The 144,179-nt window shown below is 38.8% G+C and overlaps 1 protein-coding gene across 1 annotated transcript; it reads right to left on the bottom strand.

Moving 5' to 3' along the window:
* Positions 1-23,284: 23,284 nt before the first annotated feature.
* Positions 23,285-143,753, bottom strand: IL1RAP (interleukin 1 receptor accessory protein). The gene is made up of 11 exons (XM_080830329.1): positions 143,595-143,753; positions 97,217-97,281; positions 61,863-62,148; positions 58,731-58,917; positions 46,719-46,884; positions 44,358-44,429; positions 42,217-42,343; positions 39,684-39,832; positions 30,590-30,733; positions 29,120-29,263; positions 23,285-26,599 (listed from the first exon to the last, which is right to left on the bottom strand). Exons 2-11 carry the CDS (start codon positions 97,278-97,280, stop codon positions 26,232-26,234), a joined length of 1,707 nt encoding a protein of 568 aa, XP_080686455.1. The 5' UTR covers position 97,281; positions 143,595-143,753; the 3' UTR covers positions 23,285-26,231.
* Positions 143,754-144,179: the final 426 nt, after the last annotated feature.

Genomic DNA, 144,179 nt, shown 5'->3' with positions numbered 1-144,179 from the left:
CAGTTTGTTCTGTCAGTCCTCAGGTGGATTTCCTTGATACTCAGAATGATTTGATGGTTATCTAGTTGTGTTGAAGAGATGCGAAAGGCCTAGGGCCTTCCTACTAAGCTACCATCTTAGCTCCAGGCAAAATATTTAAATTAAAAGCAATAAAGACTCTCCTGAGCTACTTTAAGTAAAGTGAGTTTATTTCAATGTGTCAGTAAATGATGAAAGTGCTCAAAGGGACCTTGAATATTTGTTGCTGTTTCTTGGAAATCCCAGGTATGGAATTATCTGTTGACATCCAGCAAAAGCAGAGTTCATGACCTTCACTTCAGTAATCTATTAATATGATTTATGACTTCTGATGAAAAATGGAGACATTTTAAAAAATTAAAGCACTGACATGGTATTTAAAAATACCCACATACTCACCACTCAGAATCGACGATCGATAACATTACAATATTTGCTTCAAGTCTCTTTATTTCTAAAAGAAACAAAAAGCTACAGGTAAATTGAACCCCTTTCAACAAAACTCATTTGCATTTCTCTTCCTACTCTATAGAAGTATCTGTTAATGTGAATTTAGAGTGCATGATCTTCTGATATACATAAATATACTCCTTTGTATTTCCTTTAGTATTTCCTTTGGTTTGAAGTTTTTTGAAGATATTATAGCTTTATCAATTACTAGTATATTTAACTTACTTTTACCATCTTAATTTGTGTGATCTCTTTACCATGCATTTTTTTTGCTATCTCCCTTTCTTGCCTTCTGTTGGACTGATAGCATTGTCTTTTCTCAGAACTACCAATATTTTTCCCTCTGTATCAATCTACCACTTTTAAAGTTATAATTTATACTATTTTAGTGGCTTCTATTATATTTTAATATGACCAAAATATTTTTTAGTGTTTCTAAAACATTAAACTTAACACTTATTTCTCCTAAATAAGAAAAAAATATATCTACCTTAAGAAGTATCTTAATTACTCCTTTCCACTCTCCCATGTTGTTTAGCATTTTAATTCCATCTTTTTTTTACATATGCAAAAAAAATTTCATTTAAAAATTATTATTTACTCTTTTTGTTTATTAATATATTTATTTAATTCTTTGCTCTTATTTGCTTCTTGCATGGTACTTTTTTTTTTTTTAATTTTATTCATTTATTTGAGAGAGAGACACACACACAAGCCAGGGGGAAAGGCAGAGGGAAAGGGAGAAGCAGACTCCCCACTGAGCTGGGAGCCTGATGTAGGGCTTGATCCCAGGATGTGGAGATCATGACCTGAGCTGAAGGCAAATGCTTAACCATCTGAGCCACCCAGGCACCCCTACATGATATTTCCTCTGGATTTACTTTCTTGCTTGCTTGAGTATATTTTCTATTTATAAATTCCATGGGGAGCACTTTCACTTGGCATTTATTTCTTTTTGAAAATGTGTTTATTTCGTCCACAGGTTTGAATTATAGTTTAGCTGGTATATAATTTTAGGGTGACAGTTTTATTTTTTCCTCAGAGTTTTGATAATATTATTCCAAAAGTCAGCTAACCTCGATTTTTGCTGATAAGAAGTTCACTAGTGGTCAAAACTATTTATTTTTATATCATAATTTTCTGTCCTTTTTTTTTTCTTTTTTATCGGGTTTTTTTAATCACTTTGAGCACTGTCAACACATAAATACACTAATTTTATTTTATTTTATTTTATTTTATTTTTAAGATGTTATTTATTTGACTGAGAGGTAGAGAGCATAAGTAGGCAGAGTGGCAGGCAGAGGGAGAGGGAGAATCAGCTCTCTGCTGAGCAGGGAGCCCAATATGGGGCTTGATCCCAGGACCCTGGGCTCCTGACCTGAGCCAAAGGCAGACACCTAACCAACTGAGCCATCCAGGTGCCCCTACACTAATTTTAAAGTATATTTCTTATATTTAATTTTTCCTGTGATCCTATACATATACATTATGTAAGTCTGTGGTCTGCCTTTCTACTTTTCATATCTGTAAGTAAGAACATCTTCAGTGGTCACCTTCCTAGGGAGTCTTAGGCAAGTTTGTAGTGGTGGAAGTTCCTCTAGGGAGCAATTTTATAATTGCCTTGGCCTAAGCCTTCTGGGTAGACTAGTTCCAATTTTTATGTGTTTTTTTCACTTGAGGTTCTTCCAAATATTTCAGGTAGTATTAATTTGGGCTGCATAGGAGTATGGGGCTAAGATCTCAAACTCTTGCTGGTGATTCCATTCATGCCTATGACTTCAGAAGCCATTGCTCAATGAGCAGAGATTTCAGAGATTTTCAGGACTCTATGTATACACAGAGTAGCACTTATTTGGCTTCTGGCTTAGACTAAGAGCCCAGCTACATTTCTGACTCTATTGATTAATTTTTGCATGCAGTATTAAATATTCAAGTCACTACATATATTCTTATTTTCCCAGAAACAAGATGGCTTCAGCTCTTGATTATTGCTATGGCTCTGGGATTATTTTTCATTTGTGGCATCTAGATATTTCTCTTTTTTTCTTTATAGCCTGTCTAATTGTTTTTAATTTATTTAAAATATATTATCTCACATTGCTATGTTTTCAGAGTAAGATCAAGAGCTCATGCCCTATTTAGCCCACCCTTTAACTCGAAGTCTGGCTCTTCTACTCCCTCGGTTGTCTCTTTTTGAGTGTCTTCCTATTCGAAAGACATGGTCTCTGAAAGCAGATATTTTATGCTAGACCATATGTTAGCAGCCAGTGTGTGGATTTGTTGCTCTTGAGCCAGTCTAAGTGTGCTCACTCCAAGAACAACCTAAGTCACCTTCTTTTAGTAGGGATTTTAGGTTGGGACTTGAAAAGATGTTAGCTAGTCTTTGGTAGGCACTGTTATTAACATATTTCATATACCCTGTAATGTAAGGTGCAAGTTTGTGAAATGAATAATAGATTGGATATCTCTTAACAAATAAGAGTATTACATAATGGATATGCAAAATTATTTGTTAAAAGAGTGAATCCATCAATGAATGGATGAATGGCCTGTGTTTTCATTTAAGTTCTGCATCCATTTGACCTGAGCAAACCCTTCTCTGTCTCTCAATTTCTGCTACTTTAAAATAGTGAGGATAAAATTGGCTCTGCCTACTTCACAGGTTGTTACAAGATCGGAATCAGAAGGAAGTAGTGTATGTGAAAATATTTTTAAACTAAAACATTATAGAACTATGACTTATTGTTATTGCTATCATTATAATAGAAAGTTAAATTTTGATTCACAAGACCATTTATGTAGTTCTATTATTTTCTGTAATCTGTAATGACAAAATAATAAAGCTTATTAATCATCAAGCCATTCTTGGTCATATTTCATATTTCATTATAATATGTCAATTGTATAATATGTCAATAATATGCCAACATTTTTAAACAATCATTTAAGAATCATGTTGCTTTGAAGTGTTATGAAGCAGCCTGATTTATTGACAAAGCTTAGTCTTTGGAGTCAGGTATATCTGGTTTCCAAATAGTCGTTCTGCTATTTCATAGCTGCTTGATCCTGAGTAAATTAATTTTTCTGAATCTTGGCTATCTAATTTTTGAAATGGGAATAATTATACCAGCTCCTTGTTGTTCTTAGAATGATTGAATGTCAAGATGTGAGTGAAGGAATGTAAATCCTTCATCTCCGTCTCTTTCCAGTCAGTCCCCTGCTGCCTTCCAACACAATCTTTTATAGCAAATTTCAGGGTCAGCAAGATAGAAAAGGACTATATGGTTGGAAGAAATATTTTAGTTTTTTAAGGAAAACACTCTCTATAAATGCAGCTATTGATAAAGTATGAAGCTGTTGCTTTTTTTTTTTTTTTGGTACAGTTTAATCAATGTAAGCCATCAGAAATATGCTTCAGGAGACAGTCGCTGTCTACAGTTAATTGAACTTAATGGCCAATAACTACCGCCTGTTTTATACAATTAATGTAATTCCCTGAATAGTTTTCAATGCAGATATTTGGCTAGGATTTTTCAGATGAAAGTGTATGTAACAAAACAATGTAGTGTATTAAGGATGTGACTGTAATTCTGATATACTCCAGAGGAGTATTTTATGTTTTCTCTTATAATTCTTCAAAAGATAATGTGTTTCACATGAATAACTAACATGGTATGTCTTTGATCTACTTTTCAAAATTGGCAAGTAATTATGCAGTCTGTTTGGAAAAGTTCTCTCTGCCTTTTTGGTGTGTAACCTTTCTCTGTTCTGTTCTGGATTGCTGAATTAACAATAACTGATTAATTAATTGATTTATAGCTCTGAATAAAAATTTGAAATTCACGAATAAAATATATTGAAATTCTTCCTAAGGGTAAGCAGTTTAATAAAATGTAATAGGAAGCAGACTTCCTTTGAGACAGTTTGATTTTAAACTCTTCTTTGTTTCTCTCAAGGGCAGGTTTTATCTTCAGAGTATGTGACTTGTATTGAATATAGGCACAGTCATAATTGAGTGAACCTTTAATTGTAGACTTTGGGTGGCTTTCAAAAGGAAGAAGAATTTCCTCTTAATTATCTTTGGCTAATTATTTCTGCATTAATGGCCCAACTGCTGTTATTCATCATACTTGAAGTATAAATAGAAGTTTAAAGCTGAGGGGAGAGTCCTAGACAAGGGCTTTTCTCTCCACGTCAAAGACACTGTCATGTTAGGGGTCCCTGAAAGCCCAGAAATTCTCAGGAGCTTGGGTTTTGATTAATGGACACAGGACTTCTGATGTTCCATCATATTAAATTATTGTATTAGTCACGGTTCTTTTATTTATAAATGAAATCAACTGTCTTAAAGAAAAAAAAAAATTTCATCATATGGTTGTTAAGTCCAGAGAGAAAGTGTTGTAGATATTGCTGGATCCAGGAACTCAAAATAGGTCTTCAGGAAGTTATTCTCTCTTCATTGACTGGCTCCTCTTTTTCACTTTGTTGGTGTTATCCAGCAGATGACAGCTTAGCAGCTTCTATTCTCCCAGTAACCTCATCAAAAGATCATTTTCCTTTTTGAAAGTTCCGGTAGTAGTCCCAGTTCAATTTCTTTGAATTGATTTGGACCACATGCCTTTTATCAACTAGTTATAGGAGTTGGGAAAAAATACTCCTGATTGAGTAGGTTTAAGTTATATGCCTTCTTCCACATCTAATCTCAACCAGAAATTAAGAATTGAGAGAAAGAAGGGCTGAATGCCCTAAAAAAAATCAGAATGTTATTATTCCAAAAAGGGAATATGGATACTGGATTGCAAAGGGAAAAAAAAAGTCTTAGTCATGTATTTGTTAGTAATATTTGTGTTGTGTCTCAAATAATGAATAAAAATTCATAAAGTGAGTAAGTTGTGGAAGATAGAGTAGTGGGTATTTAGGTCAAAGAGGATAGCAAATACATAGGGATGGTTCAAGAGGGTAATAGTTTAGAGAAATGGGATTAAGTTGTTGTTGTGGTTAAATGTCATAGCAATCACATTCATATAGTATCACATCTGGTAGGGAAAGGACACTTGAAACACTAGACATTCCAAGGACAAAGCACTGAAAAGTTATACTGAGAAAATTTTGGGTGGAATAGAAAAGGGAATGATCAGCAGGAACTGAGGGTGGCTAGATCATTACTTCAAAATGGCTTCTAAAGCAGCTTCCAAGTGTAAGATCTTGGAAAGAGTATAGAAAAACTAAGGAAACAGCAATAATCATGCTTTCAAGGAACTGTAATTGGGTGCTATAAAATATATAAACAAGTCGCTATATATAGGAGAGTCAATTTTTTTAATCTCTCACACTGTCATTAATTTGGGTTAAAAGAGAACACCAGGACTGTCTGTGCTCCTGGAGAAATCAGTGAATCTCTCTAAGTCCAGCACTCCCAGCCTCATGACTTTTTCTCCCTAGAGAATATTGGAATCAATCCTATCATGCTTTGTCCAAGTTTGCATCAACTATGACCATAATACACTTAAGATGCTCTCGTCATCTCTAAACATTTAAAGTCTCCTCCTCATAGATCTCTTTGTGACCCCACCCTCCCAACTTGGTCTAATCTCTCATCTATCTGTCTGCTTGGATCCATCTGATTACTTGCATTGTAGATGACCTATGAACCCAAAGGTTCAGAGAATACCTTCATATCCTCCATTGTAATTCACATGTGTTTCTGTTTTTCCCCATTTCTGACCTCTTCCCCTTCCCCTCTTCAAGCATTATACCACTTTCACCAAGCTACCTGGAAGTCATGGTCAGTCATCAGCAGAATATCTGATATCCTCTGTTTCTTCTTTCTAAATTACCCATTCTTCTTATTCTAGTAGAAGCTGGTTTACCTTGAGAATACTATTTGTTCTTTAACCTGCTCAAGTAGTGGTTGTGTTCTTCCCACACCTCTTATATAACCAGTCTAGCCATGAAATAAGTGTTCTCCTTTCCCTTTGCTTTGCTTCTAGATCATTTTCTCTCTCTCCTTTATAAAATTCTCCAGCTTTAAATTCCAGTATACCACCCAGATTGTCTCTTGAATGTAGTCATGTATCAAATTGTGATCCCTTCCTTTGTGACACTGTCACTCTCTCAATAGTACTGTCTTAATTCTTGATGATAAAAATATTCCCATAAATTCTAGTCCCACTATTTTAGCCTCTCAATTATTTTTTTTAAGATTTTATTCATTTATTTGACAGACAGAGATCACAAGTAAGCAGAGAGAGAGGCAGGCAGAGAGAGAGAGGGAGGCAGGCTCCCCACTGAGCAGAGAGCCCAATGCAAGTCTCGATCCCCCTTCTACCTGAGTAGAAGGCAGAAACTTTAACCCACTGAGCCACCCAGGCACCCCTTAGCCTCTCAATTTTTTGACATTCTCTTCTCCAGTTGTCCTGTCTTCCACCTACCTCACTGTACACTACATGTACAGTTCTACATTCTTCCTGGCTTTTTTTTTTTTTTTTTTTTTGGGTCTCCTCATTGCTTCCTTCTCATCATTTGACCTTCCATTAATGAGATGCCTCAGGGATACTACTTGGAGCTTTTCTTTCCTCAAGACATCTACTTTTTTCCTAATGGCTTCTGATGATTTCAAAAGGAATACATCCTGACCAGTCCTTCCTCTTGAATGATGGCTTCCTAGCACTAGGATGTCTCCTAAACATGATCACTTTGAAGTCTAAAACTTACTGAACTTAAAAAAAAAAAAAAAAAAATCTCTAATATACCCTCTTGGTAAACACTGTTTTTCCTCCTTTACAACAGCTTAGGTCCAGACAATGAATTTATCTTTATCTTTATACTTTATGCTTATACTTTATACTTTCAAATCTTTTATCTAATATGCCAGAAGTTCCTATAAGCTTAACTTTTTAAAAGAAATATTTATTTATTTATTCTAGAGAAAGAGAGTGCATGTGTGCAAGTGGGGGTAGGGGCAGAGAGAGAGAATCTCAAGTAGACTCCTGTGAGCGCATATCCCAACTCCAGGCTCCACCTCCTGACCCATAAGATCATGACCTGAGCCAAAGTCAAGAGTCAGAGGCTCAACCAACTGAGCTACTCAGGCGACCCTGTAAGCTTAACTTCTTTAAAAAGCATAGTTTACAACCATTTCTCACCACTCCCTTGGGTCATGCTAATACAAATCTCCATAATGTCTCATTTTGTGTAGTAGCCTCTCATCTGTGATCATGTTCTCCTAGAGTTTATTCTTCACAAAGGAATCAATATCTTAATAAGCTAAAGTTATATCATGTTCCCGTCTGCTCAGAACCCTCCAAGAGATCCCAGATCTGAATATCTTCTGTGTGATCCCTAGATCCTTTCTGTCTTTCCCTACCTTGTTTTATGGCTAAAGAGACAGAATCTTTTAGATTGTGTGTACAAGATTCCTTGATATTTAGGCTCTGGTTGAATTGAGCAACGAAAGGCACTGGCCAGAGATTGGTGGGCAGGAGGAGTGTGAGGTGTAGGTTTTCCTCCACTTCTATATGGTCAACAAATGTTGAATATTTCCCTCTATTAAAAGCCACAGGGGCTGCCTGGTAGCTCACTCCGTACAGACACCCTTGGTTCCTCACTTCCCCTCCCCTTGCCACTTTAGGTCAATGGTAGTTGTGCTGCCTGCCCACTGCTACTGATACTGGGTACTGTAAGAGTCCATATTAGGCTTCTTAAATCTTATTCACACATTTGTAAGTAGAGTTTATTAAACTATCATTAAATCTCCTACTTTATGTATGCCATCTGTTCCTGCTGGAACTATGGATGATACATTTGCCATTTATACTCAGAGTAAACTGAAAAGTTCTTAAAATGGTCTACAAGCATATACATTATTATCACCTCACTACAGTGATTTCATTTTCTACTCTCTCACATACTTCTTATATTCCAACCACAGGACTTCTCTTTTCTTTTCTTTCCTTTTTTTTTTTTTTTTAACATCTTATGCCTTTTACACTTGCTATTAAGTTTGTTCACTCCTTCACAGTGCTTGGACCTTCACTCAAAAACCATCTTCTCCTTGGGGGTTTCTATGAATACTATTTAAAATTGAAAATCCCCTCTTAACACTTCCTATCCCATATCTCTGCTGAATCTGAATCTGTGAAATTTATCACCGTATAACATGCTCTGGATTTACTTATTTTTTTTCTGTCTCTTGCCACTAGAATGTAAGCTTGAGAAGAGGAAGCAATTTCGTCTGTTTTATTCATTGATATGTTTTGAGTTTTACAGTGGCTCTGGGCACAGACTACACATTTAATTATTATTGTTGTATAAGTGAATAAACAAACAAAAAACCCAAAAGGATGTTATGGGACATATAATAAGAAAGAAAATATTTTCTGCCGGTGGTATCAGAAAAATGGAATTGGATTGCACCTTGAGAGTGACATGTGAGATGAAAAGAAGAGATTCCCCAGACAGTAACCACCTGAACAAGGTCACACTGATGGAAAAAGTATTCAAGAAACAGTAAGTCTTTTCGTTGGGTTGTGTGCTGAGTGACTAGGGAATCAGAAAAAGTAAGTTGCTGAAGATAGGCTGAGGCCAGAGAATAGAGTGCCTCCAATGCAGGGTAAAACAAACCAAAACAAATTTTATCTTGTAGGAAATTAGATGCCGAATTATATTCTTTGAGATTTGAAATATCACAGTCAGAGTTGTATACTAGAAAGATTGATTTGGTGATAGTGTATCCACGTTTGGAGAGGGAAGACTGAGGACATTCAAATAAACTAAAAAGCCACTAGGAGAGGTAATGAGTCCTAAACCACAGAAGTAGTGAGGAGAGGAGGACTGTCACATAGACTGTGGAGAGTACATTGACCCACAAAGGAAAATAATGTATTACACAGGGCGCTTGGAAGAACGGATGCCGTAATTACCAACTGACCCTGAATCAACACAGCACTTTATTTCATTGTTCTAATATCATGTAGATTTTAAAACAATAAAGATGTTTAATGTTTTTCTGCTTGAATTCCTTAGCCAGAAATACTCTGTGGTACACTGTAGGTAGAGCATGTTTATCACAGCTCAGTGTTCTGTCATTTTGAGTCTATTTAACAGCAATATCACAAACAGAACATCTGCCGATGAGCATGGTACTGACTCCAGCCTCAGCTGTTACTGCAGATAGAGTGTGGCAGGGCTGGGCGTCCTTAATGGGAGGGGGGCACCCCAGCCAGGCATGGCACAGCTGGGGCTCTTTCCACCTCTACTAGTTCATGGATCATCTGTCCTCAAGCAATGCCAAGGGCCAGATTTAGTGATGCTGGATGTGGTGTTGGGAGCCCCAGGATTCCAATATTGGAATTCATTTTATAGAGTGATGAACAAAAGCCTAAAATGGTGCCTTGTATATAACACTGCAGCTATAATGGAGGGGAAATAGAAGAAAGAAAGAGGAGAACTCTATTACTTTGTTTCCAATGATAGTGGTCATGATACTTAATTTGTTTAAGGAAACATGAATGGAAAAACTGTTATGTGCTTGTCATCATGCTAAGTGGTCAAATTAGAGATTCACTATATAGTATTAGCCCATGGGAGCTCACAGTACAGCAGGTGAGAGAGATAGAGAAATTCATAATTCAAAAACAGAAGTGTTATGAGCAACACAAGTATAAAGGAAGGAACATTCAACTCTGCCTGGGACAGTTTCATTGGTTTGAAAACATTGAAAGAGCACTTACAGGGCAGGGGAGAAGAGTGAGCATTCCATGCAGAAGAAATATTAGCAGAGGCACATGGAGCATTAAAGTACAGAGCATATTCAGGAAACAGTGTTTGGAGTATATGTAGTTTAAATTCATAGAATTCTTGGGGAGAAGAGGAGAGAAGAATTTTGAAAAGCTTTTTGGAAGTAGATTCAGTTTGGCAAGCAATTGACTCAGGATAAGTGGAGAGGAGAGATCTCTGAGATTTGGTTTCACTTTGTGCAACTTAACTAGCATTTTATGCACTTGCAGAGAATCGAATTTCTTAGACATCTGACTTCAGATTCCTTGGAAGGAACCCTGGTTATACCTTGAAATACACAGGAAAGTACCGCTTTGTTACTGTTACATAGAATATCAGAGATGGAAAGACACATAGTGATCCTTGAACTGTATTGATGGGGAGAACACTGCACAGTTTAGTGCTTTTCTCAATGTCTCATAGCAAAAGCAAGAAGAAGAATAAGAAGAATAAGAAAAAAGTGAAGGAGGAGGAGGAGGCGGGGGAGGAAAAGGAGGTGGAAGAGGAGGAGGAGAAGGAGAAGAAGGAGAAGGAGGAGGAGGAGGAGGGGGAAGGGGAGGAGGAGGGGGAGGAGGAAGAGGAGGAGGAGGGGAGAATAATTATAGCTTGGATTAGAACTCAGATCTCATTCCTCTTGCTGTTTCTCCACGGTGTAATTTCAAAATTAGGTCCCTTCATGTTTTTTGGCATCATGAAATATATGGATATTTATCACAGTAAGAAGTTTGCTTGAGGTAACTTGGGTAAAAAATAAGGGCATAAAGCTGTTAGGAAGACAAAAGGTAATATTTCTTCAGTCTCATTTACAAAGTAGTGACCTTGAGACTTATGGTTAAAATTGGTTTAGAGAAATCGGAGGGACCAGAGTTGAACCATCAGTAGGCTCCTGGTAAACTTGATCTATCTTCTCATAGCCATGAGCCCCAGACAGTGATGGACAGTAGATAAGGGAGGAGAACAGAAGTTAGCTGTTTAGCTTTGCAAGGGAGAAAGTCATTACAGAAACTAGGTCTAAACAGACAGAAGCATTCTTTATGACTCTTTGAGAAGAGCACTTGCACCTTTTAAATATCCTTTCAAATCTCACTAGACCTTGGATGTTGATGTGTGTGTGATAACGGGAGGAGGAGAGGAGGTTATCTAAACATTACTCAGTGAATCAAAGAAGGATAGAATGATAACATCCTATAGACTTGCTAGTCCAATTCCATCCATTTTGGGGTCTCAGAAGTCTGAGATACAGAAGAGAAATGCTTTGATTACATATATATAACCATTTCTGTTCAGAGTTAAGATGAGAAGCTGGGTTACTTCAGAGAAAGAAATTACCTCCTCATTTTTCCTCTCTCAGTGGCTGCTTTTTGGAATAAACAGTCACTTTCAATATCTTTAGAGGTTAAAATAAAAGTTGTTTCTTTTTTTTTTTTAAGATTTTATTTATTTATTTATTTTACAGAGAGAGAGATCACAAGTAGGCAAAGAGGCAGGCAGAGAGTGGGGGGGTGGGCAGGCTCCCTGTTGAGCAGAGAGCCCGATGTGGGACTCCATCCCAGCACGCTGAGATCATAACCAGAGCCAAAGGCAGAGACTTAACCCACTGAGCCACCCAGGTGCCCAAAATTTGTTTCAATACTCAAAGCCCAGAGAAAGAACATGACTAACCAACTTTGTTCATCTCATCCTCCTGCAACTCTCAGAGCCTGCTGGCTGTGGATGAGAACCCCAAATGAGGGAAAGGGGAGGAAGGGAGGGAAGGTGGATGGGAGGAGGAATTTGAGAGAGAGAGAGAGACAGAGACAGAGACAAAGAAGGGAGAAAGAAAGGGTAAAATAAGTGCAGCAGACAGGGAGAAAACAGAGACAGAGGTAACCAGGACTCCAGATGACTGACTTCTTCCCCATTCTTCATCTTCCACCAGTAAAAAGAAATGTCCTAGCTAGAACAAGACAGTTCTCATTTGAGATGTGGCACCTCTACAGCTAGTTAGCTTACTATGTTAGGGGCAAAGTTAGGAAGCCTGAGGACCAGTCATTTTCCTTTTCTGGACTTGAATTTATTCAGTTGAAAAACAAATGGTTGTCTATGTTATAGTTCTGGCTCTAAAAGATGTCCCCCAACTTTTTTATACTCCTTCAAAAGCTAGGACTTAGCTAGAATATTGCAGAATATTGCAGAAGTAATAATATGTCACTTTGGAGACTGGGTCTTGAAGGCACTGTGGTTTCCTACTTGCTCTCTCTCTTTGGAATCTCTTGCTCTGGGACGAGCCAGCTATGTGCCACTAGGATTCTCAACCAGCCTATAAAGGTGCTTAGGCACTTAGGCTTCTGACCAAAACTTGTGTGCCTGCATTTGGATATGGATCTTCTGGTTCCAGTGGTGTTCAGAGGGACGTTGCCCTGGTTAACAGTTTGATAGCAACCTCACGAGTAAGTGAGTAAGAAACTCTGAGTGAGAAACGCCCAGTTAAGCCTCTCCCAAATTCCTGACCCAGACCCTTCGAAAATGTGAGATAATCAATATGTGTTATTTTAAGTTGGTATTAGGAAGTTGGTTATATGGTAGTACAAAACAAATGCATTTTTTTAAAAATTTAACTTTTTCAGAGTCTGTGATTTTTTTTTGTAGTCTTCAACATTTAGAGTCATATGAAATTGTAATGTTTATTTAATTTTTATGTGATGAAGGATTACAGTTAGACTACGTGCTCTGAACCATTCCCTAGTATTCAGCCAGTTTAGGAACTTTCTCTTGAACTTCTTTCTTTTCCAGAGGTTTCATTTATAATGTCATAATAATAATAATATCACTACCAAGCATATAATTTACAGATGTTAGAGGTTCACATTTATTATTTTACCCTTACAACAGTCTAATGAGGTAGATATTATGTTATACCCATATAATATGTGGGCAAATTAAAAATTTGAGAGCAAAAGTGTCTGAAAGTCACACAGTAAAGAGAACTGACACTCCAGTTCAGGTGTCCTGATCCCATTATATCAAAAGCCCTTATTTATAGAAGTGGCCATTTAAGTTTTATTCCCCAAAACCTGGCACTTACTCCACATTTTAGCTTTGGGAATTGTTCTGGGTGTCTCTTTTATGTTATAGTACTAAGGTTTGTAAAGGAGTGAGTGGGTTTACTTATTCACACTTTTTTTTTCTTTTGGTTCTTCTAAGAAGTCATTTAATGGTCTTTGCTAATAGCCAAGTTGTTATGCCTTGAACATTTTGTCCTATTGTAGATGACCAAGGACATCGATATAATAAATACTAGCATTCTAGCCTTCTTTGGCTCTCCGGTTGATTAACTACATTGATTATTTCTATAATTTTGTTTTCTGCATTTTGTTTTTCTCCTACTTTATGCAATTTCAAGGCAAGATATGAAAATAAAGGACTCAAATTCCAGAATTTGGCAGTAAGTTTTAAGGTTTGCTCTTTAAGAAAAACAAAATATTGTCTGAAAGATCAGGATTTGCTTTTAACTCTTTTTTCTCCAAATTTATAATACTTCATCATTGATTTTTCAGGGGAATATTTACAAATATTGTAAAGGCACTTAAGTCTGTTATTCTTTACTAGAGTGTACATCTAAGTAATTTGGGGAGCTTAGTGGTCTGAAGTAGGCCCCAAATACATGCATTTTTTTTAAAGAACCACTTGCCTCCGGTATTTTGAAGCGTGGTATTGAATTATAAGCTCACTGCAAGCATGTAGCATAGTTTCTGACAATAGAAAAGTAATAAGTTATTATGTATGGCTTTGTGTCTTAAATGAAAAACAAATACATAACAGCTTTGATCTTATTTTGTTTTTTTTTCCCACTAAAGCAATAGAGTATTAAAATTCCTATCACCTAAAGTAGGATAAAAATAGTTCATGATCTGAGTTCAGATTTGGAATCTTTCTGCTTTCTTTCTATGAACCCATTTCAAGGCACCATTTTTTCCATGTAAATATTTATTAGTGTTTTGTATTATCCAAGAGAAAAACTTCATAAATTACTCTCTAGAGAATTTTGAGTGTCAATAATCTCCTCACCAAACTAAGCAATCCAACTTTTTCTTTGCTCAGCATCATAACTTGTTAGTATGGGACAAGGCGCCTTCAGCCCTGATCTTCACCAGTCCAAAGAGAGGTTTCGTCATGACCAAATGATACTGCACAACATTAGACAAGTCATAAAAATGCAAATCTTTAATAGAGAGAATTCAAATTGTAGAGAGAGCAGATGCATAGATAGCAGCCGACTTCATAATACGCACAGCAGCATTTGTCTCTTCCTTCATCTGGGCTCTAGCATGTTCAGTTCAAATTCCCCATTTAGCTCTTCAGATAAATATATCAAGGGAGGCTTTCTAATAACCGTGTTACATGCTCTGCTGTGTTCTAAATGTCTTCAATCCTTCTGAGGTTCCCTGGATATTCAAAAATGAAATGGCTCATTGAGAGATGGTTTGAGCACCACATTCTTAGAGAAATACCTAAAGCCACTGAATGGAAATTAACCAAATAGAGAAACTTCCTAATTTTTAAGAACGTTTTCTTTAGCCAGGAGACGTAATTATTATGTATGACTTCAACATTTTTCCTTTAGGAAAATTAGGGACAAGCCTTGTTCATTTCTGTACATTTTTTAAATAAGTACCTGACTTAACACCTTGGCAGGTGGTGTGGGGTGTTGGCAGGAATCATTCCGTTTCTTCATTATCAAAGTATGTAACATGACTCCAGTTGTAGTTCTCTTGCCTCTTCAGGCAATCTCAGTATCTCATTCTTAGGCAAAGACAATGCTATGTGTTCACCAAGTTCCATTTCATTTTTCTCTTCCCAGGAACACAGGAAGAATGCATTTTCCAGCCTTCCCTGTGACTAGATCTATGCCACAGCTAATTTTGACCAATGGATTGTAAGTGAGAGTGGTGTGATATTTAGGCTGAAGTAGAATAGCAGGGAGCCACACATTTCAGATGGCAAAACTACAAAAATGTAAGCCCCTATCTGGACATACAGCATAAACAAGAAATAGGTCTTGTTATGTAAACCTACTAAAGTATTGGGGTTACTTAGCATAGCTTATCTGAATCTGATTAATACATGTGATGACTACAGCAATCATACCAGATTTCAAATGTCAGTGTTTGATGCTTCATATATTAGAAATACACTGTACCAACCACACCTCTATTTAATTGTCTCCTGTGCCAAGGCAACTCAAGGGCTAAGCATGCCTTAGTATTTTCATCTATTGCCTGCAAACACCTTGTTAAAAGGATGATTTGTAGTCCTTCTTGGCTGGAGAAAATCAGAGCCTACAAGGGTAAAAAAGGAGTTAAAGAGAAATAAAATTAATGGTTCTTAAACTTTTTGTGCATCAGAATCACCCAGAAAGTTTGTTCCAAGTGCAAATCTGCCCCACTCTAGAGACCTTTTATTTATTCTTGGATGGGTCAAGAAATATGCATTTTAACATGAATTTAAAGTGGTTCCAATATGGATGCATCAAAGAACACATTTTGAGAAGCCCTGGACCAGACTCTAATAAAGCTTTTCTCCTCTTAAACCTGAATAATAATATAAAAAATATGGGAAGGGTTTAAAAGAATTCTTGTAAGTAGTAGTTGACCCATGGAATACCTTATCTGAATTAGCAAGGGCACAATATCAAAAAACAGACTCCCAGACAATGTTCAGTACCCAATAAACCAGCTCCCCTAGGGGAGGAACTTGTCCCAGGATCTCTGCTGTAAGATGCCCCCCAAATTTTTAGACACAAAAGTTTTTAAACCATTGCTGTTGGGATTGATTGTCCTTCTGTGTTCTTATATCTTTATAACTAGGCCAATTTATTATTGATGGCAATTTCACACTTATTAGTTTTACCGACCATTTCAACTTTTCAAAGTGGAAGTGAACACATTATTCAAGGTTTTACTGGTTATAAGAGATGGTGTCTAGAACTCACAGTGTAAATCATCACTGCTGAAAAATTAAATTTGTTTTTCAAGGTAAATTGTGGGTACATTTTTATTTTCCATTAAGACAAATACAAATAATTTATTTTGAGAGAAAAATTATAACCTGATCATAAAGTCTGGAAGACACAAAAAAATGGTTCTACTTTTAAAATCCTTAAATAAATGTTATAATATTAAAAATGAATTATATAAAATTATAATATGACAAGGCCAGATGACACATCAGACACTTGATATGACATTTAATTAGCTGCTTGTGGGTTTACATGAATTGACTTGTTGATTTGGATGTATAATGGTCCAAATTAAATAGTTACAATTAGAAATACTTCCACATGAATTTTATAGGAATAGTTCCAGCATTGGTACTGGATCAGGTGTCAGAAGCCTAGATCAGAGGCCCAACCATATTGCTAACTGGCTGAGTGTCATTAGGAAAGTCACTTAATCTGGATAATACGTTCCTGCTATGTACTGCTTTTGTGCATTTTGTGAGAGTTAAAAAAAAAAAAAGAAGAAAGATAAGGAATGAAAAGTGATACATATGAAATCAATTTGTGAGTCATAAATCATGATACAAATGTAAGTTTATGCAACCATGCGCATGATTTCACTATGGGAATAGTACTGGCCAACACGTACGAAGCACTTATAATATTCCAGGCACTGTGCTATGCACTTACATGCATTATATCATTTATTGCCCACAAAACCCAGTGAGGTTAATAATATTATCTCCGTTTAACTTGTAGGAGATTGAGGCCCAGAGAGCCCATGGTCAAACAGATAATTAGGAGAGAAGCAATACTCACATTCATCTCTACTTGACTTAAAACTCCTGCTCCTAAATAGGCAATATTCTTATGTAAATGATATCCATTTAACCTGTAATCATATCATATTAGTTATGAATATGCATGACCCCTGAGGAAATTTTCTTATCATTTGCCTCATTGAAATATATGGCAATGAATATTACACTCAAGTATGGAATGTTGGGTCAGAGACTAATAACATAACCTCCTAGCCTTTCTTCATACGGTAGAAGTATGGTCCATTATCTTTCTGACCCCTGGGTAGCTAATGCCAAAAGCTATGACTTTATACTGCTTACATTGGCCTTATATTGTTAATGGAAATTGATACTGACCAAAACTAACTTAGCTTTTGAGAACACAGTTCTCTAGCTACTCATTCATAAGAACCCATGTTTAATTTCCATGCTGTTGCCACTTATCCTTTATTTTTTTCACACACAAAAAAATAATTCATAAATGGCACAAGTAATTCTCAATTTTTCCAAAGATATTTTGTAGTTGGGACACTGAGCTCATAAGGAATAAGACTGATTATGGGTAAAAAATTCTCTCCCTTTTTAGGATTTGGAGCAACATACATCACTCCATTTTAATGGATATGGAGACTAACTGCTGTCTCTCTTTCAAGTGAAGATCCTTGAACACATATCAAGGATGGATTAATCTCTTCAAAAATAAATGCAATATAGAATATGGATTGTGCTCAATTGTTTTCTACAAGATATTCAGGTAGGGTGTCCTATCATTTCCTAATTACAAGTTCCATGATGAGTCACATTTACTCTGGGGTGTCCTTATCCCCACCTCTTTTTCTTTCAAGAGGAAAAGGGTATAATAGTTTGTTTCAACAGAGAAGGGATTTTCTGCTTTTCTTTCCAAGTGGAGTAGTGGAATGGAATGTCTGGCTTCTTTCTCCACCCATCCTTCACTATTAGTGACTGAAAAATGTTGACATCCATTGGGCCACAGCTTACTAGGAGCCAGCACTAACGTATTGAAGGTGACTGCTCATGTCTGGTATGGTACTTTGCTCTTTTCATCCTGCTCCTATTCAGGGGAAGCAGATCGTGCTTCTGATTTTCTTATAGCAACCTCACCACTCAGGGAACCCGCACTCTTCCATCAGAGAAGATGGAGGGCACACTATTTTCCAGATTTTTTCTCCTCTGGTGAAGTGGTAGGTCAGATCAGCCTTATTTTTGAAGATTCAGATGTTTTTGATTTGGGAAGGGAATAGAAGCCTCCCATTATGTCCTTAGGTCCTGTCTGTGTTCTCTAGTCTCAGTATTGCCAAGGACGCTTGAATTCCCACTCAGATATATCCTCTTTGGGTAAATACTTTAGTTCCGAAATTACAAACTGGTGACCCTCAGGTTGACTACATGTTCATGTGATTTGGTTGGGGTTTTTTTCTTTGTTTTAAGATTAAGACATCCCATAATTGAGAGACTACTTACAAACCTTAATTTTTCGATTCTTTTGAAAAACTGGATAATCTGCCAACAATGGGGCTGAGTGAAAACTATCATGATGGAACTGAGTAGAGGCTGCTCCCTTTTTAAGGAATATTCTTCAATTACCCACAGGTCCAATCATCTCTATTATCTCCCTCACTGGCAGATCAAATGCCATGTGCCTTTTATGACTGTGTTAAGATGTTTCAAGTAAAGAAATACATACCTATACCTATCTCTACACATATGGGTCTTAGATGGACAGCATGTGTATCATGCTTATTTCCAGCCCCCTTTTCTCTTTTTTCTTACTTTCTGATTCTTGTAGGCACTTGGACTTACTATCCCTTCTCAGCACCTTGAATGTGAAGAAGGGTTACATACACCAAATGCTACACTGAATCCCTAATAATACTGAATTTTTTAGCTCTCAGTTCTGAAAATAGGAGATTTTTTTTGTGTAAACTTCCATTTCATTTGAAACATTTTCTCTCTCTTTCTGTCCTTTCCTCAATTTCCCCTCCACACACATTAGAAAGAAACTAAAGAGACACCTTGAACTTTCCTAGTACCTAAACCAAGTCTTGATTTCCTGAAATGGAATACTCTTCTGAATGAATTCAAGAGCCATAAAAAGAAGAGGGGAGAGAGAGGTAAAAATTTGTTAGTACAAATAAAATCACATAAAAATATAACTTTATTGATGCTAACAACTTTAGGCAGTTTATAGAACACTAGTTTACAGTGAGACAGAACACCATGTATCTGTGTGTGTGTGTTTGGTTCTTCCAAGAAAAATGCACTGTAGGTTTTTAGTAGAACTTATTCCTACAGCTTCCACCACAATCAACTCATTTCCACAATGCTCTCTTGAGATACACATACCCTGTGAGTGTCATAGCCCAAGTACACCTGACTGACTCAAAATATGACATTGATCAACAAACTCAAAGGAAACATATTTAAATTCTTTGCTCAGTTTGAAACCATTGGGCAAGGCAGAGGATCAGACTTTAGGCAACTTTCACATACTGACCTTCTAGGGCCCAAGAAGAGTGTGCTCTTCTGAGGCCATTAGAGGCAATAATTCTGGATTCGGGTCCTCAGGTCTTTTGTCTCCTAGAAATAAATAGTTTTTAAAAATCAATAAAGGGGACACAGTCTGGTAGTCCATTAGATGATAAAAATGTCAATTACTCCCATAGGTTCATAACACAAAGAGGGCTGGTATAGATAGATAGCAGCCACCACCCACCACATGGTAATTATAAGATATAGAAGTCATTGTTATTGGATAAGTCCGTAAAATGGTGAAGAGCAAGGGCTGAGATCTGGGAAGCAGGGGGTTCCAATCTGGTGCCATTTTGTATCCATTGAGTTTCTGATTCTTGGGGAACAGGCTTACAGAGGTGTGTCTCCCACTGGGGCTGGGTATGTATCTCTGCCCGGCTCTTGCTCCTAAGGTGACTCTCTCCTTCACAGTAGGTGACACAGCAGCGACAGGCTGCAGAGGACTTTCCTCTGTGCTTGGACATCATGTCTGGGGCTGGAGAGGTGCCTGATGCTCTCCCTGAGCCCTGGAGTTCTGGGGGCTCTTTCAAACGACTTCTCCTCCTTTGAACATGGTCCAGACTGATGTCAGACTGGGAAGAACAGCTTTCATTCCAGCCAGAGCTGGCACTCAGACTTCTCAGGGGAAGTGCCAACCGCAAGGCCTTCCAGAATTTAGAGCCAGAATGTTTGGACTTTTCTCCCTTCCAGCTCACAAAAGACACAGATTCCTTCAGCTGCAGGATGCTTGGGTGTGGGTGCTCAAGGGGACGGTACTCAACCACAATAAGCTTGGTGGAAATAGAGTTCTGGCACATGACACCCAGTTTAAACTCCAGCATGCTGATGCTTTTTTCTGTCACATAGTCTGGGCTCAGGACAACAATCATCCTTCGGCTTCTCTGAATGAAGTCAAAGACTGCTTCCACTGTATCTATAGGAAAATGGAAAGATAGGACAATGCCTAGTGAAACTTTACATAAGCTGTAGTTCATCATTGTCCATCCTACAAAGAAGCAATAAGTAAACACTTAAGAATATAGGATCTCAGTGTTAAGTAATCTACCCAGTTAATGAATCTCACTTAAACACCACTCTTATCAATGATTGCCAAGACTCTGCTACCTTCATGGATGAGGAAAGTACCACCTCTAAAATCAGTTAATTTCACCTGTTTGTAAATTATTTTTTTGAGATATTCTCCCCTGCCAATTTTACCTGGTGGTCTTAGATCTGATATTTTCACATGTTTAAAATATTTCACAACTATTTTTACCTCACTGTATTTTCTTCTCATTTTTAGATTAGGATCAACTTTAGAATTTTTATCTTATTCCCCATAAGACATGGTATCAAGTCTCTTCCCCCACTTTTATCATTTTCCTCTGAGTAACATTCAATTTATATAGTATTTCCTGAGAGTAATACCTTGAACTAGCCTCAACACAATGCTCCAGACATAGTCTGATCAGCAAAGAGCAATAGGGAATTACCATCTCTTAAGAACCACAGTTATATCTTTTGATTCTTAAAATTTTTGGACATAACATCAGACAGTTCATAGTATTGATCTTCTTATCAACTAAAATCTCTCTCCTTTTTTTCATGTATAAGTGTGAAAAATTGAATTAAAAATCAATTAAAGGGGTAACAACAGACAATGGGCAGGTATCAATTAGTTAAAGACTTCTGACAAAGCACTAACTTTTAATAGGTACTGAGGGGGGATTTGGCCAGAGATTCCTATGGAAAGTCCCTGAGATAAATGTAGTTCTTAGCTCATCATGAGATTTAAGGGATTAAACAATGTGATTTTCTGAAGGAAAGGATTTCCAAATGTGTAAATCAGCCATTGACAATGCTGAAAACAGGTGCAGACAGACCATGAGGTTGAGTACCTACTCTTTTGGGGCCAGTGATGAAACAGTGATGGAGAGACCTTCTAGCCTGTGAAGACAAGCTGAAAGTTTGCAGTGAATTTTGATTGTTATGAATTTGAGAGAGTAAAAGAGCTGTGCTCTTTGCCAGATGAGTTCTTTCCAATTAGTAAATTTAACATGAATTTGAAGGGTAATTGGAAGAGACATGTGCTCAATTTTGAAGACCCTTTAACTAGTTTTGTCAAGAGAGTGAAGTAGTTGTAGAGAATTTTTACTTTGATCTTAAAAGATAAATCTAAAGTTTTATTTATCTTCAAAGCCTGTGTGTGTGTGTGCATGCACACGCACGAGTGTGTGTTGGAAACTTCTTTGTCCCAATCCTACTGAGAACTTTTGTACCTGCCTTTCATAAACCTGAGAATGTACAAGTAGAATATCTACTGCTCCTCCTGTCTCATGAGAAATACGGTATAACCTTGAGGCAACATGGATGGATTTCACCAAAAGGAACTTTGTGCACTCAAATTGTATGTGTGTTCATGTGTGTGTATTGTGCATTTTACTTCAAAATAGTCACATTGTATATTCTGTATATTCTGTCCAATGGGGATATCACTGTTGAAAATAAAATGCTGTCCTAGATCCTTTAAAGAAAGACCCTGTGTGTGTTTTTCTAATTATTGGCACCCCATCCTGAAAATGTAAAATTTGCATTTGAAATACGGCAATGCTAAAGAAACAGATATGAGTAGTGGAATTCAATAACATTGAGGAATGTGATGGAGAAGATGCTTATCAGTTGGGGAAATGGGCTATACCTAGGGATCTTCACACATTATTTTGAAGGAAGCTGCCTCCTTTATGGCATATTTTAATACTTTTCATATTGTAAAACTGCCATTGAGAATGTGAATTGTTGTTTCAATACTGAAGATTATTCGGAGAGGGTGTCATAAACTGGGTCATTTATTCTGTTGGGTTCAAAAAAGTAAGGTGTGGCTATAGACTGATGAGACCAGATGTCTTGTGTGGCACTAAATTAATTTTGAAGTCATGTTTTCTGATCTAGAATTCATCAATACTCTAGAATACTCCTGCCTTTAAGTCATAATCTCCCTGGAATTCGCCTAGAGGAAAACTAGGACTATAGTTTTGTTCTCTGGTAGGTTATTGATGTATGCAAGGGCAGCAAATCATCCATCCATTAAATGCATACAATAAGAGTAAACTTACAGGATGGTTAAAAATTAAAAATACCTATATGTAAATGTCTACATATTGTAGACATTTGAATTAATCACTTTGGTTAAATCTAGTGAACACGATATTAAACTAATGTAGGGCTAATGTTAATTGAATTTGAATCACTTCTTCATGGTAACTTTAAAGAATCACCTTAATATGTGGATTTATAAGTGAATAGTAAATTTTAAAAATTCTATTTACTTTAAAATAGATGTGAATAAAAAATACTACTGCAACATTTAATGTCCTAGCCCATTGCTCTCTTTTAGCTGCTCTGTTATTCATCCTCTGTCTCCATACACACACAAACACACACACACACACACACACATGCACAGGCACACATGCACGTGCGCGCGCGCATGCACATACACACACACACCTGGCACATTAGAACAATTCATTTTATTTAAATAACTCTTTTATTCATATGTAAAAAAATGTTCTTGATATAAAATTCCCATTTTTCTCAGATTTCTGTCAGAAAGAGAAATTTAACTAATGTAGCTTCTAACATTTCTTTTTATGTTTATCATTAATTCTTCTTATTCTCATTTCTTATGCCCAAACATGAAAATAAAGACATAAAACACATGCACAAAATAAAATTCAAATCTGAAAATAAATGGTTTATTTTTAAAATAAACAAATTTACAAATCAAATGGAAAATGGAAAATACAAAAGTTTATGAATAAAATAAAAAAGATAATAAGATAATCTTAAAATATTAAAACCTATGGAAATAAATGGATAATTAGCATGTGGAGTGATGCTTTTGTTTCCCAATACAATGGAATGCTTGTTTATTAGAATCCTAGGGAATCACCTAAGTTACAACATAAAAGATAATTAAATAAATTTTATACGATTGTGTAATTAGACACTTTATATGTCATGGTTCTTTGTTAACTTGGGTGCAGAAGATCTTTATATCATATACCTAGAACCATTAAGGTTTTTTTAAGCATTAGAGATAGTTTTTTTAATATTATGGAGCAATTTTTCCTTGCTCTCAAAATTATATTTCCTCATCTCCCTCAAAAATTTTGTAACAGGTATCTTCTGGGACTTAAAACAAACAAAAAAACCTTGAAACAAAATTCTCTTAAGAATGAGAACAAACAAAAAAACCTCGAAACAAAATTCTCTAAGAACAAGACAAAATATATCATTGAGATGTGAGACGTTTAGATTTTAGCATTTGGAAAAGTTCAGTATCAAAGACCAGTAGATAAACAGGAAAAGGAATATCAAGAAGTTTCTAGGGGTACCCAAAAGCATTTGGGATATATCGAATCCAAAAGTGCAAAAGAATGCAGCAATGGCAAGAGAATGCCCCCCTTGTGATGGGACAGTTCCCCATTACCTAAAGCTCATGCAATTGATATTCAAAGCTTATCTGGAGTCAGCCCTCCTCTGGTCTTGAGGATGAAGAGTTAACAGGAGGAGTAATTGTGGTTTGTAGCAAAGAAAAGCATTAGTAAGACCAAAAAAAAAAAAAAAAAAAAAGATCCAAGAATGACTCCATACCATAGTTTTACAGTCAGGAATTCATGAAGTTTTCCTTTTCTTCAATTTAAAATAATATCTTCACAATAAAGAAATGATTTATTATGGGCTTTAACACTGATGAAGGACACTTAAATGCAGGAGATAGTTTTAGAATTGGTTATCAACATTCATATTGCTGGGATAAGGGTTCCCTTAAATTATGAATTATGGTATTTCACAGGATACTCAGCCTTATTTATAAGTATTTTATTTTCCTTTTCTCTATTACTTAACAGTCCAAATAGAGATTTATCTCCCTAGTAGTTGAACACTGAGATTACCATAGTTTAGTTTCTAAGAGTGTATGCTTGCAACATAGTAGATGATCAATTAATGCCAGGGGACTGGTACTGCTCAGCAGTGACCACAGAAGCTCTGTGTCCAACAGATTCCACTGCACCCAGACCAAATGTAGCAGCAGTAAGTTATTCCTACTAATTTAGGGAAGGTGAGAACTAACAACGATTACTCTGTGAGCTGTGATTTTACAAATAATGTACAGGAAACACAAAAGAATTACAGTAAAGACATAACTTAAAAACTGGTAAGAGTCCCAGTGGTTTGTAATATTGTGCCAATAGCTATTTAAAGTCACATGCATGTGTACATAAGGGTGTGTGCACATATATATACCCACACACAAATGCATATATACATACATACACACATATACAATCCACATGTGTATATATCTACATACAATGTAGATCTATACATACATGATTCATGGGTGTGTGCATACACATACATGTGTGTGTGTGTGTTTGTGTGTGTGTGTGTACACCACAGGTATTCACCACTCTGTAAACTCTGGACTTAGTTTTCACTTTTCCAAGTCTTAAGATTTTACTTAAAGTAAAACAAGTTTCATGGAAGAGACTTTCCAGACTGACACGTTTGGACTGAGTGTATTAACTGTACCAGTGAATAAAATATGGAAAACACTGGGTGGTCCAGTTAATTCTCTTAGAGTATTAATGCCAAAAGCAACTTGCAAGGTCACTGAGTCTAACTTCCACATTTTACAGTGGAGAGACAGAACACGTGAGGAGAAATCATTTTTCTAATATTCACATTAGCAAGGCTGAGATGAAAAGACAAATTGCTGAACACCCTGTTCTGTGCTTTTCTCACAAGCCAGAAAATGCCCTAAAAGCATTTTGCTGTTATTTCACTCTCTCTTAGCACCATTAGAAGCTTCCTGTCAGACTGAACCAAGTGTAGAGCCATCTGCAAACTCTAAATGGTTGATACGAGGTACAGTAGATAGGGAAGATGAAGTGACAAGTACAGGTCGACCTACAGATATCCAGGAGTTTACTGAAATAAAGAAAAATATGGTATGTTTTTCAAGTTGACAAATGTGACATCGATGACCGAGATGGAGGGCACGAGGGATTTGGTAGGAGAAAATGCAGGCAAGCCCTTTCAAACCGTCATAAGGAACACTTTCAGTTACACCGCTTCGTACCGTCCTATGTGGGTGTCAGTCTGGCTGCAACGGGGCAGTGCCCACCAGAATGAGCAGAAGAGCTCACTGTCATCAGCTCAAATGAATTTGGGCACCGATCATCTTTTTAATGACTTGGAAACTCATAGTGACCTTGTCAACAGATAAGTTATCTTTAAGAGGTCATGAAATCCACAGCAAAAGACTGCCCCACAATGTTAAGATTATAAACAATGAGAGAGAAAGAGGGGAGAGAGTTGTGGGACCAGGGGCAGAGGATGCAGAAAGAGGAAATTTGCATCAACCAAGTCTTTGCCTGCGAAGAACATAGTGACGTCATTCCCTGGTGACGGACTGGTGGCGCGGCCATTCTAAACCATAGCATTGCCTGAGGAAGCAGAATGACCAGTCATACAGTCACCCTGAATGTGTCCCTATGGGGAGGCTTTGACAGAATCTGTTCTGTCTGTGAAACATCAAGTTGAGAGTAAAGAAAGGGTACTCTTCCTTCCCGGAGTGCCCTTGGTTCCTTTTACCCATTTCATTGTCCCTTTCATACATTTTTCAAGGATGAATAGGAGAGACCCTGCTCGCCACTCCTAGACCACCTGGAACTTTTCTTCACTGGCATGGCCACCTGCAGCTGCTTCCAGAACCTGCCCTGTGGGTACTTGGATTTCTCCCCTTTCCATTTAATGACCGTGAGCACCGTCTTAGCCCTCTTCAGCTCTTTCACCTTCGTCTCCTTCACCGCCTTGTACTGTACTAAAATGACGTTGATGTTGCCCCGAGAGGCCATGTTTTCTAGGCCAGCCTTGAGCTCCAGAAGAGCTTGGGTTCCCTGGAGCACGTAGTTGGGGCTTAGGACAACCAGGAGGCGTCTGCTTTTCTGAATGAAGCTCAAGGTCTCATCCGTGACAACTGAGAAAGAAAACACCGTGGGGATTAGTGTTGGCCAAGAACTCCCCGAAAGCCTGGGGCTTGAGTGTAGTGTAGGGAAGTGTAGGAAACTTAGGGTAACAGCCTGGGAGTTGGGATGAAACTTTTACCAAGAACATGTGCAACGACTTAATCCTTGGACCCACTCACTCTGTCAAATAAATGCCACACTCCTCCAAGATACTGAAAACTATATGCACATATTTCACCCCCCAAAATATTCCAAACAGGCATGAAGCCAAGTATACTTCTATAACCCTGGTCTTCAAAAGCATTATAAGAAATAGATGGGTTGTACAGCTATCAATTTCCTCAAACCACGTGGCACGCTGCAGCCCAGCTAAATCAGCTCTTGAGCCCCCCCACCCCAAAATACCCATGTATTTACTCTCTCATGCCAGTGGCTATTCAGAAAGTTAATCATTATAGAGGCAAAATCATGGAAATTCATTTCTCACTAACAGAAGAAAGCAAGAGTAGGAACATTCATTTTCTGAAAATCCCTCTCTGTTGCCAGACTCCTACCTGACTCAGACGGGTATCGCTATGTCCTTAGAATAGGAACTTAAAAAAATCTAGCCAACTGAATGGCATTTTGGCTGGCATCACATTCTCAGCTCAGCTTTCTATTCTGCTCTCTGTTCTAGAGCCTAAATTAGTCCCTACATCTTTCTCCTTAAACTCCTCTCATTACTATGAAGACCATGTTTCGGTAGGCTGCTAGCTGATGTGACTGCCTTCACTAACAGGCAAATGCTTTCCTCAGGTCAGAAAAGAAGAAGAAGAAACAGAGAAAATGGAAATTCGGTGTAATTTTATTCTGTTGTCATGGGCTCTGGTTAGTTCCCATCACCAAATTCTTGGAAATAACCCTTCTCCTCAAGGCTGCTTACCCAGGACGGTATAATCCTTTACCTGGGATTCCAATAGAAGCCAATTCCAGGGAATGCACAAGTGCTGTGGAAAGCTATTTCATGGCTTACAGTACTCCTCAAAGCAGTCATTCTGCTCCTTCATGTTCACAGGTACAGAGGCAAAGGGGAAAGACTTGCAATTAAAATTCCATGTGCAGCCTGGAGGAGAATCCAGGAATCAGTAATTACCTGCTCCATGCAGTACTGCTGGAGGCAGACCATGTGTGAGCATGGAAAGAGACCCAGAGGCAAAGAGGATGAGGAGCAGCAGGGAGAAGGCAGATCACAAGGATCAACCACCAGAAGCAAGATGCAAGAGTAATTACGTAGAACTTGAATTCTTCAAAGAATTATCAACCCCTTTTGGAGGGTCATTGTTGTTCTACTGTTTGTCTTTATATAAATTTCACACTGCGCTAAGTATTTGTTGAATGGCAGAATGAATGAGTAAATGGATGAATAAGTGACTTAGGATTTTAAGTCTTAAAATGAATGGAATTTGTCCCTTAACTTGTATAATCGTGTCACCATTTCCGGGCAAAATAATACTGAGAGAGACAGCCACTGTAGAACACTAACATGATGGACTTCTAGGTAATGGCTGAGGAGATAAAATAAGTGGTCCAGCTAATTCGAAATGAGAATAAACATTTAAGTCTATTTTATATCCCCATTATCCATATAACATTCTTTAAAACATCTGAAATGATGAACACAAAAAGGATTGGAGGGGAGGAAAATTAGTTTGTTTTGCTGAGGATTAAATACATGACATGCATTTCAACAGTAAAGTTTAACAGTGAGTTTAGGAATGCTATTATGTATTTATTAAAACAGAGTGAAATGTACCATCACTTTGTATGTTACCGGGTGGACTTAAAAATTTGAGATGCACTTTTATTGCTGAAAACATCCAGCAATTCAAGTTTCTAGAATATACTGGCCTTTTTAAAATTTTAAACTACATCTCAAATGTATGAGCTGGTAGAAAGGAAGAAACAGACCCAAGAAAAGGGATTTAAATAGCATTGGCTTGCTAGAAAATAAAAGTGAGGAAAAGGAAATTAGCAAATGCCACAGGGAAATAATCTAATTATTATCAGTGAGCACTATCAAGAAAGATGCCATGCATTCTCTTCACAAACTCATTCTTAGTAAAAGCAAGTAAACCTCAGTCTTTGTATAAGTGTTGTTTAAACTCAATGTTTGTGCCCCCCCCCAAAAAAAAACCAAGGGAAATTAATGCAGGTTAGCTTAAACTTTCTAAAAATCTAAATGTGTGTAAGCAGAACATTTTAAACTGAGGCATTTTATAGAGTCCTAATCCACCGTGCACCCACACTTTTCTGACTTGGAGTTCTTAAAGCTTACAAGGGGAACTATTCTAGAACCATAAATGGCACCTCAATGATCTATAACTCACAAGGTAATTTTATTCCTAAAGAAGTCTTCATTACTCAAACAACTGAACATTCAGTATCCAATGATGCCGACACAGAACCCCACCATGACTCTCACACATGATCCCAAACTAAGGATTCCCTTTGCATGAAGGGTGGCATCACCTGTACTCATGAGAAATACCTACTTCCCCCAGGTAGACTGTCACGGTCAAAGATGCACAGCTTGTATCCAAATTCATTCTCCAAGACACCACGGAGGGTCAGTAATACAAACTCTTCTTCCTCAGCATTCCTTGCATAAGATACATAAATATCATATTCCTTCCCATCTAGCAAAAGGAAGAGAGATCCAATACATATTAGAAAAGTTTCCTAATTGTACTGCATTTTTTCTTAAGTCGAACTTGTGCATATTAGACATTTTCAACTTTCTTACACGTATGAATTATCTGACAGATTTCAGTGTGATTTCCCACTTGTGACAGGTCTCCAGGCAAAATGACTATTTTAAGGTGTAATTGCAAATTTTATCTGATATGTCTTCTACTCTCATATCACTAAGTTTTGTTTTTATAGTGGAGAATAAATGAGGTTTGGCTCATTCAACTATGAATTAACATAATCAGGACACAAATAGTCAATCATAAGTGTTGGCAATTAATACCATACAGAGAATTTATGGTTCCCGCCCTAGTTTGTCACTACTAATACATTAGAATTATAAGTGGAGAAAAACTTTTAGAAAGGCTCTAAATTATTTATACCTGAAAATAACTGCAATTAAAAATATACTCAGATTCCATAAACCCATCTTTCCCAAAGGTGCTTAATTATAAACATCACTCTCAGTAAAAATATAGGTTCTTTGTCTCTTCCACAAACCTACGGGCTGGAAATCTTTATGTGAGGAGTCTAAGAATCAGTATGTTTAATTGTTCCTTTCTTGTCACCAGGCAAATTTACACGAGTACCATGCTTCCAAAACTTCAATGTGCCCTTGAATCACTTGGGAATCATGTCAAAATGTAGATTCCTGACTCAGAACACAGGCATTAGGCTTAAGATTCTCCTTTTAACAAGCTCCCATGTGATGCCGACATTGCTAGTGCCTGGACTACTCTTAAGTACAAAGAGTGTGGGCCTGCACTGTCCAGTTACAGCAGACACAGCTACACGTAGCGCTCGGACGTTTGCAATGCAGCTGGTCTGAATGGAGATGTGCTTTCAGTTTAAAATACAACACAGGCTAAATTGTGAGATTTTGAATACCAAAAAATAAGACTAAAATATCACCGTTAGCTTTTAAATATGCATGCTCTACTAAGATCATAATATGTCAAATACATTGGGTTAAATAAAATATATGATTAAAGTAAATTTCACTTTGTTTTTACTTTTCCTACTATGACCACTAGAAAATTTTAAATTATATATGTGGCTTGCAGTATGTTGCTATTTGGATAGGCTAATCTAGACTAAACAAATATTGAACCAAGAAAGCAAAATAATATACATTAGAAGAATTTTTAATAGTAAGGGCTGAAACCAAAGATAGTTTGATTAAATCTCCCAGTTATTCTAGCTTTTATCAAGGCAACATGTTTTCTGAAAATGACAGTAGAAGAAGCTATTTAGATCAAGGTTTTGTTACTCACCTAAAATGGTTTCATCTGTTCCAAAATGAGCCCGGTAAAATAAGACCATCTCCAGCCAATAAACGTGGTAAACAACAATGAGAATCACTACCAGCAGGACTGTGGCTCCAAAACCACATGCTAATTCCACTGTGTATCTTGGAGCTATCAATGGAGCAAACAAAAAAACAATTGATTTCTATGTGGTGATCACAGTGATCTATCATCCTGCAAATAGCGGGGTAAGCCAGGCAGCTGAGCCATGAACCTGACTTCTATGTGTGAAAAGCAGAGATAACATGATAGGCTTTAAGCATTGTGTTTTAATGCCAGACCGTGTCATATTTATCTTTTTGTTTTCAGCACCTGATGTTGGTGTTTTAAACTACTTGATGACTTGAATAGACTTTGATGTTATATAAATACATATTAATGGTATATAAATGGTATTATAAATGGTATATATACATACATATAAATGGTATATAAATGGTATTTTCCAATATCAGCATTGGAAAAAATTTAGAAGGTCATTTCATTCAACTCATGATCTTACACATGAATTTCCATAAAATATTTTTGAAAAGTGTAATTTCATCTCCCATTTGTCCATCTTTTGGGATGGAATCCTTACTACTATTACCCAGACCAGACCATGATTCAGATGGAAATTTAATTCTTGGAGCATTTGGATTGAGTGAAAATCTTAATGTGCTTCCATTAGTCTTAATTCCATCCTCTCGTCAATGCCATACGGAAAAAAAATTTAATTACCTTTTCTATAAATTTGGGGAAAAGCCTCAAAAATCTTATTTTCATTGGGTAGAAACAGAGGGTATCCACCAAATGCTGACTATGCTTAGGTCTGAAAGTATCTCTCAGGCTTACACTTCTAGGACACACTTTCTGAAAATTAACTTGCAATATCCAGGTAAGGACAGATTCCCATGTTATCTGCTTACTTTTATATGACAGATATTTTTAGAAATTTCTTTGGAAGTATCAGAAATAGAATGAGGTACTTCCTGACTTCCAAAAACTAGAAATGTTTTAACTCAGTCCTATAAACAAGGTCTGTCATGACCAAACCACCAACCACCCTACTGCCTCATTTATCAGTACCTTTCCCTCAAAAACGTGAGGAAGATTTTGCTTCGTGTCTTTGTTCATGCTGCGAATTCTGGTGAAAATAGTTCTTTTTCTTTCTTTAGTTTTCAAGTCCACGCTCATATGTCACTATTTTGTGTAAGCTTTCCTAGAATAAAACCCTCTTGCAACCTGACATCTGCCTGACAGGAATTCCTACTCTTCTCATTGTCTATAATTCTATTATATAGTCTTTGTATTATATTGTAATTTGTCTACAAGCCTGCTGCTCCATTGTCTCCCACTCCTCACTAAACTGTACATTTATAGTCTTCTAGGGAAGCCTATGTCTCCTTCATCTATCCTACTGCTAGAATACGTAGGATCTCAATGAATGTTTCCAGATATAACACCATCTACTTCAGAAACATTGAAATCTTGTACTACTATGTATCAACAACTTCATTTGGTTGCTTTATTAGCTTGTGATGATGAAGTCTAAGTGTTTGAAGAAGGAACAAAATATTTGGATCTGAACCAGGAGTGGCTTAAATTATGTAATAGTTGTCAAAAATTACTTATTGACAATTACTTATTAACATCTATTATTTGCCAGAAGCTGTTGGGGATACAAGAGTAGATCAGACCAAAGGGGTTTCTGCCCGGTTAGGGTTAATATTCTAATGCAAGGAAATAAATAATAGGACAACGAATGCTAGGTAGTGATTAATGCTATAAAGGAAATAAAGCAAGGTAATGTGATGGGGAGTACTGAGAGGCTGGGCTGGGCAGAAGAGGTATATGGGTTCAGGTAATGACAAAGGCTTTTTGATCACCTGAGTGAGCATTGTGTTAAAAGCTTGCCAAGGTGAGGCAGAGAGGAATTTAGTTCAAAGCTGGGATTGTTATCCAGGCTCTCTGACTCCAAAGTCCAGAGATCTTTGCAGAGCTCTGCCATGAAGTTTAATTATTGATCAAATACTAGTGGGAAAAAATCCCTTTTAAAACAGGTATGTATCCTAAGGGGAAAATGGTAAGCAGTCTGGAGCTGAGCCTGAAGTTCTTAGAGTTTCAAGTTCATTATCCTCAACTCAGATGCTAATCCTATCTCAGAGGTAGCCTGGAACTCCGCAATGCAGAATTATTACCAGGTATTCTCATGCCCATTCCATAAATAATGGTGTTTAAAATAAGAAAACCCCACCACCGAATGTCAAAAGCTATGTCAGTGCAATTGTTGAGAATTTAGTAAGATCAGTTTGGGTAGCTGGCATGAAAACTGCTGTGTCTTTGGTATTTCTGAGCACATGTTATGTTAATAGTACCCTGGGGTAATTCCCACTGTCATCTTCATTATTTGCTCAGTTATTTTGGCTCCTTCTGGCTGGACATTTTGTAATAGGGAGGGGGAAAAAAGAGGTTGGTGGATGCACTTACCTGAAATGGATATAAGAAAAAATAACAATAGATATCTTGCCTAATGATAAAGAGATCAATTACTCTCATAACTTTCCCTCTGCAACATTCACTTTACTACTGCCTATTTTATTTTTAGTGAGGATTTTTACTTTGGTTTTGGGTCATTTCATGACACGTGTCATATTTACAGATTGTATTTTTGGGGGCCCATCTTAATGATATCCAGAAGTTCCTAATACTATTTAACTAATTGAACTCTTGAGATAAATAATCCACAAGCCTGAATTTCTAAATGGCTTGAATCACATGCAGAAAATGTTCAAAAAAAGCTTTCATATAAAGCTTTGCTGGCTTGCAGGGAAAGGATGACCCTCAGCCCACATTTTCTGTCTGCCCCAGCCGGAACCTCTGTTGCTTTGGCGTACAGATTTTACTCCGATGCGATCCCAAACCAAAGGGTTTCGAATCAGGAAGAGGTGATGCAATTTGACCAAATTGCACTCCTAAACTGCTTCACTGCTCGATCTCACATATAATTGACTTAGGATAGGGCCAATTTTTGCCACTTGCTCTGCTGTTATTCCCTGAATCAGAATTTCCTCCACTCCTTTTGCAGTTCAACTGTAATAACAGGTGCCAAGGTCCACATTTCCAGCTAACCATCCTGAGTTAAACCAGTCCAGGACTTTAGCTCCAGTCTTTTTCCTTGGGAACCTAACTTATTTTCTTTCTCTTCGTTAGTTGGGACCTTGCTATCCACTGGGGCTCTGAGCTTGACACCAGCTGCTTGGACTTCCAAGTATCTCCTGCCACAGAACCTGTGTCTATTCTTCACTAAATTGCTGAGACTTTTAATTTGGGGAACCACGTAATGACCATTCCTCTGAATTACAAACAATTAGAATGCTTTATTTAGATGATGGTAAACCAGAGATCTATCCCTGAATTAACCAGCAGACCTGCTTTGTTTGACTATCATAGTATTTTAAAATATGTGCATTTTACCCTTCAGCTTCTGGCCTTAGAGAAGGAATGGATACTGGAGTGGCTTTCTCTCCGTAGTATTTACAATGGCCCTTTTCCTATGGTGGACCGCTGGTAGTTGTTCTGTGTGTGATCCGTGTGAGAAAGGACACCAAAAAGTTGAGCCCCACCATCACCCTGGTTTTTTGCCTGAAGTCACTTTCAGACTATGGCAGAGAACAAGGAAAACCACAGGTACAGTCATCACGGTCAGGTAAGGACTCCGAAATCACAGTTCCGAACTACGGAGTTGGGCTGAGTTTACAGGGCTGGGTAAAGAGGAAGAACATTGTGGAGAAAAAGTGCTCTATAAATCTCCAAGGGTGATCTCAAATCTTTGGAAAAATATAAAGCTCTGCATAGGTCGGATGACACTTGATAAGATCAGGCAAAGAACAGGTGCCAGTCAAAGAAAAACTACCAGGGAAGGAACAGCTGCCAGGAAACCGGGAGCTGAACAACTCAAGGTGCACATGCAGGGCTGGGGGACACTTGAGTTAAGACCAGAGTAAAGACACTTTGGGTAGCTCTCATGTGTTAGTAGAGAGCCCAGATAGTCTAGATATGTCCAATCTAGCCTTGGAGAAAAGGCTATTTTTCAGATGTCCTCTGCAATGGAAAGCAGAACACTTCAAAAAACCAAGCTGTTAAGCAAGCAAAATAACTACCTGTGAGAACAAAACAATACCCACTTTCAAAAATCAGACACTCAATAATGCAACATACATAATGTCCAGCATATGTTTAAAAAAAAAAAAAAAGACAAGAAAAAGCAAGAACAAAACAAAACAAAAAAACCCACCCATAATGAGAAGAAAAATCAGCCAACAAAAACAGAATCAGAGGGGCACCTGGACAGCTCTATCAGCTAAGTGTCTGAGTCTTGGCTTTGACTCAGATCGTGACCTCAGGGTCCTAAGATAGAGCCCCCCCTTGGGTTCTGCTCTCAGTAGTGAGTCTGCCTAAGATTCTCTCTCTCTCTTCTGCCCCTCCCCACCCTGCTTGCATGCTCTCTTTCTCTCAAATAAATAAATCAATCTTAAAAAAAAAAAATCAAAATTCACAAAGATGATGGAATTAGCAGATAAGCACTTTAAAATGAGCATTATAAATATTCCTGTTGAATTAAAAAAGAAGACGATGGACACCATTAAGAGCAAATAGGAAATATCAATAGGGATGTTTTTATGGACAAATGGAAATCCAAAAACTGAAAAATACAATTCTGAAATTAAAATTGCTGCAGACTAAACATCAAAAAAGAAAATTATTAGTGGAAAACTAGAAACTACCTAAACTGAAACACAGGAACAAAGAAAGAATGAAATGAAAATGAGCACCTCAGTGGCCTGTAGAACATCCCTGAGTGATCAATACTAAATTTAATGGGACTGCTAGAAGAAAAGGAAAGAAAGAATGAATGAATGAATGAGCAAAACATATCTGAAGAAGTAACTGCTAAAGTTTTTTTCAAACTAAATGAAAAATATAATAAACCCATGGAACCAAGAAGTTTAAAGAACCCTAAGTAAGATACAGTCAAATGAAACCACGCCAAAAATTTGATAAATTTCAACAGATACTCATACACACACACACACACACACACACACGAGAATTATATATAATTATCTACGCAAACCAAAAATAGATTAATCTCTCATATAGATAAAAGTCAGCTTTGAAAAACCTATAATTAATGTCACATTTAATATATAAAAACTGAATGCATATCTTCTAAGATAGGGAACAATGCAAGTGAAGCTGCTCTGATTTCTACTGATCATGGAACTGGGAGGTCCAAGAGAGTAAAAGAGGCAGAAAAAAGAAATCAAAGGCATAATGTTTGAAAAGGAAGGAGGAAAAGTATGCTTATATATGGGTGACACAATCAAGTGTATAGAAAATGCTAAGGAACCTAACAAAACAAGCAGAAACCCTATTTAAGCAGTGAATTTAGAAAAGTCAAAAGACCAAGATCAAAACAAAAAAATCAACTAATTCATTTCTAGTTATGATCAATGAGCAATTGAAAAGTGGAATTTAAAAAATACCATTACAATAGCAACAAAAACAAAATACTCAGGGATAAATTTAACATGTGTAAGCCTGTATAAATAAAACTAGAAAAAAAAAGGAGCTGAGAAAAATCAATGAAAATTAAGTAAATTGAGAGATATATCATGTTCATGGATTGGAAAATTCAATATCATTAAGATTTCAATTCTCCCCAAATTGGTTTATAAATTTAATACGATCCAATCTAAGCCCAGCAGACTCATGTAGAAATTGACAAGCCAATACTAAAATCCATATGAAAGGATAATACGGTCTTCAGAATATTTAGATTAATCTTTGAAGAGAAAAAAGGAGGAAGACAATAGTTTCTGCCTTCATGACTTACTTTAAAGCTATTAGTCAAGATAAAGTAGTATTGGACTAATGACAAACAGATTGATAGAACAGAATAGGGAATGGAGAAATAGACCCACACTCACAGAGTTAATTTTTTAGGCTAAGCTGTCAAAATAATTCAATAAAAAAGGGAGAGATTTTTCAATATGAGGTTAGAACAACTGATTTCTATATGGAAAACAAAAATAAAGCAAAAAACTAAACCTTAATCCATACTTCACAGTGTAAACAAAAATGTTGAGATGAATCATAGGCCTAAGTATTTAAAAAAAATCAAGATTTTAAAAACCATTTTTAAAAATCAAAGATTGCTAATACAGGATTTAGAAAGTATAAACCATAATAGAAGAATTGATAAAATGGACTTCATCAATGTTTTAAAATTCTGCTCATCGAAATAAAATAAAATAAAATAATAATAAAATAAAAAAATAAAATTCTGTACAATGGTGAAAATGTTCACAAAGTCATATATCTGACATACATATATTAACAAGCAACCCAAGAACAAAATGGGCTGAAGATTTTAATAGATACTCCATAAAGGAAGAACTATTAATTGTCAGAATGTCCATAAAACAGTACTTAACATCATTAGTATCTGAAAATGCAAATTAAAAAAATATAGCGTGATGCTAGTACTCATTTACTACAATGTCTAAAATTGAAAAGTCTGACAACTCCAAAAGTTGGTAAGGATGTAGAACACCTGGAATTTATATACATTGCTAGAGGAAGTAGAAAATGGTACAACCTCTTTGGAAATAGGTTTGGCAGTTTTTCATGAAGTTCAACACACCTTGCCTTAGTCCCTACCTCTCTATTATAAAATTACCACATGTTTAACACATTTACATTAGCTGCCTCTCCTTTCACACTTTGCTTTAACTGACTAGATGAAATTGCGCTGTCCAAAGACCTAGCCCAGTGAATTTTTCTTATTCTGAGCCCTTTTTGTCAATTTTTTGATGAAGATGTAGAATGCTTTGTCAACGAATCCAGAGAAGGACTCATACATAGAACATATGAATGTGAACCCAGATTATTACCTCTGAATCCCAGCATTACCTGGCCCAGAATAGGAGCCAAGTAACAAACCCACAACACTTCTGGTACCACAGGATGTACACAGCCCAGGCTGGATTCTATGTAACACTGACGTAATTTCAGGAGAGATCAGCCAATCTAGTGGAGGCACCTGTCATTTCACATTCCTGACGCCATTCATACTCAACCACTCAGAGCATGGGCCTGTGTGAAAGGGAGCTACTCACATAGCTCCGGAAGGCAGACTTCTGCATCACTCCAAGAACAAACACTCCAAGAACAAATCAAATTAATTGATTGTTTAATTGTATCTATCTGACAATAAGTAATTAATTTATGTCATCCTCTATAATTGTTTCCCAGAACACATGTTTCAAAAAACGACTCCCACGAAATGCCCCATACTTCAGGAATCAAATATATTTGGGAAAAAAAAAACAAAACACCCTGCCTCCTATGCTCCAATTCCCCTCAGATATTCACACCAACTGTTAATAGTGTGAAAGACTCCAAGGGGTCCTTGACTAAAATAACTTGATTGGTTTTGTTTATCCTAACTTTAATGATACTTTATTTACTGTAAAAGCCTTTGTCAAATAACACCTGTGAAAATTTTGTGGAAATAATAAGTAGACTTAATATTTGTTGAGCACTTAATATACACGTATATAGGACAGTAATTGTGCTGAATACCTTAAAACAATCTCATGAGACAGTGGTATCATTTGCTTACTTTAAATATAAAGAACTTGAAGCTCAGAGAGGTTAAGTGATTTTTTTCAAGATCACAGAGCTAGGATGCACAGAAACAAGGATTCCCACACAGGCCTCTGAGTCTAGAGTACAAATAATGAACTACAGTACTATAAAGAGTCCTAGTGGTGTTCTTAGGAACTAATTTGGGAAACTTCCTTATATTATTTGGTTGAGTCTCACTGTTTGACACTGGCTTCTGAGGGGCAGAAGTGATGAACTCTCTAGAACCAATCCACTAAGACTTCTTAAGTGGCATACAGACTTCAGTACTTTGCTTTTTACTTTCTAAATTGTGATGAAATGTTAAAGTGAAGCCTGTTTTCGCATCAGCTTTAAAAAAAGAAGGGGAGGGGGTTAAATCCCACTGCAAAATGTAATAGCTATGATTTTTTTTTTTCTGGTATAAATATTACAGGCTCTCTCTGACACAAGGATCCACAATGATTCTGAATGACATGACTACATGTGTGATAAATCATCATTATCTTTCTCTAGGTCATTGAAACACATTCTTGAAGGGAGTAATTGTCTGGGGTTCTGTGTTAGGTGAGAGACCCAAAGATAATTTTAGACACAGTCTGTTTCAGTAGCAATAGCTCACACAAGAGAGCTTTATCACTTTTATTTATTTTATAAAAAAAATTAGTATTATCAACATAGAAATCCTTTTACATTACTTTAAGTCATAGTTTAAATAATTTTCATATTAGCAATTGTGGCTAGTGGTATGTTATAAATCTGTTTGAATACTGATACATAGTATTTAAAATAATCATTTTAAAATTATATTTTTGAGAAGAATTATTTCATATTTTCCTTAACTACTTGAATATAATTAGATGGTTGCTATTTATAATGTTTCATTATTATAGATAATACTTCTAAGAATAGCGATGGGTACATAATTCTCTTTCTGTTATTTGTTCAGGAAAAATTCCAAAAGTATTAAGTCATATGGTATGGTCATTTTTATGACCCTTGAACTCTGCCATCAACGACTTCTAAAAGGGTCTTTACAATCCACCAATTATATGGGATTCTACCAGCTTTATTATATCTTTGGTAGCTTTAAATATTTTCTTTATTTTTCATTTTTCACGACTGTATGGATATAAAATTATGCCTTATTTTCATAATCGTATGGCTTTTTTGGCCACATTTGTGCACTAAGTTACTAAAAGTATAAGAAACAATATTTTGAGAGTCTTCACATAGATGGAAACTATCCCTCAAGATTTTTTCAATTCACCTTTGATTCATTACTACATGCCAGATGTGCTAGGTGCTGGAGCACTGTCTTCTCATTTTCCTTATCACCACACTGTTACACTTGGAGTTCACAGACTCATTTGCTGAGGGCATCCATTACCTTTCTGTTTCACCTTGGCTGCTTTGTCAACCTCCCCTTTGGCATTTCTAGCATGACAGACATAGTTGCGCTTGAGATCCTCAGCGGTAACTTTTTTGATGTTCAAAATTTGAGTCCTCGTTTCATCTTCAGTTGGGGTCAAACTTATACTAGAAATAGGGGAAAGAAAATCAAAGCATGAGTGATATCACAGGGCCATGTTCTGGGAATGAATCAGATAAGGAGACAACCACAGGGCCCCCAAGTGAGGGCAGCCAGAACATCCATGAGCTTGTTGCCTGAGATGCTTCTGAGGCCATATCCATCTGGGTTTTCATCCAAGCTTTGCCACTTACTGGCTATATACTTTGGGTACAGTAACTAATCTTTCTAAGTCTTGAGTTCCTCCTTTGAAAGAGAGGTAAGTAGCAATGCCTACACAGTACATCACATGGATTGACTCACTCAAGCACTCTGAAGACTGAGTACATCAACGTGTAAGTATTAGAACAATGCTTAATATATATTCATATAGGCTATTACTACCATCCTCAGCAATAGTTCATTCATTTCAGGGATTCCAAAGCTTGGATTTTGAACATAGACAGAATACGAATAAAGAATAGAAAAGAGAAAAGAGAGTAGAAAATAAAAAGGGTGAAACTCCATGGGTTAAATCCTAACATATAAAAAGAAGAGACTTCTCGAAGCAAGTGCGCTTTATGAAAATACATCCAAATCTCAGCATGTCAGAGATCAAGTGCTTTGGGTCCAAGACCAAGATTTAAAATCCCTTGGAACTACTTGCTCCAAAGAGAAAACAAAATCTCTCTCCTATAGCTGACATCCAGGTACTCCTTCCAGTGAGGCAGACCGTCAGTCATGAGAACTTGGTCAAGGGTTGTGATGGGGTTAGCCTTAACTGAACCGCACTGCTCCACTTCGCGCCCTGAGCTGTGTTGCAGCAGCAGTGAGGACGGAGAGCATGACTTTCATTATCATTCATTTGGTATTATTATGAGGATAGGAACCACAATATTCAGAAATCCTGAAGGGATCAATAACTCTCCCTTTGTGCCTCCAGCCACATCTTTAATCTATTCCTTCTGCAAAAACTGCTCTAGTTTCAGGGGGCTCCTTCTGTACCTTTAAATATGTGCTGCTTCTCTACATTCCAGCCATCACACATGAGGTTCCTTTTACCAGGAACATTCTTTCTATTTCTTTACCTAGTTTATTTTCTACTCATCCTTCAAATCTTTATTTAGGAACTGTACCATCTGAGAAGCACTGCCTAATCCTCTAAAACTGACGGGAATCTTCAACTAAAGCTTCCGATAACATCCAATATTCTCCAGTAACTGCATTTATCACAAAATATTGAAATTTCTGCTCTATCACTCTTACTCTGATAAAATCTACTCCGTTAGGGACGAAGTATCTTGCATAGCGCTTATTGTAAAGCAGACTTCTTATAACTTCTGCACAAAGTCTGAGTTTACTACGAGGAATGACCTAGCTTTTGAATCCCAGAAGTTCAAGTAGCTAACGATACATTCATATATCATGTTAAGGCTCCCGTCTTAGAACTACTTTGTCATATAGTCGGTCGGCTGCTGATTTTTATTTACTATTGCCATGAACCAATTGTCTTGCAGTTGTGTACTTCATTTACAAAAGGATCTTTTATCTTCAAAGACCCATATTTTCCTCCTTGTCGACCTAACGCCCTTCAAAAAAAGTTACATTTATTTAGAAATAAAATGACCCAGCTTGTTATTTTAAGAGTGGGCTGTATCACCACCTCATCCACTTTAAAAAAATAATAATAAAATAAAGAATGTGAGTGTGTTTAGTCAAATTTTAAAAAAGTAACTATCAATTATAAATGTGACATGCTATGTGAGTTAAGAATAAGGAGGAAGATAGCAAGACAAGATAAATAACACAATTTATCTGAGGCATGAATACAGAGGTTTAGACTCCAGACTGGAGAAAGAAAAGAAGAGGGCCACACCGACTAGCTTTCATGTATTCAGAGCCTTGTATTGTGGCCTCTTATTCATGTGGGCTATGCATCCCATCTACTTTCTTTCTTTCTTTCTTTTTTTTTTAAGATTTTATTTATTTACTTGACAGAGAGAGACACAGTGAGAGAGGAAACGAGAGAGGGAACGCAAGCAGGGGGAGTGTGAGAGGGAGAAGCAGACTCCCCACTGAGCAGGGAGCCCAATGCAGGGCTCAATCCCAGGACCCTGGGATCATGACCTGAGCCCGAGGCAAACACTTAACGACTGAGCCACCTAGGCATCCTATATCCCATCTACTTTCAAGTGGGAATCATGAATGTGTGACCATCAGAAGATATCTGGGTCTTGAATTGCAAGTCCAGGGATCCTACTCTGGGATGTGGCCACTAAAGACTTGAGAATCTTGCAGATTTTTGGTAATGATGCACCAAAGTCAGAGTTTTTACTTTCAATGATCAGTATACACCAGAAGGCATTCAACTGAGAGACAAGCATTGATCACCCCTTGTCTGAGCCAACGGTACCTTTCATTAACAGTTACATCAATATTGGTGTCGTCTGGCTTTTTTCCGTCAATGGTCCACCAAACCTCATTGCGAGCATCCTTCAGGAAAGTAAAATAGACTGTACAGGGGATGAGTAGCTCCTCTCCTAAAAAAACAAGTTAACCCATCAGTGTGTAACCTTCACAAGGCTACACTGGTTTCACTCTGTGACTAATCAGAAGCTATAAAAGTGTACTTAAAACTCTACTTCTGAGTAAGTTTCAAGTGGCCTACCATAGTACCGTACCATACCTCATTGCAAAATAAACAAACCAAGAAAAGAAATACAGCAGTTTTATGCAAACTTCCAGAATGGCAATCTTTTTTATACAATCCATATACGCTGTACCACAGTATTTGTTCAAAGAGGCTCTGACAATATTCTTTTTAGCCCGAAACTTCCATGGACTACCCCCAACCTTTGTTATTTCCCTCACGAACAGTGACTAAGGAGAGATTCTCCAGACCTTTGGTGCTTGGCCCAGAAAAGATGGGCCAGTGCCAACACTTAGGGGCAGGCCACATCTTGAAACGCTCAGGTTGTCAGGATGTGGTCAATAAGTTTAAAGACAATGTACATATATGCGTGTGTGTATATACATATATAACAAAAATTTATATCTTTATAAATACTAGTATTTATAAATAGCAAATCTATGTTGTCTTCCTGAGATGGAACATGAGGTCAGGAGGATCTCCAGGCAGAAAATGATAATAATAAGAAGAGCGGCAGCACCCTCACTAAGAACTTTATATACTCACGGTGCTAAGTGTTTATAATTACTAGCGGTCTTATACAATTCTAACAAAATATTATGGGGTATTTTTTTAATTCATGTTTTATAGATGTGAAACTGATGCTTCAAGATGTCAGCCGCTCTTCCTAGATGAAACTGTTAATAAGTGACAGACCAGAGTTTGACTGAGACTGACTTCCATTCCAGTTTACCCAGGACAGCTCTGTTCTACACTTGCTTTCTTAGTTAGTTCTTGATATCAACTGCTTTCACTCTCAAAAAGTGTGCAGGTTGAGATGACAAATTATATTGTCATCCAAATTGGAAAGCAAGTTTGTCTCACTGAGTGGTCCTACCCCACCCCCTCTTCTAATGCATGATTCTTATGTTTTCCCTTTCAGTTTCTATGTTAATATGCAAGAAGATAACATGAACATAGTCTGTAACCATATGACAGGTAGACTAGATCATTAGTAAGGGTTTACCCAGATAGCAGGAAGAATGTTCACTTCACTATACAAAACCACTGTGAATTCTAGGAAATTTGGTCCATTTGGAGTTGGCAGACCCCTTTGGTTCTTTTTTTTTTTTTTTTTTTTACAGGCAGCTCGCTATTTGAAACCTTATCTTAGTTTTAGGAGGGCATCATTGTGCTCTACCTGCATTTGATCACAACCTCTGTTATCTTTAGTACATTTTTAAAAATATGTTCTTTTACACCTTTCATTGGGTTTTGAGAGAGTTTATTGTAAAGGATACAATGTAGAAAATTGTAAAATTTTCTATGGTTTTCATTTTAACTGTGGGAGGTTTTGAGCCAGAAGAATAACACACGATGGCTTATTCGGTCAGTTGCAAATGATTTTTGTCCAGAATGGAAAATTATGAAAACTAAAAAAACCTCCTTTTTTAAAGGAGACCCAGATAGCCATAGGGAACACCCCATAGCATTCTAATCAGGGTATACTAGTTCTACCAGCTGTTAACCCGTTAAACTCACAGTCTCACCTCCAAGCTCTAACTCTTGCCCCTCTGCAGTGAAGCAGAAGCTTAAAGGATATCTTGTGCTTACATCACAGCCTTGGAAAACCAAGCTGTGTGCAAGCTAACATGTACATCAGACAGAAATCACTAATCAGGAGAGAGGAGCCAGGGGAAGAAGGGAGTAGCTGTGGAGAGAGAAGCTGAGAATCCTAAAGATGCCTGAGAGATCTCCGATGGAGGAGCTAATCTCCAGAGCTTCCGTGGTTTCTGACAACATTTCAGTTTCGATTCATGTGTTTCCTTACAAAGCCCTCTATTTGCATGCATTAACTTAAATGACATTTTCTTCCTTGTCATTAAGAGAATCTAACTGAAATTAAGAGGCACAACTATAATTACCTGGTTCTTTCTCATAGACCACAAGATCATTGGGTGAATAGATCTGAGGAGGCAATGCATCTTTTGGAGAGCCTGTTTTAGAGAGGAAGAAACAAAAGAGAGATGATGTTAAATCATGTAGCCCTCATCTCTCATAACCCATTTCCAAGAGCAGTTCTTTTGTAAAGTTTGCCCAACTTCCTGGCACAGTTTGTCAATTCTTCCTGCAAAGGCCCACAGCTCAATGGAGAGTCATTTACAACACTTCGTTCATTTCAGACAAGCAAAGAGACAAACAGAACATGAAAAGTAGCCTCCATGTTTCAGGATGGAGATTCAACCAGTGTTTTTGCTTCCCAAAGTGTGCATGAAATACCCTTTTCAGATTTTAAAATAAATTGTTTTCATGTCTTCCTCAATTGTTTCTTTTCTAAATATTTCTCCAGAACATGCCCCAGGTACCTAGGATGGGACCTGGTTAAAGAAGTAAATATTACATGAATGAATAAGTAAATGGAAAATTCAAAACCACAAATGTGAGGCCAGCCCATCAGTCTATCCAATGCCTCTGGCAGCTGACTGCTCGTTCATAGGACTGCTGCTCTTTATAACATTCTGTATTTCTAAATTGAAAGAAAAATACCCTGAAGGGGTTTTATAGTGTAGTGTTTAAGAGCAGAAGCTTCAAATATTTAACAACCAGAGCTCTTATCCTTACTTGGCCATATACTAGCCATACAACTCTGGTTTTTTGCTTAATCTTTGAGAAGCTAATTTTCCTCACCTCTTAAATGAGGATAATTAAACTCACCTCACAGGTTCATTAGAAAGATTAAGTTAAGTCATGCATATTAAATTAAGTAATCCATGTTAAAGCATCCTACTGGTATATAGTAAGTACTCAGTACTTCACAGCTTTAAAAACAAACTTGTGTTGCTTGAAAGTTGGATTAGAACCCTACCACACATCAGTGTCTATCAACTTCTCTATCTATAAATCAAGGTGAGCAAGCATGCCTGTTCTCAACTTCCCCAAAACAGATGTGTTTAAGTATCTGTATCAGAAACAATTGCCAAGACGAATTTAAGGTTAGATTATTCATTTGGCTTATAAAGCCCATTTGTGTTAAGTTCTAAACTTAGTCTGATTTTTCTTCTGAATTAATTCCCAGCTCAGCATTATTTCAAAGGTAGGCAGAGGAAGAGGAGAGGTGATTACAAAATTTTTCAATTCGAATTTTATTTGCCCTATTATGTTAGAGCCCTTAAGAAATATGCTGAACCTGGTGTCAGGGTAATAGAGAAAGCTCTGCACCAGAATCAGAAACCTGAGATCTGGAAATCACTTCTTACACTAACTCACAGAGCATCTCTAAAGAGGTTACTTTGTGTTATTGGGTCTCGACGCTTCCATCTTTGAAAAGATGGGGTGTGAAAAATTCTCACTCTGATACGCTCTCATTTTTAGTATCATGGGCACAGTGGTATTTAGGGCTCTCCTCTAAATGCTGACACTGGTTCTCTCGATTTCTGGGTTTGATAGGAGTCTTTTGACTCTGTCTGGACATTGTCTTTCTACTTCTGAATTTCTCATCCCCTGTTCTCTCAACCAGTGCAAAGCAATGATTAAATACCACCAGCAAACAGTTTTGGCTACCCCAATTCCACTCCACAGAAAGAGTTGATTGAATTCAAATACAACACTTTTTTTTTTTTTAAACAATAATTTTAACTACTTAATTCACTGAGTCTCTGCTGTTTGCCTGGAACTGGACTCGCATAATATGTTTATTATTTCTAATGTTCTCAGCTATACTGATTGTTAGGTACTCTTAGTCCCAGAGTACAAATAAGGAGACTCAGACCCTGATCAAAGTCATATTGCTAATAAATGGCAAGGGTAGGGGCACCTGGGTGACTTAGTGTGTTAAGCCTCTGCCTTCGGCTCAGGTCATGATCCCAGGGTCCTGGGATGGAGGCCCCATCGGGCTCTCTGCTCAGCAGGGAGCCTGCTTCCCCCTCTCTCTCTGCCTGCTGCTCTGCCTACCTGTGATCTCTCTCTCTATCAAATAAATAAATAAAATCTTAAAAAAATAAAATAAAATAAATGGCAAGAGTACAAGCTGAATACAGATTCCTCTGGCACTCTTGTCATTCCCCAAACTGCCTTCATTCATTCACATCCTCATTCATTCAGTAGACCAACAGCTATCAAATCCTGACTCTGTATGTGGAATTGCTGTGGCTCTAGGGATAGTGCAGTGAACAAAAAGAGATAAACCTCCTCCCTCATAGAATGGACACACTTGTTTGTAATAAACTATCAAGAGCCAAAACAGAGTTATTGCATTTTTGTTGTGCACACTTAAAAATCATGCTTACCTACCACCTTTACAGTCAGAGTCCTAGTGAGATGGAAGGTACGCCCATTTTCTGGATATGTAACAACACATGTGTAATCTCCATTGTTCGAAACCAAGGCGATGAGAAAACTCAAGTTCAGGCCTTCAGGTACCACATTATTAAAGTTCTGTATTTTCTGACAGCCCTAAGAAGAAGTAAAAGAAAAGATGTTCAGCATTTAAATACATGCACAGAAAACATACAAATGCATATACACACACACAGCTGATTTTGCACAAAACATACAGATATCTATGCCGGCTGTATCTTTTACAAACTATTTTGATTACGTTTTTGATGATGTTTCTGCAAAGAATAAATGTGAAGTTTCATTATACGTTCTACAAAAGGAAAAATAGGACTTCTAACGGAAATACGGATTCTAAAGTACAAGCTTCCTGTCTCAGGATCCTGCATTTGAATTTTGGAAATCCGTGTTAATAGTTAAACAAGGTTAAAAAAAAAAACAAACAACTGTTAAACGAGGTTAAAGTTTTGGAAAACAACTAAGGCATCTTAAGGAAGTTCATGTGCTGCTATTTAAGAAATGCTTATTTTTCATTTTTCCACATTTGTTTCGTGATTATATTCATTTGGGGAGCCAGCCACTCTGACAATTGAGGGCTCATGTTCGGTGTCTGATTTCAGTGTTTGTTGTTGTTTTTTTGTTTTGTTTTATTTTGTTTTTTCTCTCTTTACTTTTTTTTAAGGTTTTATTTATTTATTTGAGAGAGAGAGAGAGTACAAACAGGGGGAGGGGCAGAGGGAGAAGCAGACTCCCCGCTGAACAGGGAGCCAGCCAGCCAAAGGGCTCAATTCCAGGACCCTGGGATCTTGACCTGAGCCAAAGGCAGCCACTTAACCTACTGAGCCACCCAGGCACCCGTGGTTTCAGCATCCTTGATGGCTCTGTTGAATCTCTCTATTGGTCACTGACAAACATTTTTGGCATTTCCTTCTACTTATCCCATTTACTTTTTACAATTAAATATTACAGACTTCAGAATCTAAAACAAAAAGATATTTTGTAAGTCTTATCAAGAGTGATTTACTTCTACTCCAAATTATGCTTTTATATACTTTTAATGATTTGTAAAATTTTGAGATTGAAATACCTCACTCAACATAACTGGGATCCTGTTCTGGCTCTCTGAGCCTCACTAATTGGCTTATATTGTTTTATTTGTTGTTGTTGGTTTTTTTTCTCTCAAAGAAAAAAATACATCAACTCTCAAAAAATTACATGTGGAACATTCGCTTTTAGAAAAACTTTTTTCTTTAAAAAAAGTCATTAATTAATCTGTGACAAAAATGAACTGGGTTATGCCCAAGGTCCTTTAGATCTCGAAAATTCAGGAAGGTTATTATTGACTTGTACTTTAGATTTACGGTATCTACATATGTTAACCCTGATTCTTGAATATGTAAGGTTTTCTTACTTCAATTCCTGGAGCATGTGTTTTGAAATATGACAGTTACACTGAGTGGCATATTTTGCAATCCTTTGTCATAGGAACTATGTCTTTTAAGAATATCGCTACACTTTTGATTCATGGAGATGATCATCGAGAGGAAGCTGTTATATGCTCAGTTATTTTCTGAATGCAATTTATCCTGTTTTGATAAGCAGTGTTTCTAGACACTTCTCCCATCAGCAAAATATTTCAATCCTCTTAGGTTATCACAAAGTATAAGGCCACAGAGACCTGTACTCTTATAATGAGTTTATGTCAGATTTGGTTTAAATTGAGTTTAGACTATCTATAGAACTCTATTTGATTTTGTGGCACCTTTCATTTAAACAGTTCAAAGCTATTTTCTTCTCTCATTTGTTAGCTTAGCTGTTCTTAAATCCCCATGAAGTAGACAGATCAGACTAAATATGCTCTAGTTTTGCAGGTAAAAAAAAATAATGAGACAGACAGATATAGAGGTATTCTAGATAACACAGAGCAAAGCTAAAACTCAGTTTTCCAGACAGATGAACAAAGGTTTTACACTAGCTTCTTAACTAAGAATGAACACCTCTCCTTGGACTGGAAAAATTGCATGGGCACATGTATTTACATGCACTCCATTATCCCATCTGACCTTTATTCCAAACTTAGCAAGTCTGGAATGCTTTTATGTCCATTTTATAGATGAGGGTATAAAGGCCTAGAAAGGTTAAGGGATTGCCAGTGTCATAGAGCTAGGTAGTGTCAGAGCTAAAATTTAAATCTAGATCTACCTTCAGGCCCTTGTTTTAAGTCCACCTGACACTGTCTCCCTACCCTATCCTGTGGCCCTACACAAATGCCACATCCGGGCCAGCCTGAGTGTTAACAGTGTGCTATGGCTCTATCACTTAGATGAGGTGGATTCCCACAATGCATGATAAACTGGAAAAGCATATTGTTCTGGATAAGAAGTTAACAATTACTACTGCCCTTGTCAACAACACTTCTTAAGAATGTACTAAAAGAAACTTATTTCTTTGACTTATCAAGTATCATTTATGTGAAAACTATTTAAACACATTTGATTTAGGATTTATAGTACGTGCTACAAATATGAAGAAACACCTCTAACTCAAAGCCTTTTCATTCATTCACTCATTAGTTCATTCACCCTTGGGTATGAATCATAAGCCATGTACCAGGCCACTGTCTGAGGTTCTGAGAATATAGCATTGAGTAAAACAAAGGGTCAACTCTTATGGACTTATCATGAACAGAGAAATAGAATCAGAGAAACAGAGCAAGCAAGGAAAATGGTACAAAATAGCTGTGTGTTGATCTCTTGCTAGCTCTCTTCTTTTTCTTCCTCTTAACCAAACCCATGAGCATGAACTTGAAATTCGAGCTGGATATGCTTAAGGGTATTCAATGGGCCTGTGAGTCAATGGTGTAAGTATGCTTTCTTGTGAGATTTTCTCTTCTTTCCACAAAGGATAAAAATGTAGGCCAGGGACAGGTTTTTCTTGGAGCTGCTTTGTCTAGAAAAAAAAATATTTCAAACTAAGGAATATTCCCAAAAAATTGATGGAAAAGTTTCAGGTCTGATCTACTATTCAGAAAAAGCTGACCATTCAAAAAATTTAAATTAACTAGTTTTAACCTAAAGAAGTATCAAGAAAAGAAATACAAAAAAGCCATTTCAAAGTTTTAGACCTATAGCATGTTAGAAAAGGATATGAAATAAATATTTTACATTCTAAGCGTGCACGTGCATGGTAGGGGTAGCTTTGGGACATTGGTGAACTATAAATAATCATTAACTTTAGCCTATCATGTGTGATGAACTCTGATTCTTATAAGCAGTTGCATCTCTAGACCCTTCGGCACACATACCTGAGACACACAGTATGTTTTTAAGCACAATAATTTTTATTCCTAAAAATAAATACTGCAGATTTCAAAATCATTTCTTTGGAATCAAGGGGGGAAAAAAAGGTTTGAACAAAAACCTAGATATCCAAAGAATAAAAAAAACAAAACAAAACAAAACAAACAAACAAACAAACAAAAACCAAAAAAATCATGTTTCCAAATACAAGAAATGATTACTGGTAAGTTGATTTCTACTGTGAAGCAAACACTTGTCTGACTAGAAAACAAGTCATCCACTTAGTTGACCAATCAGTTCCTCATTTTGAATTCAAAAGAGAGAAGTTTGACAGGAGATAAACGTTTCTAATACGTAGTGGTAACCATGGCAACCTACCGCAATATATAGGTAAAGAACAGCACGAGAAATGACTCCGAGATCTTTGAGAGGAAATAAATCATGTGCTGAAACACGGGGTGTGAGTGGGGGGAAGTCGTGACTAAAAAAGGACAGATATTTCCATTCAATAAACCTACAACTTTTAAAGAACTGTAGGAGGGCACAAGAATGGAAATGGTAGAGTTCCTGACCGAGAGGCATGCAGTCTAGTGCAGAATTGCAACAAATACGATGAGAAGGATATTGGGGTGGGGAAGTGAGGGAAAAGATTAAACACAAAACATTTAGAAAAACTTCCTGGAGGAGGAAGATGTGAGTCTGATTGTTAAAGGGCAAGGAGAATATCACCAGCTATGTGGGAGGAGGGGAGACATAGGGAAGTGACACCCTAGACATGGGGAAAAGGTGAAAAAAATCCTCTGCATGGGATGTCTGGGTGGTTCGGCTGCTTAAGAGTCTGCTGCCTTCAGCTCAGTTCCTGAACCCAGGGTCTTGGGATCCAGTCTTCATCAGGCTCCTTGTTCAGTGGAGAGCTCTTTCTCCCTCTGCATGCAGCTCCCCTGGCTTGTCCTCTATCTCTCTCCCTCACAAATAAATAAATAAATTTTAAAATATTCCTGTACTCTTATAGCATTTTGCCCTCTGTGTTAGGCCTTAACCAACTTTATGATCTCTTTCCATGCTTATTTCTTCCTCTAGAAAACTTACTCCCAGGGGTATGTGGGGGGTGGATGAGTACTGTTACCTGCATGGGCAGCAACTTGCCCAATACTTAGCACATGGGAAATGCTCAGTACATTTGTGTTGTAGGTTAGAAATATGAGAGAAGGAAAGACACAAGACATAGTGTTGAAAGTTCAAGCGGTATGCACATGATAACAAGAAGATGAATACAAGGATTGTAATACATGGGATGGGGCAGTTGTAGGATGGGTAGGGAAACCAGGTGAGGATATAAAGAATTTGAGATATAACATTAGAATAGTTACGAATATCTATTGACATTTTTGCACCCAAGATTAAGTTGCTATGAAATGCATCATACTTGTTCACAAAGTCTTCTCAGAGTTCTATCCACCAGTCACTTCCAGTGAACTTCAGAATTACATCATCCATCATCCAATGTTTACACAACAAACACTTAACAAAATCTCTCCCATGTGACAGGTACTGTGTTAGGAGCTGGGCATACCGCAGACAGTAAAAACAGAACCTTATTCTCATGGAATTTTCCAATCCAGTCCAATTCATTCAATTATAGGAACAGTTCCTAAATACAAAGTATATTGGCCCTGTTTTGTGCTGTGTGCTTGTTATTCAAGGGTTAGAAAGAGAGAGGTCACTACCCAGTACAGAGAAATGCAATCATTATAGTAACAAAGATGAAGTATAACGTAAGTGCTTTCCACAATACAGAGTGGGTGATTCACTCAGCCTAAGTCAGCTTCAAGACTTCTCAGACACTTGAATGGGGTTCAAGTTTAAAGGATGGACCTTAACTCCTCAGAAGTCCAGAAACTATACATAAAATGCTGTGTGTACATATGCATACAAATAATTCAACGTGTATGGCTTGGAAAGAAAATCTGATACATACTTCCTTTATACCAACGGTTAAAAATCACTACATTGGGACTACAGAGAAAGGAAAGAGATAACCAAACTAAGATGTCAATCAGATTGAAACAAGCACCTTAAAATAAAGTCGATTACATAGACCTTGGACTAACCTAACAATACATGCCATGCCAACAAGAAGGCCAAGCTTGGCATTGTTTCAGACATGTATTCCTGATGGCACTGTGTCCGAAAAAGCAAAGATTTTCAATTTTCTGAGAGATTTTTTTTAAAAAATATTTTATTTATTTATTTGACAGAGATCACAAGTAGGCAGAGAGGCAGGCAGAGAGGTGGCGGGGGCGGGGAAGCAGGCTCTCCACTGAGCAGAGAGCCCGACGCGTGGCCCGATCCCAGGACCCCGAGATCACGACCGGAGCCGAAGGCAGAGGCCCAACCCACTGAGCCACCCAGGCTCCCCCTTCTGAGAAATTTATAAACAATATCTGGCCAATTCCGATTCACGTCACTGAAAGTTAGAGGTGGAGGTACTATTCCAATTTTAATGATCACACTGAGTACACGGAAAACCAGTCTTTTGCAAATTGAGATCTGGAATGATATCTATCCTGCTAAATGGCAGCTGAGAGCTTTTCAGCAGCTGCTATCAAGGTAATATCCAACACATCCTCTAAAGTGGTTCCTCTGATCCTCAGTAAGAAGGGGAAAATTGCCTTTGTTTTTACAAGTGCCTCTGGAGAAAACTATTGAAATATCCAGTTATAAAAATGAGAACAAGAAATGATCCAGTGGTATGAAAGTCAGGATGGCTCACCATATTCTAAAGCTTTTGTCTCTGAGTAAATCCAATAATAATAATAACAACAACAACGGGATCACACTTACCTGTGTCTTTACGCCTATGGATTCAGAAGTCCCTATGTGAATAAACATGTAGCCTCCAATTTATATATGTGTTGTGTTCCAAAAGTTCTTTTATAAGCTGGCTATTTGAAATTCAGTAAATCCCTTCCAAACCACGGTTCGGTTTCCAGGCTAGTAACAAAACCTGGCTCATTTGACAAACATTTACAGAACATCAATTTAACTCAGAGGATTGTCGAATTAGGGACTATGAATTCTGGCCCAGACTGAAGAACTCTCGGCCATGTAGAAAACAGCAGTTCAGAAGACATGCAGAGAAGAAAAATTCAAGCCCGTCCCATTTCCCCTGCAATTCTGAAGGAGAAACTTCTGGTTTTCTGTTCCCACCAATCCCAGTTTTCTGAGCCCCTTCTGACTTCCCTGGGTGATCGAGCCACTGGTTTCCTTATGGCCCCCAGTCTCCCTTGTGACCTAGCCTGTGTGCAAAGCTGGCTCTGTCCTTCAAAGCGCCTCACACTCCAGAAATAAAGATTGAAGCACCCTCCCTGTGTCATTTCTGAAGAGTATTAGCTTTGGAACCCAACGGAAGTGGGTTCCTAGATTCTCCCATTATTGGCTGGACTGTTTCCAGTAAATTATACAAAGTAATTTAAAGCTGTGGGACCAGGAAAAATCTCTCAACCACTCTGTACTTGAGTCTTCTTAACGATAAAATGGAAAAAATGATAGACCCTACTTCATGTTGAGAGAATTAAAATAATCAAAATATTTGGAGGAATTCCTGTGCTCAGTAAAAGTTAGCTATTACGGTTTACCTCTCTGAGCCTCTGGTTCCTAATGACATCGACCCTGAAGGATGTGGTGAGTATTACATATAACATATAAAGTACCCAGTACAAGGTATTTTACTAGGAAAATGCAAGAAATGTTAGTTTCCTTTTCTTTTTCTCAATTCATCAGTTTTCACCCTCTGCCAACAGAAAAACAAATTTGCTGGAACTGATTAATGTGTCTTTAACTCTCGCAGTTATTACTAAAAGAAACTATTTCTCCAATGTCAAGGTAGGGAATTCAGCTGATAACAATGGAAAGAGAACTACTATAGGAGAGCCAAGACATCCACACAGATGCAGGAGGTGACTGCAGAGGGTAGGAAATAGAAAGCAATGTCAGCCCTGCTATACAGTGATGGGAGAATCCCCCTGCCAAGAACCCTGATTTTGTTCCCAAGACTGCAGAACTCTCAGGATTAAAGGTATCAGTCGATTACTCAAAGATGGAGAAACAAAAAGTAGCACATCAATAGCAACCTTTCCAGAATCAGAGAATAGGAAGGATGTCTGTTACTGGTTGCCCTCTTAGTCACCTGAACATTGTTGGGAATGTGCCATTGCATTGTTTTCACTGCTATGACTTTTTTTCTTGATTTTTCTATGTTTCTTGTCTTCATTCACCCTATGAACATTCTCTCCAGATTTTGACTTTAGCCCTTATCCTTCATGATATTATTTTGTATTTTGTCTTCTTCTTAAGGGATTCAACTATCACAGAGATGCATCCAATTCTCTATCTCCAGTTTTGATTTTTCTTCTACACTCCAGACCCATATACATGTAACCACGAACTATAGGTCACTGCTCCCTAGAGATCTCACAGATATCTCATTGCCCCCAAACCTACTCCTTCTCTGCTGTTTCATACCTTAGTTAATAGCACCAACATTCATCCAACCAGAAAAACAAAAAAATCTAGAAATCTTTGAGGACATAGAGATGGGAAAGTCATAACTTCATCCTTAAGAAATAGTCAATCTCATAGGATACATACCTGTACATTTCTCCCTCTTCTTAGAAACAACAATTAATTCTCTTTGGTACTCATATGGAAGTTAGAATTCCACTTTTTTATAAGAGTAAGAATTCTTATTTATAAACTTGTCTGTTTTAAAGTGTAGGATCTTTTTGGAACTATGCAGGGTAGGACATATATCTTATTCATCACTGTGTTCCCCCAAACCCCTGACATATTGCATTGAATACAATTGATCTTCAACAGCTGTTGAATGTATATATGGATGGCAGTAAAACAATAAAGGAAGTGAAAAGTGACATGGAGATCGGCATAAATAAGTAGCTTTGGGATTATATTAGGGAAAAAAATATTTCTAGCTGGAAAGAAGAGAGAACATTCCATGAAGGTGGTAGAATTTGAACTGTTCTAAAGAAAGAGTAGGGGGCCTTCCACGTAGGTATGCATCAAGAAAAAGGGAAAAAAATAGAATATATAAGGAAATAAAATTAATTTTTTTCAGACCATTGAGTATTCAAAGTATAGGAAAAGTGAACAGGGTTAGAGATGAGAGAACTCAATTGCAGGTAAAGAGAAGAACACTTTTTTAATTGGAAAATGCATTATACTTATTAATATAAAATTGTTAATATTATTCTTTTAATCATTTTTTATGCTGTCTGCTATGGAACACTATGATCATAGAATATACAATGATCAACTGTACCTGTACCTAGCCTCAAAAGTATAAATTCAGGCTATGTCTTATCTCATCTACAGCCACTCACTGCACCCCAAGATTATTGTGAAGCAAATCACAGACATTATATAATTTCACTTATAAAGATTTTTATGTATATCTCCAAATGACAAGACCTTGTCTTCGGCAAGCATAACTATAGTATTATTGTAACAATTTAAAAAGTGACAACTCATTGTATTATCAATATTCTGTGTTCAGAGTTCCCTGGTTTTCTCATAACTTGCTCTATAGCTTGTCTGAAGAAAACACAATCTAATTAAGGTCCATACATTGCAACTAGTTGTTATGTATCTTAAGTCAGTCTTTCTATCTCTCTTTCATTTTCTGTCTCCTTCCTTCCCTCCCTGTCTCTTAATCATTTTACTTTAGCATAAAATGCATACAAAAATCACTCAAATGTATGTACGCGTTCATGTATTATTACAAAGCAAATACTTTGTAAGCACCACGCAGGTCCAGAATAGAATGTTACTAGTCACCCCTGAAGCCTTCCACGTGCCCCATGTCAACCACAGCTCTTTTCCTCCCTCGCCAAAGTAGCCACTATCTACACTTTCATGGTAAAATCAATTTCTTATTTTTCATTTATACTTTTATCACCTACATGACCATCCTTAGACACTATAGTTTCATCCAGTGTTAAATGTGTCTTATGTGTCTCAAACCTACACATTGCCACATCATGCCTTTCTTTTCCTTATAATTTATCTGTTGAATAATCCAGGACATTTGGCCTATAGAATTTTCCAGTCTGGATTTTGCTAACTGCAAACTCATGGTATAGATCAATACATTCCTCTGTTCTCTCTATATCCTGCAAAATGGCAGTAGGATCCAAAGGGTTTTTTTGGGTTTGGTTTGGTTTTTTTGTTTTGTTTTGTTTTTTTCAGACTCAGGTTTAATCCATTTGGCACAATTACAAGTGATATTTTATTCTTTTATGAGAAGGAATATGTCTAGCTGTTCCCTTTCTTATGATAGTATCAGTCACTGATGCTTCATGCTCAGATTTATTAGTTCATTAGGGGCTGCAAATGATTATATACTTTTATAAAAACACATTTCTCTGCACTATTTCATTAGTCAGTGCACATTTCTTACAGGAACAGCAGAATAAATAGCTGATTTTTCCCTTTACTCGTTTTCAAGATAACAAATTGATTTCCTATCATCCACTAAATGTGACCAATTATTTTAAAATATCATTATGAACTTATGGATTTAAATTTAATTCATAAGATTCAACCCATTGTGATTAATAACCTTACTGAAGTTCAAATTGTTCCATTATTGGCCAATGGAAAACTCTTAAAGTTGGCTCCTAAGTCATTTCATTAATGACTTAAACCATTAGATGCTAACATTTTAAACTATGATTATGAATTGCCTATTTCTTCTTTTAAATCTGTCAACTTTTGCTTCATGCAGTCAGACACACTGCTGCGAGGCACATATACTTGTACTATTTTTACGACTTCCTGATGAATTGACCCTTTTATTATTCTGAAAAGTCCTCTTTATCTCTGGCAATACTCATTGTCTACAGCCTACTTTATGTGTTACTGGTATATCCATTCTAACCTTCCTATTTTTATTCATCATTTATCTTTAATTTTAAATCCCTTCTCCTTTCCACTTTCTGTTCATCTTAAGGCATTATCTATCATGTTCATTTGCTGTTATGTCCCTCTTAGTTTTAGCTTCCTTTCTGAATGACTTATTTCCATCTTCCTAACTTTCTAACTTTGGATGTTTCTAATTCTTATCGATCTATGTTATTCTTTCACATCTCATTTCTTAATATCTTTTAGCTCATTTTTTAACTAGTAAGTCACATTATATTCCTCTGGCATGCTTTCTCTTTTTTTTGGTAGAAATGTTATTCTGCTTCATATTCTCCTTTTTCTTCTCAAGTCTGAATGGGATTTTACTTTGGTTCTTTTATTTTAAGGTTTTATTTTTATCTGTTTAGAGAAAGAGAGCACATGCGAGCAGGGAGAGGGGGAGAGGGAGAAAGAGAATCCGAAGCAGACTCTGTATTGAGTGTGGAGCCCGACATGGGGCTCGATCTCAGAACCCTGAGATCATGACCTGAGCCCCCCAGGCACCCCTATCCTCGCTCTTTTTGTTATTCATTTTTATGTTAAATGTGTTTTTTCTGAGTTTTTTTTTTTAATTTTATTTATTTATTTGAGAGAGAGAGATGACAAGTAGGCAGAGAGGCAGGCAGAGAGAGAGGGGGAAGCAGGCTCCCTGCCGAACAGAGAGCCCGATGCGGGGCTCGATCTCAGGACCCTGAGATCACGACCCGGGCCGAAGGCAGAGGCTTAACCCACTGAGCCACCCAGGTGCCCCTTTTCTGAGCTTTTGAATTTGGCAGGATTTTCTAACTTCACAGAGCTCCTCTTCCAAACTATGATCTTGAGATTTGTTGAGTCTGCTGCTTCAGAACTTCTTACTATGGGCCTCCTGGACTCATTCTCTGTTAGAGAGTAAAACTCTTCCTAACTTCAACTCCTGTTCTCAAACTGGTCCACCATACTTTACAGTGAGGATCGCTGGTTCCTTGTTCTCCAGTCTAGCAGAGACCACATGACTTCCATCTGCCCCCCTTCCCTAGACACTGATTCTATAAGTGGTTTGTTTCACTTATGTCATCGAAAGTGATTCTTGTGGCTAACTCATCCCTGAGTTTGTTCTAAATGTTGTCCAGTAGTTTTTAGCTTTGGCATATGTGGGTATGTGAGGAGATTAAAAAAAAAAAAATAAGTCTGCTGCCACAGGTGCCATCTTCCAACATCTTCATTTTTGACTAAATACTTGCCAAGTCTCTCAGATGTGGAAGACATCACAGATGGACTGTGCCCACAAATGAGGATAAACATGAGAACACACACAGATAGTAGAATACAGTGCTGACTAATCAAGGAGTTGACATTCACCAGATGAGCGAGCAGCTTCTGACCTCACTTAGCAGTGAAAAGAGCATGCAGGCATTTCTCAAATGGTATCTCACAGGAAGTTAATAGAAATATGGTAGTTCTAGTTGTCCAGTGAATGTAATTTAGGAAATGGTGAGTTGAGACAAAGCATTCTTTACCACTTCCTCAAAATGGCACACAGATAAATAAAAATGGCACAAAGTAAAGACGTGGTAAAAGATTTGCATAAAGTTATTAAGGAAGAAATAAAAAATCTGAAGAGAAAAATCTCAGTTTCAACATTAACTCAAGAATCAAGGACAGACATTGCCATTTTAGAGAGCGTAAGATGCTCCTGAGTTTGCTTACCATGTACCAAGTGATGGTTGGTTTGACAGTGGAAGGAAAGAACCCATCTACATTTGGACACGTGATCTTCTGAACACCATACTCTATATACAGCTTATGCAGTGGGAGTTTCATGGAGGAATTGAAGCAGCTGTCTTTCTGAACCACTTCCAGGGGAAATGCAACTTTGCTGCAGTATGTGGTGTTCCTGAAAAGAGAAATAGCCAATAAATGGGCAATCGCCTTTGCATTGGATTTGATGCAGCAATCACATGAAAATTAGCTAAGTGAAATAATGCTGCACATTGAGATTTCATTTACATGTGAGTTCACATAGAAATTAAGTGCGTTATGGAGGTATTTCCTCTACCAATTTGATGTCACAAAATAAAAACAGACACAATTAGCTACTGTTGATATACTAAAATATTTACATTTTAGGATGACTGGGCAATTGCATTTACATTTGAATGTCCACACAGGTCATTTAGTCTGCCTAGGGTCTCTTCTCCTCCCTTACACAGGGGGTAATTTTCAGCCTCATAAGATATATTCTCCAACTTAAAAAAAATAATGGACAGTGGTAGGACTGATTTTTCTGGTTTCCAAAGTAAAATCTAGATGTTATCCTCAGAGGAATATTGAAACAAGAGTACAAGTGGTACAATCCTGGAGGATGAATCTTAATTTATGGCCCTAAGACATCAGGCCTTTGATTTTACATGGGTCAGTTTAAGGACATTCTCCACTTAGGAATCACCTCAGGACTGTGGGAAGCTTCTGGTGTCTCCACCAGACAAGTTCACTTCTAGATTTTCTTTAGGGACAGAGAAGGTAAGCAGACAGGTAAACTGAAGAGATGGCCATCTGGAAATTGATAAATCACATTAGAGGAATACTCAGGCCTTAACAGCTACGCTGCTCCCATAATGTAAAAGTTAGAAAAGTTTGAGGAAGAGCTCCAGATAAGTAGGAAACAGAAATAGAGTTAATGAAATACTAAAATGCAGAAAAGAGAACAAGGTCATCCAGAAAGCTACTGATGACGCTTTCCCGGCTATTTCTGATGTCCACCTGTAACAGATTAACAATCGCCAAAGATGGAAAGGAGATTTTAGGCTGCTTTTCTCATTGGATGGATAGAGATGCCAAAGCTCTCAGACACAGACTGACGTGCCTAAGGTCACCAGCTGAGTAGCATAAAGGCTGGGATGCCAGCCCGGTTTCTGTGTCTTTTCATCCCATGCTCTTTCCACTATAATCTGTCTTAACCTCTCCTACAAAGCTGTCTTGGACATAAATAGTGGACAGTGCTCTTTGGAAGCCTAAAAACTAGTCCAGAGTTCATTCCAATAAAACTAAAGAATCAGGTGAAAACCTCAAAAGGGCCTTCAGAGGTTCCAAGGGACTCCCAAGGCCATAATGATGAACATGCGTTCTGTGACAGAGAAGTCCTTTTTCACTTAGTCGTAACACAGCTTAAATATATCAAAACGTAGTCACATTTCTCCATCAGAGAATGGTCAATATCCATGAGAGACAAAGGGCATTCAGAAGACAGTGTGGGACTATCATTCTATGCTGTTGTATCGTTATATCATTCAGCCCTATTGTTATGGGCTGAATTGTGTCCCCCAAATTCATACGTTGAATACTTAACCTCCAGTAATTCAGAATGTGACCATATTTGGAGACAAGTCTTGAAAGAGGTGATTAAGGTAGAATGAGTATGGTGGGCCCATATGATTGATATGCTTATAAGAAGAGGAGAATAGGACAGAGATGATGCAGGGAGTAGATCATGTGAAGAGATGAAAAGAAGATGGCGGTCCACAAACCAAAGAGAGAGAAATGAGACCAACCCTGCCAACACCTTGATCTTGGAATTCTAGCCTCCAGGACTGCAAGAACACAAATTTCTGGTATTTAAGCCACTTTTCTGTGGTATTTTGTTTTAGTAGCCCTAGCAAACTAATAGGTGCATAATGCACCTATTAAACAGGTAAACTAGTAGGTAAACAGGTATTATTAGACAGGTAAACTAGTAGGAAACCGTGTAAAAACAAAACAAACACAAAACAAAAACAAAAACAAACCATAATCCACAAACCAGATGGGAATTTAAAAAACAAAGTGAGTCTTGGAAGCTAAAAGGGAGACCTTGGGAAAAGAGTAGCCAAAGATCTAAGCCTTAAAAATGATTATTCTTTAGAGGGGCCTCAGTTGTTTTTTTTTTTTTTTTTTTCTTTTAAAGATTTTATTTATTTATTTGACAGAGAGAGAGAAAGCATAAGTACACAGAGAGGCAGGCAGAGGTTGGGGGAAGCAGGCTCTCTGCTGAGCAGAGAGTCCGACGCAGGGCTCGATCCCAGGACTCCGAGATCATGACCTGAGCTGAAGGCAGAGGGCTAACCCACTGAGCCACCCAGGGGCCCCGGGGTTCAGTTTTTTTAAAGCTTTTTTTTTTTTTTTCTTAGAACAAAAACAATATTAATCTGTGGTAACAGAAGAATAGATATATTATGGTTTAAAATGCAAAATCTATATGAATTTTCAAGATTCAACAAAGTGGATTTGAAAGAAATTTTGCAGTATTGGTGGGGTTCTTTGGATTATATTCTTAGATTCCCAGTGATATGGTGTTTATTTGCTTTGTAAGGCAATTTTGGTGAAAAAGTTTGAAAGGCATTATTCTAAATACATTTGATATTTCCCAAGTATTCTTCTTCCATAAGGCATCCTAAGGTTTTCTTCTGTGTCAGGGACATCGAAAGATGCCAAGAACAACAGAAATGAATGGGTTCTGCTCTCCACTGTGCTCATTGTCTAGGGAAATAGATGCTTTCAGGTGAGGCAGAAATGCAGGCAGGTTCTAATATCAGGAAAAAGGAAGAAAAATAAACAAGGCTCCATCATTAGATAATCCTGATATATGTCAGGGTTTGAAAAGGAACCAGTTACGGAGAAAGATCTCAGGAGTGCAACCGTTTTCTCTGCACACCTCTTGGGCAACCTCTGCTAATTCACTGGGGTGAGGTGTAACTCTTTCTAGATGTTTCCTTCCCTGCCATAGCTTCATAGCAGATGCATCCTCCAGATAAAAGCCCAGGAACTAAACGGAAAAGAGAAAGTCCCCACCAAGAACCAGGCTACCTTAACATGCAGGTGTAGTTGCCAGTGTCGTTGAGGAGGGTGGGTCGGAACCAGAGCACGTCTTTCTCCTTACTGATGCGGTTGTCAGGGAGGCGGAAGTTAATTGGCTCCTCCAGGTCCCGGTCCTGCCTCGTCCAATACCAGATCAGAGTCAGGCCAGCTGAGTGGGCTGTGCTGTAGTTGTATTTCAAGAAGTGTTCAAAGAGTGGGCACTTGAGGCGAGCTGGCTCATCTTCAAACACTTGGATCTGCCTCATGGTATCTAGTCCCCAGTCATCACAGCGTTCTGGAATGATCAAAAAAAGAAAGAAAGGGCTAGTGAGTCACCTCATGTTAAAGGCTTTCTCAGGACACCCAATCTTTTCCAGGAACCCCCTTGTCTGGTGATGTTCAGTAGCCTCTCTGTAATAATTGCGTGGAATGGGCACTGTGGGATGAAGAAATGATTTCTGTATCTTCCCTTAGCATCTTTTCATTACCTCTTGGATAATGACTTGATCTGATAACTTGAGCTTGTCGTGCCCTATAAGGTATGGGGGAGAATCTCACCTGAAAAAGAAATCATGTGCTCTTTCACCCTCTGGAGACAGAGGAGGTTCTGAGGAGAAAATTGTAACTGAAAAGATAACCCTCCAAGACTCTCGGTTCTTCCCAGGTCTCCTGATTTGGGGGTTAGATCTGCCCAGGCAAAGATATCTACATCATAGTCTCAGGAGCAAAACTATATATGTAATAAATAAAATGAAATTTGTCACTAAAGTTTATGGTTGCGTATTAAGACAACATTTTTGTGGCAGCAGATAATTGAGAGAACAATTAAATTTGTGGTACTTTAATTTTGATAAAAGCAAAGAATTTGAAGCTTTATGACTTGCAGAAGGATTTGTAAGCAATAAATCCCTATGTAAGTAATAGATCTCTGAGAAATTTAACAAACTGGCTTTTCTGAGACTCAACAAATGACTATTATTTATAATTCCTATGCCTTTAATAAGAAACACCTTTTACAATCCAATATACAAAGAAAGAATTGGAAAGATCAAAATGTTGTTCACACCAATACAAACGTGATAGTAATTTTTAAAATAAAACATCTATCTTACCAGATTCTTCAAATACATTTTCATTAAAGCTATGAAGTTGCAGAATCAGCTCATTTGGTTTACAGGATATTACAACCACAGTTTTTCAGATACATATGTCAGATGGAATATATACAACCATTTTCACTCTTTTCTGAAACTCCACTAAAACCAAAATAATTTTTTCAAGACTTAACCCCAAGTAAGAGCAAAGAGCTTTTCTCCTGCTGTTACTAGCAGGAGAAAAGCTAGTAACAACATCAAAACTGACAAACTGTAACCAGTTCGGCCCATTTAAATACTTTGCTTTGTCTTGTTTTTTGTCTATTTATACACCATGGCTTTCATTCTGTCTCCTAGAGCTGAGAAATGATATATTTTTATCAAATTAAAGAAATGCTCAACTGTTTAAAAAAATTAAAATTAATGGATAAATCCTCAACCTGCAAGGGAAAGCTAGGGAGCACACCAAAGTGCAATTCAGAATACTGGGAACACCCAGAAGGAACTGCCAGTCCCACGATAAGGAATCACTATTGCCATTTGCCCATGATCTCTGGGTTCTTCTTCTAGGCATATTGTTAAGAATCTACTTTCCTGCCCCTTTGCCCATGTGACTGAGTTTGGCCAATATGATGCAGTGTCACTTGTGTTCCTATCTTAAATGCTCGAGCATATTTTACCATGCTCCTTTTCTTCTGCTCTGACAAATATAAAAGTGCAGAGACTAAGCCTCCTCCTTTAGTTTGGGTCCCTTGGTGTAAATGACATACAGCAAAAGAAGGGGAAAAAAAAGAAAAAAAAAAAAAAACAGAAGAGATCTGTCAATTAAATAAGTTGATGAAAATAGACAACCCACAAAAATATTTTCTAAAATTATGGAAAAAGAGAGGATTCTAAAAACTGTTAAAGAGTAAGAAAAGAGACCAAAAAATGATCATATACAAAAGACAGGAATCAGAATGGCTATGGAAATTTCAAAAAAAACAAGACTAGAAGCTGGAAGATAACGAAGCAATATAGGTGATGGGAAATTATATCCAATCGTGAATCTAAACCCAAGGAAACAATCAACTGTGAAGGTGATGTTTTCAGACACAACAAGACTCAGTAATTTTCCTTCCCATATGCTCTTTATCAGGAGGCTTCTGAGGGACATGTTACCAAAATGAGAGGGGGAAAAAAAAAGAGAGAAAATTATGGGATTGAGGAAGAGGGGATCTAATTCAAGAGAGAGGGGAAGGGATTCCCCAGAATAACAATGAAGGAGATCCCAGGCTAAGAGCTATGCAGCAGGGTTTGGGGTGAACCAGTGTAAGTAAAAGGTAATAGAAATGTCCAATTGAAAAAAGAATAATTGTGACTAATAAATTATCTGATGAAATTAGCACTGTGGAAAATTATGCTAAAAGGCAATTATAAAGTATGAAAACAGTTACCCCAAAGGTCTAAATTAAAGTAAGCTTATGAAGGCAAGGCACTTAATAACTTCCAAAAATAAGGAAGTAAACATAATCATAGTTCATTAATATGTGAAGGCATATTAATTAAATGATTATTGATCTAACCAAATATTGTAGTATTATTAGCTGGAGAGGACTGGGTAAGGAAGGGAGAGGGGATGGCCATTAAGAGAGAAAAACATCAAGGAGATGTTCATTAACTATGGACTATAATTAAAAAGTGAACAAAATAGTGTCCAGGGTTGACTAAATGAAAACTAGTAATATACACAAGTTGATTAGCAAAATATAGATAGGAAATGCTAGAAGAAATAAATAAAATACTTAAAAGTGGTGGCTTCTGAAGAAGAGAGCTAACAGATGTGAGGAAAGTTGAGGCAGAAAGAGTATTTTTTTTATAAGCCTTTTAATATACTGGCCTTCCAAAAAAAAATCTCCATGAATGATTTCCTTTGAAGATCATTAAAATAATAATTAGGAAAAGAAAAAGGAAGGTAGGAAGGGCATATCCATCATGCAAAAAATTGGCAAAGCCATTCTCAGTGTTTAACCATTCTCATTGTATTTCCTTTCTCTTGGGGAAAAAACCCTTGATTTCATTTTTTAATTCCAAAATTTGTATCAATATGCTTTGGCACGACAGTCATTTCACTTTTGAATTATAAGGTGATAGTTTAAAAAAAAAAAAAGAAGCATAGGCAGTTGGGCAGCTGATGGTGTCTGGAACTTCACCATATTATTTGTTATCTGAATAACAAAGATGCTACCTCCCTCTGCATTGCATAAAAATATTCTTTATGCTGTTCCTAAAGGCACCTCTCTCAAGAGCTCTGCACTATTTGTCCAAATCTGGATGATGGTAGAGGCAGGCGATTAAATGAAAATTATCCTCTTTCCTGCTATCCTACTCTCTAATATATCTCTATTCAGATCGCCCCTACTGGGGCCAGTAGACAGCAGTCTCGGGCGATGACTCTCTTAACAGGAACACTGGTAAACTGGAGGGAAAGGGGAAGCCATTCTGAGGGTTAATGGTGCTTTGATTAAAGGAGACTTCCTGACACCAATATTACAAATTGTCACTTTGTTTGGTCCCTGGAGGTCTTTACCATCCTGGGAATGATTAATAGTAAGATAGATGATAAGTGACAGGTCAATTTTTCTTGTGTAAAAGTAGGAGAATGCACGCCGCGGAAAGGAAGATGAACAGAGAGCTGGTGTGACATCTCAACCACAAGTTAGTGTGACACCTCACCAACTTAGGAAGTACGAAATGGAACTGGTGACCACAAGGGCAGAAGTGGCAGAGACTGTCCAAGTATTCATGAACCCTGGTTTCCCTTTGCCCATATGGATTCTACACAGATATCCTCAGCAACTGAATTGGGGCCATTTGTTTTGGTTCTGGCCAATGAATGAGGCCAGGAATGGTTTAACTTCAAACTCCCAGCATAATCTGACGCTTTCGCCTGCCCTCACATGGAGACCCCAAGGGCCAGAAAAGTTTGAATACGGTAGCCTCACAGGATGGAAGGAGACTAGATCTCTGCCACTGCTTAGAGCAGAGCTCCACAGAGATGCCATTGCTCTCTCAAGGGGCTGTAGTTGAACAAAAAAAATCAACTTCTGTGGTGTTGATTTAAATCACTGATACTGGGGCGCCTGGTTGGCTCAATGGGTTGGGCCTCTGCCTTCGGCTCAGGACATGATCTCAGGGTCCTGGGATTGAGCCCCACATCAGGCTCTCTGCTTAGTGGGGAGCCTGCTTCCCCCTCTCTCTCTGCCTGCCTCTCCACCTCCTTGTGATCTCTCTTTCTGTCAAAGAAATAAATAAAATCTTTTTTAAAATAAATAAATAAATAAATCACTGAGACTTGGGGGGCATGTTGTTATAGTGATTAGCTTTTCCTATCTTGACTATTAAAAGATGGCAGAATTTTCCTTCTATAACATAATTCAGTAAGTCAAGCACAGACACATTTTAAAACGGTGTTTGTTAAAGGACCTTACATACTAAAATTCAAATATAGATCAATCACCAAGATTTGGGGCTGATTCCTGAGACTTAATATCTTTTCAATCAATTTAAATGCGATTCATCTGAAAGTGGAAAAGAGATCATTACACCTGGTAGGTATCTCCCTTACAGAATGTTCCATGGGCCAAATAAACATCTATAAAGTGAATCAGCCTCCATTCCATTAGGGACTGAAAACACACATACCGGTATTCCTAAACATTAGCCAAAAAAGGTATTGAGTTTTTCCTATGGGGTATTTGCCCAGTTGAAATTTGTTATGTGAGTTTTTAAGTTTCCCTCACCGGCCACCTGAGGGTATTTTGTCAAAGCGTTTTAAATTATTCAATGACAAAATAAAAATAAAATCTATGGCAACAGGCTGCAGTGTCATGTAATACCAAATTAATTATATGATTCACTGCAGGCACCAGCCGAAGAAAAGACTGGGGGAAAAGGCTGTTATGTAAATAGATTTGTCTCTAATAACAGCGAACGGAATTTAGCAAGTTATTGGCACAGAGAATTACCTTTTTGTTTAGAATGTCCCTTCTTACCCAGTTGACTCCACAGTAGAAGTCCTCTCTAAATTGGCCTTCAACATGGGGAGCCACAAAGTCATCGTTTCCCTCAGCCAGAGGATTTCTTAAGGCTGAGGCTTGGTGGCACACAGGACTAATGGAATGTGCAAGCCTCCCAAAGCCAAGTCACTGGAAAATCCAACCCACGCTCCTGACAGCAATTAGCATTTATATAGCAGGGTATACATTTTAACTAATTAATCTCACAACACCCTCTTGGGCTTTCATGCCCATTCCCACATTACATGCCAGGAAACGGAGACAGAGAGATTAATTGACTTACTTTTGCCTGAGTGGTAGCACAAATAAAAGCTGCCTGAACATAGATCTCGGATGCTTGTCCCAAATCTGTGCTCACACATTCAAAGCAAGATATTTCCCACAGGAAAGCTATTCATATATTTGTATTTATTAAATATTCATTCAGAACCTGCTGTGAGCAAGGAACTGTGCTGGGTGCTGGGGTAGAGAGACATGTAGACTTAAAAATTCAGGGAGCTCAGGTATAGAAAAGACAGAGGAAAAGATTTAAATATTGAAAGACCTGGGGTGGAATTACATTCCATGAGTAATTATTTGCCATGGGCCCCATATTTGACATATCACCTTGGACGAAATGCTTCCCCTCTCAGACTCAGTTTCCGTATGTGTCCCATGTCCACCTTAAAGTGCTAAATTAGGATTAAGGGGCGCAGTAGAATGAAAGGAGCTTAGTACCTATTAGGCTAAGTTCGCCTAATAAATCTGAGTATGTCCCTGCCTGTCAGGAAGCTGACAACCTGGGAAAAAAGAAAGACTAAATGAAAATACCTGGTGGAATGAACCAACTATTGTAACAGGCTTCTAGGCAGGGCAACAGCTATTATATGATTATATTCTATTATGTTAGGTGGGGGATGGCAAGGGTAGTCCTGAGATTGGATTGTGATTAGAAACAGTCCCTTTTTTGACATCCTCAACTGGAACTCCGTGGGCTTTAAAAACTGTCCCGTCGGTACATTCTAGGAATCTCACGTAGGCCTGAGGGCACAGACTAAGTATCATGGAAAGGCGGGTTTTACAATACTTTCTTACAGTTTTGCTTAATTTTGTGTTTCTAGAGGTGTGCGTGGCTTCTCGGGAAATCTGAGCCTGGGACTGTGATCCAGGGAGAATCCAAGGTGTGAGCAATGTTGCATGAATGGCAGGATGACAAAGAGTAAAGCAACAGGTTAAGAGTAGGTGAGTTTCTGAGGCAAGCTACAGGGTGCCAGACACGGAAACACCAGCAGGAGCCCTGACAGAAGAGGCGTGTGGCACAGAGCCCAGAGAGCAGCACGATGGAGGATAACAGACAGGATTCAGAGGCAGGCTTTGACACCTTCTGGCTTTATTAATTCATTTAAAAACTACATACTGAGCATCCTGTCCTGCGGCAAATGCTAAAGTCGAGGCTCAGAATACACTGGGGAACAAAACAAGGTCGCATGGAGCTCACATAACACAGGGAGACTGACGACAAACAGTTGACACACTAAGTAAGAAATGCATAGCATATCCTGGAAGGTAAGTCAATGGAACAAAGAAACACATAAGACCTGGTAAAACAGATCAGGCATGACGGAAGGGGAAGAGGAAAGAAGGAGGAGCATGCAATTTTAAAGAGGGTAGTCAGGGTAAGTCCCTCAGCCATTATGAACCTCAGCTTCCCAAACCAGAAATGCAAGTTCATACTTGAATTTATTTGAATGTACTCTACTCTGCAGAGTAGTTATGAAAACTGAATGAGCCCAAGACATAAAGTACTATACATAGCAACTGTAAAGTCTATGCACATATTACCTACGATTAACCTGTGGACTGCCATTTTCTACGGAAAACACTTTCCTCACTCCAGTCTACTGAAGAGACTGCTAGACATGCCCATTTACCATGTCCACACACACACCCTTTTTCAAAAGTATGGGAATTTTTATCTGGGCACAGAGCCATTCAGGATAAAGGCTACATTTCCCAAGCTTTCCTCTCACTGGGAAGTATTCAGGTGACATAGTTCTGACCAATGGAATATGTTTGAAATTTCATGATTCTAAAACCATTCTTGAGAGGTGCTCACGTCTTTCTATGTTTCCTATGCTCCTGTTCCCGTCCCATTTCTCCCATCCTACTGCTTGGAATATGGATGTTATATCACGGACCATGAGAAGGAAGGCCACACTCAGAAAATGGTGGAATGGGAAAGTTAAGGGAGTTACATAAGGTGCTGCCTCACCAACCCTGAGCTTTCTAGCTCTAGACTTTACATGAGAAATAAACTTCTGTATATCCTTGCTACTCCGAGCATGCCCACAACCCACCAGTGTCATCGGCAGCTTGTGAGCTTGTCAGAACTGCAGATCTTCTGCCCTGCCCAGACTAACTGAATCAGAATCTACAGTTGAATAAGATCCTCAGATGATTCCTAAGCCCATTAACATTAGCTACGTATTAGCTTAAACCACTGTTATTTTCTGTCTCCTTCTTCACAGCTAGCCATCATACTAAAGGATAGCAATGTCTTATTTCATCTGTTCAAGTCAGCAAGTTGTTGAACTATTTGTGAGGTTATCCCCACCCCGTAAGTCTACCTCTTTGATGGATTACATATAAAAACATATATTCGCTTTTTGTCCCTCCATGGAAAAAAATATTTTAAAACACCAGGATAGTTTTCCAGCAATGTTATGTAGTGAACAATCAGTTTAAAAAAAAAAAAAATCCACAAACTACATTTCCTAGAGTAGGATGTAAGTAGAAAAAATACCATTAAAACAGATTTCTTTCTTTCTTTTTTTTTTTTTTTTTTTTTTTTATTCAGGGGAGAGCTACTCAAGCAAAGGTCTAGAAAGTGTTTCTGAAGTTCTGTGGTTATCAACTAAGCTATCAAAAGAAGAGAGAGGAGTTGGGGTGGGGGAGGAAGAAACCGAGTGGCTGTGAGCATCCATCAGACATCCTCATGTCGCTTGTGCTGTTCAACAACACTGCGCTAATAACTCGGCAGATGGTTTTCCTGGACCAGATAATTAGACATACCTTACTCCCACCAAAAAAGGGAGTTTTCTTGATTGAGTAATTTGAAGAAAATGAGAAATAGCCCTGAGCAGATGATAAGATTTGCCAGATAAGGAAAGAATGCCAAATTCAGAAAACTGGTTGACGGGGCAGGGGGTGGGGGATCCACAAGCTACAGCTTTAATTTTGCAGGTGTCATTAGAGTTTGTTCCTAGAACAAGTTTTATTCCCGACTGTGTGACACTCCTCCCTGCAGCAAGGGACATTCATCCTGATGCTGACCTGAAGACTGCTATTTTATATCAATTGAAAGGGGTGAGTCTGGGTGGCTCAGTCAGTTAAGCGTCTGCCTTTGGCTCGGGTCACGATCCCAGGGTTCTGGGACTGAGTCCAGCATCAGGCTCTCTGCTCACCAGGGTGGTCTGCTCCGTCTCCTTCTCCCTCTGCCCCTCCCCGCTGCACATGCATGCTCTCACCCCAATACATAAATAAAATCTATTTAAAAAAAAGGTGGGGGTGAGTCTGGTCAGTTAAAAAAAAAATTGAGGAGAAAATAATTACCAGGCAAACATGAAAACAAAGAAAATAGTGAAAAGAGGTTAAAAAAAAAAAAGGAAAATGAACCTTCACAGACGAAAACAACCAAATCTATGAAGTTTAAATTCAGAACATATACCATTGTAGGTGCTACTTAAAGGTACAAAATCAAATTATCTAAAGGATGTCTGAGAGTTGGGGTATTTCAGAACCGAATTATTATTGCAGGACCAGTACACGCAGAGGTCTGAACAGTTTGGTGTTCATGCAATCTGTCATGTAGAGGTTCTTTTCTCTGAGTTTGTGAATGTGAATGCCATGCTCCACGAAGTTTCCCTCATGTCTGAGGACCTGAGGAAACACCCTGGGGTCTCCAGAGAGGTTTCCAGTCCCTGGGTCTAGAGGAGCTGCGGAAGGTCAGCAGGCTCTTCCTTGTCTCCATGAAGTCAGTCCACAACCGGTTTTCAGAGCTCCAACAAAAGCACCCTTAATCATCATGTGTTAATGTCCAAGGAAGGTCCAGCAGCCCCTTCCTGCTGCTGCACACAATGAGGAAGAACATGGGATAGCATCATCTAATAGCTACCTACAAACATCTCTATTTCTCTCATCAAACTTGCAGCAGGGGTTAACAGGCTAAAGAATGGATTCCGGGTGTGCTGTCTCTGTACCATGGTGCTATTATTTTCTTAAAAAAAAAATCACTGTAATGAGCATCCTCATGTGGCTGAAGGGAATGATTTTCTTTGCAGGGCTGTTGTGACAATAAATAAACTGGCTTATGTCAAGTGTGGCACAGTACACTGGGGAAAGTCTAAGCAGTCATTAGCCAGTTTTTATGCCCCCCCCACCCCAAGCAATCTTTTCTAATCCGTGATTAAGATGTAAAGATCCAATTACTATTCTCATATAATAATCAAGCAGCCTTTTACTCTCTATTTTCATATTACATAATATTTATTCAGGGTCCTATGAGTGCCAGCGGCCATAAACAAAATGTAAGAAAAAACATGGTCTCTTGCTTTCAGATTTCCATTCAAGAAACAGATTGTCAGCATTGGAAGTAAAGTTACTTCACCCTTTATCATAGAATCATATGGGTCTCAAAACTAGTCGTAGACCCCAGGGGCGTTAGAATAGCTGGTAATATCCCATCCCACAGCGGAGTGAATGAAGCTAAGAGAAAATAAAAACAGGTCCGAGACGGGGCCAACAATCTAGGATAGAGACGGGGAGGGACCAAACCAAGTCTCTTATATCCCGTAACGACTTTCCCGATGGCGTACACAGTAGCTAGTCTCTGGAGTCTGACAATCCCAGTTCAAACCCTTGTCCTGTCACTTCCTTGCCATGTGAGTACATGCAAGTAAATTAAATATTCCCACAGTCAAAGAAGGCTGATCTGAAGATTAAATGAGACAGTGCTTTTAAAGTATTTAGCAAGAGCTGTTCAGTGGGCCTCATTATTATTAATATTACATTGTTCTCTTAATTCCAAACTGAGTGTATCCAATTTCAAACTGAAAGTGACCCAATAAATGCTGTTAACATTTAGCCTATGGGGGCTTACCTCTGACAAAGTGTTCGAGGGCGTTAGACCACAAGGCAATTTAAAAAACATTTAAAACAACCCTTTTTTTTTTTTTTAAGATTTTATTTATTTGACAGACAGAGATCACAAGTAGGCAGAGAAGCAGGCAAAGAGAGAGGAGGAAGCAGGCTACCTACTGAGCAGAGAGCCTGATGCGGGGCTCGATCCCAGGACCCTGAGATCATGACCTGAGCCGGAGGCAGAGGCTTTAACCCACTAAGCCACCCAGGTGCCTCAAAACAACCCTTTCATTTTATAAATGGGGCAACCGAGCCCAGAGAGCTAACTTAATAAATGATATTGAGCTTGTGGGTGGCAAGCATAGAATCACTTCTTTTCGACCCAAATGTCATGTCCTTTCTCTTATATCATCTGGGCAAAATATATATTTCAAATATGTATCTGCAGAAATTTTCTCAGTTGGTATTGGGAATGTAAATAGTACAATATTATATTCCTCTTCAAAACAGAGGATGAAATAGGCAAAAAACAAAAAACAAAACAAAATAAAACAAAGCCCCTCAAAATATCAGAACAAATAACATTAGTGGTGGGCCGTAGGAGATAACTTTGTGTGCACTCTGCATGATGAAGCTACACTTTTATTCTTCTCCTCCCTCTCATTCTACAGGTAGATGTTAATATGCAGATCTTGTCTTTGCTGCTGAAAGTAAAATATGTGGTAATGTGGACCGTACTTGTGGCACCTGGAAAGAAGGATCCTGTTTCCACATATGTAATAGTGCAGGAAGCAAAACACAAAGTGAATGAAAGTACCTACCACATAGGAGTGTTGACAGGGGTAAAAAAGGTCATACACTGAAAAAAAACCCCACATTCCCGGGTGCACCTGTATGAACTTAATAAATTTTAGCTACCACTATTATGTTGATTTTTACTGAGGAGGGAATTAAGAACTAGAAAGACAGCAGAGGACAGGGGAAAGGAATTATTGTGTGTCTTCGTTCATGAGTTTTTATTACATTTTACCGGAGCCAGGGACAGAAAACACAAAATTAAGATTTGAGTCCTAAAATGTGCAGGGCAGGCAAAGCATGGACTGACTTCTTAATTAGCAAAGATGGCTTGAACAATCACTTTTCCACTCAATGGTGTGATACAAGTGTAAAGCCCTCTAGGTACTCAACAGGTCTTTGTGCCCTCCCTCCCCACATCTGACTTCTCAACTGGAGGTTCAGGGAGACTTGTTCAGTGAAAGCACCCCAAGGGATGTACTCAATTAGGAGCTATACGATTCCTCCACCTCAAGACCTACAACCATATTCTACACACAACTACAAAGCCAAAGGGAGGAGCATCTTGTGAGCCTTGCCAGCAACCTCCCCAGCAATCCTCAGGAAATTGCCTGGAGTGAAAGGGCGTTTGAGATCTTCATCACCTGCCAGGAAGAGACACAGGCTACAATCTTGCCACTGCATTTAAGAGAGGCATCACCTGTGAAATGCCAGTGCAGTCTCATTCAATTTTAATAATGTGTCAAGCATGTAGATTTTTCTTGAAGCCTGGTAGTGACAAGCAGAAGACAAAAGATTCTGAGAGAAAACCGGGGGAAGCAAACATCAGAAGCTGAGAGCACAAGCAATGGGGTTTGGGGACATGTCTGGCCGTGAATGATGAGGGGGTGGTCGGAAGAATTCGCAAGGGAGGAGTTCTGAGTGGCTGGGTTTTCAGTGGCCCCTCAGCTAGAGAAGTGTCGACTCCCAAGGAGAGGAAGCAGATCTTGGGAAGACAAATCCCAAGATAGAATCATGGTCCACATTTCTAAATATTTAAGTCACCTATAATCCCCTTTGCATCTTAGAAACTGCTACATGTTGGAACTGGAAGGAGGCCTTCTGAATCAGCCAGCAACATGACACATTATACAGATTAGGCTTTGAGCCCAGAGGGATGAAGGAGTGCCTGAGGGAAAGACTGGTTAGTAGCAGAGGCAGCATGAAACCTTCCAGATTCCTAGTTATTTCCCCCATCACATGTAACTTTTGCCTATGAAACCAACTATGTGAGTTTCACTACACTGACATCAATCAGTCTTTCCTTTTCTTTTTCCCCAGTATGTCAGAGGTTGAATTTTTATGTGTATATTTACATTCTGTTTGTGTGTTTTTAAGTATACTTGACACACAATGTTACATTAGTTTCAGGTGTACAACAGTGATTCAGCCACTCTGCACATTTTGCCCTGCTCACCACAAGGGTAGCCACCATCGGTCCCCCGTACAATGCTATGACAATACATTCAGCTTCTTGACTCACTGTAGTCTTAATGTTGAGGACATTTGCCTCTACTATACATAGTGCTGAAGAGAAAGGGGAAACTACAAATCAACTTTTCTAAACTCCAGAGGTCTTACAACTTAGGAAGCAAAACAGGAGGAGCTTCTCATATATGAAGTAAAACCAGTTTAACTCTAAGGAAATAAAAGTGTAGAGTGTCTTCTATACTATCCTTCCAATTGTGAGCCCTTTTTCTCATGGCACACTAGTTCCCTCTCTACACACATTCACCAGGGTCCATACACCGATAAATGGTCTGCCATAGGAAAAAAGCAAAATAATTACTGTAAAGTAGAAAAATGAAATGACAATAAGAGAAATTGGAGCAAGATCAGGAAAAGGGTGTGCTGTCCTTGCCACGAGAGCTATTAGGAGCTTCATGGTACAAGTGAAGCAGTCCAGGTCTATATATCTCTGGGGGTGTGTTTATCCAGATATAAATCCCCAGGCAAAACTGTCCAGTCCAGAATGCTCATCTCTGGGCACTTTCAGCCTCCCAGTGCTATGGGTTCCCTGCCTCGTGGAGAGACTAATAAAGAAAGTCATTGATTAGAAATACAGCTTGTTGTTTCCATACACTTAGAGACAAAAATATATTCCACACTCATCAATTAAGAATCATTGCCTTGTTCTCCCTACCATACATCCAAGATTACAAATCCATAACTGGATGCATAATAATTTATATTTTACCAGGCAGTTTTAGACACATTGGTTACGGAAGGAGGCATTGTTGCCCCATTTTGGAGTTTGGAAAGAGAGGCTCTGGAATGATTTGGGAAAGTCACGGTGCTAGCAGGCAGCAGAGCTTTCTGAATCCAGAACCAGTAACCCTCGCAGAGTCAGTCCTTTCTCCATTAATCCTCTCAGGCTCTCTGGTATCATGCTTAGTCCTTTGGTTTCCAGTTTAGAGACTTTGTGTGTAATCTCTTCCCTCTGTTCTTCCCACTCACATTGATTCTTTATGTCAACCGGCACCTCAAACCATGTTCTTTCCTTCTGTCTTACACAAAACTAGTTACTCAGCCTCTCTTTGAATATTTTATTTATTTATTTGAGAGAGAGAGAGAGAGAGAGAATGAGAGAAAGAGAGTACGAGAGGGGAGAGGTCTGTGGGAGAAACAGATTCCCTGGCAAGCAGAGAGCCTGATGTGGGACTCGATCCCAGGACTCCAGGATCATGACCTGAGCCGAAGGCAGTCGCTTAATCAACTGAGCCACCCAGATGTGCCTTTCTTTGAATAAAGGGATGCAATTTCAGACAGATATCTTTAAACTTCTTTGACACTAAAAATAGTACCTGAGGTATACATTGCAGTCTTCTCCACAGAGAATAATAACATGGGATCGGAAGGCCTTATTTCTCGCCCTAACCCCGTCAGTGTGACCACCATTATTATTATTGTAAGTACCACCACCACCACCTAATAGTGAATGCTTCCCATATGTCAGGTATCAAGTGATGTAATTTTATGACCTCTTTCAATTCCCAAAACCACTCTCTCAGATAGTTTTATTATTGCCCCCATTTAATAAATGAGGAGCGTGAGTCTTAGGTAAGGGAAAGAATATCCACACAATTGCACAGAGTTAAATTAATTAAACAAGAAGGCCATTAGACTGAGGTGATTTTAATGCCTTAGCAGCCTACCTAAGCAAACCAAAGCCTAAGGCTGCAATGCCTCAAGGTCAACAAATCAAAATGCAGGGAAACTGATCACAAACAGCCAACTAGGCCTTATTAGCTAATGCAACTTGCCTAAGCTATAGTCAAACAATTTTATTGCTTTGCTTCTGCCTCTTCTCTATAAAAGTCTTGGCCCCAGGGGCACCTGGGCAGCTCAGTCAGTTAAGTGTCTGCCTTTGGGTCAGGTCTAGATCCCAGGGTCCTGGGATGGAGCCCCACATCAGGTTCCCTGCTCAGCGGGGAGCTTGCCTCTCCCTCAACTTCTGCCCCTCAGTTGTGCTTGCTCTCACTCGTGCTCTCTCTCTCTCTCTCTTTCAGATAAATAAATAAAATCTGGTGCGCCTGGGTGGCTCAGTGGGTTAAGCCTCTGCCTTCGGCTCAGGTCATCATCCCGGGATCGAGCCCCGTGTCTCTGCTCAGTGGGGAGCCTGTTTTCCTTCCTCTCTCTCTGTCTGCCTCTCTGCCTAGTTGTGATCTCTGTCTGTCAAATAAATAAATAAAAATCTTTAAAAAATAAATAAATAAATAAATAAATAAAATCTTAAAAAAAAAAAAAAAAGTCTTGCCCCCAGTTCTTATTGGTGGAGTGCTCCCAACCACTTCCAATTTGGTGCCGCCTGCTTTAAATGATATTTACTCAAATAAACTCTTAAAATGTTTCATATGCCTCCATTTATCTTTTAGCCATAGGAAGTATGTGAGAGAGGATTCTAACACAGATCTGCCTCATTCCAGAGTCTAAAATTGAACCCTGACCATGGCCAAGTAATTTTCTTGCATTCGGCTTTTTCACGTATAATATGTAAGAAGGTAAAACCAGATGATTTCTAGCCCCTTCCACCTCCACAGTATGATGGGTTTAGAATCAACGTGAACGTCAAGAGTGTTTTCTAGACTGAATCTTAAAATTGTAAAATCAAGGCAGTTTTTCAGGGAAAAGAGTGGAGTTGCGGCGGGTGGGCAGCACTAGTTAATATAAAGTGGAACAAACCGGGTCTCTTTAATGAGAAGCATCAAATCCTTGATTAGCTGCTCCCAGCATCAGAAGGCACACATCACAACCAAGAGGCAATGGGGCAGATCACATCTGTCTGAATTAGAGTGTCATTATCTAGTCATGTTTCCAGTGGGGACTCTGAAGCTATCTTCAATGCTCAACTTTCCCTCACAACACCCACTTTTAAAAAGCAGGGAAGTCAGAAATGTCAGCTTGTCCTCGAAGGCAGCTCCCTCGGGCATTAGCTGCCTCCGTCTTATTAAGTATAGTCAGGCATGACTCAGCTCCTCCATCAACTGTCTGCGAAGGAGAACATTTCACGCTGGTAGAAAATCACCTTAAGCAGAAATATGGAAGGCATTTAAGGTACACAATTAGAGCTGCACTGCTTATTACTCAAAATCAAATCATGCTTTTCTTATCCTAGACAGTAGAGCATAATCACAGCCAATAGGGAAACAAAACTGCCTTCGCTTAGAGCACATAAGATCACCCTGTCACCTCCAGTTACAACTACTGGCCACTCAGACACCTCTTCCGTCTGGGTCACAGAGAAAGGTGAACTGTGGGTTATGGCATGTCCTTCATTCAATAAACCCTCAGTGAGAACCTACTACATGCAGCAGTTTATACCGTGCAGTTTCCACTGGGGAGATAAAGACACAAGGAAGACATGGTCTCTCATCTCAAAGATCTCACTCTCTGGAGAGACTGTCCAGAAAATCATAATGTAAACAAAATGAAGGAAACGCTATAAAGAAAAAGATGTGGCACATCAGAAGAAGGCAGAAGTCGTTCTTATTTCTGACTGTGAGAGGTGAGAAGTTCAATGAAACCTTCACAAAAGAGGTGACATCTGAATTCAGACTGAAAAATGAACAGAATGTGTGCTGACAGACGCAAGGGGAGGAATCCGGGCTGACGGGATATCATGAGAAAAGGCTTAGAGGGCACGGGAGCTGTGAGGAGCCCGTCAGTCAGCCAGGGCTGGGCTCCAGGGTGTGTGACATTGGAGCAGAGCCTCAGAGAGGGAGACTAGGGTTATACAGGGGAAGGGGTTCCTACTTTATCTTGGTAGCAACTGGCAGTCACTGGTGGTTCTGGAAGAATGAAATGACTCCTATTAATTACAACCATGGCAGAGATGTTTCCATTGGAAAATATATTTGTGCCCTGAGGCTGTCTGAGGGATCATACATGTGTGCAACTCCATGGGAGTCAAGTATGGAATTTCTCTATCAACTTGTTATCTCTGCCTTTCGTTGTACAAACCACAAATGAAGACAAAAGAGACCATTACAGAAACCTGGGCAGGCGGGAGTGGGGAGGCAGCGAAGCTCATCGCTTCTAAGGTGGGCCTTTTGCTCTGCAGTCGCTGGAGTGGAGGACAGTGATTTTTCAAGGTGAGAAAGGCACTGCTGTTCTCTCTCCATCTCTCCATCTCCCAAGCCCCATCATCACCACTGATAATCCACGGGGCTATAGAGGGGCGGCTACTTTATTAGAGTTCCTAAATTTAATTATCCAGAGCCTTTACTGTTTCTCTCTTGAGCCTGTCCTCAAAGTATTTTAATAACCAGAAATGAATGAATGAACGAATGGCAGTGTTCTGTAATGGAGCAGACTATCTATACATCCCTTACAGCACATGGAACACCACTCCATGGTTATGGATGTTTCAATGCCTAGATTCTCCTTCCAACTACCTAAGGGCTCCTTGCTAACAGGACAGTTCTCCTTTCCATCACCATAGCCCCACTGTGCCTAAAAAAGCCAAAAAGGTCTGTAGATATTCTAAGCAGAGAAGAGAAGAGTGGTAGATCTGATGATGGGACTGGGAACAGGATTTTTAAATTATTTGAAAAATTAAAGGTTAGCAAAGATAAGCCACAGACAAGAAGAAAGTATTTTATAATTACACATCTGATAAAGGGCTTATATCCAGGTTAGATAAGAAGCTATCAAAATTCAGTAAGAAAATTTAAAAAGGGACAAAAGATTTCAATAGTTTATCAAAGAAGATATACAGACAGCAAGTATGCCCATGAAAATACACCCCAAATCATTAGTCATTAGTTGCAAATTAAAAATCAAACAGGATACTATACCATACTAACTAGAAAGGCTTATATTTTAAAAATGGAAAATATCAAGTTTTGGTGAGGATATGCAGAAGCTGAAACTCTTACGCTTTGCTGATGGGAAGGCACAATGAAGTACAATCACTTTGGAAAACAGCTTGACATTTTCATATTAACTTAAACATACACCTACAGTACGACCTACCAATATTAGCTCTAGATATTTACCCAAGAGAAATGAAAACTTATGTCCAGAGAAAAGTCTATACACAGATGTTTATAGTAGACTTAATCATAATTGTCAAAACCTTGAAGCAGCCAAATGAACTTTAGCTAGTGAATGAATAAACAAACTATGATTTCATTGTATAGATGTACCATAGTTTGTTTATTCATTCACTATGAAATACTACTCAGCGATCAAGAAATGAACTTCTGATATACTCAATAATATGAACCCATCTCAAATACATTACGCTAAGCGAAAAAAATCTAGTACCATATGATTCCACCTAAGTGACATTCTGATGGGTATTTAAGAGGGCACATGTGGTAATGAGCACTGGGTGTTATACACAACTAATGAATCATTGAATACTACATCAAAAACTAATGATGTATTATTTATTGGCTAATTGAACATAATAAAAATAAATAAATGACATTCTGGGGGCACCTCAGTGGCTCAGTCAGTTAAGTGTCTGCCTTTGGATCAGGTCATGATCTCAGGGCTTGAGACTGGGCCCGACATCAAGCTCCCTGCTTGGAGGGGAGTCTGCTTCTCCCTTTACTCCTCCCTCTGTCCTTCCCACTCCCCCTCACTTGTATGTGCTCTCTCTCTTGCTCTGTCTCTCTCTCTCAAATAAATAAATAAAATCTTTTAAAAATACAATAAATGTCATTCCAGATAAAGCATAATTACAGGAACATAGAACAGATCAGTGACTGCTAGGGGCTTGAGGTCAGGGAAGGTTGACCGTACAGCAGAAACATGAGAGAAATTTGGGGGCACAATGGAATTGTTTTGTATCCTAAGTATAGCAGCTTTTATGCTGCTGTATGCATTTGCCCAAATTCAGAGACTCTTCACACTAAAAACTGAATTATACTGTATGTAAATAAAGGAGAAAATTAAAAAAAAAATTCTAAAAGGTCAAGAGTAGTGTAGAATAAAAATGGATCTAAATAATTCCAGCTGCTTGATCAGAGATTTTGCTTTATTTGCAAGGACTGGTGGGAGGCAAGCATTTGCTTATGGATTCATTCCAGTGCCTTTTCCCAACCCTTTCCAAGAAGTTCAATCACACAGATCCTCCCGGGCCCATTTGGTCTCTACCTCTCTAGATATGGCTGGCTATCTCTTGTAAAACTACTTCCCACCTTGCAGAATTGTTATCTGGAGTTATGGCTGATCTCCTGCTAGATTGTGAACTCAAAGGTTAGCATCCTGACTACACAACACAGTGTCCGGCTCACACGGTTTGGTGGATATTTGTTTCAAATCAGGTGCAATGAGGAAGCCCACTGTAATAAAATCAGAGACCAATAACTGCATAGAAATAAAAGTCAACGCTTCCTCCAACTTCCTGATCTACGCATTATGGTCTCCCATGCAAATGATCCCATAGCTGATGTAAAGACTAGAATTTTAGCCAATTATTACATCTATTCATTCATTCTCTGAGCATTCACTGAGCACTTGGTAAGTGTAAAGCATTCTGCCAGGCACTAAAGATATAGAGCTTTCATTCCAGGGAAGAAGACAGAAATTAAATAACAAATTAACTAAGTAAGTAAATAAGTAAATAATTACACAATTAATAAGTTAGATGCTATTATAACAGGTTCAATGAAAAGGAAGTACAGGGTATCATGAAAGAATATATAACAGGGAGTTCTATATCTTTCTGAAGATGGAACTTTCGTACAGAGTGCTGTAGAATGTGAGGGACAAAGTTGAGGGGAGAGTGTGATAGCCTTAGAGTAGAAGGGGAACGCTCTATGTGAATGTCTGAAAGTATCTCAGAAAGCTTCATTGCCAAGATCAAGAAAATGAAACACAAAGAGGTTGAATCAATAGGTACAGACCCAAACATATGAAGCCATACAGGCCACTGTAAGGAATTGAAATTTTATTCTCAGAATAATGGGAAACACTTCCACAATTTCCATCAGAGGAGGTAGGTTATTTAATTTAACATTTTAAATTGGTTGCCATGTGAAGAACGAGTTATAGGGAGCAAGAGTAGAGGAGGAATAGCCAGTTATGAAGCTATTACAAAAAAGTCAAGGCTTGGACAAGGATGATAGTTGGAAGTGGACAAGCCACAGGAAAGATCTAAGATGGACTGATGAAAAGTGCAAAAAAAAAAAAAAAAAAGGCAACTTGGTTCAGAAGCTCTTGAACCTCAAATTTACAATAGCAATTATGGAATCCTGGAAGGTTAGACTCAGAAGGCGCTAGACAATTTTACAGATGAGGAAACACAGATTCAGAAAGGTTAACTTATCCAAGGTCACCCAGCAAAGTAGCAACACAGCTAAACCACAATATCTAGCCATTTAATGTCCTTTGTGTTATTTCTTATTTATACTTTTTAAAGTCCAAATTCAACCTCTGCTCTATTCTGAAGAGAAACCAGAGTATATTATTTTTCACTTTTAAAGCAAGCACAGAGATGGTGCCATCCATGGGTCATGACCAATAACAGAGACCCTAAGACATTTTTTTAAATTTTTTTTTAAGATTTTATTTATTTATTTGACAGAGATCACAAGTAGGCAGAGAGGCAGGCAGAGAGAGAGAGGAGGAAGCAGGCTCCCCGTGGAGCAGAGAGCCCAATGTGGGGCTCAATCCCAGGACCCTGGGATCATGACCTGATCCAAAGGCAGAGGCTTTAACCCACTGAGCCACCCAGGCCCCCGACCCTAAGACATTTAGACTAAGATACAGGAGATTGTAAATCACATAAAGATAGGAACAGGACCTATTTGTTCACCATTGTATCCTAATGCTTAGCAAACGCCTGGCTCATCAAAGTATCTCAATAAATCCCTGCTCAATAAGTGAATACATTTTCTTTTGCAATTATGTTGAAAAATATAAATTAAAAACAATACAAATCTCAGCTGATTTAGAGTCATCAAGGCCAAAATAAGTGGCAGAGAATCATGGGACCATAGAGTAATTTTCAAGCAATTGGTTTTGAAGAATATGTTACTATTTGCCTCTGCATTCTTAGAAGATTGATAAGTAAAGAAACATATGGAGAAAATGAAAGCCCTTCTGGGCAAGGGCTTAACTGCATTTGGAAGTGTGTATTCTTGGGGGTAAACACGTACCTTCGAATGTAAAAGTCTCAATCCTAATCTCTCAATACAGAGAAAATATTGGTCCTTACCCGTATGCCAAGTGTTGTCAGATTTAAAGTTCATCAACTGAGTTTCTGCTTACTTACTTGCTTTGCCGATTACATTAAAAAAAAAAAAAAACCCAACAACAACAAAACTTTAAAATATGTTATCTCATTGTATCTCCATAATAGCTTTGTGATATTATCATCTTCATTTATAGATAAGGACAAAGAATCACATGAAGCCAAGATCTGACTGGAGTCTTTTTTTTTTTTTTTTCCCCTCTGCATCATATATTGTGAATTATTCAGGGCATTTTCTGACCCAGGACATTTTCTGAACTCCCATAGCAATGAGATTTAAATTAATCACACTGACAAAAAAGAAAATACTCAGATATTCCTCTCCTGGATCAGAGAGTAATGGGCTAAGTCTTGGGAAGACCTCTGAATTGACCATGATCTTTTTTGATGTAATGTGTTTTATCTTAAGAAGCCATTCCTAAAAGTGGCTGAAGTATTGCACCCAACCTGAGACTCATCTGCTATTCAAAACCTTAAAAAGGCTTTTACAATGGAAGATAGTTTGGCAGTATTTCAAAATGTTAAACATAGAATTACCCTATGACTCAGCAATTCCCCTTCTAGGTATATACTCAAGAGAAATGAAATACATACCCATACAAAAACTTATAGACAAATGTTCACAGCATTTGTCTATTTATAATAGAGAAAACATGAAAATAACCTAAATGCCCATCAATGATGAGTGGATAAACATGGAATATTACTCATCAATGAAAAATAAGGAAGTACTGATACACACTACAGCATGGGTGTATTTTAAAAAATTAAGTGAAAACATTATACTAAGCCAGTTACAAAAATCCACATATAATTCCATTTCTATGAAATGGCCAGAGTAGGCAGATCTATAGAGACAGAAAGGAGACTAGTGGTTGCCTGAGGCTGAGGGAAACCGGGAGAAGGGATAGAGATTGGCAACCAATGGATACAGAGTTTCTTTCTTGGATGATGAATATGTTCTTAGTTTAGGTTTAAGATATAGTGATGGCAAGGCTAACAGGACTGGTTTCTATTGCTTTCAAACATGGAGTCTCTAGAAAAAATATGAAATAAATCATGTCCTTAGCAGTGAAAGGGTTGGGAACCTCTATGTCTGCCAGGGAAAAGAATAATGGATTTGGGACATACAACAAGGGCTGGAGTCCTGATTCTTCTGTCTACTGTCTGCATGGCTATGGCTAAGTCTCCTAACTTCTCCAAGTCTCTGCTTCCTTATCTGTGAAACAGAAATATGATACACTTTGTATTGCTATTCTGATGATCAATAATGTAAGCATTTTAAAACTCTAAAATACTATGTAATTGCATTCACCACTATCATGCTTAGTTGGTACAATGTGAACTGTACCTGGTACATATTGTAAGCCTAAAACTACATAGGTTTACTGATGGAGAAATGAGGACAGCTGACCTGTGAAAGAAGACACATTCATTTGTTTAACACATTTGCAATCATGCCCACAGATGTTGAAGTATTGACACCCAGCTGAGTACATTCTGTAGCACCGGTACCTTAAAAAAAAAAAACAGAATCAAAACAAAAACAGAAAACTGCCTGTAATCAACAGAAATGTTTAAATGAGCTGACAAACTTGGCAAAAATTATTGTTCATGAGTATTTTGGGGCGCTGGGTATCTAGCATAAGCAAACTTTGAAGCAGAGATGTGGGGACTCAATTGATTTCAACTTCCAACAATTTGGGTGGTTAAATGTTTACTTTCTTGAAATAATATAACACAAATATCAGCCATAGTTATAATGCAGAAATTCAAAAAAGTAATATCTCTTCTCCTTTATCAGTCTCCAAATTTATTAGTCTACCAAGGTCATTTCATGAATATTGAAATCACCACTGCACTAGTAAAGTTATCAACAACCTTATTTACAGATAGAAACAAAGAGCTTATTAACCAACAGTACCTTGCAATTGTTCCTTAGCTACCATCCCAAGAACACCAATGGTTTAGGTCTTCATTCTTTCTTCCAAAAATTAAGTTACCCTTTATTTGTAATTATAAATATAATTGATTGTAATATATTTGGATAATACATAAAATTATTTTAAAAGGGTGGAAATAAATTCAAACTTAATTCCACTTTTTAAAAATAATCACTAATAAAATTTGGGTATATTCTACCGAAGGTTTTCTACACATATGCACACACTACATACACACATGCCCACGGTGTTATGCAGTAAACCAGCTGCAGGGTGGGAGGAATCTGCTTTGCACAGTTTGTTTATCACCTTCCATGGGGCAAATACTCTCACTATGCTCAATTTCAAACTACCCACAATTTACCAACAGGCTCACACAATTCCTGAAAACTGAACAGCCTCTCATGAGAGGCTGGTGTGATCCTGCTGCCACTGTTTTTAAAGTTTGCAGACGAGCCCTGCTGTATGGTACCTGTTTTTAAACAGAAAATGTCTACTATAAACTAACTTCCATATTAATAAATACAAAATTATGCTTTTAACGTCTCAATGGTTTTCCCGCATTACTGATAGAACAAATCATTTAAGCGTCCTCTACCAATAGATATTTTTACAGTGTTTCCAATATTACCCACTTTAACAACTGCATGAAAAATGAACTTGCGAATACATCTTGATGGACTTCTCTGATTATTTCCTTAGCATGTATGTGTGGACAGCTCATTACAAGGTTAACGGGAGGCACTCTGGTGTCTTTGGAACAAATAGCCACAGTGCCCTCCTCAATGCCTGTTCCAACTACACTCTCACCCACAGGGTATACAAACACTACATTTGGTCATTAGATCACCATGTCCTGACCAGTGCTATGTAGGATTTGTTCTCTTCAATCATTGTCAAGGTAATGGGTGAAAGATGATACCTGATCGTTGATTTAATTTGCACCTACCTTCTTACTCATGATCTTGAGCTTTTTACTATGATCAATTTGCTTTTACCTTTTTTTGAATTGCCCGAACTGCAAGTTAAAAATCTTGGCTCAATTTTCATAGAGTCTCCTTTACATTGGAAGGATTTTTTTGGTGTGTGTGCAAAAGCTCCTTAACTTTGCCACATCCCATATTTTCCAATTTTTCATTTGTCCTTTAACTTAAAATATTTTAATGCTACACTAACTGTGTCAATCTTTATGTAGTCAAATATATCAAACCTTCTTTAATGGCCCCTACCTTTGATGATAAACCTGGAAAGTCATTCTCTACTTCAACATTATGAAAAAGTTTGCATATATTTTCTTCTAGTACTTTTAGGATTTAATTCATTTTTCACATTTAAATATTTCATTCAACTGAGATTTGTTTGGGGTTAGGCAAAAGGTAAGAATGTAACTTTATCTTTAAATAAATTATCCAAATGTTCTAGCATTTAAATATATCTTTTCCCACTAATTCTGGATGCTACCTTGGGCAGCTGCCAGCTGCAGAGCTGGCTTCCGTTCTTTTCTGGATTCCCGGTTTCACTTCAATTTTGTCCTCTGAGTATTTCTTACTAACTCAGCAATTCAATTTAAAAGACATTTATTTTTAAATGCAGCATTTCTAGTTGCTTTACAGCAGAAGCCTTGTTCAGGAAACCTTGTCCACCATACTGAGAGACACTGAAACCTCCAATCTATTTCCCACAAACAGCTAGCATGAACATGTGAAAACTAGACGATGTCAGGGACCAGCTCAAATCCTTTCAATGACTATGTTGCAGCCAAGGAAAATGTAACGTCGCCCTTAATATGCACTGGATCTTGCCTCCGCTTTCCTCCACAGCGCATGTCCCTTTCTCCTGAGCTCTTGCCACTGCAGCAACAACTGGCATCAGGACCCTCAGAGCTTAGGGTCTTCACAGGTGCCACGGCACTGCCTCCCCTTTGTTTTGCATAGTGGTTCTTTCTCATCCTTCAATTCTCAAGAGAACATCATCCACTCAAATGGATATTCCCTCATCACCCAACAAAGGGAGCACTGTCCTGTTACTTTCCATCAATGGAATGCCCTACAGATAATCTTCAAAGAAGAGGGTTTTTTTTTTTAATGTGTTTATTTACTTATTTTCTTTTCTCCCACACTCTCGCCAAGACTGTAAGCTCCATGAGAGCAGAGATTATTTCTGTCTTCTTTACAAATAAGTCTAGGCAAGCACAGCATCTAACACATATCCATACACTATGAATGAATGAATGCCAAGTGTCTTACTCACGTTTACATTCCCTGTGCTACAAAACTTTGCCCATAGCAGGCGCCCAGGAAACCTCAACTGTGCTAGGTTTCACATCTAATCATGAAAAACCAGCTTTGCTAAGTGGGGAGGTTGTATAGAGCTGTGATTTGTTCCTTTTAAATCACAAAGGTGCATTCTCAAATGAAGAGGGGAGGGCTCACCATCCTTCTATGATTGAAGTATTGCATGTTTCAATACAGATAACTAACATATGGAAAATATTGATTTCCCTGAGACTGAAAAGGATTTGTGCATTAAACCTGAAAAAAAAAAATAAATCAGGCATTCAATTCTGGAGAGTTTACAGTGAGTGAAATAACGTATCTATGTATGGATTGGTGATAATGCCCCCAGCCCAATCTTCTGCACATTTGCCGAATCTAGGTGACAATTATTCTGGCTGTTTTGCTCACACACACACACACACACACACACACACACACGTGACAGTTTCTGAAAAAGGTAAAACATTCCAGCTCCATCAGGAATAAAATGGAACTTGGAGTGAAACCATCATCAAATTTCAAAATTCACACCCAGTCACTGCCAAAGACTAGCAGAAAAAAAAAAAAAATCTGTTATTTTTAGACTGAGAAGAATTTTCTAGAGCTTTATACAGCTGGGTACCAAAAAACTCTTGGAGCCACATGCAAACATCATTTACTAAGTCCCTCAACACCTAGGAGGAAGGACAGAGCTGCTGTAGTTGGGTAAGAAGGAAAAGATAGGGAGCTCCAGTTAGTCTCTCTGAGTTAGCCACATGGGAAGCCACATGAATAGTGCCAAAGCAGTCTTGCAGCATACTAAACGTAATGGCTTCCCGCTCCACTCAAACCCACTGCATCTGCACTGAACCACCATTTCTTTGTGCATCTGCAGTCTTATTTAGAACTGCTCTTTCCTTTAGAAACATTTTCATAACCTTGGGAACATGTATATAATCTGAACATATGCAATGGAAAGACACTGTGTATGTTTCAGGAACCTTGGATCAAATCAATTTAAAATAGTATCTGCAACATGAAAAATCACATCCTATGTCCGTGGTTTTTTTTTTTAATTGGTTGAATGTTTCTTTTCAAATGTGTGTGTTCCAAATCATCAATTAGTGAAAGACAGCTGTAGTTGGTGTATTTTGAAAGCCAAGAGTTCTAACTGTAAAGAATTCAATGGCAGCATGTTATAGCACAAATAGCATGCATGCGTTTTAAAGTCAAACAGGTATACATGTTGGAGGCGCCTGGTGGGTTAAAGCCTCTGCCTTCAGCTCGGGTCATGATCTCAGGGTCCTGGGATCAAGCCCCGAGTCAGGCTCTCTGCTCAGTAGGGAGCCTGCTTCCCCCTCTCTCTCTGCCTGCCTCTTTACCTACTTGTGATCTCTGTCTGTCATAATAAATAAATAAAATCTTTAAAAAAATTAAAATAAAAAAAAACAGATATACACGTTTTCCCACTTAATAGCTATAGTAAGTTATTAAGTTAACTTTTTAAATTCACGTTTCTGAATCTGGAGTTCCTTACTGGTAAAGAAAAGACAATTCCTATCTCTATCTAATGGGGCTGTTCATAAAAACTTATGTAATATTATATATCTGCAATCATTCCCTGGTTTAATTAATGTTCTTTCCCTCACCTTCCTCCTCTTCCATTACACACACACTCCACTATATAGTTATTACCAATTTACAGGGAATTAGAATAAAAGAGATTTAAAGCCATGCTTAGCTTAACATGGTCTTCCTTTAGCGATTAAAAACATTCAATAGTGTGTAATGCTTCATGACTATTATTACTGTCATCAATTATCACTGCATTGTAGATGAGAGAAACAACCCTTTTAATAACAGGATATTTGGAGTAATAAAGATGAGATATCTAAGAGTTTGCTCTAATAAAGCAAATAGGATCAAAGACCCTGCTTCATGTTCTTCCTGATAGCCCCTCACTACCTATCTCACTAAGAAAACTGCATGCGGTGGGAGTGACTCCTCCAACACTTTCACTTACTAACTCTTCTAGTCATAATCTCCATGATTTCATTATTCTCCCAAGCCACACCTTCCTCCTGAAACCTGAATACAAGCTGGGATGCTACTGAGCCCCAAGCAATATACTGCTACAAGGGAAGACATGTTACGGCTCAGTGTCAAGTGCAAACAACAGCAGATTGTTTCTGGCTTAGACTTTATGAATGCAGAGTGCAAAGGGGGATACGGAGTCATACATTCTTGACCACCGTCTCCTCTTCATTATCGTGAAGGCTATGCACAGCTCTTTGCTCCCATCGTGTCTGCTATACACTTCCGTCAGAATAAAAGTATTGTGCAAAATATGTGGTTGACAAAACATTATCCCTGGACATGTTGATGGCTCTCATGCCTGGAGGGGACTAGATTTAAGGACATCTCTATAATATATAAGGCTTCTATTTGCTCTCATCATTTAACACATTAGGAAGGAGAGAAAGAGTGAAAATGTGAAAAAAAAAAATAAAAACCTAGGAAAAAAATGAAACATTCAAAAAGAATACTATCCAATATAAAGTTCAGGGGGGAAGGGAGAGTACTTAAGAGTGGTACTAAAAAATGGACTTTTTTAATAATCTGAAAGAAAGTATATAACTAGATTGTATCAAATCCAGCGAGGCCCTCTGTGGGAAGCCTAAATCTGTATCTCTCTCTCTCTCTTTGTATCTCTAACTCTTTCTCCTCCTCCTTTCCTTCCTTCTCTCCCTTTCTCCCTCTCTCTCCTTTCTCTCGGTCTGTCTCTATCTATATGTCTGTCTGTATCCATTCTCTCTCTCCCTTCCCTTCCTTTTATCTCCCCCTCCCTGCTCCTTCTCTTCATCATCCTTCACCTTGAGTAGACAGTAAAAGGGATGAAAAGGCATAGATGTTAAAAGTCTTGCATAAGAGAAATTCAGTTTTCCCTAGGGGACCAGGCAGATCAAAAAGTCCAAAGCAAATTAGAAAATATGAGGATAAAATTAATGCTTTCTCTCTGAAAAGCAAAAATTAGTTCATCAAGCAACTTTTGGGGGCAGTCTGAACTCCCAAAGGATCTGGAGAACAAAGTTAACACAGGCACATCAATTTAAGCTATTAGGAATAATGTGTTTAAACAGCAAACAAGTCCATGGCAAATGATTAAGGGTTTCTCCCCAAAGTAAAAAAGGACAAACAAAGCTATAGTAAATAATAGTTAATAATGGTTGAGATCCACTTGGGAACAATAATTTGTATATCTGTGTTTGCTTTAACAATAATGCAGTCCTATATTTCAGTTATGGTTGCACTTGTATGCAAGTTTAAGTAACTAGAATATCAAAACTCACAATACAATATTAAGAAAGAATTATATTTACATAGAAAAGCCATTAGGGACTGAAGGATTCACTCTCTGTTCTTTTCCTTTTGAGTATCTACATTTATGGGGCAGGACCCACAAGTCCCACTGGGAAGCACAGTTGGCAAATACTTTTCACTTGTTCCCTCTTGCTGACACAGCAAGTCCAAACTTTAAAGCGACCACAATGTTCTGTTACATAAGTTACAGGAAAATGCAAACATCAGTACCTTGATGTACATATCAAAGTCCATACTCCTGCCTACTTCAAGGAGCGGTTCAAAAAAATATGAGAGTATCTCAAAAGGAAACAAAACAAAACAAATCAGTGGGCTGCTGAACAAAGAGACTTAAATTATCATTAGTCCATACTCTACGAACACTGTAGGAAAGTGGTATTTCTTTCTCACTAATGTATAGCTATAACAAGAGTTTTGATTCTGACAACAGAAAAGAAATAAAATTCATGAAAACACAGCTCAGGCAAGTCTAGATTATTGAGGGTGTGATTATTTGATCTGTTTTCTCTCATCTTCTCAGCCATCTTGTATTATCATGTTCCTATTGCCTCTAAAAGAGAGCAAGACAAAAGTAGGCAATTCTCTATATCAGCTTTTATAGATTTCAATAACAGGTACTTGAGGTTATTGACTGAGGTTCCCAGATTATTTGTAAAATGGATCCATTTTCTCTTTGTCCCTCAAAAATAAATAATGAAAGACACTAGCCCTTAGTGGATTTAAAAATGAGACAATCATTGTGTTTTTACCTTGAAAGTGAAGATTATATATATGTATGTGTGTATATATATATATATATATATATACACATATACATACATTTTTTTTTCCTAAAGTTACTCAGCTAAGGAGAAAATACATTTTTAAAACAGTGGAATAAAATGGGTGAGAACTGACCCAGGACTAAGTCACCGGTCATCAAGACCGTGGTCTGGTTTTATAAAGCTCATCTCAATAAGGCAGAAACAAATGTTCTGGGGTGGGGGTGGGGGAAACGCGGAAATGAAGGTGATTTAAACCTGAACAGATTCTCAAAAACCAGACCAGACACCGTCACCAGTAACCCTATACACAAAATATATTCCATGCACAAATCCTGGTTTCTCTTAACTAACGCAGCCATGTGAAGGGAGAATCAGGTCATCTTTCTAAACATGGAATTATCACTATGATATAAGAAGCTATTCAGGAGAGTTTATATTTGCAAAGTCAGCATCAGACCCATACATCATGCTACTCAAACCTCTTTTCAATCAGGCTACAGAATATTCACTCTTGGGAAGCATAAGTTAACTTAAAAAATAAGCACCAGTGTGTTTCAAGAAAGAAAGAAAGAGAGAGAGAGAGAGAAAGGAAGGCAGGAAGGGGGACGGAAAGGAAAAGAAAAAAGAAAAAGAGTGAAGATATCTGCTCCCAAGAGGCAGCATTTAAAGGACAGTAGGGTGAAATGTTCTAATTCCAATGACCTTTAGGTCTAAGAATAAAATGAAACTGTATTCGTCAGACATTCTCAAAATGTTTGGACTAAATTGCATAGAAACGAAGTGTGTTCAGGATGACCAGCCATGGGCAACAGAGACAGGACTGAATGTCACAAGTACATCCAAGTATGGAGTTTTTCAAAAAGCATATTCAAATAATATGAGGCCACCAGGGCTGGCAACAAATTGAGTCCTAACCAAAGAACCAAAACATAGCATCAGAAATATTATAAACCCTTATGAAAGTTAAGACAAAATAAAACAAGAGAAAAGAACTAGCCAACTATACCTGAAATATATTCAACACAAATATCCTCTTTACCTGGAGGGATTCATGTCGTCCACAAACTGTCCCCAACCTGCCCTCCCACCTTGGCTTCTAAATACCCTCACGCTATCCCTTAGTCTCACTGCTCTGTTCCATTCCCAAATAAGAGAGGCATTTTCTCCTGGAAAAGAGCAATTGTTCCTGGACTGAGATGTGTTCTCCAGTACCTCCCCACAAAGCCAGTAACATTCTCTGCTCTGTCATGGCATTTTGCTTGGTATTTATTTCCTCTTCTTTCTGTCAGACTTGACTAGAAGATGTTTCCAAAAAGCCTTCCCTTATTTGCCCTGGATTCTGTAATATAAAACTGTCAAACACACGATCTTTAGATTAAAGTAAAATCATTGTAAGACAAACCCTTGCCATTAGAAATCACTTAATTAAATAACAGGAAGAGTGTATGTCCACGATATATAATAATGACCAGAATGCTCTTTAATAAAAAAGCAAGAAAGCAAAATTGGCCAGAGCTTTGCTATTGTTGATTGGTTGGTTGGGTTTATAGGTAAGGTCATAGTGACTGATGGGTGATTAAATGACTTCTTGAATGTATTAGATACCTATAAAGTCAAACTCAGAATGTCAAGCAATGACTCTTGATTCTTGGTAAACCAGACTTTTTACTTATTTATTTATTTGTTTGTTTGTTTTACGTAGTGTTATTCACTCTCAATAAGCCAAAAGAGTACTTCTACCTTCTGCAAATTCCTCAAAATTAATGGAAATGAAATCATGGGATCTAACAGCTATTAGCAGAACAAAGTCCTCAAAGAAGGCAATACCATTTAAAGAAAAGGGCTCTCTTTTGGAGTTGAGGTAGCCTTCAAAACCTAGCTCTATCAGACATGCCACCATGAGCACTGTTATCTTGGGTCACTTCCCTGGTTCTTCTTTTCTTGAACTATAAAATGTGTTTAAGACTCTCTACTCATCCCCCCAGCCCCAGCCCCCAGCATCTTCTGTGACATTAATGATAATGTGTATGAAATTTAGCCCCGCACCTGGCACACTGTCAACTGTTCATTGACTTTGAAATAAAAAGCTATATTCAAAGGTGTGTGTGTGTGTGTGTGTGTGTGTGCACACTTGGGAAAGAAAATGCATTGTTCTTTTTAATGTGGTATCTGTATCAAATAATTTGATGTAATTTTTTTTTAATTCATCATATTATATGTTGTACCATTCTCACCCTCTCCCTGACTTGGAATCACAAGTTGCAAATATTTCTTTCTACGGTAAAGGCAGTTTTAACAGTTCAACTTTCTAACATGCTGCCAATGGAACACACCACAGGAGAAATGTGTGACAAGTTTGCTTTCAGAATTCTTGCAAAACAGAACTCTGAGTTTAGTATTGGAAATATTCAGTACCATAACAAGCAAAAATGGGAATATTGAATTTTGAGCTTACATTATAGTGATTTTCCTCCTGAAGAAACCACCTAAGGAGGGGAGTTGGGAGGGAAGATACTTCTTATCTGAAAAGCACAGAAATCTATTACTGAATGGTTCCTTAATAGTTAGCAAAACCTGTGACCTCTTGGATCTTAATCTTAAAAAAAAAAATTATATATATCCTAGTGCAGTCCAAGAGGAGTATATTTAGCTAAAATATCATGCATCTTGAGAACGGAGGAACTAGTTGAAGTCACAGTTATATTACATATTAGCTGTGTGACTTTGGGTAATTCACTTAACTACTCTGCTCCCAATTTTCTTTTCCCAAAAATTGGGTTACAACAGCCTGACGACACTATAGTTTGGGTGTGAGCGTCAAATGACATTGAAAATGCAAAATGCAAAGTGTTTTCTCAGCAAAGGAAGTTTTATTATTACCACATAACTACCACTTTATAGTTATACCACCACCATTATAATTATCCAAGCTTTAATTCCTTAAAAGTAAATGCTTGTTTTTAAGTATTTGCTTTTATGGACACCTGAGATGGAAATGTTGCTCCCAATTTCCTGAATGAATAATGAAATCACAGTACTGCTACAAGAAAGACTGTGTTCTAGAGTCAGAAATCTGGGCCTTAAAGTCCAGTTCACTGCACTTAAAACACACTGCATGGGGGTGCCTGGGCAGCTCAGTTGGTCGAGTAGCTAACTCTTGATTTGGGCTCAGGTCATAATCTCAGGGTCATGAGATCAAGCCCTACATTGGGCTCTGCACTCCACGGGGGAGTCTGCTTGATTCTCTCTCCCTCTCCCTCTTTTCCTGCTCCCCCAACCCCACCTCTACTCATGCCCATGCTATTTCTCTCTCTCTCTCTCTCTCAAAAAAAAAATTATATATATGTATATATATATATATATATAAAATTTAAAAATAAATTTTAAAAAAACTGCATGAAACTAAAGCTCTTATGTTCACATGGCCTCTTTTTTAAATGTGGGCCTTCCCTTAAAAAAAGGGTCCATGTAAGAAGGCCCAGAACAACCAGACAAAACTCCTACTAATATCATATGCACGTACATTGTTTTAGAGTTTTCTGGTTATTTCTTCTTTGTTCTTCACATCAATCTGTGATTCCATTAATATGGGTACCTGAAGCCCAGGAAGAACCTCATGAAAGGCCAACAAGTCTGCCAACATCTACATCATTGTAAGAAGTGATACCTTGATGCGCGAGAGGTTCATTGATTCCTACAAAATACGCAATGGTCCCTTCTGTCCCCTAGTAGCCCAGAGTTAGTCGTCCCTTTTATTTTTGTCAACAACACTTCCTTTTTGTTCCTCTTCCTCCAACTAGGAAGTGCATCACTGACACAGACACAATATACCTTTTCATAAGGAAGGCAAATGAGTATGTGCCAGATGGGCTGAGGGGATTACAACATGTTTCCTGCTCCCATGGTGACTCAATGGGACTGGTATGAGAACTTATCTTATTCAAGAAGTCAGTTTCAAAAAAAAAAAAAAAAAAAAAAAAAAAAAAGAAGTCAGTTTCCCTGGCAGAATTATGAGTCACAGTTCCTGGGTAGAAAGCTCACTTTCCAATAGCATTTGGGGTGGGGGTAGGGAACCTCCTTGGATGGATTACAGTAAAGGTCATTCAGAAAGGCAACACTGCCAGGACCGCTGGAGAGACACCAGCGCCCAGAAACTTCTGGGATGTCACTCATATCTCAACAAGAATAACATGATCACCTCTCCCTTTTCCTTCTAGGTAAGGCAGGACATAAAACTACATTGATGAATTACTGGCATGAATCCAAACAAGTCCCATTATAAAATTGGCCAATTTTGGCAAAGGGGAAGTGAAAAGACTTTTTTTTCCATCCATTTATAATATACGTGTGTGTGTATATGTGTGTATGCATATATACATATATATACATACACACATATATATATAAACATATATATATATATACATCTATTTATAATATATAGATAGAAAGAGAGAGTTCATACCTACTATGTGTCTATGTGCCAATCATTTTTCCAAGTATTTGGGTAAAAAACAAAGAGGCTAAGTTCCTGTCCTTGAACCATTTACAAGCAGTGAAATAGGGATAAAAGGAGAAAGGGAAGGAGGGAAAGAGAGAAAAAGAAGAGAAAGGAGGAGGATGGGAAGGAAAAGAACAGAAAGAAGGAAAAGCAGAGGAGGAGGAGACAAGAGAAAGTTAAAACGGTGTCGAGAAATGATGAGATGAGTCAGGAAGGAAACTACAGGTAGATACAGAGAGGTGTGATCGGGAGGGCTATTTTAGCTAAAGTGGTTAAGTTAAGTAAGGCCTCTGAAGCAGATAATATTCAAGCACTGAACTAAATCAAATAAGAACTAATAATAATCAGGGGTTTTATTTAACATATTTAAAAATCAGAACATCACCACCACTGACCAGTCAAATGGGATACTCAATTAAGCAGGGCAGACACTGGTTTAAATAGCCAGGAGCTCTGAATGTGTACTAGTACTAGTGTACCCCAGCTGAATATCAGCCAGATTAGGAAATATGCTTTCCATGTGAAAAGGGTCAACAAGGTTGGAAGTTATCTCCACTTCTCTCAGCTTTGAGCTGTATTCTGTCCTAGTTATATGCCTTTTAGTCTTATTTTTGGTTTCTATTAAATCCTTTAAGTGGTATAGAAAACTGAATCACATACCCAGAAAAGATAATCAGGATGAGAAGGGCTCCAATCCGTACCATGTGAAGAACGATTGAAGAAATATATTGGAAAACAATGTCATGGCTATGCGATCATTATTTTAACATTTCTGAAGACCTCTCACGCAGAAGAGGAATTAAAGTTACGATATTTAAAGTATTGTCTGTGGTCTTCAGGGGAATTATGAGAAGCTTTTTCAAATGAAGATATATGGGTTCCCTGAGTTAAAATTAGAGAACCACTGGACTGAGTATCCTCTATGAAATTCCAGGAGTTGAACCAGAGAAATGTGGAAATGACAGAAATAGATTTCAATTATATATACTAAAAACTTTCTAAGAACTTGGTCAGTCCAAAGACATCTGGACTGCGATGAGATGATCACTAGTTAGAGTTACCACAGACTGGTCCTGAGCAGTAATTCTGGAGATGAGAGGAGCTTGGAAAGATGAGTTTCAAATCCCTTCTGACTCTGATTTCATATGATCCAGACCCGATGACTGAGCTTGGAAATTCAAACTCAAACTTTGGTTGGTTTCTCTTAAGGAGCAACACCCAAACGGTGGGGGTGGGGGGGATGAACCTAACCGTAGGTCCTTTTTCTCCTAGAGTGTAGCAGTATGACAAGAAATCATCGTTATTCATTTGTTCTTAAAAGGTCTTAATAGACTATTAGCCTCAATGCCTCGTCCACCACTGGCTGAAGTTTGGAAAACAGAGTCATGCTACCATCACTGTCATTTCTTTTCCCATTAGACCTGAGGTAAGGGGAGAGAAGCAGGATTCTAGTTCGTTTGGATGTGAAGGTGATGGAAAATTCCTGTATTTATACAAACCAGACCACTGCCCTAAGTACATTTTGTCCCTTGAAGACTAGAAGTACCATCACCAAAATTGATGATTGTGTCACATCCATGATTCTGTGGTACCATAGAAGACAATGGCTATAAACCTTATGTAGTCTTAACACATTTTTCAGAAAAAGTTGACACATTACCCTATAGATAATTCATATTTTAATAGATTGTCAAAAGTTATTCGCTTACCTGAGGCATCACTTTGCAGGATCCCATAGAAGTAGAGACTCATCACACACCACAGAAGTCCCATCCTGTCAACATAAATACAAAATTAAGGGAGCGTACTTTACCACTCTCTAGAGCTGAAGTAATAATTACCGCACACACAAGCTAAGGATGGATGAGGAACTGTTCTAGCATGTCTACAATATTAACTAATTTAATTGCAGGAACCAACCAATAAGATTTTTTTTTAACACCCATATTACAGATAAGGAAACTGAGACAAGTTTAAATAACATAACCAACATTTTTTGCCTAGAAAGTGGGAGAATAATGATTAAGCTTCAGCACTCTGGCTCCAGAACTATCTCTTAATCATTCAAATACAACTGCCTACTTAAGGAAAATATTCCTCTTGACTTTTTTCACCAGGAGTCACATTTCTGGAAGATAAATTTGATCTTCTTCCCCTCCTTAGCATTCATGTGGTCTGTTCCCAACTGTTAATATTTTATGATCCAGACACTTGTCCTTCTTAGTGATGACTAGAAGGTCTAGAAATCCTGGATGCAGACTTGGTCTAGAGTCCACCACACTTGGAATTTAGAGTAAAAGGGAAGATCTAAACCTCACTCTCTGCTGTGCCTGCTCTCCTCTTCTCCCTGGAGGAGACAAATGATGAAGCTGGAGTCCAGTTTTTGTGACCTTCAGCCTTTCTACTGATAACCAGCTAGAACAGCCAAGTAGCAAGAACTCTGTCCTTACATTTGGTTGTGTGATCTCTAATACGGAAGACCTAGAGATTTAACAACTCTGTGAGATATTTATTTCCCTACTGCCCTAGACATATCTTCCCCGTGATAAAATCTTGATAGGGTTATAAATACTGAAACCTGGGTATTACTGAAAAATTCCATATTCAAGACCGTTGCTATTTTGAACAGAGCAGCCACATAAGAGTGCTTACAGACGTCTTGGTCACTTGTCCTGATCACATCTCTAGTAAGTGCCAGAGATGAGACTGATACCCTCCAGGCCAACATAACCCAATGGCACAAGTTTCACTACCAAAGGGACCCACCATCCTGAAAAGGTCAAAGAGGTATTTGATAAATAGGGTGGCCAGATAATAGCACTTAAAAGGAGACAGCTGTAAGAGGGTGTCACTGAAACAAAAGGTATAAACTGGTACAACCTAAGCAATCCAGAGTGTATGATCACTTTAAAGGACAATGCACATTTCCAAAAGTGGCCACCTCTCTTGACCACACATCACCACAAATCTCTAGTTCATATTGTACTTCCTTCTTTAGCATGACTGTTCAAAAGTGACAAGTGAATTTATTATATCCTAAACAGCCATTTTTAATCCCAGAGATTAAAGGTTTCTTTCTTACCACCACCCTTCTCTTCCAATTCTTACACCGTTAACTTAAGGAACTCTTTCGCCAGTCATTCATTTATTCAATGAAACATGTGTGAGGCACTTTCTGTTTACATGTCTCCTTGATACAGTTGCAGGGGCCTCTGGTGAGCAAGATGTAAAGTCTCCTCTAAAGGCAGTTCTCTCCAGGAGAGGAGACCAACTATCTCATCATCATCAACTGTGAAGAAGACACATGCAGGGCCACTACAAGACATGCAAAGATTTCTCAGACAGAAGGTAGAGCACTAAGCACTAGAAGAGACTTAAAATGGGTACCAAGATAATGACGATACCAACTAAACAGTGATAAACACAGAGAGGAACAGATAAGTGTCACTGAAGATCAGCAAGAGAAAGAGATTATTCCATCCAAAGCAATGAAAGAAGACTAAGGACGAGAAGTAGCTTTTGACTGAGCCAGAACTGAATTGAAACAGAAGAAAAGTGGGGAAAAGAAACTCCGTGGGGAATAATGTTCAGAGATAGGCAAAGCATGGAACATAAAAAGGAAATAGTCCATAGATAAGTCAGTTTGGCTCAAGCACAAGGTATTAGTAAAAGAACTACAGAAGACTTTGTTGGAAGGCAGGGAGTATTAGGATCAGAATATGGCAAGGCCCTGAACAGCAAAGGACTTGGGATTTAATTTAAACAGAAAATAGGGAACCACTGATGGCTTCTGATTAGAAGACTGATGTGAGCATCGAATTGTGCCTGCTGGAGATCATTTCTTCTGGGCATGTGTTGGATGGACTGTGACTATATTCTGTCTTAAAATCATTTTGTCTCCTGAGCTTGCCATCAAAATAATTGTTTAATTCCTAGCTTTGTGTCATCTATAATCTTGATCAGCATGCCACCTATGTCCTCATCCAACTCATTAATAAAAGTAATTAATAATTCCGCATTAATCCATTGTCAGTGGAAAACAACTAGATATTTCATTGCAGATTCAGGGCACAGTAACTTCAGCTCTAATACTCAGCTATGCTAAAGCACTCTACCTCCTAAATTGCTTTCGGCTATGAAAACAAAACAAAACAAAACTCACACCTCTAGATTTTCCCAATTTGCCTATTTATAAGCTGCTGAATTCCTAGGGCAACACTTAGAAGACATTCTAATTAGTGTGATTGAGGGCCTTAATTGATATTCCCCTGAGTAACTGGATTATGTCAGAGGCAGCAAGGAGTCAGGTCATCAAGGTAAAGCCAATCTAAAGATAACCTGTGTGCAAACACAAATCCAGGGTCAGTCCTGTCCTGCGATGAATTAGAATGAAGGAGACTGAGAAGGAAATGTGATTGTGCAGGCTGGTTTTGACAGACTAAAGGTACCAAGGTTAGTGGGAGGAGGTTGGCTGGTTCATTTAACATCGTCTTGCATTCTCCCTCAGAATTTTATTATTGTGACTAGTCATACATTTCTGGTTCTTGTTTCCTGGGGAGAGAGAGTGCTGGATATTTTCAGAGATGGAGAAGCTGTCAGAAAGCAAAGGAACCTGCCTAATAACACACGGTTTCTCATGGTCTGAATTACAACCTAGCTTTAGATTATTGCCATGGTGTTTAAAAGACTCTGCCCTTGCTTCAGATGATTGCAATTTACAAAAATAAATTCCCAGTCGGCCTTTTCCACGCTACCCATTTTACCTACTGTATAATCATTTTCATAGTCCCCTCTTAGATCTGAGTACTTCTCTCATATTTAATTTCATTGTTTCCTGATATATCAACTCGGATGTCTATACTACCTGGCAAAGAGTTTCAAATACATACTCATTTCTATGTAATCCACAACAATATTAATGATGACTGTTGATGTGTGGTCACCACTTTAACAGTAACCCCTGGTTATGAATCATTCCGTTGCCTGAATTCTCTAGGTTTAATAAGCTTCAGGATCTCCTTACCTCTGCATCAGCTCTGACCAGTGATTCTCTCACCCAGTCCACAGGTGACAGCCTGAAACTAGGTCTGCTGCCCCAAGGCTGGAATTACCTATGAATCACATTTGCCTTCCTTCTGCACATTTCTCCAGGCCACAGGGCTGGATTTCTCCCTCAGTTTCCTGATTCCACACATAGCCCATACCCTGATCCCAGTCACTCTCTGAAGCCCACCAACCTAGCTGAGGCTTTGAACTTCAACCTGGTGCTTTTCAACACTCTTACAAAAGCCTGAATTTGTCCCCTGAAATTTGTAAGGTTTTCCCAAGCTGGATAAGCCTCCTGTTACCACAATGCTCTTATCACCTGCTTCACTCCTGGCGGACAGATGTCCTTTGTTATGATCTGTCCACTGAAAACCTGGTCATTAACACAGAGCCACAAACCCTAGATGGTCATTTCCATGCCAGGTCAGCCCTGCAGCCAAATTCCCTTCTTGAGCCCTGACCCATACAGGTCCTAACTTACTGATAAAGTCAATAATTGTATCTAACTTACTTCTCTAACTTACTAATAAAGTTTGAGCAGATCTTGTATGTATGCTCACCTAAGATGACAAACAAGCTTCTAAAGGGCATAGGACAAGTTATTAATCATCTCATTTTACAGAAAAGGAGAGATGGCATTTATTAAGAAATCAAAGTTATTTTCACCATCAATCTTTTATCCAGTGTTTGAACCATAAATGGACCCTTGTGAAGAATACTTCAGAAAAGAATATTTATCAGTAATCAAAAGTGTCAGCAAAGTGACATGGAAGACTCTAATTTTGATTAAAATGATAATCATAATCCACTCTTTTTCTCTCAATGAATGCAGCTATAAACCTGCGTAGAATGGATAAAACAATTATATGAGGACTCCAAAATTAAATAATAGAATATTCTTTTCAAGTACGTATAGGACATTCACCAAGATCAGCTATGTCATGTACCATAAATCAAACCTTAACAAGTTTAAAATAATTGAACATATATTCTCTAACCATAGAATTAAACTAGAAATAAATAAAAGAAGAATAACAGGATAATATTCAAACACCTAGAAATTAAGGAATTTACAGCTGACCCTTGAACAACATAGGATTAGGGGTGTCAACCATTCACACAGTTAAAAATCCATCCATAACTTTTAGTTTCCCCAAAACTTAACTACTAATAGCTTTCTTTTAACTGGAAGCCTTACCAATCACATAAAAAGTCAATTAATGTGTATTTTGTATATGTATTATATAGTATATTCTTACAATAAAGTAAGCTAGAGAAAAATGTTATTGAGAAAGTCATAAAGAAGAGAAAATACATTTACATTACTGTAGTACATTTATTGAAAAAAAAATGTGTGTTTAAGTGTATCTGCACAATTCAAACCTAGGCTGTTCAAGGACCAATTGTGTGTCTAATGGCTTAAAATTGATGGCTTAAAACAGACAACTATTAGAAAATATTTTAAACTGAACAAAAATGAAAATAAAACATACCAAAATGTGTGGGATGCAGTTAAAGTAGTGCTTAGAGGATAATTTGTAGTATTAGAAAGTTTATATTAGAAAAGAAGAAAAATTTCAAGTCAATAATCTAATCTTCTACCTTAAGAACCTGGAATAAGAAGAGAAGAATAAAACAAGCAAGCAAAATGAAGGAAATAATGAAGAGTAGAGATCAAAAATTTTAAAAGAGAGAGAAAAAAAAAAAAAAGAAGCCAAAAGTTAGTTCTTTGAAAACAACAACAACAAAAATTGCTAAAACTCTAGCCAGGTGAACCAAGAAGAAGAAAAAAAGATACATATCACTAATATCAGAAATGAAATAGGGTACATCACTACTGATCATATGGGCATTAAGATGGTAATAAGAGAATATTAAATTATCTGGGCACATAAACTACACAATTTAGATGAAATGTACCAATATCTCAAAACCCACAAACTATCAAAGCTCATCCAAAATGAAAAGAACAATCTTATTGGTCTATAATTATTTTCAAAGATTAAATTTGCAGCTAGAAACCTTACAAAAAAGAAATTCCCAAGCTCCAGATGATCTCACTGGTGAATTCTATCAAACATTTAAAAAATGAATAACATCAATTCTACATAATCTCTTTCAGAAAATTAAAGACTAAACAGCTACCAATTCATTCTATGATACACAACATTACTCTGATTCTAAACTCTGCCACAGATAGCATAAAAAAATAACTGTATAGATATCCCAAAACCAAACAGAGTTTATCCCAGATATGCAAGTCTGGATTCAGTATTTGAAAAATCTAAAGAAACCAAAACCACATGATTATATCAATTGATCCAAGAAGAACATTTGACAAAATTCAGTCATTCATGATATAAGCCTTAGCAAACTAAGAGTAGAAGGTAACCTCCTCAAACCAATAAAGAGTATCTACAAAAAACCTACATCTAATTTCACATCTAATGTTGAAAACTGAATATTTTTCCACTCAGATTAGGAGCAAAGCAAGGATGTTCATTCATATTATTATTATTCAACATCATACTGGAAGTCTTAACTAATACAATAAGGCTATTCACAGTAGATGCAATTTCCAACATAGAAAATCCCAAAGAATCTATCACAAAAAAAGAACTAAATAAGTAAAGTCACAGCGTACATAGTCAACACAGAAAAATTAAATATATTACTATATACTAGCAATAACAATGGAAAAAAAACTTTTTAAAATACTCATCACAATAAGTAAAAAAGAAATGCTGGGTAAGAGTCTAACCAACATGTGGAAGGTCTGTATGCTGAAATATACAAAATGTTAATAAAATAAATTAAAAATGACCTAAATAAATAGAAATATGTGGTTGGCAAAATGGCCCCATACCCTAAATTCCTGCAACCTGTTTTGTTACCTACTTAGTTAGAGAACTATGCAAATATAATTAAGGTTATGGACCTCAAAATATGAAGATTATACTGGATTATCCACATGGGCTCTATCTGATCACATCAACCCCTAGAAGCAAAGAAGTTTCTCTGGTTAAAGTGAAAGAGATGCAACGCATAGATAAATCAAAGAAACGTGAAGCAAGAAAAGAACCTAAAAGTCTTTTGATGTTAAAGATAAATGTAGCAACCTGTCAAGGAATGCCTGTGATATTCAGGAGCTGAAAGACACCTTCAGCTGACAGCCTGATAGCCAGTAAGAGAAAAGGTACCTATGGCCTACAACATAAGGAATAAAATGCTCCCAGTAACCTGAGGACGTGGTGAAAGAGGAAACCTCTTACACTGTCAACGGGAATACAAACTGGTGCAGCCACTGCAGAAAATAGTAATCAGGTTCCTCAAGAAGTTAAAAATTGAGCTGTCTTACTGTCCTACAGTCTCACTACAAGGTATTTACCAAAAAATATAAAAATGCTATTCAAAAAAAAATGCTAATCAAAGGGCTATATGCACCCCAATGTTTCCAGCAGCATTATTTACAATAGCCAATTACGGAAATAGCTCAAGCGTCCATTGATTGATGAATGTGATGAATGGATAAAGAAGATGTGGGATATTACATATGTGTGTGTATATATATATATATAATTTAGCCATAAAAAGAATGAAATCTGGCCATTTGCAACAACATGGTTGGAGCTAGATAGTATTACGTTGAGTGAAATAATTCAGTCAGAGAAGGGCAAATATACTATATGATTTCACTAATATGTGGAGTTTAAGAAACAAAGTAAATGAGCAAAGGGAAGAAAAAGAGAGAGAGAAACTAAGAAACGGACTCAACTATAGAGAACAAACTGGTGGTTACCAAAAGGGAGGTGGGTAGAGAAATGGCTTAAGTAGGTAATGGGGATTAAGGTGCACACTTGTCATGAGCACTGGGTGTTGTATGGAATTGTTGAAACACTAGATTGTACACCTGAAACTAATATTACACTGTATGTTAACTAACTGGAATTTAAATAAAAACTTCAAAAAAAAAATTCTGCTCAACTTTGGAACTGTATTCTTCCCCAGAGCCTCCAGAAAGGGACACGGTCTTGCAGACACTTTAATTTTAACCTTGTATGACCCAGGCAGAGAACATTTTATCTGAACTTCTGGGTCACAGAAACTGTGATATAATAAATGAATGTTGTTTTAAGTCACTAAGTTTCTGGCTATTTATTAGAGTGGTAACTGAAAATAAAGCAGGTGGCATACCATATTCATAGATTGAAAGACTCCACATAGAAAAGATGTCAATTCTCTCCCCAAATTATTGACAGACTTAGTAAAATTCCAAGAAAAAATCTTAGCAAGATTTATTTATAGATATAGACGAGCTGATTTTAAAACTTACATGGAAAGAGAAATACCTTCAATATCGAAGAACATTTTGAAAAAGAATAATAAAACTGTAGGAATCACACTATAAACAACCCAACTTTTTTTTTTTAATTGAAGTATAGTTGGCAGAATATTATATTAGTTTCAGGTATACAACGTGATGATTTGACAATTATATATATTACCAATTGTTTGCCATGCTAAGTGTAGTTACCATCTGTCACCATACAAAGTTACTAAAATATTGACTATATTCCTTTTACTGTACCTTTCAGCCCTGTGACTTATTTATTTTATAACTGGAAGTTTGTGCCTCTTAATCACTTTCACCTATTTCACTCATTCCCCCATTCCCTCTTGTAACCACTAGTTGGTTCTCTGTATTTATAAACCTATTTCTGTTTTTTGTTTGTATTTTAGATTCCAAATATAAGTGAACTCGGATGGTATCTGCCTTTTTTTGTCTGACTTACATCACTTAGCATAATATCCCCTCTGTCCATCCATGTTGTCGTGAATGGTAGAATTTCATTCTGTCTATGGGTGTGCATACAAACTCCACCTCTTCTTTATCCATCTAAACAACCCAATTTTAAAATGTCAAAAGTCGGGGCACCTGGGTGGCTCAGTGGGTTAAAGCCTCTGCCTTCGGCTCAGGTCATGATCCCAGGGTCCTGGGATGGAGCCCCGCATCAGGCTCTCTGCTCAGTGGGAAGCCTGCTTCCTCCTCTCTCTCTGCCTGCCTCTCTGCCTACTTGTGATCTCTGTCTGTCAAATAAATAAATAAAATCTTTTTAAAAAAAATGTCAAAAGTCTTTTTTTTTTTCCAAGATTTTTTATTTACTTATTTGACAGAGAGAGAGCACAGGAGGGGGAGTGGCAGGCAGAGGGGGAGAAAGAGAAGCAGGCTCCCTGCTGAGCAAAGAGCCTGACATGGGACTAGACCCCAGGACTCTGGGACCATGACCTGAGACAAAGTCAGATCCCTAACTGACTGGGCCACCCAGGCACCCCTAAAATGTCAAAAGTCTTAAGGAGACATTTTACTGAAAAGGATATTTAGAAGGTAAATTAACACAGGAAAGGATGCTTAACATCATTAGCTATAGGGGAAATGAAAATCTAAAAACAAAATTAGATATCACTACACACTTTTCAGAATCACTAAAGTAAGAAATACCGGCAATGCTGAGTGCTGAAGAGAACACAGTGCTGCTGAAACCATCCTGCTGGGACTACAAAATGGCACAGCCTCTCTGGAAAACAACCTGGCAGCTTCTTATAAAGTTAAACATACACTTGCCATAGGATCCCACTCCTGGGTATTCACCCAGGAGAACTGGAAACTTATGTTCACACAAAAACCTGTACATGAATGTTTACTGCAATTCTGTTATTAATTGTCAAAAACTAGAAACAACTCCAATGTCCTTCAACAGGCAAATGGATAAACTCTTGTACATCTGAAAAACAGACTACCTTTCAGTCATACAAAACAATAAGCTGTCCATAACAACAACTTGGAAGAATCTCAAAGGCATTATGTTAAGGGACAAACGCCAGTCTCAATGGATTACCAACTGTCTAATTCCATTTAAAAGACATTCCTGGGGTGCCTGGGTGGCTCAGTGGGTTGAGCCTCTGCCTTTGGCTCAGGTGGTGATCCTAGGGTCTTGAGATCAAGTCCCGTGTGGGGCTCTCTGCTCAGCAGGGAGCCTGCTTCCCCCTCTCTCTCTGCCTGCCTCTCTGCCTACTCATGAACTCTGTCAAATAAATAAATAAAATCTTAAAAAAAATTAAAAAATTAAAATAAAATAAAAGACATTCCCAAAAAGACAAAACTAGAATGAGAGAGAATAGATCAGGGGTTAGAGGTAGTGAGTGGGCAGGTGTTAACTGTGAAGTCATAGCACAAAAGCATTCTTTGGGGGATAGAAGACTTCCATACCCTGATTGGGTCAGTGATTAAATGAGTCTATACATGAGCTATTATTCATAGAGCTGTGCTTTTTTTTAAAAAAAAAGTCAATTTTATTGTATGTTAATTAAAAAATATTTTAAGTGGCATGAGTCTTCCTTTTTAAAAGCTCCACAAATGATTTGTGAACCTTTTAGACAGTTTAAATAAATGAAAGCTGTTTTAACCTAAATATGGTTTCTATTTTCAACATTTACTTTGAAAATAACACTGTCCTGTTGTTAAGTACTGAATGTTCCAGAAAAGTCCAGGAGTAGAGGCACACAGAAAGATCAATGAAATGTCCCAACTTTCAGCATATGAAGCCAGTGTTGCTAACCTTGATACAACAGCAAAGTCAAAGTTCGCTCCAGAAAACATTAGCACACTCCTCTTAGATATGGCCTTTCCCTTTGTTACTAAATAGCTTCAAAGTGTTTGGAACTCTGAGAGGACATATATAATATACCACCTGCTATCTTTAGAAGCTTGGAATAGATTGGGAACAGATTGATTTCCTTTTGTTCTTAAATATTTTGAACAGCAACATGTTCTGTGGGGTGAGGGAAGAAATAGGATCAAGTTTCATCCTTCAGAAGAGAGAACTAGAACTAGGTTTTCAGTGAGATGAAGGTGAAAGAAATCTTAAGAGGAGCACTACACTTGGAGTTCATGTTTGCCCGTTTGATCTTGAACAGCCTGAGAGAAGAGGGAAAGATTCACAACCACCACTTAAGAGTTATAAACTGGTTACTGCCTTGATGACTAATTTAAGACTGACATGCTAGGTGTTCATGGATACTTCTTAATGGGGACAAGAAAAGTATTCCATTGTACCCTTTTCCTAGGGGTGGACAATTTGATGGTTAAGTATTCTGTACTTAGAGAGACTGAGGTACGAATTTTGTATGGTGGGAATGACAGAAACTAATACCCACCTTATTAGTTTGTTGGGAGGAATAAACTTGATAATTAGCACCATCCAGGCATATAAGAAAGCTCTCAGCAAATTCCCTTATTAAATATTACTAGCTTTTATTAAATCAGATAACAAATGTGAAAAACTTGAGAAACTGTGGACCAATAGGCCAATGTGAGCTACCATTAATATTATTTACGAAGAAGAGCCCAAGTTACTTGGTTCAAGTTGACCATTGACCATCGGGCAAAATTTGCCATGTCCTACCTTTGCATGTACTGGGTCCAAATTTAGTGCCCTATTCCCTAGATATTTCAGAGAAGACAATCTTCTGACTGAAAACAGTTTTAAATCCAGCCTCTGTAACATAAGGAAAAGCCAAGATTATTATGATACCCTCTACAATTAAATTTGAAGTTGAGAAATTATGGTCCAGGAGGTTTTCGTTCTCTAGTCTTATAATACCCCATTTTTTTTTCAATGGAAATAAAAGCCTCTGCCATGACTATCACATGAGGTGGTCGCAGAGGACAAATGATGTGACACATAGACAGAGGTTTTGTAATTAGATGGGGTTATACTAATATAATGTGCTATGTGTTGGTTTTTGTTATGAAATTACAGCTATTAATTATTATTTAATTCAAATCAGAACCTCGATTGCCTTGGGCATACTGACAGAGAGGGGCGAGAATAAGTCTTCCAAGATCCGATAATATCCTATTTTGTAGTAAGGTGATGGCTACATGATGATGAGTTTGTAACAGTTCACCAATCTGTACACTTAGAATTTATGTATTTTACTGTTCATATGTTATGTTTCTTTAAAATATTATAAAAAAACTTTTGCTTGACTGAAGTTAAAGTGTGGTTTAATAACAGGGAGAGAGGGGAAGCTGGGTGGCAGGGTCGGTTAAGCGTCTGACTCTTGGTTAAGCATCTGACTCTTGGTTTCAGCTCAAGTAATGATCTCAAGTTATGATATAAGGTCAGCACAGGGTCGTGATCTCAGGGTAGTGAGATCGAGCCCCACGTTGGGCTCTGTACTCAGCTCAGAGTCTGCTCATAGTCTCAAGATTCTCTCTGCCCCCCACCCCACTCTCTCTTTCAAATAAATAAATAAATCTTTAAAAAATAAAATAAAATAAAACCAGGGAGAGTTTAGAGAAAAGTACAGAGTAACACTATAAACTTTTAAATCATGAAAGTAGCTTAAAATCCAACACAGAATATGATGGAGAATCATTTCAGGGCGTTTTAAGGTTGGAGGGTAGGAATATTTATGAGGAATATACTTAAGATTCTTCCAATTCACTCAACAAATATTTATCAAGCTCTGGAAACAGTCTGAAGGCAGATGAGGGAAGGAAAATGCCCCTGTCCTCCTGGAGCTTACAGTCCTGAAACACAGAAACACCCAGAACCTAGAGAACAGTGCTGTACCAGAGACATTTCACAGCATGTGAGGAGGAACCAGCTCCTGGGGAAATATGATGCCATCTGAAGTTCAAGTAGGGAATTAGGTGAAATTACAAACATCACAGACACAAAAACAGTCATATCACCTTATAGGCTCAGATCCAGTAACCTCCAGGTTAGGGAATTCATCACCTTTCCCAGCACAGAACAGCTTCTTTGCCATCTCAGGTTTTCAACCCTTAATTTTATATAAGAACACTACCACCAATAACCTTTAATTCAAAGGGATGGTCTGGAGATCAGGATGCTGCCTGAGAGAAAGACAGAAAGAGAGAAAGACAACATCTACACACTGTTAGGGAAGTCACCCGTAACAAAACGGTGGCCAAATTTCCATTGATTTCTCCATAAAGACTATATGCTCTAGCTTCTGCATCTACAGAATCAAATTTTGTTCAGATCAAGATTTACTGAGCTCCTATTTCATAGACTTTAATAGAAACTGTGTGGCATAGAGAAACAAACATACAGTTCTTATAATCATGGATCCCACAGTTTGGGAACAAAGTCCAGATTTACAAACACTAAATAAAAAGAGAAAAATAGAGACAAGAACAGGTATATGGTCATGTGTAATACAATCACAACAAAGTACATGAGGAAAACTACCAAACTATCATATCCCATAGTGAGCCTTCTGTCAAAGGACCATGGGGCCAAATGATTTTGAAAAGTGACATGTCACAAAGCTCTTTCTTGGAGATTCACATATACATTAGCATTTTAAAGGCTCTGGTCATCTGCCAAGTAAATATTTTGGTTGACTTGTTTCAATGCAGCATTAACCGAAGTTATTTGACCATGAACCCCTTTTTTATGCGTTATATCTCTTAGGGTTCCATTGAAAATACCTCTATAAATAGTAAAAAAAATCTAATCAGGGAAGGGAGAGCCCAAAGCCTAATTCCCAGATCAATCCTCAATCCATCAGATCCAGATGCTTCTTAAAGTCCCCCAATTTGGGACAAAACTGGCCACTGGGAAAGGAAGAGAATCCAAACTTTCCCACAGCTGCTTCTGCACTCTGCAGACTTTCCTGATAGTCTCTCATCATGTCGCTGGCTAAAAGTAAGCTACACCTTTCTAAAAACTCTAAACAGGTACCTGTACTTCTTGTAGAGCCCTGAGAAATTTCTATCCCAATCTGTTCTATTTAGGTTTTTCTTTTCATCTCTCATTTGGACCAGGACTCCAAGTTTATGTTCACAGTCCAATGCTGTTACAAAATAAACATGTATATATGCATAGGGCAACTTCTGGGAAGTAGAAAGAACATCCCCCTAGGACACAAGCAACCTCTGTTGTAGTTTGCTGTTGGTCACTCTTTAACTGTGTGCCCCTTGGATAATTTACTGTGGACTCTGGTATCCTTATCGATAAGATGGGATTATAAATATTTACTTCATAGGTTGCTTTAAGGATCAAATTACACTATTTATGGAAAAGCTTCATAAGGGGGACATGTGATGCAAATAGGAGATGCTGATGCTTTTATTTTACACTGTATTCATGCACAAACTTGATTCTTCAGGGAGGCTCAAGGCCACCCAGAGGATGTGTTCTCCTCCAAGAGTGGGTCTAGACAGAAGTCACTATGAGTCCTGTGGCTCTCCTCAAGACCCATTGCCTAAAAAGTGAACTTGCCTTCAGAAATTAGACTTGAATGGGTCTCAACCACCCTTGGTCTTAAAAACACAGTCAGCTGTCCTTTCACAAGAGGACATCTCCATGTCATCTCTGCTTCTGTCAGAAAAAAAATGACTGGCTGGCCATCATCCATCAAACCAGAGCTTTGTCTGCTCTCATGTTCAGGAAACTGGAAGTTTCAGTATCTTCAGCAACTCAAACAGACCCTGTAGCACCTACGGGCTCCTCATTGTCAATTACGCAGAGAAACAAGTGGGATGGGTCCTGGGTCCTAGTCTTGACTCTTGCATTAATGAGCTTTGTGACTTTGCCACTGAACTTTATTCTCCAGGTAACTCAGTTTCCACAATTAGTTTTACTAAGAAGAGTTAAAATCATAAGTTAATTTAGAGCTTTCACAGAAGACTTACCATGTACCAGGCTGATACTGCTAATTGTGAGAAAGCATGGGGCCTTCAAGACAGCCCCTGCTTTCAGCCATTCTGCCTACTGGAGAACACAGGCCATTAGGCATCCTCTCTATCCCTACCCCCAGTCTTGATGCTGAAATGCAGGGATAATATTCCAAGTCTTTCTGGAACCCCACATAAGCCAAAATTAGAGTCTTAAAGAAAATATCATCTCTCTGGATCTAAAGTGTTAAAGAAAATCCCCTCATGAACTAACACTGTGTGAGTCTGTGTGAGTCTGTGTCCCTGTTGAGAAAATTCTATGGCTTCTTTCACGGATTTTTGGACACCAGGATCATCCTAACAGATGGCAATGTGCACCCACCAGTCCCATAGTCTGGGATGTGACCTCAGTCCCCCAGATCACTCTGGATGGAGGGAAAGGGTGGGGGGCTCAGGCCACAGTTCTTACTATATGCATTTGACATTTGGTGACTTTATTGCAAAGAAAGTAAGACTGTGCAATTCCCCTTTCATCAGAATGAAAATGAGCTGGAATTTTATAGTGCTATTATCTACTGATCCATAAACCACTAAAAACTCAAGTGACCCTATTTTCAACAAATATGCTACTTAGAAAAAAAACAGTGTCCTCACAGAGGTGCTCAAGCAGGGCTTAATATGAGGTTTTAAAATGCTTTGACAAGAAAATTGAGTAGGAGATCAGAACACACACATACACACATACACACACACACAATATATATATATATATACACACATACACACATACATATATATGTATATATACACACACATATACATACATATATGTGTGTATATATACATATATATGTATATGTATATACACATATATACACATATATACACATATATGTATACACACATATATACATACATATGTATATGTATATGTATACATATATGTATGTGTACATATATGTATATACACACATATATACATACATATGTGTATATATGTATGTATATATATGTGTATATGCATACATATATATGTATATATATAGGAATACAAATACAAGTGGGGATTTTGTGGTTGCACCATTAGTTTTTCCAATGCAAAGCTAATAAATGATAACTGAGCACCTACTAGGTACACTAAATGCTAAAGGATGAAAAAGATTTGAACATCCAGGAACTCACAACCAAATAGGGATCTCTCACATGAATGGTTCTAATTACAAACCTGTAGGTAAGTCTATTTTTTTAGTTAAATGTTCCAACCCCTGGTTCTGGCTCTTAGTACTGGTAGAATATTGGTACAGGTCATTTAATCCATCTGTGCCTTAGTTTCCTCAACTGTAAAATGGGAGAGAATAACAGTTTGTACTTCATGTGTTTTATGACAGAATTAGATGAGTTAACATATACAAAATGCCTAAAAGAATATTTGCTATTATTATCTCCTTAACTGTACAAAGCAGTTTAGCTGTGTTTGCTCATGCTATTATTAAGTATACAAATCAATCCAAGCAACATGCTCTGAAGATAGAATTCCCTGCATTTTAATTTGGGGGGGGGCGGCAAAAGGGATTGGGTGGGGTGAGAAATTCCTTGAATAACACGGCATTACAGCTAGCCTCTGCAGACAGGTAACACTCTGAAATGTAGCCATGCATAGGAAGAAAGGCATTTAGGGCAAAATTAAAATAAAATGAGCCTCACTTTTTGCCACTGAGCAGAGAACAGGAAGGAAAACTTGTTGAAAAATTCTAATTAAATGAATATTATCTTAGACTTATGAAGTCCCTAAAACCATAGACTGAGAACAACTATTAGAAATAGAAACTTTGGGGCGCCTGGGTGGCTCAGTCATTAAGCGTCTGCCTTCAGTTCAGGTCATTATCCCAGGGTCCTGGGATCAAGCCCTGCATCAGGCTCCCTGCTTGGCGGAAAGCCTGCTTTCCCTCTCCCACTCCCCCTGCTCTTGTTCCTACTCTCTCTGTATCTCTCTCTGTTGAATAAATAAATAAAATCTTAAAAAAAATTTTTAAGAAGTAGAAACTTTATTCTGCACATCATTTCAAGGGCTTACACTCCTTGGAGCTGCTAATCATATCAATGCATGGTTACCACATTCTACCCTAGGTAGCAGTACTGGTGATTATAGGCGTTACTAGGACATTACCCAAGCAATGGAGCCATAAACGCATGTTCAATTATGCCAACACTGCCAGTTCAGAATGGAAGAATGGAAGGTGTTCTCATTAGCACATATGCACACATAATATTGTTAAAACACTTTGCCATCCACAAAGCTTACATATTGATATATATAGAGAGAGATTCGTTTAAACCTCTGAAGACTGCCAGGAGTTTGATAATTAACATAAACTCCATTTTACAGAAAAAGTAGTGATTTCCCCATAGGTCCACAGATAATAAATGGCGACACCAGTGTTCAAACTCAGATACCTTGACCCCAAATCTCATGATCTTTCTACTATACGCTCCCTCTCTTGCTGCCATTATTTTAAATGTTTGTGTCAGAGACATGGGGCCAGAAATACTATTTCTACTGGGGTCTCAATGTCTATCTTCTGCTTAGCAAACAATCTCAGCATTTGTCATGTCCTAAAGGAAATCCCATGTTGCTTCTTGCCATTGATCTGTAGCTGTCTCCAACAAAAGGACCTGAATGCCTGCTGTGGCCCTGGGAATTTTAAATAAGAAGTCAATGAGAGATGCTGGTAAATGGCTCTGTAATTGTCTAGGGGCGGATAAAACCTTGGTGGAATAATAATCATATCAATATGCCGGCTACATGAATGATCCTGCAGTGAATTACAACAGGGTACTTCAACTCCAAAGCCTAGGGGGGCACATCTGCATAATTAATCTCACTCTGCAATAACCCCGCAGGGTCAGCAAGATTGGCATTCTGCAGCAGAAATTAATGTCCTATTATTTCAGTCCCCTTCGGTGTTTCTTCAGATTCAGGAAAATAGTATCAGATGTAGAAGCTCTGTTGACACAGACAAGTTACAAAAAAATCCTCACATAAATCCTGGTAGGAAGGGAATGAATTCAATACATAGGTCTAATACACCTACTAAATCCAAGGCTCTTGATATTTTTGTTTTATTCTAGGATCCACCAAAACCCTCCAAAGGCTACATATTGATCCATATTGTCCAGCTAGGGCTTCTAGAGAATGATTTCAAGAAATCACATTTTGGTACTATGTCTTCATTTTAGGAAAATATTAGGTGATTAATATTAGATGAAAAATTAGGTTACAAAGTTATCTTTCTTTTTTTTTTTTTTTTTTACAGGCCTTCTCAGAGCCTTTAGGTTGTTAATAAAGCACACTGAACTAAATTACTTAGGAATCATTTACCATGCTCTTCTAATTTAAGTGACTTTTTAAAAATTTTTGTTTAAGGAGCAACTGGGTGGCTCAGTCAGATCTGCCTTCAGCTCAGGTCATGATCCCAGGCTCCTAGGATCAAGCCCCACATCAGGATCCCCATTCAGTGGGGAGCCTGCTTCTCCCTCTCTGCCTACCTGCAGCTCCCCCTGCTTGGGCGTGCGCGCTCTCTCTCTCTCTCTCAAATAAATAATAAAATCTTTAAAAAAAAAATTTTTGTTTGTTTGTTTTAAATACCTCCGAGTACTAGGATAGGATTCTTGGCACAGTTTAGAAATGCAGACTGAAGTTCTTTAAAAAGGGGGGTGGGGGTTAATCTGTATAAGGCACCCAGCAATAGACCAAGCTTTGAGAAATTCCCATAAATTCTCTCATAGGGCATATTATTAAAAACTCCTCATGAGGCATGGGTCATGAATTCCTAATTGGGGAAAAAGTGGGAAATTCAAATCAATTTTCTAATTTACTAAGATATCCCCATGGCAATTTGATGGAGAAGCAATAGCATAATGACTAGCTAAAATGAGACATAAGGCATGCTGGTGAATGTAAGTATGCCAATGCTATGCTCGGCCAGTATAGCTAATTGGAGTTGATTATGATTTCACTTCTTCTAGCATTCTGGATGCTTAAAGACCGTTGTCAAATCAGAACATAAGACACCACGGATAAAGAGTCAGAAAACAGAGCAGAGCTCTTATTTCTCCAATTAGAAAAGGAGTAAACACATAAAGGGACCTGGCAAATAACGTTTTCACCTCTGTAACCTTCATATATGCTAGAAGAATTAAAAGTGTTATTATTTTTAATTGGTCTGCCTTTCACTGAAAAAGAGAAAGATGAGAAAAATGCATATATTCATTAGGCTGACCTAAAAACTGTTAGATTTTTTTGTTTTTATTTTTTGTTGTTGTTTTTTGCAGGTAAATACTTCTTTCTGTCCACTGATACTTGAAAATCAGACCAAAATCTTGTTCTCCAAAGCCAAAAGAAGCCATGTTTACCACCACATCACAGACAAGAAGGCAGTAGAAGCCTTAGGTGAGTTTTGAGTGCCATGAGGATACTGCTAACGGCTGACTGATGAGAACTAAATCAATTTTCCCACACAGCACAACTAAATTCTATTTCCCTGATGTCCTTCAAAGGATATTCTGGATCCTCTAGGATCTGGTGCCACAACTGCTCACCCAGCCCTCTTTCAAAACTCTCCTCACAGAACCCGGACGTGGGCCACAGGCTCATACCGATGGTGCCACGAATCACCGTCGTGCCTCCCTTGCTTTTCAATCATCCCTTCTGTCTAGAGTGACCTGCATTCCCCGCTTCACATGCACAAACCCTACCCATCCTTTGCGACCTATTTGCAAAAACATTTCCTTCATGAAATGTCCCTGCCTTTCTTAGCTTGATACAATTTATCCCTTCTCCCTACAACTTTGCCTTATGGTTCCAGTAATGTAATTTCCTACTTTGTAGGACCATTAAGCCTGTGTGTTTTCCCTCTTGAGATCCTCGAGATCTCAAGATCTACCAGATCTTGAGGGAGACAGAGGTCTACCTCTGAACACTGCTTGTCTCCCAGGGCCTAGCTGAAGTCAGGGCACACAGAATGTGCTCGGTGCCCTGGGTCTGAATGGCTATGGTCTCCAGAATACAGTGATTCTACAGGCTGTTTCTCAGTCTAGGAAAATACCGTTCCTCTGACACTTGTTTTCTACACCTCTGGTCTCTCAACACTCATTTCTTTCTCCAGATCATCTTTAGGGAGGTGTTTTCTCACTAAAATCTGTCAGACAATTTACAAGAATGGCCTGGGACTGCCATCTGCTTTGCCCGTGGAGGACTTGGTTAAGCCTTCCACTACAAACATTTGCATTTATCCTATGCAGGGAGACGCTGAACAACTGACACCCCCACAAGCTCCCACCCAAGTGTCCAAGTGTCCGAAATATTATGTCATTTGGATCCACAATATTTGATTCAATATTATTACACCTCATTATTTTTTTGGCCAGGGTGAAATCCCCTGAGCCTGCTGCTGCTGGGCAAAAAGAAATTCCCTTCTTCCTAACTGTCCCTGTTCCTGGGGATGACCGTATTTCTAACTGCCATTTCTAACTCCTCAGAACCGCTGAGGAAGCATCTGGATTCAATAGGAAGACCGATGGGAGGAGTGACAGACATTCTTTTGGTCCCTTCCTATCACTCCCCAAACCCTGAACACTGGAGTTTTTACCTGAAGCATGATTTGGGTCAGGGGAGAAGGGTGTGAGCAGGAACCAGAGGGAAACAGAGAGTGGAGAGTTAATAAGCCAAGCCAGGAAGATGTGGAGAGAGGAGAGACCCCTAGGCAACTTAACTCTGAGAACAATTATCTGTTCATTCAACAGCTATTTTCCAAACCCCTCCTATATACCTCAACTGGAATAAGCCATGGTTTCACCGCACGCATGCCACTACTTTTCAGGTCTAATTTTATTTGATATTCATGGCGCTTATTCAGAGAGAATTATAATTTTCCTGTTTTACAGATGAAGAGATTAGGTGCAAAAAGGTGAAGTGTCCTACTCAAGCTATCAGGGCAATCAAATAGCAGAGTTGGTTTTAAATAAGGCTCTGATTGCCGCAGATTGCTGACCGATTCACCTACATCATTCTCTCCAACACCCATGGCAGCCTATGAGCTACGTATATGAAGGAAGTGTTCAATGTGTAGCTTGCTGGGTTTCACAGAACAACCCAAAAGATCAATTAAAAACAATAAAGATTCCCCGGAGCAAAGGTCATGGAAAATGCCAGGCTACGTTGGTAAAATCCCTGAATTAGAAGCAAAAAATATTTCACTCGAAAAGCGTTTTTTATTACTTTGCAAGTAATGGAGTGGCACAAATGAGGTATTTCTGGGAACGGCACAGACTTCGATTATTTGTAATTAGTGTAACATCAATTGTGTAAATGGGGGCACCACATTCAAAGGTTTTAGAATCCTTTTTCCCAGTCAGTTTCCCAAGAAAACACCTTTGTGTTTCAAATCCTGGGCAAACAGAACTTTACTTACCGCAAAAGGAGGATATTGAAATTTCACGGACAGTTTTTAATAGGTAAGTTAAAATGCTAATGATGGTGGTTGCCAGGGGCTGGAGGCGGAGAGTATAGGAAGTTAGTGTTTAAAGGGTACTGTTTCTGTTGAAACTTGGAATGATGAGAAAGTTCTGGAGATGGATGGTGGTAACAGTGAATGTACTTACCACCACAGAAATGTGCACTTAAAAATGGTTAAAATGGTAAATTGTACATATACTTGACCACAAAAAATAAAAGTTAAAAAAAAAGTTCTTGAGTTTTCAAATCAGATTCATCATCAAGGTATAGAATTTGTTATACAAAGCCAAAGGCAAACTTCAGTTGAATCTCTGGTTGATCAAAAACTCAGAAAAAAAATGACTTTAATTCTGAACTGCATTACTTAAACATACTAAGATGTAAAAACAAATACAATTTTTGTCTGCAAAAACGACTGCAAATTTTTTAAAAAGGCTTAATTATCCTTGAAAATAAGGGAAGAGATTCCATACCCACCCACCCTCACCCCCGCTTTTTGTCAGAGCATTTACTTTAGAAAACTAGCAATTATTAGGTACTTTCCCCTTTCTTTATGTACATAAATCCTTTTGAAGACTAGGCAGGTCTCTTGTTACCTTTGTGACACAGAAATATCTTTCTCAAAGACCTGGGGGCCATCTCTTGGAAATGTAAACATCTAAGATAGAGGCATGCCTCTAGTTTCTGTTGGAGAACAGATACTTGACTTTGGTGGAGCGCCTTGCTCTAAATTGCAAAACTACTTCCCCTCCGATCCAGCAATCTCACTCCTGGGTATTTATCCAAAACCAACTGAAATAAGGATCTCAAAGAGGTATCTTCACTCCCACACTCATTGCAGCACTATTCACAATAGTCAAGACATGGAGAAAATCTAAATGCCCAACCACAAATGAATGGATAAAGAAAATGTGATATATAAATACAAAATAATACCTACCACTCAGCCTTAAAAAGGAGGAAATTCTAGGATCACAGAAAAGAAGGAAATAATGGACAAGGTGGATGAGCTTTGAGGACATTACACTAACTGAAATAACCCAATTACGGGAAGACAAATACTACCTGATTCTATTTATAAGAAGAATATTCAACTTCGTAGAATCAGAGTGGAATGGTGGTTGCCAGGGGCTGCAGGGAGAGGTAAATGTGAGCTACTAATGAATGGGCATAAGGTTTCAGCTAAGAAAGATGAATTCTAGAGCATCCAACTCTTTTTTTTTTTTTTTTTTTTTAAGATCTTATTTATTTATTGGACAGAGAGACAGCGAGAGAGGGAACACAAGCAGGGGGAGTGGGAGAGGGAGAAGCAGGCATCCCAGGAGCAAGGAACATGATGCAGGGCTAGATCCCAGGACACTGGGATCATGACCCCAGCCAAAGGCAGACGCTTAACAACTGAGCCACCCTGGTGCCCCCAAGAAAGATGAATTCTAGAGATCTAATGGACAACATTGTATGTATAGTCAGCAATAATGTGGTGTTGTACACATAATGTGTTGTTGTACACAACACAAACTGGCTAAGAGTGCAGATCTTAAGTATTCTTACCACTTTCTTAAGTATTCTTACCACAATAAAATAAGATTTTAAAAAATTAAAGACATGAGAAGTTTTTCATTTGGATTCAGCCAATTAACTAACAATTACCAAGTAAAGGATGTCATTTGCTGAATACAAGTTGTTGTTTATCTTGAAAACGTGTATGCCAAGAGCTGCTTGGCATAGGAAAGGCCAAGATTTCTTTCTGTGTTTGCCATCTCTTAGTGGGTCGCCGGTGACGTGCTTCATATTCTGGTTTAATGCTTACTTAGTACTAAGAGTGTTCTCATTCTCTCTTACGTTTGTGGAGAGGATTTCTGGGCTGAGAAATTTCATTCTTAATTATATTCCCCCAGCTATATATAAAACTACAACACCTATTCTATAAAATCTGTAATTTTCACTAAAATTAATTTTAGTGGGGAAAAAAACTAAAACACAGACACACATGAGAGAAAAGCCTAACTCTCGTTATTACAAACTGGCAGAAAAACCAAAAGAAAGAGGCAAATGAGCTTGAGGAAGAAAAGGAAAAACAAATTTTAAAATAATGAGTATTGATAGTTATGAAAGCCAATGAATGGTGAGTGGTACATCCAGGACAGGAAGAAATTTCCCTACAGACAGACTCACGAAAAAGTTTTGTGAAATTACTTCCAAAAGGAGAATTCTAAGCCTTCAGCAAAGACAAAAAATGGAATGACAAAAGGGAAGAAAGGCAAAGAGAACTTGAGAAGGAGGGAAGATCAAAGGGAGAGAGAAAGAGAAAAAATACGGATATGAATACAGTAATCAGAGTTCATAGAAACTCCATCCTTCAGTTTCTAATGAACTTCCTTCCATGTCTGCACATCCTGGATTTCTGTAAACAAAAACTCTGAGCAACTTTGTTACATGGTTCTTAGTATTTATCCCTTTGTACCTTGTACTATAGCTATTCCTATAGATGTCTCAATCTCTTCTATTTCATTGTGAGCACCTTAAAGGCTTGAAGGCAAGACAAATTGTGTTTTTTCTGTAATTCTCCTTTACATCTATTACAATGTCACATGGAGAGCACAGGACTAGAAAACATCTTCTAAATAAATTAATGAATATAACTAGAAAGAAGTATTCAAACAATTTTCATAATCTTAATAATCTCCTCAAATGAATGAAACAGGCATTACATATTCAAGATTTGTTTTTAATAATGGAAAAAATAGCAGGTGTTCACTGGGCTTATTCTTATATAGGTCAAATAATCACCTGCTTGCTTATTTATTTACTCTATTTTTATTTTACTTATAATTATATTATTTATATGATTATATTTATTTTACTTGATTTATCATGTTTGCTGATAGTTTTATTTTGTTTAATTTTATTTTGTTTAATTATCTGTTTTATCTTATATATCCATTTACTATATTTACTTTTATTTATATTTATGGTAATTATACTAATTCAACTCAGCAGTTTTAGGAATGGTGAGGAACAGCACCAGAAGTTTGGTTATGGGGAAAATGAGTGGAATGAATAAGAAAACTATAAAACAAAGATGTAGGAACTAGAAGACAGAAGTGTCAGACAATTAGAAAAACAATAATGCCAGGGACAGTAGACAAGATGGAGATGCTGGCGGAAAGAATCTGAAGGGAATCTCTAAAAGGAGATAAAAGAAATCCTTTTGAAATTATGAAACTTTCCAAGTTTTCAAAAAGCAAATATAATCAACTAAAACAATGTTATTTTCCTGAGATCAGATGCACCAAAATCTGACTCTGGACATTACCCTGACCTTGTGATCAGGCTTCCAGTTCTTAAAACAAATACACAACTATGCCATTTGTACAGATTTTTATAATCCTATTAATAAAATATCAGTACAAAATGTTTTTTCTGTGTCTTAATATAATCCTTTGGACAGTGAATTCCCATGAGCTTCTGAAAGCTCAAATACTCCATATCATCGAGGTACTTTTCAAAGAAGTGAAAGGAGAAAACATATTTGATATGGGGGAAGCCCTTTTGTGCCAGGGTCTATAAAACTTGACCACAGCAATGGCACGACTGAGACCATCTGAAAGATATCTTGCTGACAAGAATCATGAAAATGCCTTTTATTCATAGATTTCTCTCACATATCCAAGCTCATTGAAAGCAGAGGCTTTCATTCAACAACACACACTAAAGGGCTTCTACTATGCGTATCGCCATCCACCCTGCCCTGCAGATGTAAGGTGAGGAAGACACAGGCTCTGATCACAAGACATGGTCTATCAGAATCCACTGACACAAAAGCAGTCAAGTGAAAGGCAGAGTTAGATATCCATTGTAAGATGGAGCTTCTTGAATAGTAATGTGCATAAGGATGACCTGTGGATCTTGGTAAAAGGGAGAATCTGATTCACTAGACTCAAGACAAGACTCAAGATTTTGCATTTCTAGTCACCCCCAAAGCTGTTGCAGCTGCGCCACAAACCACAGACTGAGAAGCCACAGTCTAAGTAATAAGATGCAAGCCAAGGGCTATGGAAATGCTAAGTTAGAAGTGATTCCTTCCAGGTGATAGGTTCAGATGGGTTCCCCAGAGAAGATTCTGCTTGTAAACAGGCAGAATTCCAGATGTTATAGATGTGTGTGCCTGTGCAAGTAGGTGCGGAGCAGAAGGACCACACAGAGAGCGGGGAGTGTAGAGGAGAGGAGGCAAGGAAAGAGGAGAAAGAATTGAAAAAAAGAGAAAGTATGTTGAGCAAAGTTCTGAAAGCAGAAAAATGCATAGGATATTTAGAGAAAAGCAAGATATCTGGTACGACTAGAGTGTAATCTGCAAAGGGGGTGACGAGAACTTATGGGAAACAGGTCTGGAATGATCAGCAAGGAAGAAATGATGGGGATCATATGGATTTGACTCTTTTTTGGGGGGAGGATGGGACATTCCATCCCCAACAAGGGAAGCAAAGTCCTCCTGTTAAAATAAATGAAGCAGAATAAAACATTCTAGGATGTAGGTCTGGTCTAAACTTATTCATAGTCTACATTTGGACATTTTACTTAAGTACCCAAAGTCATTATTGTTCTTCACTATAATTGCCTTTCACCCAAACAGAGCCCATCCACAGCCAAATAACCTATCTTCAAACAAGACTATGCAGGACTGAAACCAAATATGGTCTGTCCCAAGCTTTTACACTGGCTGCCATGGGCAACCCTATACTCAAACAGTGGCTCAGTGGAATCATCAAGCATTTGTATTTATTCTCATAAATCAAGATGTCATATCATCAAGATCTGATAATATCTAAAACATTTCATAATGTATTATCCTAGAAAAGGAAGCTAAATGAGGCTTATACTGGGTATTATGAAAGACTGATACATCACTGAACTCTACGTCTGAAACTAATAATACACTATATGTTAATTAATTGAATTTCTTTTTTCTTTTTTTTTTTTTTTTTTTTTTAAGGAGTATATAGGGTTTACACAGCAGCCAACATGGAAAGGCACAGCACAGTCAACACATGGTGGCACAGGACAGAGGAGCTCAGAGGATGCCTGGGAAGTTCAAGTAAACTGCCAGACCCTTAGATGACAAGTTCATTGCCTCCTCTACCAACATTATTAAAAATAATTAAAAAAAAAAAAAAGAAAAGAAAAGGTATCTAAGGTACTAAGGTAAAAGTGTCTAATAAATCCTCTATCAGTATTTGTTTCTGTGTCTGTCCAAATCAGTAGAATTCATAAAGGTCATTATGGCTCTTTGGGACAGGATATAAGTCTCACTTAGCAAGAGACTCCATGGGGACTCCTAAATAAGTCTGGAAGTAGTCAAAAACATAAAAACATTAAGAATCACCCATAGATACATAAATGAATGGGGATGTGATAAAGCAGGTATTAAATAACATTAATAGTAGAGGGGTGCCTGGGTGGCTCAGTGGGTTAAAGCCTCTGCCTTCGGCTCAGGTCATGATCTCAGGGTCCTGAGATGGAGCCCCGCATCAGGCTGTCTGCTTAGCGGGGAGCCTGCTTCCTCCTCTCTCTCTGCCTGCCTCTCTGCCTACTTGCGATCTCTGTCTGTCAAATAAATAAATAAAATCTTTAAAAAAAAATACTAGAATCAAGGTAGGGTTAAATGGATGCTCACTGTAACAGATTTTCAACTCTGCTGCATGCTTTTAAATGTACATAATAAAATGTTAGAGGAAAATGACCAATAATCCTATTATCAACCCTATTATCCCCCTTATAAAAATTACAGTAGGTAGGAAGTTAAAACATTACATCTCCCTCTCCGCTCTTGTCAGCATTTCTTTTTTTTTTTTTTAAGGTTTTATTTATTTATTTGAGAGAGAGAGAGAGAGAGATCACAAGTAGGCAGAGAGGCAAACAGAGAGAGGGGGGGAAGCAGGCTCCCCGCTGAGCAGAGAGCCAGACATGGGGCTCGATCCCAGGACCCTGGGATCATGACCTGAGCTGAAGGCAGAGGCTTAAGTCACTGAGCCACCCAGGTGCCCCTCTTGTCAGCATTTCTTAATCCCACTTCCAATATAATCAAACATAACTGCTAGTTTTAGATTTTTACATTTTTTGCATATAAATTTTTCTTTGTGCAAAAATTAAATCATGTATGGATCCACAAGTTGCTTCTTTCTTTAACAATATCTCATTCATATGTATCCAGACCAGCTCATATAATTATATTTCACTCCTCTTAATGGCTAAATACAATTCCATTATCCAGCTATCCCATCGTGTATTTAACCATTTCCCTATTGATGGCATTTTGACTGTTTTCAGAAATTTGCTCTCTTCATACCACATTTAGGCTTGTGGTGATTTTAGTATAAATAGAAAAAAAAAAAATCCATAGGTCTCTAGCATCTACCCGAAGACCACAGTAAAAATCCAAAGTGCTTCCAGTGGCTAAGAAGCATAACAACTAAAAAGGGACAAAAGCAAAATACACAGAATCAAAGGCATATGCTTATACCTCAGCAGTGGGTAACTCAGTTAGTAGCCAGTGTCAGTTATCAAGCAAATACCCAGTAGTTAACAACTAGGCAAACTAGCGCTCTAAATATCCACCAGAATGAGTTCTGTACCAACTTAAAAAAAAAAAAAAAAAAAAAAAAAACTTCACTTCTCGTACTCTCAGACCCTCATTCAAGTAACTTGCTTATCTGAGTCCTTATCCCAAAGTGCAGAAGAAAAGCGAATTTGGATGGAAGGCAAAAGGCTTGTATAAGTGGCATGTTGATGGCAGTGAGAAAGTTGAGCTATTTCAAAAAAACTAAAAAAGCCAAACAAAATAATAATAAACAGTGATATGCAGTCTGGGGCCATTTAGTGATAGAGTCTTACATATTTCAACAGGCCCCGAGGACATCATTATGCACAGTATAAAATAACTGATGTTCAAAATCATGGCCCTGAATTATTAATTAAAGGTATAATTTCTCAGGATACTCGCTGTCAGACAGCTGTGTGGTATGGAATACACTTTAGAAAGACATGCCATTAAAACAGTTACAACAAGATCCTTGATCGTAGAAGACTTGGGGAAAGCCTTGAGTCAACTTTCTCACTTGACAAGACAGAAAAACAAAAACACAAAGATAACATGATTGATCCAAGGTCGGCTGGTTGTTCGAAATAATCAGAGCTACGAGCCAGGAGAGCTGAATCTGCTGCAACTATGTTTCCACGATTACAAAATTGTCAATGAGGAACTACAGCCTTAGCTCTTCATAATGCTCTACAACGCGGAAAGTAGCTATCCTGGAGTCTTTTCAGAGAGCTGAGGTTCTACCTTCAAGCAATCCTGTGATCAGAAATGTGAAAGTGAGTTGTCCTGCTGGAGAACAGAGAGTGAGTGGTAAGGCACGGTTTTCCTTGGAGAAGTAAATGTTCTAAGCCCGGGAGAACGCAAGGCTGTGTTTATTGGCAAGGAAGAAGGTTGCACAAAAGGGAACTATGTCCAACACATTTAGCATGGGAAAAACAAGTTGTGTGTGTGTGTGTGTGTGTGTGTGTGTATCTCCTCACTAGCATGTATTTCTGGTCACCAAAGTATTGTTGAGGATCATTGAACTTGGAGAATCTAGCCTGACTCTTTCTCTGAATACTCATCATTGCTAAATAAACTGAGTAGGCCATGTACTTCAAAGAGAATTGCATTTGGAGGCAGGAGACTCCCATTCGAGGCTCTGTGTAACTAGGCACAGGCCTTGGGGTTGTTACCGGTAAAGTGAGTGAACTGAATCTGAAGATCTCAAAGTTTCCTCAGGGCTATGATTCATGTTTCTAATCAGGTCTTAGCAAATAGAAATGAGACAAATAGGGGAAATCCAAGTACCATGCAGTATGCAATAGAGACAAAGTTTCACATATTTGCTACAAAGGCCTATTGCAACAAAGGCTTTCTGAGCTATGTTTAGAAGGGAGGACTTCTTTTCCTAAGCCCTATACTCCACTTGGTTGTTGTTGTTTTTTTTAATTCTCTCCCTGTTTTTCTATCTTCTTATGAAGATCACCTCTAGAAAACCAGAAAGGGCCTTGGAGGTCAAATAATGTTGTTTATTTGGGCACTATTTAGGAAACAGCAGCTCAGGAAGGATCCGTGACTTTCACGAGGTCCGGAGCCTGCTTGTGAAAATGTGGAATTGCTTCTGATTCCCATTTCATACTTCCCTCTGATAAAGCCACGCTGCCTCCCAACTTTGAAAAACTACTAGGAAATATAACGGTCCCCTAAAAATAACACCCCATTTATATCCCAGGGAAGAGTCACATCTAAACAGGCAATGGTCCTATGTCAAAGGAAGACAGCACAGGAGCAGCGAGTCAGCTGCCGGCGAAGCTAAAGCCGCTGTTCTCTTCCCACGACTCTGTAAAGATTTATGGTGTACATGGGGGATCTTGGCCAAACTACCTCCAGGCAGTATTGGACCAGATCCCTAAAGGAGTCCTCGCAGCTATGAAGTTTTTCACATGTTTATCTGCTGGGGACAAGACAGCTGTGAGCTCCTGAAGCTTCCTTATAAGGAATAACACTTCATACTTTGAGATATCCACACACGAAAAATTTGAGCAAAACATACTTAGTTATAACATTTCCCTTAAAAAAAAAAAAAAAAAAGTTGACCTAGGTTGGAGATTGGTAAGGTCTTTGTAAATCCTGTGGGGAAAGATCACTGGATTTGGTGGGAAAGCACCGTCTATTTTTATACACGGCACTGGTCGGTATGACCTGCTGTTAAGTTTTGCCTCGTTTTGTTCTTTTAATTTAAAGCTGTTAATCAACTTCTGGACACTTTCTCTCACTGTACCACTTTTTCCTTCAAGAACCGAGGCCGTGTCTCAATTCTGATGTTCAATCAAAGGATTATCATTTTCGAACGGCGAAGCTTTCAGATTAGTGGTAAGCCAATTAAAAAAGAAATAAGAAAGAAAATCGGGAGAAAAAGGAGCTTTGCCCTCCTGATATCCTGGCCTGCAAGCGGCTCTCCTTTGAAAGGGCAAGAAGAAACTGCTCTCAAAGACACTTTCTCATATGCTGCCAGCTTCAGAGTGGCTCTTTCTCAGGGGATGCTTGTCTGGGCTGACTAGGGCTTGTTTCAGGGTGTGTCTCCATTCCTCCAAGAGGCCTGCCCTGGGCAAGACTGTATTCATTAGTGATGTAAAAAAATTTAAAAATCCCGAGCTGGCAGCCAGTGGGAGGTTTTCCTACACGGATGTGCACCTCCCACGTGCTCCAGTCACAGACACCACTGGGCTGGTGAGAGGCCCCGACGGATCGGTGCCAGGCCCAGACACAAGTCCTCCATTCTGACACGCAGTGCTGCCAAGCGGGAAAGAACCACATCCTTCCTCATCCTAAGGCCCCTTCTTAAATCGAGCAGTTGTTCGAAGGGGAAAGCACGGGGGGAGGGAGGAGGCGACATCACTAGTTGGTGTTAATTATAACAAGGGGAAAGCTTTATTCCCGATATGAAGTTTCTAAGTGAATTCAACACAGAAGCTCAAGGCCGGAAAGGCCCTCAAATATCATTTTGATTCAAACATTTTCCAAAATTCAAATATCCCTGTAACATCCTTGCCAAGTGGATGTGTAGTCCCTCTTTAAATATCTGTAATGATGGTGAACTCATTACCGAGTTAGTTTTCATATGGCCTGAACTGTAATAAGAGTCTCCTCAGGTTGAGTTGGACTCAGATCCTCTGGAATTTGTACCTATTTGTCCTGGTCGAGGTCTCTGGTGCCATATCAGAGGTCTTCTCTCTTCCACAGACACCAGGGGCGGGGAGTGGGGTGTGCATTTAGCCCAGGGGTTCTGGCATTTGAAAGCAGCAGTCATATCTCTATTGACCTCACTTTCTAAAATGGGAGACTAGGGTTTTTGCAAAGCACTTATTCCCTTCTTTGCTCTAAACCTCAGTTGTAAGAAAAGGATACTGACAAAATGAAAAGATCATTAAAATAGGAAGAGCTGGTGTCAATTGATTAAGGCACTTCCTATGCTATTTAGGCTTAAAAGGAAATTGAAAAAGGAGCTGAGGAAGCAAAATGATCAGTGGGTTAGCTCAAGCAGGATTTCTAGGGAATTGTCAGACTGATCAGTGTACAAGTAACCAAACATCTGTCACAGATGCCCACGAACCCCCAGGCAAACTCGATGGGGCCACAGGACAGAAGGCATGCCTCAGCACAGTGAAGGAAAGCATAAAGTTTCAGCACGGGCTTCAGACTCACATACACCGAACTCAAATCCTCTGGAGCTATGTAAGCTTCTTAACCACACAGACTCTCCGTTGCCTTATTGGGTCGGGTCAAGCATCTCATGGAATCAGGTGTAACGATTACGTGAGATCATATTATAAAGCACCTGGCACGCAGTAAACACTCAGATTTCACAGCTATTATTTTTTATTATTATCACCAGAAGTCTAGCCTTCAATTCTCCTGAACTTTTCCCTACATAGCACAGCAATGCAGGAAGCAGAAAACCCATATTTCTGGTAGGGTGAAATGAGGTCAGTTCTCACGTGGGAGAATGAAAGCAAGAGAAGGAGCGCATTACAGTGGAAAGTACACTGTACCAGAACTTAGAAGATGAATTACAGAGTTTTGGCTAACTCTAAACAAGACACATCCCTCTTTGTTGTATTGGCAGAGCCAGGAGCTTAGCCTTTTGACCCTAACTTTCTAGCATTCTTGGAGGACCATTAAGAGCAGTCTATGTAGGGGCAGCTGGGTGGCTCAGAGGGTTAAGCCTCTGCCTTCAGCTCAGGTCATGATCTCAGGGTCCTGGGATTGAGCCCTGCGTTGGGCTCTCTGCTCAGCAGGGAGCCTGTTTTTCCCTCTCTCTCTGCCTGCCTCTCTGCCTACTTATGATCTCTCTCTCTGTGTCAAATAAATAAATAAAGTCTTTAAGGAAAAAAAAAAAAAAAAAGAGGGGCACCTGGGTGGCTCAGTGGGTTAAAGCCTCTGCCTTCGGCTCAGGTCATGATCCTAGGGTCCTGGGATGGAGCCCCGCATCAGGCTCTCTGCTCAGCGGGGAGCCTGCTTCCTCCTCTCTCTCTGCCTGCCTCTCTGCCTACTCGTGATCTCTCTGTCAAATAAATAAATAAAAAATCTTAAAAAAAAAAAAAAGAGTAGTCTGTGTAAAGACAGCTAATAAGGCTTGATTTCTGGATGCCTCCTCCTTCTCCCCTGAACCATGTCTCTGTATCAGTAACTGCAAAAATCCTACAAACCCCAAAGCACAGAACCTGAGGTTGTCTCCCCAATTTGCTATGCCTTAAGGATCCCTCTAAGAGGACAAAACTCTCCGGGGTGCACTGAATAGAGTTTTTAGGTTCTGTATTCACTTGCTGTTGGCCATTGCCACGTCAGCAGATAGAGCAGTAGGTGTGTGTGTTTTAAATAAGTCAAGACAAATGAATAAGTTCTGCTGTGTTTCAACAGGTAGGAAGCCAGGAGATAGGTTTTATAAACACATGGGAGTATGTGCTTGGAAACGCTGATAGGAAAGACTTAGAAAATGACCTAATTCAAAGGTGTGTGGATCTCCTGGGGGTGTTAAGATACCTGTTCAGGTATGCTTTGGTAAAGCAATCCTTCTTCTTTACCCTGTGTTTGGTGTTCTGTGCTTTGGTGTGAAGAAGCAAAACTCCTGCAAGGGGGTCCGGGATGAGACAGCTGGAACTGTCACACTGGGGCTACAAAGGGCCTGCACTCTGGGTGGAAAAAGACCTTAGAGGTAATGAAGTCCCAAAACTATGGGCAGATTTAGAACAGGAACATGGAAGAACAAGGAATGTGCCCCAAGATTATCAGACAGTGGTGCCTAGTGCTAAATGGAGGGAGGAGCCATAGCAAGGTGTCCACTGAATCTACGCAAGTGCAGTGAGTGTTCTTCAGTCAAGGGATAAGTGGGCTCTTGATGGTTACCACAGCCTCTGAGGTTCAGTTTTGCCACTTAGGCCAATTCAGACCCAACCGACCTCACAGAGTCATTGTCAAATCAAACGAGATAAGGGACATGTAAGTCATTTGCAAATTGTTTAGCACTTGGACAAACAGGATGGAATACTCTTACTCTTTACTCGGTAAAGCCAAAAAGCATTATTTACTAAATTAAGCAAGTGATGTTTATTTTTATAGGATCTTCCTCTCAGAATGAAATTGACGTGGTTGCGTAAGCCAGTTTCATGTTGGTCAATGTTCCAGCTACATGTACACTTTCTCTTGCCTTTCACATACTGGAGGCAGAATCATCAGGGAATTTTAAAGAGTCATTATCAAGGTATGCCATAAAGATATTAGAGTCAACATACTAGCCGTACGTCAAATCACCTTGGCTTGCAATAGTACACTAATATTTTTAATATTGTTCTGAACAATCACTTATGATTCTGAGTCACTTTCCCAAGTGAAAATAGAAGAATGCAAGTTTTTTTTGCCTGGGTTATGATAATAGAATGTTTAGCTGTCCCCCCATTCCTTTTCTAAACTCCAATGCTATGAAACCAAATATCAGATCTGTCTAAAACACAGATCTGATAATGCCCCTCCCTTGCTCAAAATATTCAGTGTTTCTCCTTGCCTTACAGGTTTAGGTGCAACTTCCTCAAGAGAATATTTAAGGACCTCAGCAATATGGCCTTGGGTCAACTTTTTTAAGTACGATCTTCAATGACTCCGGAGCTCGAATACCATCTCCCAGTAAAACTGGGCTCTCCCCAAGCAAGGCACCAGCTTCCTTCCTTCACTTCATGTTTTCATCCTTTTCCCTTTATCTGGAGTATCACTCATGGTTTTTAACTGTGTCACTTTAGTTCAATTGGAATTATGTTTTCCAGAATCCCATTCTCTGTATGGTTCTTAGGGGTAGCCACAGGGAACTGTACATGAGATATGGATGGGAAAAGTGCAGCAGTATCCATTGTTTTGGCCCCCTGGGTACCACCTACTGCCTCTCACATACATAATTGCTGATCTAGTGGCTGACCTCCTAAGAGGGGGCAGCAGCCACACCCACCATGCCTTCAGCTCCTGACAAATCTCTCCCTCCAACCTCTCCAAGTCCAAGGCCCGGCAGGTGCGGAGCTCTGTGGCTAAGCCCACCAGCTCCTTCTGCAGGCCACCCACATCATCTAGGTTAGGTACAGTGAGAGATAGTTAAGGGTTGCAGCTGGTCCTCATGGGTTCCAGGTTGTTCTCTTCCCCTTCACATCCAGCTTTTTTTCTTCCCAACGGCCTGCCTACCAGCGGTGGAGGTGGTCTTCCACAGACTTCTTGGCCACCTCCTCCTCAGGGGCCTGAGTGAGTGACTTTTTCTGATCTCCATTGTCCTCATTTGGGCTTTCATGTTTCAGCTTTTCCCACAGTTGTAGGTCTAATCCCTATGACAAATCCCATATCCCATATCACCCACCCACTTCATGCGTGCTCCCTTGGTTGGACCCTAACTTGTACACTGCTCCTCCCCTCCAGTCTATGTCCAAAACCTGCCCATCGATTCAAGACTCTCTTCAGACACCAGGTCCTCAGAAACCCCTTCCTGAATGGCACAGCTGTCTCTTTAAAACGAAACATGTTTTTCCATAATCTATTAAAGTTATGTTATCTACTCCTACACTCTTCTAAATATTATACAGGTTGATTGCCTGTGAATATCTCATTTTTCAAAATGATCTGTAAATTCTTATTCTTCAGGGGTTGTGTTTGTGTGACGATATTTTAACCTCTGTATCCCACCTGTGTCTTGCCTACAAAAGGTTTTCAGCAAATGCTTATGGCCCAAACAAGTAAATGAATGATCAATGCTATCAGTCCCTTTTTAATACCACAGGTAACTAAAACCTGGAGTTCCTGTATATGGCATATCCCCTCTTATGTGGAGACTCTTTGGTAGCCACTTTCCATCCCCTTCCCTTAGAGAAGAGCCTGTCTAATCTGAACCCAATCCTGTTTATTTTTATCGTACACACAGTTCTAACAAAACTCATGAGCCCACTCCCTAGTCTAGAGTAAAGCGGAAACAGCTAATTATATGGGGAATGGAAAGAAAGCTGCTACAGCAAGACATGCTGAAAGCAAGAAAAAAATAGCAGACAATGAAAGAGAGAGAGGCCAGAAAATTTATGAAAATCAGATTACACAAATTTAAAAGTATACCAGTCTAGGGCCATTTAGTACATGGGTAAATGATCTCATCTCAATAAATTTTAAAGGAATTACAGTCCACTCCAATAAGCTGTCCTGAATCACCAAGATTAAGTAATACCACATATCTTAGAATAATCTTCTTCTGAAATTACTTTTAAAACAAAAATTTTGGAAAAAAAGTTATACCGAATCTTACCATTAAAAAAAAAAAAAAATTCCATAGTCTCTACCATTCTCAGAGGGGAAAGAGTGTGTGTGTGTGTGTGTGTGTGTGTGTGTGCGCGCGCGCTATTTTGTTTCGTTTTCTCATGCATTCATTCAGCAAATATATAGTGAGTGTCAGCTATGACGGGGCACCATCCTCATGTTTGTGAGTATGTGTATGTGCATTGTGTGTGTGGACCTTTCCTCCAAGGAAATCATCAAACTTGGGAGAGGTGGGACAATAAAAGTTACACCTTTTAAGTATGTCACAACAAAAAAACAAAGAAGGTCATTGTATGTCAGCACCATATAGGCTTCTTACAAAGAAGTGAGCAAATGCAACCAGCAAAAGAGGACTGAGTTCATTGTTACTGGTTTCTTCCAGGGCAAAATAAACTGTCAACTAGAATGAAGCTTCTTGCCTTCCCCATACAACCTTTGCCTGTTTCTCTGCCAAACATCTCTTCACTGCAGGGAAGGTCCCCAGAGAGTCCGATGGTGCTGCAACCCTGCACAGTCTGTTTTGGAGCAAAGCTGTGGCAAAACACAGGCAAGAAATACTCGATTTTATCATCACAGCCTCCCTGATACACCTATAGAGGCAACTCTTAACACTCTCATTATCCCCCCTAGTTTAAAATTAAAATTTAAACTTTAAATAAGGTTGTAATAGGATTGAGTGAGACAATAAAAACAAAGCATTCAGCACAGCTCTTGGCACACAAGAAGCACAGGCTCAATGTGAGTGATTACGAATTAGCAAAAGGTCCGAAACTTCCAATACGTTCTATAAATGAGTCTCATTAAGTGTTATCTATGGTAAAATATGAGTCTTCTTCTGTTTTCCCTTTTGTCACCCAGAATGTTCTCGAACCATCACTGGAGTACAAAATAACTTTCCCACAAGCCAGGTCTGCCTGAGGAGGAGGGTGGGCAGGGTGAGAAATACTTGTCTGCAGGTATGTCAGATGTCAGAGATGGACAGGGCAGTCCTGCAGCATTGTTGCTCCCACATCATTCCCTAGGACTGGCCCTTCTACCTGCAGGAGTTTTCTGCTGAGGTTAAGGGACTGTAATTTCCTAGAACAAAATTAGTATCACTGATTATATGATTGGGTCTTTGGCTCTGATTTTTTAAAGGAAGTTAATAAAAAAGCACAACTGAAAAACTGCCTGAGTATGTAAGTGTAAGCATGTTTGGGGAGGTTATTTTAGTTCAAAAAATAATAAAAATAGCTCAAATGGACTGAGCACTAATTATGTTCCAGGCACTGTGCTAAGCACTTCATGCACATACTTAATCCTAACGACGCTTTTATTCTTGTGCCAACAATGCAGATGAGGACATAAGTTTAAAGATGCTAAGTAAATTTGCCATATCCCAGAGATAGTGAGTAGCATGACCCTATACCGACCGTCTCAGTCTAAAAGCCACGTTTTACCACTATATGCTAATGAAATAATATAACGTGAAAGAATAGGTCACGTATGCATTCACTGATTCAAGACATTTATTGAATTAGTCCTTCATATGAATCGCCATGAAGTGGGACAAATAGTGATGAAAAAAAAAATATTTGGGGTCACTTACAATCAGAGGGCAGAATGGTTACATTTGTGTAACCAAGTGGTTACACTTGCCCCAAGTTCAAATACTGGCTCTACACCTAACTAACCTCTGTGACTTTGAGCCTCAGTTTTCCATTCTACAAAGAGAAATAACAGAGGACAGATATTCTTTGGTTTCAACAAGCTAATATTTGTAAAGCACTTGAAAGATGCCCGGCATATGTGAGACTACGTATGCATATCAGTAAAGACTTCACAGAGGAGTTCCATTTCTTGAAGAGTTAGGCACCATTTACATTTGTAGAGCCAGAGAGAAGAAATTGATCTTACATGGAATTAAATTTGCCTTTCATATGCTTACTCCTCGATACATCGGATTTCAGAAACTGCTACTAAGAATCTTATAAGGAAAATATAAGGAAATAGCTCTTATAAGGAAATAGCTCTGGGTCCAGTGTTTTGGGGGACTGATTACATAAAACACCTACACAAGAACTGTAAAATTTCCAGCTGATTTGAATTGAGCAAGAGTGCATACATTTTCACCCATTACTTGGTACATGTGGAAATAAGAATGATATCATTTGAGAAAAAGCAAAGGAATCTGTTTTTGCCTCTTTTACCTATGTGTGTGTGTGTGTGTGTGTGTTTTGAGACATTCTAATGGGGAAGTCTATGAATGACACATCAGTGAAACTCAACTTTCTTTCTCCTCTGTTCATAGGACCCTATATGAGATCAAAGCAGTTTAACTCATCTTATACATAAATTCTTCCATTTTCCTTCACTCTCTGGCTCCAAATACAGCACATCTGGTCACCACCCTCCTTCAATCCTTTCGGTGACCTCCCAGCTTATTTTGGGACTTTATTCCCAGTCCTTATCCCCCTTTCACCTGGCCCCTGCCACCTCAACCACGATCTCAGACCAGCTTAGCTCCTTCACAGGCTTTTCCCTTAATTCAAATGCCACCTTCTCAAGGCAATATGCATCCATATGTGTATTAGTGTATATACGTGTGTATATGTATGTGTATGAAACAAGTTTTTTTTTTTAATTTCAGTATTACATATGTAATTTATTTTCTTGTCCGGTTCCAACTCTTTCTTTCTACCCCTTGAGGACAAATAATTATACTAACACTTGTCTATGCATGCATTTACTCATCATTTCCTCATGACTAAGTAGCTGCTATTCGCGAGGCCCTGTTCATGGGATAGAACAAGGAGCGGGGTCTCTGGCCTTGTGGGTGTTACGTTCTAGTGGGGGGTGAACTAGACAATAAACAATGGACAGACTAAATATGTGGAAGCTGGTAAAGGTGACAACCGCTATGAAAAAAGGAAAAGCAGAGTGGGTCAGTGAGATGAGCACCGGCATGGGTGGAGATGGGAAGCAGGAAGGGGGATAAGTTTATACAAAGCAACCAAATAGGCTTTGCTGAGAAGACATTGCAGCAAAAGTTTCAAGGAGATAAAGGTGTTAGCTTCATGGTTATCTGAGAGAGTGGGGTAGAGAGGAAACAGTGCAAATCATACATGGCCTTACAAGGTATTTTAAAGACCATCTTACACACTGAATGAAATAATGTGTGGTTTCTTGTGCCAGTCACTGTTCTGGGAACTTCATTCGTATTAACTGACTTAGTCATCACTAACAATCCAATGAGTTACATATTGTGTTTATCTCATTTCACACAAAGAAATTAAGTCACTTGTCCAGAATTATACCAATGGAGCCAGAATATGAACCTATGTAGCAAGACTCCAGACTCCTATAATACACTCCCTCTTGATCTAGAAAATTCTGATCCAGTGATACGGAGACTTCAGTGCAGAGGCCCTAACTACCTGCTTCCTTAATGAGTTGTCCAGATGATTCAGATGGAGATAATCCATGCACCACAATTTCTCACCAGTCTAATTCCTCCTCCACATGAAAATTTTGCAGATATTTTAAGGTAAACATCACTCTCACTTCCTATCCTTACCATCCCCATTGTTCATCAAATTGGGGAAATTTCCCTTAGACCAGTGGAAACATCTACTCAATACACACCCCCTCTCTATCTGTGTTTTGTGTGAATTTCATCATAGGGCTGAGGCTTTGGGGTATATAACAGTGCTGAGTGAGGAGAGGAATGAATGTTTATGGAGGGCGTTTTGGGTGCCCGGTATTAAGTGCTAGGGATTTAAAACATTTCATCTGATTTTAACCTCGGTAATATATATCAATATATAGATACAGGTACAGGTATAGATATAGATGTGTATCGATCTAGGAGAGAGCTAGAGTATGCTAATTGCCATTTCCCAGATGAGGAAACTAAGTCTCCACAGGCTAAGCAAGCAATATCTAGGATTCAATGACTCTAAACCAGCCAACTTTCCACCACCAACTCTAACCATTCAGTCCCCAACCCCTGCCATTGTTTCATTCTTTAATTGGAAACCAAAGTCTAATCTTCCAGAAAAGTGCTATTTAGTGTGTATTTCCAGTCTCCAGCATCCATCATTTCTGTAAGTTGAAAGAACTCCTATATTTATTCAATGAGAGCCAAGCTTCTTCCATGGGCACTAAATTAGCTCAAAAGAAGAAAGCAGAAAATATGCACTCATAATGCTAAAATTCAAATGAAAGCCAAATATTTTATCTCTTTATTTCTTTGTGGAAGATTATGGTGATTAATGGTGATACAGAGCTTGCTTTATATGAAAAGCCTCTCTTTTTTCATTTCCCATACAATAAATGTCAGTGTGCATAACCCAGCCAGCTATTTTCTCTTCCCAGCCCCCAACCTGGATCCTGAGGAGGAAAATATTTAACAGGTCATGGGAATGTGGTAGAATCACATCCTGAAGGACACGGAAGGTGTCTTTATGGATCTAACTCCCAGTGTGGCACTCAGTTGTGGGTCTCACTGAGGACAATTAGGCTGCTGGGTATCTGGGACTTGGGGCACCCACCACCTCATGGTGTGTGGGTACCTCTGTGGAAAGAACGCGGTGGTTCTTCTCTTAGCTTTTCATGGTATCTCCCAAGTCATCACTCCACAGACACAGATTCATAGACCATCATACCTTAGAAAGCACCTCGTCTAAATTTCTCATTTTAGAAATGAGAAAAAGGACTCTGAGAAGGAAACGCAATTAACCAGTAGTGGGGCTGTTGGACTGAATCATTAAGTGGGGGGAAAACACATAACTTGGAGTTAGAAAGCTGGGGTCCAAGCCCCAGATCCACTACGTGCTAACTGTGTGGCCTTAGCAATCTTTAACCTCTCAGACTCAGGATATACATGTTGTTGGCAACGCATGTCTTTATTACCTCAGATTATTGTAAAAAAAAAAAAAATGTGCATGCCTGTGTATGTAATAAAAGTCATTTTGGGTGGTTAAAGTTCTACATAACTAAAACTGTTATTATTTGAACCTAAGTCTTACACTTTCTGTTCCCATATCAATCTGGGCATGCAACTGAGTATCACGACAGCTGTTAATCATAATAAAGGTTAAAATTCCCAGGCATCAGGCCCTTAACAAATGTTATGGCATATGATTGACATCTATCAAAGCCTGATGAAATGGGTTTCATTATCCCCTTTTATAGATGATGAAAGTAAAACAGAGGGCACCTGGGTGGCTCAGTCTGTTAAGCACCTGCATTCAGCTGAGCTCATGATACCAGGGTCCTGGGATCAAGCCCCATGTGTCTGACTCCCTGCTCAGCAGGGAGCCTGCTTCTCCCTCTCCCCGCTATGATGCGCGCTCTCTCTCTCTCTCTCTCTCTCAAAAAAAAAAATTCTTTAAAAAAAGAAAAGAAGAGAAAAGAAAGCAGAAACAGACCAAATAACTTGAGCAAAGTTACCATAGCATCTAACCATAACTGGCTTAAGGAACTGTGTTATCTATGAAAAGAACACTTTCAGATATCAGAGTTTATAAAATGACTGGTTCTCTTTTCTGTTGCCTTTAGCATTGATTGGGAAATGAGGAAGCCAGTGTAATCATAAGGACTTATGTGCCAGACAGGTAGAAACCACAGCCTTCTCCTGGATAGAAGCTAGATATAAAAGGTCACCTGTCTTTATTCCAATTATATCAAATAATAGCTAGATGGATGCTCATTCTTCACTGTTTTTAGAAATCTTAAGATCGAAGTTCATTGCAGTTGCCCACCTCCCTGGAAACTTCCTACTTTCTTTCAGGTAATTAATGTATGACACTTGACACTGGCCTTGCTGTCAATACATGCAAGCAAGCCCTCCCTTCCCTATGTTTGCTGCAAAAAGCCCTTTTTTCTTAGGATAAAAATGTCTTTTTGTCCATCATTGAGCTAGGGATGTCCAACCTTCTTAGAGACTGTGATTCCTTAGCATTTTTCTGGTTGTGTAACCATAACATTAAAGGAAATGAAAGTTACCTTCCAAGTTTATATAGACAGCCTTTGAGATAATTAGTAATAGAGCAAAGCGTAAGAAAACGAGAATGTCAACACTGGGCCCGCCCGACACAGTATGAAGCCATCATTCCCTTCACTCTGCACTTTTTACATACAAGGCACTGTGCTATGTTCTTCAGCTGCTTAGGCGCTAATCAGGGACTTGGACAAGTAACAACAGGGACAAATTACTGGCCCAGAGTGAAAACAAACAAATAAATTTTGAAAATCACAGTAGAGACAGAAAGAAGACAGTACAAGTATTTCATGTGGTCCCACAGACTGGGAAGAATGAGGCAAGGATTCTAGCAGCAGGCATAGGAAGGTAGAGGAGGAAAGGACACAGCTACTGCGTTGGTATGGTATGAGGACACAGGGAGGGGACATTCCTGAATCTAACTCTCCAAGTCCTCCGACTTGATGGTGTGGTGTCTAGCAAACATGGTAAGGTAGCCCAAATGCCTTTGCGCTCAGAAACACACCAGTTCTAGTTCTTACTAATTGACTAACCTTGAGCAAGTCCGTAAGTCTCCCTGAGCCTTCGTTCTTTCATCTGTAAAAGGCAGATAATAATATATATCTGAGAGTTATTTTTATGCTTAAGTGAAATGACAGAAGTGCACGCACCAATGAATGCTGATTTCCTTTGCCCTCCTCTGTTTGACCGGAAAATAGATATCTTGGCATAAAACATAAGGGTATTTTCTCTTTATTCCCCTTTACCCTTCTAGCTTCGACTTTTACAATGAGATATGGAGATAAAATTTTGGAGTTGAAGGGAATCTTAATGAAAAATAACAACGTATTGGGGCAGAAGAACCTCCCATTTGAAGCCCAGAGCTAGAGACTTCTCAGTTCCAGGCAAGGTAATCCCAGACTCAGAATGGCAGGATGGCGATGGGTGGGTCATTGGTCCCAGCCCAGGCTCTCACTTCTAGTCCAGAGGCCACACAATCTCAGACCTCTCAACCTACTTAACATCTCTGAGCCTCAGTTGCCTCCAAAAATGCACAGGGTCACTGCAAGGATTAAATGAGGTGATACTTATAAAACAGTACAATCCACAATGGAGTTCAGTAGCAAATAGCTATTACATTTTGATTTTCACAATTTAACCGACTAATAAATTGAAAGAACTAATGGCAGAATTCACATTTATTAAATGCCTCCAGTGAATAAGGTGCTAGGATAGGGATTCCAGCTTCTGGGCAGGCATTAGCGTTCCTGTTTCCTGGCTGAGGAGACAGAGGCTCACCACAGTACCCTAACTTGCCTCAGGTCCCTGTCAGATTCCACAACTCGACGCTGCCCCAGGTGCCAGAGCTGGGCAGAATCAAGTTAGGCTACCAGGAGGTCTCTCCATCAGTGCCACAATCCCCTTGGTACATTCTCACTTTCTAAAAGAGAAAACGAGCAAACAAACAAACCTGAGCCAATGAGTAGCTAAACTGAATTAATCCCACAAAAGATCAGATGCCAAATGTTCTATAACTTTTCCATTCTTTGGGGTTTTCATTTCACCCACAGAGCAATTTCCAAAATTTGCAAAGAGCACAGTAGGTGGCTCTCTTTAATATTTCACGGGCAAGGCGACAGTGACTCACCAGATCCTACATCTGTGTCACCAGCAGAAGCCCTGACAAAGTTGAGCAACAAATGAAACTGTGTGTATGCTGGAGATAACCTTTATTTATTTATTTATTTATTTTTCTCTTCTGCCTCCTCCTCCGATTTCGTCCAGCCACACTCTGCTTTTCTAACAGTGCCAGGTAAGATGACGTTAACTGGATACCTTTTGGCAAACATATGCTTCCAAATGCCAAAAGCAAGGAGCAAAAACGTTTCTCCCAGAACTGCATTTGCAAGCCTGTCTGCTTGCTGCAAAGCAGAGAAACCTGATGGCCTGTGGGGAGTCTCAACGGATAAATGGCCCCATTGCCTGGGCCAGAAACAGATCTGTTCATTTTCCTACATAAGCCTGCAGCCATCAGTTTCCACAGGGAGGACTGAGGCTCCAGACCAGTGATCAGCACTGTCAACAAGCAGCGAGTGGTCTTTTTTGCAAACACTGCCTCTGCCTACTGCTCTCCATTCCATCCTGTACCCCCAGCATTAGTGAGAGAAGTGAAGAACACTATGGTCACTCATGACATTTGTTGCACAATCTTCTTACTGCCCTATGAATTAGCACAAGGATGACAGGGAGAAGAAAACACTCAGAACAGGAAGAAATACGTAATATAATTCTGAACTTCATGTCTTCACAGTCCCCTTCCTCTTAGGAATGGAAGGTGCATTATTTAAAGGCAGGAGAGTAGGATCGTTGCCTTAGAGATCAGGGCTTTTGAACTTCCTCTCCTAGGAACTGACCCCCCTAACCTCTACAGAGCACGCTTATGGACTGTTCCTTCAGCAAGGAAATTTCCTCTTTGGGACAGAAAGGATCCCCTACACCAGCCCAATAAGGTCACCTTAACTGAGGTAAATTGTTAAAGAACTCATTGGAGCAGTGGCGGGGTTGGGTGTGACAGGGAAAAACCCTTAACTAGAAGTTACAAGGTGTAAGCTCTACTTCCAGGCCGAAACATAATAACCATGTGACTCTTAGCAACCTCTCCTTTCTCTGAGTCTCACTCAGTGTCTTTGAGAACAACTAAGAAGAGATACCACTTAATGAGCAACTACTCACTACATAGATTTTACATTATTCCACTTAATTTTCTCCTCACACGAATTCTCGGGGTAAGCATTTTCCTTTCCATTTTAGAATTGAGTAAAACAAAAGCCCTAAATGGTGAAAAAAACTGCTCAGTATGACCTAGCTGCAGAGGAATTAGGGCTGAAATTTGAATTTGACCACAAAACCTAAGCTCCTTCCACCATTAATATGCCTCCCATGTCCTTCTCTCAGGGCTATCGCAAGTAGCAAGAAAGATAATATATATGGAATATGTTTTGGAAATTTTAAAGTTCTCTCTATCTATCTATATGTATGAATTTTGTAACAAATAATCCGGATAAGGAGGAAAGGTATAACTGGGTATCCTTTCTTTAAAGAGCCGGAACCAAAAAAATTACCTTCCAATCTCCCTTCCATCCCCTTGTTCTGACCTTATTTTTTAACATTTTCCTTTTGCCCACAGGCCCCCTAGTTCTCAGGCACACGGTCAGACGTATCCTGGCCGGCTGATCACAATGAATGCACACAGAACAGGCTGATGGAAGCAAGAGATCCCATCCCCTGCAAAGGCTTGGTGCAGGAGGTACCTACAGGGGCACGGCCAAGTTCTTCTCTTCCCTCAAGATGTATCACACTCCCTCCTATGCACTCATCAATACCCCACGCAAATGGAAGGAACTGGGAAGCAGGCAGCCAACTATAAATGCTGAACACTCAATTCGGGGACTTAACGGCATAGCCAGGAGACACTAGTAAATAACTATAAAGTCAATCAGAATAAAATCAATTTTCATGAGCCTCGTGGGGATATATGAGGGGAGCTATTCATTTTAAAATAACAATAATTAAGGATGACTAGAGTAGGCATATGTAGTATTTATGTTTAAATAAGGTATGTCTGTGTCCAGAGGGACTGAATTTAGCAACATCACGGTATAATCCCAAAGAAATACGTGAGAATTGTGTTGCTGTTTTCCTCTATTAAAGAAAACATAAAGTTGATTGTCTGGGGGCGCCTGGGTGGCTCAGTGGGTTAAAGCCTCTGCCTTCGGCTCAGGTCATGATCCCAGGGCCCTGGGATCGAGCCCCGCATCGGGCTTTCTGCTCCGCAGGGAGCCTGCTTCCCCCTCTCTCTGCCTGCCTCTCTGCCTACTTGTGATCTCTGTCTGTCAAATAAATAAAATATTAAAAAAAAAAAAAAAAAAAAAAAAAAAAAAAAAAGTTGATTGTCTGACCTAAGACAGGCAGGAAAACAAGGATTAGCACAGTCTGTAACATAGAAGGAACTTCTAACTTCTCTTGTCTTCATAATTCTCATCAAATTCAAGACTGTCTTTGCAAATAAAGGGTGCCTCAGACCAGGGCTTCACAGACTGAGGCTCGGCCTAAAAACGAGGGGGCTCGGCATCACTGAGAAACATTAATTTGATATTTCCAGCTCAAGCATCCATGATCAAAGTCACATGGAGACAGCACTCAGAAAACACTTTCTATAAAAGCTGTTCAAACTCCAAATAAGAAAATGCCACAGCATTCCAGATTAAAAAAAAAAAAAAAAGTCACTTCAAGGTAGTATGAAATCACCGTTCTGAAAATCCACTGTCTCCAGGGTTAGTGTGTAGCAATATTTACAATAGTGTCCATCAATCTCAAATTAACCAGATGTCAGGCCAGGCACTGCGCTAGACACACCATTTGAATTATCCCATTTCATCCTTCCAACTACCCTCAGGGCTCATTGTGATCTTTATCATCTCCCTGTTGCGGCCAGGGGCAAAAACTGAGTACCGAGAAGATTGGATAACTTGCCCCACCAAGTTCACACAGCTAATAGTCGGCAGAGCTGGAATCAAAACCAGGTCTAAATACTCCTCCTCAGCCGGCAGCTAACCCAGGATCTGTGGAAAGGAGCAGCAGAAGCCCTCCCAGCGGCGCGGTGGATCTCAGTTTCACGGCCGGAGGTGGAGGGGAGACAGACTGGGTACTGGTTCTTAAAGAAAACGGCAGAAGTTTGCTTTTCTGCTTGCGATTTTTCCCTTCAACTCAGCTTCCTTGTTGCCTCCCGGCACTCAGAAGTGACGGGGCCATGGCTCCATGAAGCTAGCTCTTCCCAACCGAGGGGCATCCTATCCCCTACGGGACCACCAGCTTCCTCCCCGCGCTGGGAGACAGCTGTGAGTACCAACCCCAGGCATCCGCGCCCCGACGTCCCTCCCCTCGCCACCGCCTCCCCAGGAGCCAGCCAGACACCCTCGGCAGGGGTGTCTTTCTGAGAAAGCAGGTCAGGGGAGGACGGAGCGAGGCTGCAAGCAGCCTTTCCCCAGGCTGTCACAGCTCCTGGCAGGAGACACGCCGGGACACACTGCCCTCTTCTATCCTCACCGCTCGCAGCGCGCTCTGGAGATACCCAGGCGGGGGTACGCCAGGGTAGATCCCTCAGAGGGCTGGAACTGGGGTGCAGCAACGCACAGCCATCCCCAAACTGCGGTACCTCAATCTCCACAAAGCAAAGATGGGGTTCTGGACAGTTGGGTTCGAGTCCCGACCACAGCACTAACTAGCTGTGTGATCTATCCCAGCTGCTGCCTCGCTCTGTGCCTCAGTTTGTCCTTCTGGACAATAAGAGGGTTGAACGAGACTATTTTCAGGAGTCCTTCCACCCTGAGATTCTGTGGGTAGGTGATTCCTCCGAGCCCTCACGACAGCGAGAGACTCACCTTTCTTGGGAAGCAGAGCGGGCGCAGAGAACCAGTGGGGACGGGTAGCAGGGTCGCCCGACACTGCTTCTTTCGGTGAGTCTGGCCAAAGCGGAGCCCGGGGACCCTGATCCGGCCAGTCTTCCCCCAATGAGCCTCTTACTTTCCGCCGCACTTTCTTTTTCCCCCTTTGGAGCTCCTCCCTCGGTGCGGCGCGATTGGTCGCCGCCGCGCTGCCCGGGCTCCACCCGCCGCCCTGGCTCGCCGGCCCCCGGCGCTCCGAGCTTCGCGGAGCCGCGGCCGCGGGGCGGCACCGAGGGCAGCCCCGCCCGCGGCGAGGAGGAGCCGCGCTGGGCCTGCCTGTGAACCGACGCGAGGCTGCGCCGGGCCCCGTCTGCGCCCCGCCACCGCCTGAGCTGGCTTGAGCGCGCCCGCAGAGGAGAGGGTGGGTCCCGGTGATTGGCCCGCTGCCAGGCGCACTGGGAAGATACGCCCCCACTATACACAGATTTGCACACATGCGTTCATTGCAGGGTCCTGGTCTTCCAGGCGAGATCGATGCCACCCTGCCTTTTCTCCCGGCTCTGTGTACTTAGCTGTCCTGCT

The sequence above is a fragment of the Martes martes genome, assembly GCF_963455335.1.
Source record: "Martes martes genome assembly, chromosome: 1".
In the NCBI taxonomy this organism is placed as follows: Eukaryota; Metazoa; Chordata; class Mammalia; order Carnivora; family Mustelidae; genus Martes; species Martes martes.
This window is presented reverse-complemented; position numbering and strand designations above follow the sequence as displayed.

Bases quoted from the DNA above. Each gene is read 5' to 3' on its own strand.
- IL1RAP (XM_080830329.1), bottom strand. From the start codon at position 97,280: ATGGGACTTCTGTGGTGTGTGATGAGTCTCTACTTCTATGGGATCCTG. The intron at 39,833-42,216 runs GTACCGTTGGCT...CCCTATTTCTAG, and splicing joins GATGTAACTGTTAATGAAAG to TATAAGTTTGACCCCAACTG. The intron at 29,264-30,589 runs GTGAGTAACAAA...TCCTTTTGCTAG, and splicing joins AACAGATGAAACCATTTTAG to ATGGGAAGGAATATGATATT.